Raw genomic sequence first — 128,013 nt, forward strand, 5'->3', positions numbered from 1 at the left:
GAGAGTTGGCATATGGGTTTCTTTCGGTTGGGTGCCTTTTAATCGGCATTTAGAAAGTGTTAAGGTGAGCCCCAGGTATATATTAATGTAGTCCGGTTATTCGGTAAGTTTGTTCTTCACGCGCACAATTGATAAGGGTCTATTTTTGAGATCGTGCCGTAAAAAAATAAATTTTCTTGTGAATTCTCTTTTTACGGTGCGTGGATAACATGCATTTGATTGAACTGAAGAAAAAATTAGTTGAGTTGCGTGTAAGATAATTAGAACATCCTTATTGTTGAAACAAACAAAAAGTGCTTAAGGGACGGGGAGGGAGAGAGAGCGATGTGAAAGCCTTGACACAATTTTTCAATAGTCATCTGGTACTTTAAGTTCTGAGATTCAGAATTTTGTTATTTTCCTAAGGTCTTATATGTGCTCGAATATCTTTGTCGATAACATTCGGTGTCCATTCCCTGATGCATAAGCGTGTGCATGGATTGTGCGAGTAGCGTAGAAATGAGGTGGAGGCAAACATCCCTCGTACAGTACCAAAAGAAAGAAAAAGAAAAGCACGGTGGGCACTGTACACGGGAGAAGGAGAAGTACTAGTAATTACTCTGATAGTATGTCCTTGTGATTTGAAAGTTGGCATATGGGTTCATTCGATCTGTTGGGGTGCCTTTTAATCTGCATCTAGTTGGTTGGTGAGTTTGCTTTCCACACAATTGATAAGAGTTTAATTTTTTAGATCAACTTGCAAAATATTTTTTCTTGAAGATTTTATAGTCACGGCGTGGATGACATGCCTTCGATCGGACTAAGAAGAAAATTAGTTGAATTGCGCGTAAAATGGTAAAAATATCGATCCTTACCGCTGAAAAAAACAAAAAAGTGTTCAAGGGATGGGGAGGGCCGGACGGGGAGGGAGGGAGAGTGATGTGAAAGCATTGACACAATTTCAATGGATTGATCTGGTAGTTGAGTTATGAGATTCAGAAGTTTGTTCCTTTCCAAGGTCTTATATGTGTTGGAATATTTTTGTCGATAACATTTTGGAGTCATTTCTTGACGCGTAAGCGTGTGCATGGATTGTGCGAGTAGTGCAGAAATGGAGAAGTTTTTTGGTGCAAAAATAGGATATAGTCCACATTGTATATGAGTGTGCATCCGAGCCATCCAAACATGCTTTGGTCGAGGTAAACATCCCACAGTACCAAAAGAAAGAAAAAGAAAGGCGCGGTGGGCACTGTACACGGGAGCATGAGAAGTGCTACCAGTACAGCCAGCTAGCTAGGGTTGTGGTGCTGTTTGACTTTTATGCCCACAAAATTAGGTATGCGGTCACATGCAAATACTCCACAAATTGGGAAAAGGCTTTTTTGAAAGAGAGAGAGAGAGAGAGAGAGAGAGATTGGGAAAAGGCTTTTTGAAAGAGAGAGAGAGAGAGAGATGGGGTCGGCCATCACAAGCTTGCATGTGTCTTTTCAACCTTTCTAATAAAACACCAAAATGACAGAGCCGACCTTTACGTCTTAAATGGGCCTCTTCTACTTCGATTGTGATCGAGTATCTACCTCCCTCCTTAATTTTGATTCTATCTTCTCGAAGAAATGGTCTTCACTTCTTTTCTTTTCTTTTCTTTTCTTTTCAGTCACTTGAGGTTGATTTTTGTGCTCTAGCGCTGTAGGATTGCTACACTTAATCGTTTGCCCGATGTACTTGATAATCGTTAAAAGAACTTGAGCGGTCACGTGACCCTATTTCAGAATTACTACTCTAAAAATTTTCCCTCTCTTTGAAATCTAGAACTCTCTCTCCATCAAGTTCTAGATTATATTTTGAAAATGAAGGTGGCTCGATCGAGAGCCTTGAATTGTACTGCAGGCATGGCTTGATCCTAATTATGTTTTTTTCTCCTAACATGGTTAAGGAGAGACATATGTGTTTGTGCATGGGATGTTTTAGAAGTTTTGGAGATCACTTGAATTACATGGTGTGGCGTCCTTAATTTTTTGTCCATGTTAATTAGGTGGTGGTCATGGTCCATGGAGTACTATAGTACTGTCCGCCGGTTAGGTTACTTTTGAAATTTAAGTGCCTCTTCTTCATATGGCTTGTCATTCCATTTTGTGTCAAGAAGATTTACCAAGAATCTTACTTTAATAATTATATCGTAGATTTAATCGAGTTGACCTTCATTGTGAGTTAGGAATTTGTGGATTTAATTAGATTTGATGTTGTAATTGTGTTTTTTGATCTTGGATTTCGTAGAAGGAATATGGAAGAGACCTTCTACTAAGGGCACCATTAACTTGCTAAGTTAAGGACCTCATGAGTTTGACATTGCTCTCGGTCAAATTTTGATGATCCGAACTGTTCAATGTGTTTAAAAAGTAATTTTAAGAATACATGTGAGAAATTGGCAAAAAATATGACCGGAAAGGGCTTGATTGGAGCAGTTTTTTCATGTGAGTTAGAAATTTGTCAATTTACTTAGATTTGATGTTGTGATTGTGTTTCTTGATCTTGGATTTCGTAGAAGGAATATGGAAGAGGCCCATCTACTAAGGGCGTCATTAACTTGCTAAGTTAAAGACCTCATGAGTTTGACATTGTTCTCGATTAAATTTTGATGATCCAAACCGTTCAATGTGTTTAAAACGTGATTTTAAAGGTACATTTGAGAAATCAGCAAAAAATATAATCGAGAAAGGCTTGATCCAAATAGTTTTTCATAAAAATGCTTTTGGATCATTAAAATTTGATCGAAAAATGGAAAGTCCTTAATGTAACAAGTTAAGAGCGCCCTTAGTAGAATCTTAGTGTGTGTGTGTACATGTGTGTGTGTGTGTATATATATTCACTAACTAGCAAGTTCTTTCGATGAATTGGGAAAACTTTCATACTACTACATAATTGCTCCCTCCGTCTGGATTTAACAGTTTTTTTTGGGAGTTCATGTCATTTTTCTATCAATTATATCTTGTAATTTATAATGTTTTATGTAATTTTAAACATATTGTCTTATAAAACTAATTAAAATTTATCAAACATGATTCATATTGGATATAAAATTCATTACCAATTTAAAGATATAACTTATTTTTTATCCGATTACAATTAAACAATAGACTATTAAATCCGGACGGAAGAAGTATATGTAAGTATTTAGAGATAAAAAATAAAAAAACCAGTTACAACATTCAATGGGAGGAATTGAATGCAAATTTCTTCTAGTATGTCGATTTTAGTGCTCCACTTTTAACCGAAATTATTAATAAAACTTCATATACAAGGTAAAACGTCTGCGTACGAAAGTGAACTGGAAAATTAATTTCCTGCCTTCCCTTCTACGCGGGGAAAGATTGAAAATGTAATGAATGCAAATCTGTAAACCCAAACAATTGGCAGAGACGCGTGTATGGACAAACAAAAAGCTAACCTGACTCTTTTTCTTCTTGCAATTAATCCAAAAAGTTAGCTTTTTGCCCCTCTTAGCTACGGACCAGTGTGACTGATGTGTGGACTGTGCGGGTCCGGGGTCCATACATGAACAAAAGTCAAATTACGTATTTTACACCCCCATTTGACAGAGTCCAATTGGAACTCCTTGAATTTTTTTCGGTTTTCCTCTTCATTATTTTTTTTATCGGAGTTTTCTTTTTCTTTTAGAAAATAATTTTTCACACTCTCTTTTTTTAATTAATGCCAAAATGGAGTACACTCATCAAACAAGAGAGTGTGAAGATCGTTACCATTTTCTTTTCTTTGCGTGTGTGACTCACACTGTTGTCGAACTTGTTTTCGATCTTCTTCGCAGCTTGGTTGGAGAGTTGAATATGCTCATGTCAAGATGATTGATAAACGACTTTTCCTTTAATTCCCTCATGATTTATTTGTTTGTTGTTTAATAGGAGTAGGTTGTTTTCTAGGTTCATGTTTATGTCTTTCATATGAATTTCTATGTAAGTGTCGTTGGATTTAGAATAATGATAATCGTTCTTCTAATAAAAAAGAAAAGAAAAAGAAAACCTCTTAAATCTTTAAAATCGAAATCTTAAAATCCTTTGTTATTTACTAATGGAGTGAAAATACAGTTTATTAATACTATTTTATGGAAGTTTCATGTGGATGCTCATACGATTAATGAGCCCATTTTAGCAGCACTTACCTGTTAAATTTTTTTAAAGTTAATTTAAATAAGCAGGGTTCTTCTTATTGTAGTTCTCTTCCGTTCAAATACTAAAAATAAAAGGGCATTGATAATGTCACTCTCTAATTTTATAATCGCACTCCCCTTTGGGGGTGACATTGTAAATTTAGGGAGTGATATTATAAATTCTCAAAATAAAATACTACAGACAATAAAGAACAAAAATAAAGTTTTGAAAAAAAGTGGAACCTTAAATGGTCCTCTATTGCTGAGATGAGGGCATTTTAGTCCATGCAAACTCCCGTACTTTTGGCCTTCGGGCTATAAATACAACCATGTGGAACAGAACAGAAATTTCAGACCACTTCTCATCCCCAAATCCCCCATTTTTCTCTCACAAAATTCTAATCCTTCTCTCTTCAATTCTTGCTTTCTTCTTCTTCCCATAACCTCTGCTTCTCATACTCTCATCTTTCAACTCTATTCCAACCAATTCATTTCTTGACGCCCAAATCTTACTTCAGTTCTTCACTGTCCCCACTTTTTTCTTCGGATCAGTGAACTTTTTGCCACCAATCATCATCTCTTCTCTTTAGGTTTTCTCTGGCTTTAGGCAATCAATCGTCAATCATTTCGTGTTGATTTTCCATCATCTATATAGCTTTCCGTGTTACAAACTGCAGTGTTCCCTTTTTAGAAGGAAAAAAGGGAGCAATTTTTCATTACCCTGTTTCCTCCTCTGATTCCCCTGTTTCGATTTTCCCGGAAAATCAGAAACATTGCCAAAAATGCAAGAAAACAAAGCACCCTTTACATTCTCCAATGGCCCCAATACTAAACCTTCACTTTCAGAAATCATTTTAACAGGTGGCACAAGCACCTTGGATTCAATCTTCTCATACTGCCCCCAATCGAATCCCACCACCAACCCTGCTCTTGAGCCCTTAGGCTCCTCTGTTTATCTCAGACAAAGAGACTTACTTCAAAAACTCTACAACGAAAGCCGAGCGAATGCCGCGATTTCGCAGATTTCCGTATCGAACCCATTTCAGAACTCTGTATACACAAGCAAGTATAGCAGTCCAATCAAGAAAAAGCTGTACAGGGGAGTGAGGCAGAGGCACTGGGGGAAATGGGTGGCTGAGATCAGACTCCCCCAGAACAGGATGAGGGTTTGGTTGGGAACCTACGACACCGCTGAGGCCGCAGCCTACGCGTACGACCGCGCGGCGTACAAGCTCCGCGGCGAATACGCCCGGTTGAACTTCCCGAATCTTCTGGACGCGGCGGAGTTGGGGTTTGGGGATTGTAAGAGGCTGAGTGCTTTGAGGACTGCAGTGGATGCCAAGATTCAAGCAATATGCCAGAAGATGAAGACAGAGAAGGGTAAAAAGAAAGGGAAGAAAATTGGGCATTGTGGGGGTAGGAATGGAAATACTGGTGATGAAGCAGCAGTGAAGGTTGATTCGTCTGCTTTGGTTGGTGCTGACTACAGTTGGAGTAGTGGAATGGTATCACCAACTGTCTCTGAAGATGGGGTTTGGAAGGGGGAGGGCTCGCCGGACTCTGTTTCCGGCAGGTGTCCGGTGGCGGTGGTGGAATCGGAGGAGTCCGAAGGCTGCTCGCTGGCACACATGCCGTCGTTCGATCCGGAGTTGATTTGGCAAGTTCTAGCTAATTAGAGCTTCTTCATTTTCACACTAATTCTGGGATGGGTCTAAAACACACTCAAAAAGTGGTAAAATGTGAATTGTAATTTTGGTGATGAGGTATTGACAGTTGCTCTTTGTCAAATGTGGTTTCTGGGAAATTTGGGTACTTCTTTTTGGTGTCTATAGGGTAGGGGTGTAATCGGTTCGGTTGTTCGTCATTTTTACAACCGAATCGAGCACTTGTTTTTGTTTGGACGGTTCTATAGTATTAGGATAATTTAGGTTGCCTTTGGCCCTTGTTTTAGTATGGAGGCATTCAGAAGGCTGTTAGAAGTTGTTTCCTCACTAGTTATGAGCATAATGTTTTTTTTTTAACAGCAAAATATTAGGTTTCAAGTTATGAGCATAATGTTAACTGCATATTTCCATGTTAATTTACAATATGTCAGTGCTTGCTACTGAATTTAGGCTTAGTAATGTATTAACGCTCATGTGGTTCGGTAGCAATCCAATTACTAGATTTTTTGTTTTTTATTTTTTTGATAACACAATGCCGGATCAACTTGTTTGTTTCTCGACTAATATTTAAAGACCTATTCCATCCATTATAGTAGAATTAGTATCTATCTCAGTTGTTGAGATCTTGAGGTTTTACGATCCGTCGACAGATTTTAGGATGAATTAAGACCTCAATTTACAAACCTAGACCGGTTATAGATAGATCTCTAGCTAAACTAGGCTACAAGAGGTCCACTGCTATGATAGCAATAAGTAGGAAATACCGTTTAAAAAAAGACTAGAATCCTTAATCTCGTATCACTTTCAAATTCAGGTCAAAATATTTCTCACTTGGAAAAATCCAGCTTTAACTTGGGAAGTAGGTGTTCATACCCATCGTTGAAATTTCACCATTGCACTATGGAAAATGGGGGAAAATGATTTTCATACTCTCCTTTCAACCATTCACATTCCCTTTTTTATTTATATTCACATGAATTTACAATATTAGCTTTAAATGTGTGAAAAAATGTACTGTATTGAATAAAGAGCAAGATAGTAAATTTAAGTGGATAAAAACAAAAAAATGAGTGTAAATTGTAAAAATGAAAGTGTGAAAATCAATTCCCACCATTACCTCATTATCATTGCACTACTGCATCATTCTCGATAAGCTTCAAGAAAAATACACGTTTTGAAAATTCATGAAAACCAATCCATGCCACATCTCTCTACCCATCCCTAAATGTTTCTTGGTGATGCAGTGGTGATCCTCATCCTGCTGTCAATATAACCACACATACACGTATAGCATATACAATTACATAATATATATACATAGGGCACGTTTGATTGCCGAATTATTTTTCAAAAGATTGGATAAGATGAGATTAAGATTGGAAATAAAGGGGACAAGTGGCATCTACAGAATAATAGATAAGATTATATTGATACTGAGATTAGTTATACTGTATTCGGTTAGAGGCATAACGATGACGGAAATTATTTTCACCCGTTGGATGTGGAGGATAATAATTGGGAGAAGGGGACTAGCTAATATTGCCCCTCACCCTGCTATTAGTTAATCCCCTGAATGATAGTCCACTCTTGTCCAATCCGGCCTTAATCCCGTGTGCAAACAAACACCGGATTATGGAAAAAGTGGAAACATGTGGACTTGCCCTTTAATCACTATCCTTAGTCCCACCTCTCCTGTCCCACCATTCAAACACGCAAAAAGCAGGTCCTTTCACACTATCCATCTCTTTGATAGAACGCAATACAATGCAATTCACAACTAAAAAGGACTAACACATCGTACGTTGTTTCGTTGCTGCACCACAATGGTTCGTAATTGATACGAAAAAAATACCGCAACAAAGATACCATAAAGCCATATGATTATACTCACTGGCCACCGCCACCCTCATTACGAAAAACAAAAGCGAACACAACACAATAGTTCATAACTAACGCAGCAACAAAAGTCTCGTAACTGTTATTAGGGTGTGAAGGCATGTACCACAGATTCGTACTTCATATACTATGAACCCTTCGTTAGTTTCATCGGTATGTTGCTAAACTTCATCAATTGGTGTAAGAATTCTACGGAAGAACATATCATGCATAAGGCCATCCACTGTCTACGCAGCCTTGCCATTGTTTTTTGAGGTGATTTTTGTACCTTCCATTCTGACGGAAGCAAATAAGGACTAGCTATCACACTAAGTCACGACCTCTATGATGAAAGTTTCCCATTTCCCTTCAAAATGCATGATTTGAAAGCATTCAATCAAGCTCTGAAGATGGCATCCTTAGAATTGCTATTGCTACAAGTGTACAGCTTCCAAGGACCTGTCATATTCCTAAATCCTACCCTTCTTTCCAGTAGAATCAATTGCTTTTGAAGTCTTGGATGACAAATACCTAACGGGTTCGTGTCTTGTTCCTGTTCCTTTATTGATGGTGCAATCAGAGTTGGTAAATCACACATCAAATGCTGCTAACAAATTCCAATTCATGATTTAAATGTAGTGTCTGGAGACTTGAATCGTTGCCATAATCTAAATGACTCCCGAGATTCTCTTCGATTCTACTGGATTGATTGAGACATAGCTTCACACCCACATAAATAAAAGCAGACTCCAGACATTTCTCACTTACATACAAAGCTCAGAGACCAGATGAAATAAAGCCTACCAGCTCAGTGAATTTTTTGACTCCTGAAGTTTAGCATTGTATGAACTTTCTATCTCCTCCTGAAATTTTCATAAATAACTTACATCAACGCTGTTGCTTCTGCTATGAAATGGCATGTTTAAAGTGAAAAATAGAGGAAGAAGCATAAAGATGCAATGTAGTTTGAGTTTGAGTTGAAGGAACTCAAACAGGATGAACAACCAAATCTATTACTGTTTTTCTTGATAAAGAAAATGCGAGGGAGGTCACTTTCTTCAATCAAAGACTGAAGAGCATGGCATCTCTTCTCCGATGTAAAGACAACTGTGCACCTGTGCTGGCGGAATGAGGTCTCTCTAAACCTAATGATTTACATATGAGCTAATAAGATAGCATAACAAGGAAATGTAGTGGCAGAAAGTCAGAAGTGGAATGGATGGAAGATGGGGAAGTTGTTTTGAGCCTCCGCGCTTAGTGTGGCCATGTGTAATGCGAGGACCAGTTATTGTATCAGTAGGAAGGAGTGGATTGATTGACTTTGAAAGTGCCACAAGGACACATTTAAGGCTGTTGGTATGTGTTGGAGTGAAGAAAACCAATTGAGCAGTTGGATCAATTTATCTGACCTCTAATGGCAGTCAAATTGAGGTAACTGGCTTGCTTTTACCCAGAAAGAAGATATTATATGGGCAAAGTTGGCAGAGGTGGTTCTAAATTACCTCAAAAACACTGAAGAACAGCGGATACCGTAAAATTACGAATGATGGAAACACACCTTGCATGATTTCAAGAGAGGCTGCAGGAAATATGATCTGAAATATCTGACTGATTTTCCAAGTGATGTTTTATCCCATTCTGTTCATCAGCAAACAACATAACATATTCCAACTCATCACCACTATGGATTTGAATATGTTGAAAAGTATAAGCCTGCTGAAATTAAAGTTGGCTTACCATCATTGCCATCTGATCTCATAACTCCCATGTTAAGTTCGCCCAGAAGCTGCAGATTTGACAAAAGCAAGCAGGAACTACTTAGAAACAACAGAACTAGTTTAAAACCAAACCAGGATGCATTCATCCTGCACCACCTTTACACGTAGGGTGAGTTGAAAGTTTGTTTATATACTCTATCAACAAGATCTTTGATGCGATACACGGGCAAGATCTTTGTTTACAGTGACGGGATTACATACAAGGCTGCAAAACTCTGTGATGGTCTGGGGCCTGTTAACAGCTCTTACCCTATATGTGTACACTACTACACTGTACAGTAAAGTAGATGACTAATCACAACACTGTATCAGGTGAACTTTGCTGATAAAAAAGATAATGAATTGGAGTTTGGAAGTAATAAAGGGTACTATCATAACAAAATAGCCTGTATGCAGGGCAAAGAAATTTTAAATTCTGAAAATGAATCAATATCTAGGTACCATAATACTTTGGTAGGATCCTCAGGAATTTTAGTAGCTTGGGATGTTTTCGAAAGACACTTTTACGATCTCACTTCCGTTTTCACTCATGCTCATGAATGCACATTATGTGACTAAAATCATTTCTGGACAAAATAACGAAAACAATTCCTTGGCTGTGTTGCACCTAAACTCCCTAACTGATTGTGAAGCTGAACTTTTAAACATGCATCATCAGGGGTAAAACATCAATTTAGGATGTTAAAACAGAACAGACAAGCAAGGATACTGAAGACTCCACTGGATGGTAAGTCATGTAAAATGTTTAACACCCTCCCAAAAAAGAACTACTAGATAAATATCTAAAATAAAAAACCAAAACAAGAGCCAAAGATTCTTTTTGAGAACAAGATCCAGAAAAAGGCAGGGAGATACAGGGGAAGACGAAATCACTTCATTGGAGAAGAAACACCGAACACCACTGCTTATGATTTTGATGAATAAAAAAACTAAACAATGAAATAAGACGAAATCAACAGTCAATGTAGGGACTCTGGTTTCTTTTAAGTGTAAGCAGTTCTATTCTCCGGTAAAAGGAAACTGCTGTGGCAGATACACTGAAAATGAGGAACTATACAGTTCAAGCGAAGTGCAATAGATCACCAACAAAGCTACATTGATCAGCAAAGATACTGGTATATGTATACCTTGGCAAGGGTTGGTACAGTTGTAGGATCAAATTCTTCACAACAATCTGGGTCTATGGGAACGCATACACGACCTGGAAAAAAGGTAAGGAGATTAATGACAGAACATGTACAAAGAAGCTCCCATCCATGATGCCGGACAGTAAACAACGAGATAGAGAAAGAACTCAAGGTATCCCTACGTATTAGGACCCCTAGACATGCAATACAGTAAGTGATAAAATCACTAAAATGTAAACAAGCACTCAAGGTTCACGAGACAAGAAGCTGAAAGATTTAAACTTTCAAAATGAAGTATACTTGACAGAACATGCATGACGATTCATGGCTACATCACAGGTTCCACAATTTGCGATTAAACTAATATATCATTTCTACAACACACAGTCTATACTATTCTCGCCTTATTCTATAGTCTATACCAGGCTGTGGTACCATATAAGCTCACTAAACTTCTTGCTTCCATTTTTATGTTAACCAGCTTCACGAAGTACAGAAGCCAACCAAACTCCCAAATTTCAAACAGAAAGTCAAGAAGTTAATCTCTGTTGAGTTACCCAAAAAGTCACCTCAACAGGTATATCGTATTCAAACCTTTCCGAAGGTTAATCCCCACAAAAAGGAACATTCGGATGCATTGATAGTAAATAGACCAATTTAATCAATTCATTGATCCAGTCATTTATTTCCAGCATCACCCATCAATGCAAGGCCTTAAGTCATTCACCCGACCTATTTGAATGAATAGAGCTTGTATCGAAATGAATTGTATGATTAGAATGGAGAATCTGAGGATTCAACGACTGAAATATTAAAATTACAATTCCTGTAATGAAACAACATTCCCTTCTTTTTGCTTTTCTCATGCATTAATTTTCTTTTCTTTTTATCTTCAATAAGCAGCTATTCTCAAGCATTATATCAAATACGTCAGGCCCATATCTATCAGTATCACTACTGATGGTTACAAACCTGTTTTTGGGTGAATGCAGAATGGTGCCTTCAACAAATGATTCATATGTTTTGAAACCTGAGATGTATCCAATAAGTTCCACATAAACAACTAAATATACAGGAACAATATATCACCAACCCACGCACAGTAACAATTCTGTAAAGAATTAGAGGAAGAGGAAATGTTTAACAAACCTCCATATCAAGCCTGGGATAAGCATAAGAGAACACAATCTCTTCAACACACCTACCAAGCCCTAGTACCTATACATGGAAGTGGATAGAACAAATCATTTTTTAGAACTACAACCACAACACTGGTGCTAAATTGCTCTGTCACAACTTTGGCCGTAATAATCCTCGCGAATAACACAAAACATAACAGATTATCTACCATAAACTTGCAAAGGTGTTCAGCGCAAAGTCCATTTTCCAGATAAGGATTGTCATACTGAGAAAGTCCCTTTGTACCTTTTTACTCCGCGAGTGCAGCGTTTTTTTTAGTGTCCCCCATCGAGCAATGTTAATGTCTTCTTTGGAAATAGAGGTACGCCTGCTTTCCTGCCATTTTCCCCGAAGCTCCGACGTAGCAGCTGCAAACATAACTTCTAATTATGCATTCTAATGGTTGCACGAACTAATATACGATGCCTTTCTTGAGAACTATTGACATCAATGACAAAATCTGGTACAATGTCACGTACTTTCATCAGGTATCATCTCCAGGATCTTCTCAAATCTCTCCTCATGCGAAAACAATTTTTGACTACAAAGTAGTTTCCCCTCAAAGAATTTTTGTAAAACCTCACTGTATGATCTCCTGCAGAGATTGACTGAAACTTGGTGAGCAATCGTAAAATTACAAAGAGAAGACCAACAATATAGAGTGACAACTTACGCAAGGAAAGGGTGAAGTGCATGACCCGTTAGAGTAACCTTTTTTTGACTATTTTCATTGCCCTGAACCAGAAATACGATAAGTTTCGACTGCACGTCGCACTATGAACAATTTGCCAAAGCACTTATTCAATTCAACAATAGCAAACCTTATACACACGAAAATAATCAGCAATAGCTGCCCTCTGCTCGTTATTTAACCTGGGAATTGATGGCAGAAGATAACAAGCCATCAAAAGTCATAATAAAGAGAGGATAAATGGGACTTTCACTTTCCAACTATTTGAGGAACTTACCTTCTTGCTTTCCCATCACAAACCCAACAATGGACACCGCGTCGGCCACTGTACACCCACAAAATGTGATTGAACCCAAAGTCGTCTGCATTAGAAATCAATAGAAGTCCTCTAAGCCAGAATAACAATGCAGCAAATAGTATAAACTAGATTATAAATACACATGCATACATGCATATACAAGTGCTAAATAGTTGTACTTACAACTATACTAGTGGTTTGCCTTAGTCAAAACTCAAATGTGAAAATTTTCAAGCAACCCCCAAGGCACAAGACTTCACGAAAAGAAAGTTTCAGACCAGAAGATAATGTCACAGCAATATGATAATAGTATCCTTTGTAAGGACATCGACTATCCATCAAGTGATAAGCACGACGGAGCATTTTCCTCCATGTAAAAGCTTCAATAATTGAAAATACAAAAAAGTGCTTTAAAAATGTAAAAGCAATAAAGTAAATGCAAAAGATACGAATTGATACAAATGCAGCATGATGTATGAACAGTCCATCATGTGGTGAACACCACAGCAGCGTCAGATAACAAGTTCAAGCTTCAAAATGACAGTTAAATACATGAATTCATCTCTGTGAAAGATAAAAATCCTCAGCAATTCACTCGCTGACAACTGTTACAGATTTTTATGTTGTGGCATGTAGATCCTTCAAGAGATAACCAGCTAAACTTTTGTAAGAATGCTGAGACTAGAAGGGCAAAATGATCAAACCTCTGAGACCAGAATCTATCACTTTAATAGCAACTGTCATTAACGGCCAGCAGTCCAAACATACATCAGCTCCTGAGCAGCAATATCTAACATCATCGTAATCAGTTATATCCTGGGTGGGACATGTAATGCAAGCGTGTCAAGGAATGAAAAATTGTATCCCTGTTAACTAGGGTGCAACTCTTCAGAATATGATTCACTTACTACATCAAAAACAAGCTCCCTCTCCACTGGAGTAAAACCATTATCACCAGCTTGGGCATAAGCATGTCTCTTTGCAGGCTGCAGAACCCAAAAATATGAAGAATTACCATATGAGCAAGTATGGTGATACGGTGAAGAACTATAATTGGACACGGGAAAATGAATTCTAGAGCATAATTGGAAAGTAATCAATAGCTGAAAACACCATGACTCAGGGCAATTCCAAGGTCAGGCATATCATCAATCGCTTGACCTGGTTACTTCACCCATCATGGAAGCAACAAGCAAATATAAACAAGCAGATCAGTTGACATTCCTCATGCTGAGAAACAACGAGCTACGTGTAAAAATGCTTATCATACATACGTAACTGAGAGAACCTTATAAACTGCATCAAAATCAGCTGATAAAATATCTTTACTAGCAAGCATAAAACAACAGCACATGCAGGAGTACAATTCCCAAAACAGTAAATCGGTATGAATTAAGCTTGAGCTGATGCAAAAATGAAGTAGGCAAATCTTACATCCACATTGTACACAGGCCCAATATCAATCTTAAATGGACACTTCTCGTTGATAGATTTTTCCATATCAGATGCACTGTTGAAAGACTGGAAGCGCAGATATATGTCGTTATCCAACGTGAAAGAGAATTCTCTCCGTCCAAAGTATGACTGGTCACATCCAGGATGCTTTCCATCTATAGACATATGATTGTCAAATAAAAATATATTAACATAAGGATACATAAGTACAAGAAAGAGAAGGGACCGAAACACGAATTTGGGTTACCATTTCCATAAGACATCCATCTAAATATATCATGATGTGGAAAAAGCTTCCCTGCCGCACAAAAAAAAAAAAAGAAGAGAAAAGGTTTAACCTTCTACAATCGAAAGAAACAAATTACTAAATTATCATAAATGTAACAAACTCAGATCCATCTTGAAACATCACTTTGGTCACTATCAGCAGTAGGCGTAATTTCAAAACTAATGAAGCTACAAGTTCACATTTCCTCGCAGATATAAGATCCTAATCCAAGCAACTTGTGAAATTCCCAGACCTAACAACCATATCAATGCACTAATAAAATTCCATTGTACACCCATTACAATATTACTCGATTCTTTCTTTCATAAAATATATCTATTATAACATTCACTGGCCTACCAGAGAGGGGCAGATAGTTACTAATTCACGATTAACTTGGTCAGCAAACGGATAGCCAAAAAGCCTCAATGACAACAAATGTGCCTACATATTAAGAGGACAATGGACAACAAAAATCATTTCCAGCAGGATCTTCTAAAGAGTCCTGTTAGGCAATAAATGGCGACTCTTTTTTCTACTCAACTTTTTCAAGGCCGTTTGGTGGCTTTCAAACCTATCACTATACCATTTTTTTCCCCAAAAGAACCAAACACTATACCACAATATTATGCTTTACTGTGTATTTGCCCATTGAGTGCTTCAAATGAAGGTTTTACTCAAATCTAAGTCAAATTCTTTATGAGCAATTACCATAGTAAACTTTGAGGTAATCCGCGCTGAATCCATCCGGAACGGCATTTTCTTGCGGAGGTTCTGGCTCACACCCGTCAATTAGCATGTCGTCTCTTCCGTTCCCAGCTTCTTCTCCCGTCATTCTTCGAGTTCTAAATCTTTCGAACAAATCTGCAGTATCATTTCATCGGTTAAAAAAATGAAACGATCCTCAGAAGATTACAAATACGAAGATGAAATACCAAGCAAAACAGTAGATAAAAACTTGTCTTTGAAGACTAATCGATCTCCAGTGCTTATAGGAAACCCCAACCTAAACAACGATTATGTATGTAAACGCACGCAAGCATGAATACCTTACGCAGTGTCAATTACCGACGGATCGAAGGATGATATTTGCGATGTGCTTGAACTCGCGAGACCTGGTGAAAGCTCGTTGCGTCTAGGGCTATAACTGAGACGGGCGAAAATTGGGGGGAAATGCTCCAGCGGAGCCTGGTTTTGGCGGGAAAATATTTTGGCGTGGCGCCTATTTCTTACGCGGATCAAAAAAAAAAAAAAAAACTACTTATTTACAAATTTCAAACTTAAAAATAGTAAGTTTATTGAAATAAATAAATATAAAATATGGATTTAATTTTATAGATCACAATAAAATCTGTTAAACCTTAAAAATATATATATTATTTTCATAAATTCATCATTTTTAAAACTTAAAAATAAATCTTTATTTTTTTAAATCTTTATTTTGGAATGTGAAAGGGGCCTTGCTATACCCTGGATTCAATGGAAATCACCCCAACACCCCCATCCTTTAAAATCCTGTTCTCAACTCTTCATAGTTGGTGACATGGTAGTGTGATCTAAGTCACGTAATTTGTGTGTAGGTGTGCGAACATGAAAGCGTCTTTAAAACATAGTATAAATTATAAAAAAATTCGAGAACAAGGATTGAGAGTCACGGAGTCAGGGGACAAGTGGTAGTGGTAACCATCACAACGATTTCAAAAAATGCTATTGATGTACTAAAAATTTATTTTTATTTTCAAATTATATGACTTACTACCACTAGATGTTTTATTATTTTATGTTATACATAAGTCTTTAATCATCTAGTTTACTGTATTATTTTCAAAATAGGGGTAAAAAAAATAGTCCAACGTGCTTCCACATAGCGGCCCCGGGCTTTCACAGAACAAGATAAAAGTGAACTTGAGTTTATTAGAGCATGTACACCAAGCTAGGTAAACATGCAATTTTAGCTATTTTAACTAAGAAAAGAGACAAAATACATATGAGAAAAAACCTCTCTACCTATACAGAGGAACTATTCATTCGGTTTCCAAATTTATTTTTTTTCCCCTCTCTCTCTCTCCACAACGAAGAAAGGCTGGGTTTGGTGTTCTTGAAATCAATCGATTGAAACAGAGGTCTGGCAATATGGGTTTATCTCGCCGAAATCGATCTGGGTTCGGCGAAGAAACAAAGAAAAGCTAGGTCTGCTGATTTGGGTTTCTCTTCGAACGAAGAAAGGCTGGGTTTCTATCTCTACTATTTGAGAGAATCAAGCATTCAACGAAGAAAGGCTTGGGTCCGGACCGTCCGGTTCCGATTCCGGCGACCTCGATCGCGATCTCAGATTTGCAGTATATATGGTTTACAGTATATATAATATATATGAACGTGTAATATATATATATATATATATATATATATATATATCGGGGTGGTTAAATGGACAACTATTTAGACACCTAAAAAAACGCTCCAAATCTCAATTACATAGTTTCTGATCAATTTTTTATGATCCGAACCGTTCAATGTGTGCAGAATATGATTTTAAGGGTGCACGCGAGAAACTAGCAAAAAAAAAATTACCGGGAAGTGCTTGTTTTAAGCAGTTTTAATTGAACCGTTCATTAAATCTAAGCTAAAAATTACTCAGATCAAGCTCTCTTTGGTCTCTTTTTTTTGCTAATTTCTCACGGATAGTCTTAAAATCACGTTCTGATCACATTAAGCGGCTCGAATCATCAAAATTTGATCGAAAATTATGAGGTATTTTTTTAGGTGTCTAAATAGTTGTTCATTGAACCGGCCTGTGTGTATATATATATACTATGTCTGTATTATTTTCTAGTAATATTTAATTGATAGAGGGAAAATTATATTATAATGAAGCTGCTGCGTGTTGAAGGAAAAAATGGAGAGGTAAAGTAGAAATCATACCTTTTTGAGTAGGTATTTTACCTAGTGTTGGTGTACATGCTCTTACGAGCTCAATATTTTTAAGCATTCCAAATTTCAAAATTTGAATACCAATTTCAGATTTTTATGCGAAAACATTGGACAAAACAAGAGAGTTCACAACTTTATCTTCTGGTTAATAGATTAATCGGTCTTATATTGACTATGCCCATTTCAATGGTTACAAAGGAGCATGCATTTTAAATTATGAAAATTGTGAAGACTAGATTGAGCAATAAGATGAAGGATGATTTTTTAGCAAGTTTATTGATTATGTAAATGTAAATTGAGAACACATTGCTAGGATTCAATTATCAATAACAACATGAAAGAGCGTTACAATCAAGATGTCTTACTATAACTAGATTAAATTAAAATTATTATTCTTTAGATTGTACGTGCATATAACAAACATCGTTTATTATACTAGATTTTAATACATTATTTTTATTTTTTAAAATCGATAAATACATGTAATATGGTTTGTCTTCTTATTTTTTAGTATGCATTTTTCACCACCACAAAAGGTAAAATTTTAACTACGTACGGTTGAGAGCAGGACATTTTAGAGAATTATGACCCCGTTCATTTTTAGATTTTGGATTTATAGGTAATGAGTGTAGAAATAAATAAAATACTGATTGGAGAGAAATAGAGAGAAAAATAAAAGTAATGATTGGAAAAAAAATAGAATAATGATTAAAATCTAAAATTCAAAATCCTTAGGCTCCGTTCCAGAACTGCAAATAAGTATTTATTTTTTAAGAAGGTAATTTCAAGCTCAAAAATACTTTGTTTACGCAAATAATTTTCTTAGCAATATGGATCTTGTTTGATAGATCTTATCAAGATCTTTTATACAGTGCAAAAAAAAAATTAAAAAAAAATCGTTTACATTATTTTTGAGTTTGAAAATGTGAAATAAGTACTTATTTTTTAAAAAGGTATTCTAGAACGGGACCTTAACGGAACAAGATGTTACGTGACTGGTGGGTAGTGATAAACTACATGTGTTTATCCCGGTTGAATATGAGTCATGAGTCATGACCAAAAAAATTAGATAGGCTCTGTTTGGAATTCATGGAAAGGAAGGGAAATAAAAAGAGAATAAATTGGGAGGAAAAATTTACTATTCATTACACTTGAAAAGTCTTATTTTATTTACTCTTTCTCTTCAAACAAAACAATAGAAGGGGCGCCGCTATTCGCAGCCCTTTATTTTCTCCCATAGCCTGATAAAAAATTTCAATTATACTCGACAGTTGGTTATCGAAAATGAGATATATTTTTAGCATCCAATTATCGAAATACAATATTTTTTTCAACAGCTATTTACCGAAAATGTATGTTCGGCAGTTGTTTACCGAAAATTGAACATATTTTCGACATGTAGTTATCGAAATATAATCTTGTTTTTAACAGCTATTTACCGAAATGTTATGTATGATTTTCAATAATCATTTACCGAAATATAGTGAGCTATGGGAGAAAATAAAGGGCTGAGCAGCGCCCCAATAGAAGAGAATTTTTTAAAATTTTCCTTTGTTTTCGTTCCCTTTCCATAGAGGGAAAATTTCATATTAACACCTGACTTTTTACACAAATCACACATAGACATCTGACCTTAACGAAATATCACATATACAGTTGACGTATTAAAGAATTTATCAATTAAACCCTTATTGTCAATCTTCGTCAAAAAACAAATGGAAAACATGTTTCTCTCTCCAATTTGGCTACCCGTACAAACTTTTTTCATGAATTCTGCATATTTTTTTTGTAGGGCCCATTTTTTGAGTTCTACACATATTACCCGATCCATTGATTAAGTCAAAAATATTTTTTTGAGAATCCTTGCAAAAAATCGGCTCCATTGGATAAAATGTAAGTGTATGATCTAATTGCACAACTTTTTATTCAGAATTGCGCATTAAAATTCTGCATGAAAAGTTGTAAGATTGGATCAAACACTTACATTTATTCCATTGAACTGATTTTTTATAGGGTCATGCAAAAAAAAAAAAAGATTAATGAGCGGATCAGTTCACTTTTCGGTCCCCACAAAAAAAAATGTAATACAAATCTTTTCTTCTGCGTTATTATTTTTCTTTTTTCTTTCTTGCATAGTGCTGAGTTGTTTTTTTTAATTTATTTTTCATCAGAGTAACTAACACTACCCAATGTACCTACATAGATTAGTATTACATAGATTTTTGTGGGTCCCAATTTTGGGTCCCTAAAAATGATCCGATCATTTCATTAGTTTTAAATTATTTTTTGTGTGACTTTGTAAAAAATTTAGCTCAACGGGATAAATGTAAGTATTTGATCTAATCTTACAACTTTTTATTCAAAATTTTAATCCATGATTTTGAATGAAAAGCTATACAATTGGATCATACACTTACATTTATTATATGGAGCTGATTTTTTGCAAGATCGCTTGAATTTTTTTTAGAATTAGTGAACAAATTGGATAGTTTGTACGGGACCCAAAAATGAACCCTACAAAAAATTTGCGCAAAACATGTGAAAAAAAAGTCTGTGTGGATAGCAAAATTGGAGAGAGAAACATGTTTTCCATTAGTTTTTGGATGGAGGTTAACGGTAGGCGTTTAATTGATGAATTTTTTAATATGTTAGGTGTTTATGTAATATTTTGTTAAAATTAGGTGTCCATATGTAATTTATGTGAAAGATCAGGTACTAATATGAAATTTGTCCATACATAGATTCCAAAGCCTTAAAATATAAAAAGAGAGGCCCACGACTCGTGTCGTCTGCTCACATTTCTTTTAACGCTTCAGTGTTACTCCTCCTCCTACTCTACTATTTACAGACAGCAATGCGTGTGAAGTCCGTCTCAGGCTCTCTCTCTCTCTCTCCATATGTGGGCCTGATCCCATGATAACCAGTTTACTTTATTGTTTCTCCATTTCCTGATTGCTTCCCGTTGCAATTTTAATCACCATTGACGCCCCTTTTGGAGCTTTCTCTTTGTACCAGTTCCAGATCTACATTAATTAACTACTGTTCCTCCTTGCCTATTCATTTAGTAGTATTTTGAACCCACCAACTAAGCTCTCTTGTTCTGATAAAAAAAAAACTAAGCTCTCTTGTTCTCACTCGCTCGAAATTATTCTCCCTAAACACCAAATCCACCGACAAAAAAAACCACGCTAATCACCTCCTCCCACTCTCTCTCTCTCTCCAAAACCATCGTCCATTAAAAGTACTTTTTGGACCCTTATCCTTGAACCCATTAGGGTTCATATTATATAATCCTCGGAAAGTGCAAAATGCGTGGGTTAGTTTTCTCAATTATCCTGTGCTTCGCGGCGCACCTGAACTGCGGAGCTTCTGCAGCCGAAGTGGAGACCTGCTCCGGGATAGTGAAAATGAGGGACAGGAACGATGAGATATCGATAGCGGACTTTGGAGGGGTGGGTGACGGGGAAACGATGAATACGGCAGCGTTCAGGGAGGCGGTTTATCGGATAGAGCATCTGAGGCGGAGAGGCGGCACGCTTTTGTACGTGCCTCCTGGGGTGTATTTAACGGGGAGCTTTAATCTCACTAGCCACATGACTCTTTACTTGGCCAGTGGTGCTGTGATCAAAGCTACTCAGGTACTCCAACCTTACTAGGGTGAGGTTGGTTTTGTTAAGATTAACCCAATTGTCTTTGCCTGAAATCTTGTTAGTTTTGCGTCCGATTTTTTTGAATTAATTATCCTTCTTGACTTCTTGTAAGTTGAAAATTACAGATATGTTCGGAAAAGTTTCCTCGAAAATGTCACCGAAAGTGGAATTAAGTAGTATTTGAGGTTCTATGTGCAGGACCCAAATATTAAAGTAAATCTGAATCATTCATTTTCTTTGAGGAAAACTTTTCCTGTACCCTAACATTGCTTTGTATGACTGTATCCTAACATTGCTCTGAAAATTATCACCAAAAGCAAAAAAAATGTTCAAGATAAGTCTTGTTTTTTTCTTTTTCGTTTTATCTAAAGCTTTTTTTCAAGTTCCGGCTATATTTTTGCATTTTTCTGTTTCCTCTGGTGGTGATGAATGATTAATTTCAAAAATTTTGACGAGAAGCTAAATGAATATTTTTTAAACATCAATAATACCAACATTGTTCGAGAGTAAACCGGTTTATTCCAAACCCACCCTTAGAGTATCATATTAATGGATGGTTGCAAGTTGCTCAGCAGTTAGATTTAGCAACAATGCACTAGATTGAGTGCGCATTGAAGAACTATCATGTTTGTGTGAGTTTGACAGGCTCACACATGGGTGCTTCATCCTTGTCTTGGCCAAATACAGAATTTTGTGGAGTTTCATGCTTAGGCAATTTTTGGGTGACGGGAATGAAGCTATAATTGAGCGGTCGTTTTTTTGGGATGCTCGTGCCGATTATTTTTTTCTAGTTCGCTAGCAATAGTATGACACAATGCACATTTATATTGAGTGAGCAATTTAGGTGAGCGGTTGTTCCATTAGATGTCTCAGGAACGAGCCCAATGACCACTCCACTCCTTTCTAACAAAAACCGAAGGGATCTTTAGACCACTAAAGCATATTGTGTTAATGTTTCCTTGCGCAAGAATTGGATTTGGAATGTTAGGCGTTCTTGTGCTTATTTACTGGTCCGGAAGGTATATTGCGATTGGGATTGTGTGAGGGTTGCATTTGCTTTGATCTTTCATGTTCTATACAAAAATACTTGTTCACAATAAGAAAGGTATTGGATATGAAACTCTTGTAGTTGTGGATAACGTGCAACTACATTATTCGTGGACTGGAGTGTGCTAAAAGTGGTGCTTAGTATCTATCTGTGGAACATTTGCGTTTGTCAATTTGTATGGGATATTTGGAAATTAAGGGACAGCCATAACCGCATGGGGGTCCAAGGGATGAATGGGGTGGACCTGGTTGCATGTGATGCAATTATATTAGTGACAACCAGTGGACAGCTATATAGAATAAGAGACATCTTTGTATTATTTTATAATGTGCGGATTCCACAGCCATACCAAAGTGACATTATTGTCTTACTTGCTGCTACTTACAGGGGAATAGGGTCACCTTTTTTTTTTTTTTTTCACTCAATACATGACTAGCCTACCCCTAAGGAGATGGGGAAGGGATACCGCTAAGCGGTTTACAGGTGGGGCAAGCCCAAAGGGCATCAACTATCACACCAAGCACTCGAGCTCCCGGCGAGAATCGAACCCTCACTTTCCATGTGAAAGAGGTGAGGAAGTGCCATTGGGCTACATCCCCGTTGGCCGGGGGAATGGTATCACTAAAGAAGTAAGAAAAATTATTAGAAAGGACAAATAAGAAGGTTTTTATTCTTACTATTAATTTAGATTTCTACCAACAAAAAACAGACAAACTTTTCCATTTCTCATGTCAAACAGTAGATTACCTATGTTACATGAAGTAAATAAATGAAAATTGAAGATAGAAAGACTTTTTTTTTTCCTCTCTCCAAGGGCCAATCCCCATGGGAACGGGGTGCTTTAAAATCCATCCGTCAGTTTTTTTTGGTGCATTTAGTTGTTTAATCCCTTTGGATGATAAAATAAACTGTTCTCATCTAATGACACAAGATCAATGGATTCCAAGAAACGATAATATCTAATTATATTCTCTCTCTCATTGTGCCTTTTTTGGAACTGGGTTTGGTTGTGGGTAAATATTATTTAATGCTCTTGGTTGCACGAGAAGTAATGAATGTTTCCTTAAGCAATCTCGGTGTCAATCGATACACATGCTTGACACTGGAGGTTATGATCTTCGTTCTAAAATTTGTTGTGTTTTGCTGGATTCACTGTGCCATTCGTGCAGTTAGATTGTTGTATGACATCTAACAAGTGTGCCTCTTAGTGAAAAACAGTTTGGAAAAGTTACACGTGGTATAAGTGGGATGGCTTCAGAACTTTTGTTATTACTTTTAGTGGCAACTCCTCACCTTTTTGCCTTTGATGCTTCAGGATACAACAAATTGGCCTTTGATTGATCCCCTGCCTTCATATGGACGAGGGAGGGAGCTTCCTGGAGGAAGATACATGAGCTTTATCCATGGAGATGGGCTTCGTGATGTGATAATTACAGGTCAGAATTAATACAATGGCTCTTATTATCAGATGATGGCTTTCCATGCCTACACCAATTTGTGTTATCCCAAAAACTTTGGACCTACTGTTATACAATGACACAACATGCTAGGTTTTTGAAAACAAATATCAATAGATTTTGATAATTGCCCTACACAACGTGCTAGATTTTTCATCTGTGTGGGTTCTGATTAGTCTGAATGCTTGTTGCTTGTTCATGTTTCTTCTCTCCTCTAAAAAGAACTCGTTAACAATTACAAGGATCTTGTTTTCCCATTCTTCTCATTCAAGGGCCATCATATTTTTTTTTCCTTCATGCTGCAGTATTACAGGTTTTAGTGAAAGATGGCTTTCAGTCTATTAGAACTGTTAAAAACTGCAATACAAGGCTATTGTACATAACTCTACATGGTTGGTCTAGCACTTCTTGAATTGCATTTAATTTCTCATATGCAATCTTTGCCTGGGTGAACAATTTCCAAGACACTGACAATTCTCCCTCATCTCCCCTTTGTGCAACTTACTTCTTTTCTTACCATTTTTTTCCCGTCTTTGTCTACTCTCTCGTCTCTTGTTTTGTTTGGGTTTGATGAAGTGGCCCCCCCTTAGGTGAAAATGGGACTATTGATGGCCAGGGAGACATCTGGTGGAACATGTGGAGGCAGAGAACCCTTCAATTCACCAGACCCAATCTTATTGAGTTCATGAGCTCCCAGAACATCATCATTTCCAACGTCGTTTTTAAGAACTCGCCCTTTTGGAATATTCACCCAGTCTATTGCAGGTAATAATCGAACTGTTATTGTGCTTGAATTATTGTACATTTTGTTGTTGGACTCAATTACTCATAATATGTGCAACCACCTGGTACTCGGCTAGCCTCACATATCTGAAAAAGTGTGGTGTTCGAAACTAGGACTGTGCCTTTATTCCCGGGAACTTACCCTTCAAACTACCCCCACTTGCAATATCTTCTTCATTTTTTCTGTTTTTTCAAATCCATTTTTCACCCCTCATTGATGCCTTAGTATGCTTACTTCACACTTCTAGGCTGCTGAGATGGGACAAGTAGTTGGCCCTTTCTGAATGTTCCTGTTCTTGTTTGGTTGTGGTCCGCCTCCTTGTAATACTTCTTGATATTAGCAGGATTTTTAGCGAAAAAATGCAATGGTAGCACAATTATTTGGTCCAACAATTGAATTTCCTTCTAACAGGAATGTTGTTATTCACCATGTGACGATATTGGCTCCACCAGACTCTCCCAACACGGATGGCATTGATCCGGGTATGCAGTATAATCCAGTTTTACTCTTTCTTTTTTTGGTTCTCATCTACTTGTGAGTTATAATTTCTCAAATGTTAGAGTGCACATTTCATGAACTGAGTCATAAAGTTTAAGCTAACTAGCACACGTGATAATAAGTATTTAGATTTGCCATGTCTTGCTTATGGAAGACGAGTCTCTTTTGGTTTGGGTGGTGGGGAAGGTGAGACTTTGTAATGCACATTAAATTACTTGAATGGTTCATAATAAATGCTGCTTCGTAACCCTCAGGATTGGTGCAGTGCACCTGGCAACTAGGGGCCTCAGGAAGCCTTTGGTCTGAGGTTCGACTCTCACCTGCGTGCTTTCCATTCTTGTGTTGGGCCAATCCTTACAGATTTCGTCCCAACTTTAATTTAGCCCCTTCTAGTGGACGGTTGGATGGTCTCCCGGATTAGTCCATTCATTGGACCTGATAGTGAATTATAAGAAATGATTTATGCTGCTCTGTTCTCCCACCATTCCCCGCCACTGTGACTTTAGGAAAGTATTTGTGCATAAAGGGGACATTAAGATTATCAGGATCATCTTGATTGATGAGGAGGATGGATTATTATGGTAATCTTTGTCTCAGTGGATAAAATTAGATTCTTCATGTCAGTTTGGTCAGTTGATCTGTTGGTGCTGGGTTCTTCTTGTTTAATTAGGAGTCTTTTTTCTCTCCCTGTTATGAAATTTTAACCCCATTTATTCCCCCGTAATCGAGACAGATTCAAGCAGCAACGTATGCATTGAGGACTCCTACATTTCAACTGGAGATGACCTTGTGGCAGTGAAGAGCGGGTGGGACGAGTACGGAATCGCTTACAACCGGCCCAGCACTGACATCACCATCCGACGGATAACTGGTTCTTCCCCTTTCTCCGGAATTGCAGTCGGAAGTGAAACATCAGGCGGAATAGAAAACATTTTAGCAGAGCACATAAACCTTTCCAACATGGGAGTCGGCATCCACTTGAAAACAAACATCGGCAGAGGCGGCTTCATTAAAAACATTACAGTCTCCGATGTGTACATGGAAAATGTGCGGAAAGGGATAAAGATTGCGGGTGATGTTGGTGACCACCCTGACGATAAGTATGACCTGAATGCTCTTCCCGTGATGAAAGATGTCGCGATTCGAAACGTGTGGGGGAAGAAGGTCCTGGAGGCGGGTTTGATACGCGGGTTGAAGGATTCCCCGTTCTCTGGGGTTTGTCTCACTAACATTAGCCTTGCTGTCGTAGTAGGAGAGAGAACCCCTCCATGGCAGTGCTCTGATGTCAGTGGTGGTGCCATGGACGTCAGCCCGTTGCCATGTGCAGAATTGTCCAGCACCAGTCAGAGTGGTGCGTGTTCCGTTCCTTCTTGAGATAGGTATGATTTTATAACAATGTCCACTGAGTAATGAAGACCCAGTTTTTCTCTCTACTAGAGAAATGAACTATAAAGTGGAGTAATTGTTTTGATCTGCCTATCTTTTACTAGTAGTACTAACTTTTGGTCTGGAACCTCCTTGAATTGGGAAGCCGCGGTAAGTAGAAAGTCTCGATATTTTCAGACGACACCGCTACTGATACATACACCGATCACACCCCTCATGTGCGGTGAATGTGCCTCACATGCACATGAGAGGTGGGTGTTTCGTTCACTTGTAGGATAACTCCGCTAGTTTTTGGGGTTCGAATCATATAAGTTGCTTTAGCCCTTTTCTCACAAAACTCGAGTCGTATTACTCTCTAATTTATTTTTATTTTTATTTTTTTAATATACACAAGGAAGACGATATATCATTTGTAACAAACACAAGGAACTCCGGACTGTAAAACAAGTTATATCATACATGTTCTCCCATTGTTCTTGATTTTGTTTGATAGAGAAGAATGGAACAGAACCCCTTATGAGCCTACCAAAAAGGATGTTGCATTAGGTGTGGAGAAAATGTGAACCCAATTGTGGGGTATCCATTATCTTGAGCCTGATACTTGGCATTTATTTTTTTTCAGACCATCTGATTTATATTAAAATAAAATCATATTACAACTAGAAGAAAAGTAAAATATAACAAAAGTAACAAAATAAAATACAAGTAAAAGCGGTATCAAATTAGTTTCAGTGTCGGACCCCATCAATTCACTCAAGAAGGTGGGTGGGAAAGATCATGGTATGCACCGTGCGCCATGCATGCCCTTTCCTACCATAGGTCGAAAGATCAACGCCATCATTGTTGCTGTTGGGAAGCTCAACAAAAGCTAGATCTTAAAATGCTTTGCTAGATCTGGAGTTTGGACTGCATCCCATTTGTTCTTTATTGTTCTATTGGGTTTTGTGGCCTTTAAGGTGTTGGGCTTTGGCTCTTGGAGTTTGTTCTTTGATTGGTATCTTGCCAATTAAGAATTTGGATTTCGGATAGGCACTTGTAGCCTCTCTCTTTGTTCTTTTAGTCTTTGTAATCCTTCAAAGATTAATAAAACTTTTTGAGCGTTAAAAAAAATAAAGTCAAATAAAACGTGGAGGAGTGGTGATCATAAAGGATCAAGCAATCAACCTATTGCCAGCTTGCAACATCTTCAAGTCCAATTTGCTCAAATTACATCTGAGTGGTTCATGAGAAGATGAGAAACCTTCCACGTGATATGCCTAAAGCTTTGTAGGCCAAGGGGGAAAAAATGGTTGACTCCCACGATCATTGACTAGGCAAATTACCAATTGTTTTTGAAAAACGGTTGAGAGCAATGCTACGCGCGCCCAGATTTATGCGGGTCGCCTGGTCGCCTGATTCTCGTAAGTCTTGCACAACAATGAGGAGCTCCCGTGCATCGAACGGTCATAACTAGTACGGAGTATTTGTGTTTTTGTTCACGTAAGCTTATGCACCCTGGCTTTCCGAAAGTGTAAATAAGTTCTTGAACATCTGGCAATCCAACAAAAAAAGGTTCTTGGACATCTCTCCACCATATAATATTAGATAATCTAGTCCGTTAAGGTCTTTGCAGAAATGATTCCATTCTTGACATTATCCCACATCAAAGGTCCTTCCCCTTTTTTTGATTAGATCGTCATACATACCCAACGACATGAATCGTCTACGGGTACCGACAGAATTGTACCTATCATGTACAGGTTAGCGTGCTGGGCTCACTTTTAGATCTCACACAAATAATTCAAACCGTTCATTGATTCTAAAAAATTTTTCCGAGTGAACTTGGAAAAAATCAGCTCAAATGGTTAACTGCAAGTGTTTAATTCGATGTACTACTAATTTTTCATTCCAAAATAGATTGATTTTTCATAGGCCCACTCAAAAAATAAAATTAATGAATGGTTTGGATCATTTGTGTGGGACTTGAAAATGGGCTTCGCGCGCCAATCTGTACATGGTCGATACACTTTTCATAGGCACCCGTAGTCAATCACGTAAGGAATCCTCTTTTGTTCTTACAAAAAAAGTCTACAAACACAACTCCGGACAAAACTACGTCCGGCCGGAGCCATTCAATGCATGCGGACTCATATGCATCGAACACCTTCGAACGCTACTGTTGTGTCCGAATTTGTGTTTTAAAGATGTGGTGGTAGCATTGCTATATATTCCTCCTAAAACCAGTAGCCAATGGAGCCTTTTTTCATGGAACTTCATTTTCTTGGAATATATATTGTATGAGACCATGTTACTTTCATCAACTGTTAACTCAGGTGTTTTTATATTCAACTCCCTTTAGCTCCGTCGTCTTGACTTATTACTCAGGTTGACTCCCTGTTCGCCCATGTCGGAATTCAAGGACAGTCTCAAGCAGCTTCTTCGGTCTGGCATAGAATCAAAGATTTCGACTATTGAATAAGGAAACTGTTCCTAAAAGCCGGCCGGATCAAATTAAGATTTGTTTGGCTCCTAAAAGCCGGTCGGATCAAATTAAGATTTGTTTGGCCTTTAATCGGCCATAACAACATTTTTTTTCCCAGGTTGGCGGAAAAGAATAGCCGTCATGCCCAACCCGGAAAATAGAATGTAGTTGTATTCATCAATCTCAAAATCATTTAACAGGGGATGGAGATGCAATACAAATTCATATACGTACTAGTTTCCAAGCATCATATAATCAAGGATGAAATAGAAAACATTCGTAAGTTTTTTTTTTTTCACCTGCAAATTAAGCAGCAAATTATGATAAATCAGAAGTGATACAAACAAAAAAAATTTGAGCAGCATACAGACAATAATTATTGATACAGTGCTCCAGTGGATAAATTCTACTGTTCATGAATTTATTTGTTAGTTTTATTAGGACAAGACCCCTCTCTGCATCTTATCTCAATGTATGGAGAGAATAAATTAATCAAAGACCAACCTATTTTAGGAGAAGACCCATCACTGCATCTTATCTCAATGTATGGAGAGAATAAAATGTAAATTAAGACCAACCTATTTTAGGAGAAAACCCATCACCGCAGCGACTAGTTCGTTTTGGGATCTCAAAACTCCCGAGGGCATGATTTTTAATAATTTTTCTTTATTTATCTTTGTTCATTCGTTATTCTTAAAAATTTCTCTCAAAATTCAAACCGAACAATTAAAGACCAACCTAAGGGGTAGACCTAGCGGTCAAGGGTTGCGATTTTTAGAGATTTAGAATTTTAGTTTCTTTTAAGGTTTCAGGTTCGAAATCACTTTCATTTTAATTCAAACCCAACAAACTGGCGGTGGAATAGGACCCTCAAGACTATTCGAGTTGCGTGCTGCTGAGTTATCAACCAAAAAAAAAAAAAAGTAACTTTAGACCCAGCAAAAATGTTGAAGGTAACTACAAGTCAACTGCCGAAGTCTTTCAAGAACGTCTGGTCGTTACACCACCCGCCATTCCATCAGCTAGCTCTTATCAGAGAAGATTTTCCACACCCCCTCTTATATCTTAATCCAATTCATCTCATCCCTCTCTCCCTCTCTCTCTCTCTCTCTAGAAATCTCATAGGACTTGGTTAGCTGTAGGAGAAAGCTATGGACAGACGTAGACCCAGAAAACAAGCCAAGACCACTCCTAGTACAACCTCAGAAGGCAATTAATACATCATCTTTTTATTTGGTTTAATCTCCCTTTTTTCCTGCTGTTTTCTTTGGCCCATGATTAATTCTGTCTTCTTCTTCTTCTTCAATTCTTCCAGTACTTACCATCTAACTGTTGTATTGTTTCTGTGCAGAAGTGAGCAGTATTGAATGGGAATTCATACGCATGACTGATCAAGAGGAAGACATCATCAACAGAATGTACAGACTAGTTGGAGATAGGTAATTATATACTAACAAATTAACATTTTTGTGTTTTCGAAATTTTTTTTTTCATGGTTTTTGTTTGGAGGAAGTTTTATTTAGTTATTCACACCAATTCGTTCAAGGCGTTCTGTTAAGGCTGCAACTAGTGTTTAGCTAGGTTTGCACAAAAGGAGGAGAAGAAGAAGAAGTTGTTTCAGAGAATTGAGATAGCAGATGAGAACACAATTTTTATACATGGATTTCGAGTTCTTTGCCCTTGTTCGGTTGTGGATTTGGAAATTTGACCCAAATCCACTCATTACCTATATTTTCAATCATTACTTTCATTTCTCTTTTTACTCATTATCCATTTATCCAATCATTAATCTCATTTCTCATTCCACTCATTACCTCTATCCTCAATTATTACCTTATTTTCTCTTCTCACTCATTACCCAAAAACCAGACCCAATTTTTTTTCAAACCTACAACCGAATAAGGCCAATGTTTCAAAGCTCGGGAATTAGTCAAGATGTATGGACATCCGGTTATCAAATACTATATATGCATAATACATGTGGTCAAATACTATATATACATATACATGTGGTCAGAATGAACATGGGCCCATGAGTTGCATCACTAACTCGCACTATCGCACCGTACATATATTATGATCAGAATACGACCTTTTCTTTTGGGTTATTTTTATAGAAACGATTTCCACCCTCCTCTTTTTATAATCTACATTTTTTTCTTGTCTTTATTCATGAGAATTTACTATATTATCTTTGGATGTGAAGTATATTGAAAAAGGGCAACATAGTAAATTCACGTGAATAAAGACAAAATAAATGTAAATTGTAAAAAGAAGAGTGTGAAAATTACTTCTATACACATATTGAAGTCCATGAAAAATAGTACCGGATAGAAATTAATTATGCAATGTGCTATTACTTCATGCACGCAATCCGCATTGAGATGTAATCAATTATTATGGGGCCACATCGTATGGAACTTGGTCAATCTTTAATCAAATTTCCGCTAGCGATCGAGGACACACTGTTGGATTATTTTTTTAGGGCTTTGTCAAAGTATGCTTAGATTAGCTCGGACACCATGAATTAGTAAAAAAAACAATAAGATGTCATCATGTAAATGAGCCAAGTGATCTAGCTCTGAGTACGTAGGAGGTCATTTGAATTTGACATGCATTGATGTAGTCTTAAACAAGTTTAAATAGAGTATGAAACAAGTCATTTGTTTTTAATATAAAAAATTATACTTCATGTGCGTGACTATCTACCATCCCTCCTTCCAAAATGTTGGTTTGGTCCTTAAAACGAGAACTATAATACAAAACTTTTAGAACTATAATACTAAACTTTCAAGAAAAATATTTCAAGATTTTTTCAACAATTTAGTAGATATCATTGGGTTCTTTTAATTCATGAGAAAAATTTGTATTTTTTCTTGAAAAAATATCGTATCATTTTTAAGTTCTCGTTTTGCAGGAAGAACGAACATTTTGGAATGAATATAATACTAGTATTTTTTGTGGTTTGCAGAACAAGATTAGTTTCATGCAATAATATATGTTCGAGGGTTAGTGGTTGTAGTCAAGGGTTGAGTTAGAACCCTTGACGTAAATGATCTTAGTCAAGCACAAAACAAGTGCTACTTACAAGTATTTTTTGAACAATTAAGTGCTACTTACAAGTATTTTTTGAACAATTAAGTGCTACATTGATTAGTAACAACACTTAAGTAGAGCATCTCCGGTACTGGAGGTATGAGTTTGAGTCCCACGGGGGTGTGACTGGTATCCAAGGTTATAGATAGTCTCTGGACCCCTTGTGTATTAACTTTTAACTCCCCCAGATCCTACTAATGTATAAAGATGAAAAAAGAAGAAGCAAAGCATCTCCAAAGGAGGAAACAAAATTATATATCCACATTTGAAGAGCCGACAAAATGATCTCTAAAGAAGCTAGAAAAAAGATTACTGATTTTGCTACTCCCTTTTTTGTTAATGGCACTCTCCTGCAAGTATATTTTTGCACCAAAAATACACTTACAGGGGAGTGCTGTTAACAAAAAAAAAAAAGGAATGGCAAAATCATTTCCCTAGAAAAATTGCTGCACCATTTTAGTGTAGTATCTCCCTTTTCAAAATTTGAAGATAGAGAAATGATTCGTCAACCCGACAAACTCATTAAGGTGTGAAAACTAAACCTATTATTGAAAGAAGTGAATGAAGGAATAAATGTCAATCTCATAAATAATTGGTAGATAACAGAAACAATTTGACGATGAGAAAATCTTATTTACGGAACTTCCTTAAATAAGATTTACAGAGCTCAATCTCGATCGTCAACACTTTTGGACGATCCGGATTAAAAAAAATTTATTACAGGTCAATAGTTTAAAAACAAATCTCAACCATTGATTACTGAAACGGACGGGTATAATCGCGCCGTGAATTAGTTAATCTCTTTGATGATTCTTTTGAAGTGAGATAGTAATTAAAAAAATCTTTACAAATTTGGTGTAAGATTTGGCTTCTCCACTTTGATCTAACAGGTGGGATTTGATTGCCGGACGTGTTCCAGGGCGCAAGCCAGAAGAAATAGAGAGGTTTTGGATTATGAGACACAATAAGACTTCTCTTGAAAGAAGAAGCTAGAGATCGATCGAGTACAGTAGCTAGTAGAACAGAATTTCGATCCTTTTTTGTTTTTGTTTTTGAGGAGTGCATGGGAATTGAATCCTATCAGAGATATTCCAACTGGCCCAGATCGAGCTAGAGCAAAGATATGCATGCACACGATATTTTTTGTAATTCAATGTTCCCTTCTTGTTTACTTATTTTTCTTGTTGTATGGATATTTCGATTTAGGGGTTCTTTCCGGCCGGCCCTGCTCACGCGAGTGGAATTAATATCGTGCATACTTTGACAGGAGAGATGATCGATATCGGAATGTAGCACTACTCATGAAGAGAGCATGAGTTGAATTGCTGAGCGTAGCTAGCATGCATGGAGATTAATTTCATCAGATTTGTTTTTATGATCAAGTCAACGGTTTATGAGTAACTTGTGGCCTCTGTAATTTAACTTGTAGCCTTAGCAGTTGTCGAAGTTAGTTAGTTCGATTCTGTTCTTGTTCTCGGATTCGATTCAGAGTGAAAGAAGCATTTGGATATATTCCTCATTGAAATTTAAATGTAAGTTTGTATTTTGCGTTTTTGTCCTTTAGGCTACTTTTGTTTCGACGTGAAATGTTTTTTCAGAAAACAAACTTCAAACATTTATTTTTCGATGTTTGATTGACACTTGAAAATATTTTCAGGAATCAACAAAACATAGAGAGGGGTGGTGTTAAACGGTGGAGAGATGGATTGAATGTGAGTCAGGACTGACGATCGAGGAAACTGAGCAGTGAGAATTGCAGTAGAAGGCAGTGGGTTCATTTCAGAAAATAACTTACGGAAGATTTAAGGGTAAGTCATTTTCATCCAATTAATGAAAAATATTTTACATAATTTTTTACACAACCAAATACCGAAAATAAGGTAAAATATATTTTACGCCTAAACAAACAGAGCCTAATTTCATGTTTTAGTTGTTTTCTTTGTTTGCTCGCTATTTAACTGAAAATCATCTCCATCAATGTAAGAGAACAAACAATATAAACACCTGAGAGTTCCTTAATCTGAAAAGGATAATTATATACTTTTTATCGCACACTCCATCAAATACTAGTAATAGAATTGGGAGATAGTGTTGTGCAGTGGTGCGCAGTATTGTGCTGCGCACCTCCGAGCCGTCGGATTGTGTATCCGACGGCTCGAATCTCATATCGACAATCAACGATTGAGCACCAATCCGAAGTCCCAAATAATAATCCTTTGAGGAAAAATTAGCCAAGCACTAAAATATTAATATTGTTTTAGGCCTCCTTTCACTTAACTTTTTGAATTTTTATCTTTATTTAATTTTTTTTCGCGATTGTTAATTTTGCGTTAAACTTTTGTGGATTATTGATTCGTCTCATTGAGAGGAATCGAAAAAGTAAAAAATTATGAATTTTACTCAAATATTATTACACAATATCCAAGATAAAACTCAAAAAATCCAAGTTTAACGTAAAACTAATTAAGAAACTAATTAAGAAGTTCGAATTTTTTTGAATAAAAACATAAACCAAAAAACCTAAAAAGCACACAAGTTTTGAGAATGAATTTATCGCAATCAAATTGCAAGTTGTTTAATAAGTTGTAAATGGATTTGTGAGTAGAGTTATTATAGTAAAAAATAAAATAAAATTGTTCACAAGTTGTTAGTTATCGGAAACAACTTGGTAAAATGCCAGAACTTGTTAACTTTTGTGAACGGTACGGTAAAAACACCTACGTTTTTTCTTACCGGAAACATGGCCTAAAGTGAAACAAGGTTCGGCTAACAAGCACCGGATCATGGTGTGCCGACGGGCGCAAGGACAGTGGGGAGTTCAACGGTGGTGGCTGCATCTAGAAGGACAGTCTAATGACCCGTTTGCTTTGGCCATTTGCAAGTTGCAACCCATCGTTTTCTCAGTCACTGTCATCATCAGAGTGAAATCATTTTCCACAAAAACACGGCTAAACTACAGAGAATATTTTTTAAAAATGGACCACTTTTAACATAGTAACATGGACCACTTCTAACATAAGTACATGTAGTATGTTTTCGCGTACGCATTGTCTTTTGTGGTAAAAAAAACACAGTTGGGGTCATTCACCAAAGATCGTTCATATTATTTAAATAAATAACTACTAGTGCGGTGGATAGTCAAGTACGACTCTGAGATTTTCGAGCCCCTTGGTGAGGTTTGACAATGCGGCATCTCATTCTTCTCTATATAATTATTTGTTCGATAAGGGTATTACTATTGCCTTGCGGCTCCACGGCACAATGCTAGGAACATAATTCTTGTACCTCAGGTCGTGAGTTCAAAAACTGTCGTGAGTTCAAAAACTCAATGCCATCGGTTTGAATATCCTTTTTTTGTACAGTTTCAGAAATTGTTTGCGAAAAATTTGAAAGAAGCAAGAGGGATTGAACATGCGACCCCATAGATGGCTGCAGTTCTTACCGCCATACTACACTCAAGTACTAGTAAAATACTTCACATAAATAATACTTTGTATTTAATATATTTTACTAATTTGAGGCCTTATAATTGGACTGAACACTGGAGGCCCAAGATTGCCACCCGATGGGTCTATTCCTGAGGCCGGGCTTGTGGATACTATTAGGTTCCATAGTGACAATCATTCAAAATGTGAAACAGCATTGAAATCGGAATTTGCAAAGAGGTTTGTCCTAATCATTCAAAATTTGAGGCCTTATATTAGGTTCCTCGGCCCGACAAAGAGGTTGTCCTAAGCAAGTCTCTTCGTTTAATTCTGGTTTTGACTCGATAGAAATTGGGATTTGCCTCTTGCCTTTTTCTTTTCAAAAATCTTTTCTTAAAATTAAGTGAAATTACTCTAAAGAATCAACTGCTGCTCCATCGGTTCAAGCGCATATGACTTTGCTCTCAAAACCAGGAACTCAAACCCGGGTTTAAAAACTCTTATTCGGGCCCGGATTGTTTTGCTTACCTATTGGGAGTCCATTTTTAACTACTCCCCTCCGTCCGCGTTTGTTAGTCCACAAACATGTTTTTTTAAGTCCCACGACGATTGTCCATGTAGTCACATTAATGTGTAAAAGAGAGTGAGTTTCATTTATTACCCTTCTTTTTTTTGTGTAGTCACATTAATAGAAATTTTCAAGTCAAGGATTCCTGATTTTCTCACGGTCCGGACCTCATTGTTCCCGATTGAATTTCAATGATCTAAACCGTTCAATATGTTTAAAACGTGTTTTTAAGGATTCCCTCAAGAAATTAGCAAAAACTATGACCGGGAAGAGCTTGATCTGAGCAGTTTTTCATAAAATACATTTTTATAAAAAACTGATCAGATCAAGCCCTTTCCGATCATATTTTTTGCCAATTTCTCACCGGAACCCCTAAAAACACGTTTTAGACACATTGAACGGTTCGGATCATCAAAATTTGATCAGAAAAGTGCACTTCCGCATGAGATTCGGACCGTAAGAAAAATTAGGAATCCCTGACTTGAAAAGGACCGGTCACATTAATATTTGAAACTTAACTTTTTAGCCAAATTTTTTATTGAAGGGCAAAATAGAAAATTTATCTTACAAAAAACAACATTATTTTGTTCCTTTAATAAGTTGGAATACCCAAAATGAACCAATAAAGGTGGACGGAGGGAATAAAAAATTAGTGAGTGTTAAATACATAGCAAAAGGGTCCACAACTACCAAAATAAGCAGCAACGCGGATTCAGGTTTGAAGATTCTTTGGTCTAATCTTCACTTCCTCAGCTCTTCCACTTAACTCTCTTTCTTCTTCTTTTTCTTTAGCTCAATAATTGTTGCCATTAAGGATACATGAGAGAGAGAGAGAGAGAGAGAGAGAGAGAGAGAGAGAGAGAGAGAGAGAGAGAGAGAGAGAGAGAGAGATTTTTTATTCTTTTGAATTGGTCAGCATTTGGACCTCCCAACTTTTTCTCCAACAATTGTTTGCGTTCGTGTCCAGTAAAAGACCTTTTTTGGAAATTACCCAAAAATTCTCTACCGTGACTGATTCCTCTATTGTGGAAAAGAGTTAACAAAAAAAATGAGTCAGTTGCACGGTCGGGGCTATGACGGGCCATCAAGAAGTCATCACGTGTTAAGATTAGAGTCGTTTGTTCTACCACTCTCGGTGTACAAAAGACCTAGGGAAAAAAGATCAAATCGACTTGTAACTACGAGCATATAATAAAAAGTATTGTTGTGCTCGAGAAAAAGACAGTCTATTATATCGTGATACTTATCGTCTATGTTGCGAAGATAAATGAGATAAAATTTAGTGATTATACTAGATAAATCTTCTTCTTTTTTTCCTATGAATGAATTGCATACGAGAGCGTAAAAATGAATGACCTAAAAACTTAACGTCATAACGTGGGATTGGGACGGTGAATGTAATGAGTTTACTAACCCTAATAGAATGGTCCTATCTACCTAAGTGAGTAGTGGGCTGAAAATTGAAAACCTTGCGGAGCATGTTCACTCTTTGGAATTTCCATTTAATTCTGGTTGAAGATGTACTTAGTCAAAAGTTATTTTCCTTGATATCTTAGGTTGGCGCACCTATGACACCTCGATCAATTATAAGTTATTCCTCTCACTGTCTGATTTTAAATGTCCTTCCGAGAATCCATGCAATTTTCAAACAAACCCCCCAACAAAAAAAAAAAAAAAGTTTTATATATTATGCTTTAATTTTTTAAAACCAAATTAAAGTATCAGTACTTTTAATTTGGTGTAAAATAATAATATATAGAAACATATTTTCTGATACTTTAATTTGGTGTTAAAAAATTTAAAAAATAATATATAAAAACATATATTTTTTAGATTTTAAAAATGCACGAATTTCTGTAAGAACGTTTAAAATGGGACGAAGAGAGTATATGTAACATATGTATCTCAAATGTGCAAATGCATCAAATTTTTTCAAAAGAATGACAAGGCATTTATAATGAATTAATCACGTGAGACCCCGTCAAGTACTTTCACATTGGCTGAAAATGAAAAATTCTAGTGCCACATAAGTGAAGACTTTAACTGACTAATCTATAATATTGCGAAGCAACCAAAAAGATTTTAAACTCACGTACAAGGCCTTCTCCCAGAAAAATTCAAAGAAACAAAATCGTTCTTTGACCACATGACAGAATGTGTATAGGACCCATTCGTTACGTGCACGGACAAAGCAAACAATATTAGCTCCCATGGAGCGGGTCGTTTTACAGATCAAATCATTTTCCAAGCATATCATCAATGATTTTCATTTAGGAGATTTTGCTAAATAGATGCCTCGCCAGTAAAATTCTCCAACCCCTTTTGGGGAGTTTTGAATGGGTCAGCACTTGGACTTTCCACACTCACAAATCACCACTATACCCCTATGACCAAAGACCGGTCTTCGCAGAAAAACTCGTTTTCTCAGTCAAACCCCTCTCTCTCTCTCTCTCTCTCTCTCTCTCTCTTCCAAATCCAGTACAAAAATAGCTTCTTTATATTCAAATGCCTCACTCTCTGCTTCCTCATCCTCCACTTCTCAGCTCTATTTTTGTACAACTCCCTCGACTTCCTACCATCAAACAACATAGTTTTTTCCACCTGAATTCAAACCCATTTCCAATTCCCACTTCTTCAAACTACCCAAGTCCGGTTTGGAAATTCTTACTCATATGCTATATATAGCTTTTGTGAAAATTTCTTCGAGATGGAATTCGCAATGGAGAATGGTTCGACTTTGGAACAGAACACACTGATCAATGAGCTGACTCAAGGGATGGAGCTAGCCAAACAGCTAAGAGCTCATCTTAGCCCAACGTCCTCCAAAGAAAGCAGAGAACTTTTGCTTCAAAAAATCTTGTCTTCCTATGAGAAGGCCCTACTGATTCTCAAATGGAGCGGGTCAATGGGAAATCCTCAGTCGGTGGCTCCGGTCACTGGATTGCCGGAATCGTCCATTTCCGGCGACGGGAGCCCTCGGAGCGACGATTTCGACAGGGGGTTCAAGGATCACCTGGAGCAGAATGATGTCTCAAAGAAGAGGTGAATTCCCAATTCCCAGAAAATTGAATTGTGTGTGTGTGTGTGGTGAATTTGGGCACATGGAAAACCTGTTTGGGTCAAATACCCAACTGAAAAACCTGTTTTTTGAATTGGTCTTGCAGGAAGTTAATGCCTACATGGACTGACCAGGTGAGAGTTTGCTCCGAGAATGGGCTTGAAGGGCCCATGGAAGATGGGTACAGTTGGAGAAAATATGGGCAGAAAGACATTCTGGGTGCCAAATATCCCAGGTGAGAAGTCTTATTCCCTTAGTCTACTTTATAGTAATTAGAGCCACTCGTGCAACCTATATATATGTATATTAGACATATGTATCACATGGGTAGAAATTCCACATAAGCATCTATGTATATGCACATACTTATCTAATTCTGGGTCGTTTATATTTTGACAGAAGCTACTACAGATGCACATATCGCAGCACTCAAAACTGCTGGGCAACAAAGCAAGTGCAACGGTCCGACGACGATCCGACCATGTTCGAGATCACGTACAAAGGGAAGCATACCTGCTCCCAGAACCACCATACATCACCACAAGAAAAGCAACAACTGAAGCAAAACAACAATGGCAATAGCCACCAGCAGCCGCCACCCGAAAACCTGCTCTTTAACTTAAGGACAAGCTTGAGAGTTAGTACTGAGGACTTGGACAATAAGGAGGTGGCTTCAAACTTCACTTTCCCTCATTCAGCATCGTTCAAATGGATGAACGGCGAAAACCAGAATCTCGGATTTTCAACCCTTGTCAATGATCATACCCTGGGGAGTTATTCTCCATCGTTTATATCTCCGGCCACATCTGAAACAAACTACTACTCAGTGCCTCCGTTCCAGATGAACAACATGGTCCATAATTTTCAACATTCGGAATCCGAAATTATCTCAGCCACCACTTCGGCTACCAATTCCCCGATCGGGGACCTGGATTTCTCAATTGATCTAGATCCAAACTTCCCATTTAACAACCCTGGATTTTTCAATTAGTTCCACTTCGAATATCAAAACCAAGCAATAAAAGCTGGTTTGCTGTCAATAAATGACAACAAAAGCTTGCATAGTAAGTTTCTAGATGCCGGCCTAGAAAATAGGAACTGAACCTTGTATTATAACCAAATTTTGTAGTTATGAATTGGATTGCAGATTTTCGTGTTCCCAATAACTACATCGAAAAATAGCAATCAAATGTCTGAATTGTAAGTCATCAATCTTATGCTACATGTACAACTTCAACTTCTTCATCAGAATAGCGTAGCAATAGCCAACTTGGGATTCTGTTTAGAGCTATGGCTACTTCCAACAAAACAGCAAAGCATTATTCCAACATGACCACAGGGTGTTAGAGTTGCGCGAGATAAACGCATAAGATGCGTCAACCTGCTGAAATGTAGTCATCAAGAACTCCATCTGGCAATCAAAAAAACCAAGTAGAAGGAATAATCAGCATAAGAATAGCATAAGGCAAAATCATGTACTAAAGGGGCCGTTTGTTGACCAGATATGAGCATCGGATTGGACAATATATCCAACGGGGCCAAAAATCTGGTGTTTGGATAAAGTTTTACGGTCCATATTAAACGTGCATCGGATATATAATCCCGCAGAGTGTGGAATAAAAAATACCATGAGAATATGAGATGTGTGGTATTATTAGTCTAATCAACATTAGCCCGACGGCAGTACATAGCATACGAGATTATATATTATTTTGCTATCAGTCCCGTACAACAAAGGGAAGGAAACTAGGGAAAAGAAAAGGGGAGGGGGGGGGGGTTCTCCGCACCTATACGGATGAATTCTTCTCTTCTTCGACACTGGAAGTGTCTGATTTCACATCCTTAGTTTTCCTAAGAGCTTCCCTTAGCCCCATCACAATAAACAAATTTGTCAGAGTGAGCAGTGACTCCGCCCCACCGTGCAACCAATCCACGTTCGACAAGGACGTGCCATACTTTACCTTTGCTGGAGCAATACAGTTTCTTGTTAGCAATTCACCACATTCAATCATTTTAGATTATAGAGAAAATCTTGCTCAGTGATGAGAAATTACCGTATATTCCAGCTGGGACTGCTCAACAGAGGCAAGGCAGCAACAACATGAGGTAAATCAATAGATTATCATTTAACCGATTGCAAACAATGTGGCAATCACAAAAGAAGAATCAGCGATCCACAACAGAATCCGGGGTAGAAAATAATGCTCTATTCATAAGAAGCTACATCAATCAACAGGGTCTTCGAGAAAAAAAATTGTTATCTAAAGAAAAGTGATCCTCACCACAGGGAAAGGACGACTATCCAAGGGCTAATTAAAAATTTAGACCTGGCTAGGGGTGAAGAAACTGGTAAGTACTGATATGAAATCAAGCCCCAACTGAAATGTCTTCGCTAAATGGTTTTATCTCCCCTGCGCATATGCTTTGGAAACCGAGTGAGGTAGTATCCTCAAGGCCATCTAATTGGGGGATAGATTATGATACAAAAAACAAATTTTAGTCTTTAGTTGGTGAAATTGTTAGGGATTATCGTGAATGGGACAAAGAAAAGGGGCACTATTTGAACTAAAACATGTTGACAAAAATGTATCCCAAATAGGATGTGCTTTCATTGATGATCTACTATAGCAAACTCATTTGTCCAAAGGCAATGTGAGTCCAATTAAAATTCTGAGAAACAACTCAATGTAGAACCTATCTATTGCCTAGAAGTGCACAAGCCTCTCACTCCTAAAGGTAAATTGCAATAAAGGCCTTTGGATTGAGAGAAGGGGAAGGAAAGAAAGGAGTGCGCTTTCTCACCAAATTTGGCTTCTTTTGTGAGGTTTGATGGTATGGTAAGAAAGAAAACCCCATCCTTTTCTCTTCAATTCTCATCATTTCACACTATTTCTCACATTGTTTAATTATTCAAACTAGTGATTTGGTTCTCCTTGTCTTTTCCTACCACTTCTCACACTCCAAACGGGTTGCGGCCAAGTGAAGGTCTCTTCAGAACTCTCCACAAAAACAACAGTGATAGACCTAGCAATTGCACAGTGCACTGAATTTTCCAGGAAATGAATAGCTTAAAAATAACTTTCTTGGGGGTTCATACCCAGTAGTCCCACAAACCCTAGAAATTAAAATGACCCAATTCCATCAAACAGAAGAAAAGGTGAAGATGGGAAAGAAACTCACTGGTGGCACCCACAAAGGCAAGCAAGAAGTAGAATCCAAAGAGGGTGAGTTTTGGGGCAGACTTGGATTTGGTGATGAAGTACAGGAAACCAATGTAAGGGAAGAGAGAGAAAGCGAAGAGCTGTGAAGCAATGCTCTGTGAATCAATGGTGGGTGACCATGGGTCAACAGGGAACAGCCCACTGCAGACAATTCCACCTCTTTTGCCACCATATCTTCTGTTTCTGAAACACTTGAAATGAGTGGTTTCTCTATTGGGATTTGATTGGGTATTGAACAGAAAAGAAGAAGAAGAGGAGAAACCCAGAAAGGTGGGGTTCTTGCAAACGGGTTGGACACAATTAAATTTCATCATTGAGCAGAAGCTTCTTTCTTTCTGAGTCTTCCAACCAGTAGTGCATTCCTTATCAAAAGCTATCAGAACACCCTATTCTTCCTTAACAGCCCCTTTCTTTGGATGGTTAGAAAAAGTTTGATGAGAAATGAGAGTCCTTTCTCATCAAATCTTCATTTCTCGCCAAAATACTTAACCCAAGTGAGTGATTGGCTAGAAATCACAACTCTTTCTTTTCTTTTCTCATGAAATCAGTTCATGGGTGTAACTGCTAGATCAACAGTTTTTTGTTACTCCTAATAAGAACAAACAACAGTTTTTTGTTAGATTTTGAGCCCAGCCGGGACCCATGTTCTGGTCCGATTTGAGTTGTTTTGGGCTGTCATTCTGACCCACAAGCCCGAAGTTGTTCTTCATATAAAACGTTTTGGCATGGCATCTAGAAATTTCTTGGTCAGATCGAAGCTTCATTATATTTGTGTTTTGCTTTGCAGTACTTTCTCCGTCTCTTTTCAAGTGTTCCATGTTTTATTTTGCTTTGTAAAACTTGTGGTGGTTTACGGTTATGCAAATGAGAGAACTTTCTTGTTTTTTTTCTGTTGGTTTGGGTATGTAAGATGAATCAAGTTGAAATGAGCTTCAATCAAGCTGAGTTTAAGTAATTTGTTTTTTTGACCCTAACACAACGAGGCAACGAGGTCACCTTCGAGAAAAAACAGATAAAACCAGTGTAATTCAATTACTACATGACTACAACCTAAGATGATGGAGTAAATACTAGTAGCAACCTGTCTTGTTTTTTTGGTTTTGTTTTGCTTTGTTGTATTTTCTTGGTTATTGTAGTTGTAATCTTTCCGTTTTAATATAAATGAGATTATCTTTCGCTCGAAAAAACGTAAACCTGAACAGTACTCAGAAATCAGTATATGATCACATTCCACTACACTACCCAGTTGGGGCGAAGGAAAACTGAAGTGTTGAATCCAACTGAAATTTTGAACATAAGAGCCAGAATACAACAATAAGTTGTGGCAAAAGAGAAGAGCCGGGGCTAGGTGGTGGGTTCAAAAACTGCCTGCTCGTGCCAAACGCCATTTAAGTTAGACTGCCACAACCTCACCACGCCATCGCCTCCGGTGGTCGCTAGCGTCATCCCACTCATGTCCCACTCCATCTCCCAAACCTGATCACAAAAATAAGATTTGAAATGTGAGATTCAACAAGCAACCCCTCCCCCAACTGGTGACCTCTTTTTTATTGGTAAATAAAGAATAAATAAGAAAAGAGAGCTTAGTAATACTACCCCGCCTTCATGACCAGAGAGTGAAGCAACCTTCTCCACCGAGAGCCTTCCATCAAGATCGGGGTTCAATCCAAGATGCCATATTGCGATTCCCTTGTGAGTTGCAGTTGCTATTACCTCATATGGCCTAAAAAACAAAAAAGAATTAGTTGCCCCGTATTAGAGTCATCTAAATTAATTAAGCTCTTCACGTTTCTTTTACCAAAAAAAAAAGCAGTAGCAATTTGAATCATGGCATGCGCAAAACGATGCTCTGAATCTATATTACAAAGGGTAGAGAACGTAGAGTAAACTGTTTAAATGTAACATAAATTTATACCCGAAGATGGATACAAGGTTACCTGCCAATATTTGGTGCCCATGCAACTGCATAAACAGGATCGCCCTTTTCCTCAGGTAAAGCTAATTCCGCAACTGGGAGCCATCTTTGATGATCCTGATCAAACTCCCAAACCTGCCGAGATGTATTCGTTAATAAACAAAAGATGATGTCCGGGCAGATGTCAATTTTTTCCCTGCATCATTCCAGAGATGATTTCCGAAAAAGGTAGCAAACATGTCTAGTTGATCATGCACCCAATAAGCATGTATAATAACTGAGTGCAATATACAACAATCTACAAGCATCTTATGCCATGCATGGAAAACTACATGATACTTTGTATACAATTATATCAAGAATACAAATATTTAGCACTCTTGTGAGTTTGACAAGGGATTAGAAGAATTAGACACAGACACGGTTACAGCACTCACTACCTATACATGTGTCCACCTGACAGAGGGTAATTAGTCCTAAAGAATACAAATAACCAGCTATGTAATCTTAAATGCATGAAATCTTTGAATTCAAGAAGCTGTATGGTAGCAGCATGGTGTCCAATACTCATCTCTAAAACATGCCAAGCGAGGAGGTCTCTAGATCATCACATAAGCTAAGCCTACAAAAAACAGAGTGTTTTCTCTGTAATACAGCTACACATCTTCCTACTGTGAGTTCCAGTGAATTCGAACCCCTGGAGTAGTAATACGAAGAACCTCCCCATAACTTTGGATAAACTGAGCATAACATTCAATACACTTACAATTATGTACTATCCCACATACACATTCAAACACCCTACTTCCTCAGAGTGCCACTTTTCCTACCTCTCCCACTCAACTCTTCCCATACCTCAAGAAATCATATGCATTGCACATGACTCAGAAAGCAAGACATGAAAATTTAACAAACCTTGGCAGAATTGAGTTGCATTATATTTGAATTGAAACCAAGAACAAAACTCAATTGCTGGCTTTCCCCTCTTTCTGGAGACCATGAGACAGAAGCAGACAAGCATGCAGCCTTTCCAAATTTTGACACTGAATCGATAACATTCTGAAACTCTGCCTGAGGAAAAAATTATACAAGGTCAGCATCAGAGTCGGACTGAAATATGCAAGTTAGAAGGCCTACGTACAAGTCCCGTAGCATTACCAGAGAAGTTTGGTGGTAATGCCCGGTAAGGTTAAGAAAAATACAAAACAACAAACAAAAGAAAAATGAGACGAGGTATTGACATTGTCCCGTTTACTACAATAATTAGGATAAGAACTTCCAATAATAACTCTAGGCCATGCTTAGTAGAGGAAAATGGGCCTGAATTTAATGCCCATCGGCTTCCAATTTACATCCGCACTTCTATGTTACATGAACTGGGACCTGGTGTTTGGTGCAGGTATGGACCTAATTGTCGGACTTACCTAATATTCATCTCAAGCACATGGGGACATGCCTAAATATTTGTGATGCTTAGTATATATTTTCAAATTTTCTCAAATAAATGGCGTCTAAAAGGTGCCTTAAGGAATCTCATGCAAGACATATGAGTTATATGCATAGTTCATGATAAATTAGCATTAAAAAATATCCTTACTACGTGAATTTCTAACTGCATATGCAGAACATGGATTGCACATCTTTATCTGAGCGTCGAGCATCCGACGATATGTACTTTACACATTTAGAGTCCATGTGCATTAGAGCACGTCTGGTACAGCCAAGAGGAAGTGAGAAAATGAATGGCCATTTCCATGACGAAACAAAATAGACCCAATAGGGTTTTAATGTATGGGGTTTGTCCCCTTCAAGACTGATTTATTCAATTCACCAGCAACCAAATAGGACACTCAGAGCAAGTACTCAATTCGAATCTCTCGATTATTGTTCCAGCCTGCATTTCATTTCAATTGTTCTAACATACTAACGTGGCTTAAGTGATAGCAAAGTGCACAGGTGGAAAACTAAAAACAAAAACACAGCAACACTCGAGGGGCTCTCCGCACACATTGCGATTCTCGACACTCGGATAATATACATTCTTTAGGACTTAAAATTGTTAGTTTTATGAGTAGTATGGAGTATAAATATCACCTGAAGTTGCCAATTCTTCAGTTCCAATGGATCTAGGAGCTCGTAGACTTTCAAGTGGCCATCTGAATATGCAGCAACCTATAAATGAAGTTAAAGAAAACACCACATCAAAATTTAGCTTTCATCCAGATGAAAAGTTACACCTCTAGATCGTCTTGTAGCCATGCAGCACAAAATCTAAATAGGATAATGATGTACACTTCAAAAAAAATCAGTCCTATTTAAAAGGTTGCATAGGTCATAAGAACCAAATACAACCTTTAAAACCCAAAGCCATTTAGAGTAGAAAAGAGGCAAGCAAACTTTTCCCTATATCGACTATGCATTGCTAAGATGACTTTTGGATAATCTTTGGATATCATTATAAAAACAAAACCATAATTTTTATTTTGACCATCTACGCAATTAATAATTTAATTGCTTCAGAATACAGTACCTCTTTAAGCATTACATCGAGAAAGTAGATATAAATCTGATGACAGGGAAGCCAACATAGAACTATTTCCACAATGTTCCCAGTTGTAAGAAAGAAAATTGAGCAACAATAAGCGCTGTAAACCATAAGCTTTGGTGTTTGGATTGGCTCAATTGAGGTACTTCAACGGCGAAGGCAATGCCAGAACTGTTCCCTGGTGTTTTCCACCAACATTCCCTGGGTGTTTTCCACCAACATCACCGTTTCTGGGCAGGTAATCCAAGGACCAAAACTGAGGCTAGTCAAATCGCTACTCAAAGCAGTCGCATTAATGTGAACAATTCAGTGGTAATTCACACTAAGGAGTGAAGGATATCTAAGTATCTGATTACTTCGTACTGCCGTGCTTCGTATGGTGATAACTTAGTGCTCTACACTTGGGTTCTATCCAGAAATGCAGTTAAACTTAAAAATGGAATTCTATTGCCAATATCTACCAAATCATTCAGTCATTTGAATATTTCGCTTGAAACTTCAAGCAGTTAAATGAAGAGAAAAACTAAGGTGATAGCCATTGCCAATACCTACCATCTTCAAACCAATGAGGGAGACTCCAAATTGCACATCTAGCACTTGATTTGAACTTTTATCAAAGTCTTTGCAAAGCTTCCATTGAAGGGGTCTTGAATCTGTAGCATTCAAAAAGAAAAAAGTTCAATACAACAACGTTTATTGGTTCATAGATCACAAAATGGAAGCAAATGACCGTATCAACATCAAAAGCAGTATTTATGAAGCAAAAAAATGAAAGGGCAAAGAACAAACAAATCAAATGAAATGCAGAGGAAATAGTAGTTGAGCAAGGCACTATATGCCACAAAGGTCAAGGCCTGAAATCAAAGTAAATAACTTGCTGCATGAAATTAGTGGACCCTGCAAATGTGTTCATTCAAAGAATATGCAGTAAGCATGCACAAAAAACAAAAGATCCATGAACTAAACTTCCTAATTCTAACATGGAAGATGCAGTTGATACCTTCAACAACCTCCTCCCACAATGACAAAGTTCCATCAGCATAAATGCATGCAACTGCATCACCATATTCTGGAGGAACCCAAACAACTTTCACAATGCTTGCTTCATGAACCTAGGAGATATCAATGGCCAAATATATCATGACAGATTTTTATATGAGAAACTGTTCAATGCAAAAATAAGTCAACCATATGTAAGGAAAAGCTGAGTTCCCAATGGAACTTCAAGTTCTCAACCCGGGCATGATTTTGAAACCCAGCTCCCAAAGTAAAGTAATTTTCTATTTCTGTAAACGCGGTTGGGGTTGTGGCAGGAGAAGGGGCCGGGGTTAATGATTAGAAATGCGATAATTTTGTGAAAAGTACATGACATATGCTACGTCCTTGAGGAATGTGGAAGATGCAAATCCACAGTTATATGGGTAATGACATAAAAACTACACATATGCCTCCCAACAAGCCAGAATTCAATGAAATGCAGAAAGCCACTTCTCACAACAACTGAACTAAAACCTAACATCACTGCTATTGATCACCACAACCTGATTTTTCCCCATAAACATTCTCGCGACACAGTCGCACATCATATCTAATCATACATAATACTCAACCACACCTTTGCCAACCGACTTCACAAGTTCCATATTGCTACAGAGTGTATAAAGAAAAAGACCCTTTGAAAATTAACTCCTTTCCAGCTCAAATGGCTACACTGACTGGACTTTTCTTCCCTTAAGCCACTTTCCTCATTACATACGGGTAATTTTAGAAGCAAATTTTCAGGTCAAACATTTTGGAGTAAGATGGCAGGGCACGTTCAGCAATTATGCCAGGTCAAAAATTTGAAGGTGACTGATTGTTCTAGACAGATGCATAATATGCTCATTGTTGGTTTTGGAATAACATAGGATGGGAAATAATATTAATGATGCAAAGAGTTACCATTCCCTGCCAAAAAACCTTTGATTCAATCTTATGAATTAATCCCCCATTCTTGTCATTATTACCAACTCTCAAACTATAAATGGCGTATACGAACCCTAATCTACATGAAATCCAACAACATAAACTTAAATAATAATAAGAATAATAATAAGAATAATCGGTGCTTCAAATGGGAGTGCAGGGTAGCATACATTGTCACCTCCGCCAGGGAGGATTGCACCATCACGCCACACCACTATCTTAGGGACCCCACTGCACCTGCATCGAGACCGAAGCTAAGATCGCACCATGTGTGGGTGGTGTTAGGAGTATGCTTAGCCCCAACAAGGGGCTACGGGAACTCGAACCTTGACCTTGTCCAACCTAAGTCCGAGTTTTCACGGCTGAACCAACCCCTGATAGCTATAGACTTCCAATTTTAGCATAACGTAGAAGTAGAACCCTAATCATTAGGTTCATTGCATAAACTGTACCAAAACTTCAGTCAACTGAAAAACAAACAAACGCCTACTCAACTAAAACTACACGGAATGAGTACATTCGAGAGCTAAATGCGAGTATACTACATAAACTGAAAATTCAAGAGAAAGGGGAAAACTTTAGCTTATAAAAATAGAGAGAAGAGAAGAAGGTTCTACTTGCGGACCTTGGATCTAGAAGAGCAAGTGAAAGAGGAAGAAGTCGGGTCGACTGAGTCGAAAATTGCCAAGGTACCGTCGGTAGAGCCGGTAGCCATTCTCTGTCCGCTGTAGTTCCACGACGAGCAGGTCGTCCCTTTGTCCAGCGTCGCCACTGTCTTTTCCATCTCTCTCTTCCCAACTGCTGAGAGAGGCCAAAGTATTTCACTGTTAGGAGTCTTTCGACATCGGCTGAAATCCTAGTACCTAAAACCCTTTCTCTTGGGTTTTTGTCCGACGTTGTTTGTCGCTTCCGCTTAGACGCTCTGTTCTGGAACTCAGGGAAAGAAAAGGAAAAAGAAAGGAAAATTTAAAAAAAAAAAAATTATTGTTTGGTTGAAAGAGAAAGAATAAAAGAAATAAAAATTTTAAATGCAGTAAATAGTAAAAAAATTCTCCTATTTTTCTTCACTTTTATTTTCCTTTCATATCCATTAGTTCCAAGCAGAGCCTACCTAATTGAACGAGTGTTCGCAAATAGGAGTAATTATTTTGCTAGCTAGGCTAGAGGTGCTAGTTAAGTCAAACACAGTGGTCTTGTTCGTTTGGTAACTTTGGATGTTTTTAGTTTTGGTAGTGGATTGAGAGAGAAATGAAATAATGATGGAAAATGAGTGAAAAGAGCAAGAGAGAAATGAAATTAATAATTGAAGAAATGGAGAATTTTTGATAAGTCCATTATAGCATGTTCTAACTCACCTAGTCCACTTCTAAAGTTTCTAACACCTTTAGTCCACTAAAAATTTCAATGACAAAAATAACCTATATAAAAGAAACAAGGGCCTTGTTTGGCTAATACAAAAAATATATTTTTTCATTTTTTTCGATCTTATTGCAACCACATAACCACCACCACCACCACCATCATAATGACCACCACCACGTCGCCGCCGCCTCCACCACCACCACCACCACCACTCCATCACCATCACCGCCACCAACACCACCACTACGCCCCCACCACCACCTCCACCGCCAATCCGCCGCCGCTGCCGCTACCACCACTGCCGCGACCACCAGCACAACGCCGCCACCTCCACCACAATTACCACCACCACCAAGTCGCCACCACCACCACCACAATTACCACCACCACCAAGTCGCCACCGCCACCACCACCACCACCACCACCACCGCTATCACTCCACCACCACACCACCACAACCGCCACCACCACCACCACAACGTCACCGCCGCCACCACCACCACCACCACAACGCCGCCACCTCCACCACAATTACCACCATCACCACCGCCGCCGCCGCCACCATTATTACTCCACCACCACTACCGAAATGACAACCACCACCGAAATGACAACCACCACAACCACCACCACTCCAACATGCCACCGCCACCACTACTACTGCCGCCACCACCACTACTCCACCATCACCAACACCACCACCACACCGCTGCCATCACTCCACCACCACCACTTCTTCTTTGGTAAGTCACATTCCTTTTGGGTCACACTTGCTTTTCTGATGTCTCATTGGCGTTAGTGTTTTAAGAAAATAATTTGCAGTTTAAAAGTGCAAATTTACAATTTAAATTTTCATTGGTGTTAGTGTTTATTTAATAATTTGCAGTCTAAATTTGTGTGTAGACTACAAATTTGCACTTTTAGACTGCAAAATTTTACGAAAGTGTATTTATTTGCAGTCTAAAAATACTATAAATTTGCAGTCTAAATTTTCTCAGGCATTGGTGTTCAATTAACAAATTTACAGTTTAAAACTACAAATTTGCAGTCTAAATTCTCATTAGCTTTAGTGTTCATTTAATAATTTGCAATCTAAATTTTTGTCTAGACTGCAAATTTGCACTTTTAGATTGCAAAGTTTATGAAAGTGCATTTATTTGCAGTCTAAATTTTTTTTGGCATTGGTGTTCATTTAACAAATTTGCAATCTAAATTCTCATTGGTGTTAGTGTTCAGTTAATAATTTACAGTCTAAATTTTTGTATAGACTACAAATTTACACTTTTAGACTGCAAAGTTTACAAAAGTGCCTTTATTTGCAGTCTAAATTCTCAATAGCGTTAGTGCTCATTTAATAATTTGCAGTCTCAATTTGTACGTATTGCTAATTTAAACTTTTAGACCACAAAATTTATGAAAGTGCCTTTATTTGCTATCTAAAAATGCAAATTTGCAGTCTAAATTTTGTTTGGCGTTGATGTTCATTTAACAATTTGCAGTCTAAAAGTTCAAATTTATAATCTAAATTCTCATTGGTGTTAGTATTTATTTAATAATTTGCAGCCTAAAATTGTATGTAGATTACAAATTTTACACTTTTAGGCTGCAAAATTTACAAAAGTGCCTTTATTTGCAGTCTAAATTTTCTCTGATGTTGGTGTTCAATTATCAAATTAGCAATCTAAAAGTGCAAATTTGCAGTCTAAATTCTCATTGGCGTTACGTTCATCTAATAATTTGCAGTCTAAATTTTTGTGTAGACTGCAAATTTAAACTTTTAGACTACAAAGTTTATGAAAGTGCCTTTATTTGTATTCTAAAAGTGCAAATTTGCAGTCTAAATTTTCTTTTTGCAGTCTAAAATCTCATTGGCGTTAGTGTTCATTTAATAATTTGCAGTCTAAATTTGTGTGTAGACTGCAAATTTGTACTTTTAGACTGCAAAATTTATGAAAGTGCCTTTATTTGCAGTCTAAAATTATAAATTTGCAGTCTAAATTTTCTCTGACATTGGTGTTCAACCAACAAATTTGCAGTCTAAAAGTGCAAATTTACAGTCTAAATTCTCATTAGCGTTAGTGCTCGTTTAATAATTTGCAGTCTAAATTTTTGTGTCATTAGCGTTAGTGTTCGTTTAATAATTTGCAGTCTAAATTTTTGTGTAGACTGCAAATTTATACTTTTAGACTGCAAAGTTTACGAAAGTGCCTTTATTTGCAATCTAAATTTTTTCTGGGGTTGGTGTTCGTTTAACAAATTTGTAGTCTAAAAGTGTAAATTTACAGTCTAAATTCTCATTAGCTTTTGTGTTCATTTAATAATTTGCAGTCTAAAATTCTCATTAGCTTTTGTGTTCATTTAATAATTTGCAGTCTAAATTTTTGTGTAGACTGTAAATTTACACTTTTAGACTGCAAAGTTTACGAAAGTGCCTTTATTTGCAGTCTAAAACTGTAAATTTGTAGTCTAAATTTTCTCTGGCGTTGGTGTTTAATTAACAAATTTGCAGTCTAAAAGTACAAATTTGCAATCTAAATTGTCATGGGCGTTAGTGTTCGTTTGATAATTTGTAATCTAAAAGTGTAAATTTGCAGTCTAAATATATAACGAAAAGTATGTATAGTGCATTTGGTCATTGTGGTGGTGGCGTGGTGGTGGTGGTCATTGTGGTCGTCGTGGTGGTAGTGGTGGAGGTGGTGGTTGGGGCGGGGTGGTAGTGGAGGTGGTGGTTGTGGTGGACGTAATTATGGTGGAGGTTGCGCCATTGTGGTGGCGGCGGCGTGATGGTTGAGGTGGTGGTGGGGGCGTAATGGTGATAGAAGTAGTGGGAGTGGTGGAGCAGTGGTGGTGGTGGAGATGGTGGTGGGGGCGTGGCGGTGGTGGGGGCACCGTTGTGGTGGTGGTACAGGCGGTGGAGGTGGTGGCACTGTTGTGGTGGTGGTGGCACTGTTGTGGTGGTGGTAGCGGCGTTGTGGTGGTGGGGGGCGTGGTAGTGGTCGAGGTGGTGGGGGTGGTGGTTGCATCGTCGTGGGGGTGGTGGTGGAGATGATGGTGGGGGCGGGGTTGTGGTGGAGGTGGTGGTGGTGGAGTGGTGGTGGTAATTATAGTGGAGGTTGCGGCAATGTGGTGGTGGTGGCAGCGGCATGGTGGTTGAGGTGGCGGTTAGAGCGTGGTGGTGGCGGCGGCGGCGTCGTGTTAGTGTGGTGGTGGGGTTGGGGGCATGGCGGCGGTGGAGTGGCGGCGGTGGTGGTAGAGTGGTGGTGGTTGCGGCGTTGTGGTGGTGGTGGTGGTCGGGGCGTGGTGGTGGTGGAGCGGTGGTGGTGGTGTAGATGGTGGTTAGGGTAGCATTGTGGTGGTGGTGGTGGCGGCCTGTTGGTTGTGGTGGAGGTGGTGGTGGTGGAGTGGTGGTAATTATGGTGGAGGTTGCGGCATTGTGGTGATGGTGGTGGTAGTGGTGGCGGCGGCGACGACGCAGTGGTTGAGGTGGTGGTGGGGGCAGCGTTGTGGTGACGGTGGTGGTGGTGGATGTGGTGGTGGGGGCGTGGTGGTGGTGGAGGAGTGGTGGTGGTTGCATCATGGTGGTGGTGGTGGAGTGGTGGTGGTTATGGTTTGGTGGCAGCGTGGTGGTGGTAATTGTGGTGGAAGTTGCGGCATTGTGGTGGTGGCGGCGTGATGGTTGAGGTGGTCGTGGGGATGTGTTGGTGGCTGTGGTGGTGGTGGTGGTTGTGGTGGCGTGGTGGTGGTGATGGTGGAGGCGGCAGTAGTGGTGGTGGTTATGTAAAGTTTAATGAAGGGACAATTTTGTCTTATCAAAAAATGAAGTGGACCTGAAACTTTAAAAAAAATAATGGGTTGGACTAAAGATGTTTTGGAAATATAAGGTGGATTGGACATGTTACAAAATCCTATAATGGACCTTACAACAATTTTTTATTGAAGAAATAGAGTAATGATTGAAGAAATATATAAAATAATAATTGAAAAATAAAGTTAGAACAAAATAAAATTTGAAAACGAACAATGCCAGTATTGCTCAACTTCTTATTACATGAGTTGAAGTTTGGTTTGAGTTTGAAATTTTTTGAGACTAGTTGTTCAAATTTAGCTCATATTTAAAATTTTGTGTTCGTAATAAGCTAGGCTTAACTTGTAGAATATGAAAATCAATTTTGAGCTCTCGAGCCTGAGCAGCTTGTGAAATTTCAAGCATTCAAACTTGAGCTTAAGTTCAAGCTCAATAAGTTCCAATTTTCATATCTCACCTAGGAAGTTTCCTATCTAGGTGCAATAGTACAGTAAAATTGGTGTAAAAATATATATGGAAGGCCGACTCCGATCTTGTATTTTGATATTTATTAATCCACCCCTATATATGTAACATTTATGAAATGATTCATTTGTTTACAAGCCTATCGAGCTAAACACTTGTATGCTCATACTTGGCTTGAACTTATAAACAAACAAAAAATGTGATTGAACTTGGCTTATATTATTTTTAAACGAGTTTGAACAAACCAAAAGTCGAGCTGAGCTCAAGCTGTTTGGTTTGTTTAACAGCCCTAATAATAGCTTCTTAAAATCGGTTTAGAATGTTTGTCAAAAATTCTACATCACTGATTTTTAGTATCTACAGATTCTCAAAATCTAAAAAAGAAAACAAAAACCCTCAAAATTCTAAAGCTGGGTTGGGTAGCTTTTGGGATTCTGTAACCCAAATTCTCAAAAAAAGAATGAAATTCTCGTAACCTCTCAGCTGCAACAAATAGGTTTCTCAACTTCTACTAAAATCTAAAATCTTCAGTAGAATTTGAAGTTAAAATCTAAAATCTGTATCTACAACTATCGCAAGTATGCCCTGAATAAGATGACAAAGAATTACCTAAATATCATTACCCGAACATAGTTCTCAATTAACGAATAAATTAAATTATGGTTATATTGTTAATTCTTCAAATTGGAGTAAAATATTACTAGAATTTAAACAAAGTAAATAGTTTTCCCTAAGAAAATTAATTTTGGACGGAATGAATACAGTTCCAGAAGTCTCGTTTGTTTTTGTTTTCTTAAAGATAATATGAATCATTTACTGATATAAGACACTGGAACAAGTAGTACTAAAACAAATGGGGCAAATTATTAAAATGATTTTTCTTTTATGTCTTGTGTTGTGAAACTGACTTGAACTGAAGAGAAGTATGTACCAATTGCTCATTCTGTTATTTTCTCTCGATCCCCTCGATGTATTCCTATCGAGTTTTTATAAGATCTTCTTTTGCCGAGAAAAAAAAAAGTATGCACTAATTTTAGTTTCTCCACTTTATCCCCTTCGCATAATTTGTCTTACTTTTTTAAACGACTTGACAGAGAAGTATCTATAAGACAGTGATCAAATTAAAAAATATATCTTTAAAAATAAACATTTTGGTATTTTATTTCATTTAAATTTAGTGAATACGTTTACTTTTCTAATATGTCAACATTTGAAAAAAGAGCGGTTCAAGAAACCATGGGCCTCAACTCAGCAGCGCATGCTTTGCTAGTATTTGATTTTACTAGTAGGGCAACAAGCCTGAACAAACTGAGCAGATTGATTCGTTCATAGGTAAAAAGTTCGTCTCGGCTTGGTTTCTTCAGTGACAAGCCGAATTCGGACAAATTTTTTGCTCGTTGAATCAACCGAGCTCGAGTTGTCGTACCTCGGGTCATGTAGACATGTTTTGCTTGTATGTATGGGCTCTACTCATTTGTAGAGGCTCGTTTGGTACTTAAACCAAACTCAAACGCCCTTGAAGCTCCGCTAAACTCCTTTACACCCTGCTTGCTATAGATCACTTTTGAACCGAAAATTTTACCAGAACAAATTGCTCTGAATAAACGTCCAGTGGCAAATCGTGGCCCAATCTCGTAAGCAACTTTTGTCGGTGCTCGGCCTCATATGAAATTGGTGTTATTGTTAGGGAGGACTACATTTTAAAGTCTTGTATGACACTCAATATTGCACCTGCAGATTTGTTTTTAGAGCTGGGTTGTATTCTCGGTCCAAATTTACTGTAGAAAAAAATTCAATGACAAATATGAATCTCTTATTTTTGCCCATCCAATGATAAGAATTGGATGCTCTCAATTCTTAATTTTGATTGGACGAAGCAGTTAAAATCTGAATTTGTAGTAATTAATGGTTCAAATTCTCTCAGAGATACCAGTAAGATATGGACTGGGTAAGACTATCTCCGATAAAAGTACGCTTGCCTCACACACTTTTGCCGATAAGAATATTCGAACCATTCATCATGCCAATATATGGTCCAAATTTAAACAGTTCCGTCCAATCCAAGTTTTGAACCGAAAAGAACGCGAACCCAATAGGGTTTTCCTTTGACATGGAGGCCGACCGACATTGCCAAAGGTAACTGTCACAGTTACTCTCAATAGTATACGGTAAAGTTTTCTTGTACTCCTATCTGTGCCGCGATACTTATCAAAGGCATGAGGTCCCAGGTGTCTTAAATATTGGCTGTTGGAGTGTCGTTCTCACCTTTAATACAGAGTACGTATCAAGTAGGTCTTATTTCCCACGCAACATGTAATCGGGAGTACAACTTTAAAAAACAGATAGTCACGTGCAGCCATTCCGTTTCCAGAAATCTTTTTAAAAAATAAGTAGCTTATTTCATATTTTCAAACTCAAAAATAATGTAAATAAAAAATAATTTTTTAATTTTTTTTGCACCGTATAAAAGATCTTGATGAGATCTATCAAACAAGATTCATATTAGTAGAAAAATTATTTGCGTAAATACATTATTTTTGAGCTTGAAATTACTTTTTTAAAAAATAAATACTTATTTTGAGTTGCGGAACGGAGCTTAGTAACTTGGTACTGTATGTTTACCAAAAAAAAAAAAAAAACCTTGGTACCGTATGTATGTTTTTTAAGACTTAGGTGCTCGGCTCACCTTACGCATACCTCAACTCATATTGGGGCTCAATCCCACCACTTACTTGTAAAGTTCTGTATGAATTGACTCCAAATAAGTTTATAGCACCTAAGACATTAGGAGGACAAATTTCTCAATCGCAAGCCTTAACCACTAGGACAGTCGCTTGAAATTATTAGTAACTCGCTACGACTTCCCGTTACCTCTGCCAGAAGGAATTCAAACACACAATCAACCTAGGTCCCAAAAAGAACCAAGTTGTTCACCGGCAACTTGAGCTTGACTCGATGGTTTCACTAAAATGAATGAGCTCAAGCCTAATTATTAGACTTGTACTAAGCTCGAATATGTCTTAGCTTGGCTCGTGAACACATTAAAATTGGTATCTTAATCTAGGCGTGAATTTTCTTTTTCGGTCCTAGTTCCAGCAGTACGCTTGTAACGATCCGGATTTTTGACTCAATTTTTTTTAAATATAAATTTATATTTTTAAATTTCTAATTCAATAATTAATTAGATTGAATAATTAAAATATATTATTATGTGTATAATTGATATTATTTGCATTATTGTATAAGATATGTATTTAAACTTTAGATATACAAGAAATCAGTGATTCATATTCATCTCTTATCTTTTCTATCTAAACCCTAAGTAGAACTCTATTCAAACTAACTCTCCACTTCTCTATCTCTCATCCTATACATAAAAGCGTCCAGATACATTCTCACCATGTACATACATGCGTCCACATACATTTGAATTGAAAACCCCCCAAATGTGGCACTTGTCACCCATCTTTTTATCATTATCAGTATCACTCTCCTTCCTCATTCCACCACTTCTACACTTATCATCTCATATTCTCACTACTTTATTCTCTCTCAATATACATACCCACATAATCCGAAAATTGAACACCAGTATATTATTTCACTCCCAATTTTATTGTTGAGTCTAGAATAGAGAGAGAGAGAGAGAGAGAGAGAGAGAGAGAGAGAGTTGTGGCCGTAGGTGTGTGCACACCGCTGCTGCGGGCCCTGTCGGAGTGCCGCCGAACGCTGCCTCGAGATTTCAAAACCACCATGGCGATCTACGGACACCGCATAACACTTATCCGAACTTAGAATCGCGTTTGAGGTAGTTTTCCGAAAACCCAAAACCTTTATCTGCATTTTAATGGAGTTACTTAGATTTAAAGTTTATTGAAGATGATGATCTGCTGTTAAATTGTTAATTTATTTTTAGTCCTGTTTATATTAAAATTTAGTCTGGTTGTGCTGTAATGATTAGTGTTATCTCCTGTGAAAATTTATGATCGTTTAACAAATGTTTGATTGTGAAATTATTATTGATGATACATTGTTAATTTGTATTTGAGTGGACGTTTACGTGTTTAATAAATTATTGGGGTAGATAAATATTTATGAAATATTAACAAGAATATTTTATTAGTAAAAATTTATTTAGATTGTAAACAAGAAATATTTTAGATTATATATTAGTTAATCTTTAACTTTAATAAATATTAACTAGAATAGCCTCTCATAATTTTGTTGTTATAAAAATCTCATATTAAAATTTAATATAGTTAGTAAATACTAAATTTTGCAATAAGTATTTTTTTTTTCAATAAAAAAAAAATTAGTTTGTAAAATCTATAAATAGTATGAGAGTTAAAGAAAATGTTTAAATAGTAGAAATGTTTTATAAAATTTCTAAATGAGAGAAATAGACTTAATTTTAAGTGTAGTAATTAATTGTTTGACTGAATATTATTTTGTTACTCGCATGATTAATTCTATGACAGGATTAATTTTATCGCATGGTTATGTGTTGTTAGTACTTTTAGTTGAAATGTTGAACCGTGTGATATTTTGTTGTGGCTGTAGATTGGACAAATAGGTTCCCTGGGTGGTTACGAGTAGTGACTCATGTAGACGATGTTAAGTAAATAGAAATTGATAAAGTGTTGGAAGTATGATTGTGTGGATTGTGATTTGAGCCATGGTAATGGCAAGGATAACCTATGGGGCCCTGTGTTGAAATGGGTTACCTGAGGGGCCCGGTGTTGTGACGCTAACGTATGATACGTCAGGGGAAGTTTCTCTTCGAGGAAGAGAATGGGTCCCATGAGACGATTATAGTTAGTGAGACGTTAATGTATGATACGTCATGGAAAGTTTCTCTTTGAGAAAGAGAATGGGTCCCATGAGACGGTTATAGTTAGCGTGGGGTAGTGGATGTCCGACCCTAATGTACGATACGTCATGGGATGACTCGATCCTCCTGTTATGGTCTTAAGTGAGAACATACTCGGTACATAACTTAGATGCGCTCACCTAGGACCCTGGTGCAGGACAAGCAAGAGGAAGGGTGGACCCATGAGACGATTGTAGTTAGTGGATGTGGGAGGAAAGGATCTCGCGGAGAGAATCCTTAGATTACATGTAAGATGATGGATAGTAAAGAAAAAGACGATGTGTTATTATTTTGTACCTTCGGTGTATTATGAATTATTAAATTGTTGATCTGCATATTGTGGTATTGGGTTTTAGGATTTCTACTTAGTGAATTATCACTCAGGATACGTTTGTATCCTGGCAAATCGTTTGCTTCGGCGTTCAATTTGCCAGAGTGTGCAGGATTCCACAGTGGAGAAGTTGATACAGGTGGGACTCCTGGAACGAAGTCTGGGCCAATGTTGCTTGGAATTCGTGTCAAAATTAGAGTCGCTCTGGAGTTGCTTTTATTAAGTAAATGTACATAGATTTTTGTATTATTTTGAAATTGTAATTTTTGTATAAGGATAAATAAGGGCCTAATAGTTTGTAAAATTCAGTGTATTTTAGGGTTAATGTTTCCGAAATCCCTTGAGAAATCGGGGCGTTACAAGGCTAGGGTTTGTTTGTTGGGAGGATAAGGGGAGAGGTGGACAAGGAAGAAAGGTGTTTGTTGGTGAGAGAAGGCAAGAGGGGAGAGCTTATCCCCTTCAAGGGTGTTAGCTAACAACTCCCACCTTAGGATTAGCTTATTTAGTTGGGAAAAAAGACCAAATCATCTCTCAAATCATTTTGTATTCTCAATGAAGTGATTAAATGAGGGCAACTAAATAATTTATCATATTAGCCACTCTTATCAATTACTACTCAAACAAAGGATTAGTTAATCCCCCCTCCTTAAATAATCCCCCATCATAACATATCAATATCTTATCGACCATTCTTCCTTAGCCACCCAAAACCTTAATCGTCCGGCAAACACGGGCAGTCGGTGTTGGCCCACGGGTATTTTGGTCATTGCTCCAACTGGACAAGATTTGGACACCCCTCCCCCTCCTAAGGTATATACATATCCAAGTCAAATAATACCGGGAAAACAAAACCCAAACAAACAATGGATATGCTCTCAACCTGGATATGTATATCCGACTTCTTTATCCTCCTGCCACACAGGCGGCACGTTTCTAAGACACATATGCAGTATAACAGAAAGAGGTGATACATACTAATTACATAGAGTTGCTCAATCAATCCACAAGGCGTTTGTTTATTCGTTTAATTATTGCCATATTGTCACATACAGTGAGATTACGGACAATGCGTTAGCAACAAAAGATAGCAACGTAACAAAATTCCCCATCAGTCAACTACCATAACAGTACATCCATCGTCATGGGTGTTATAAGATGATTCACATTTGACACCCGAAACCTTTCATCTGCTCCCTACATACCTAACCTCTTACCTGATTTGGCCCGATTTGCCTCGATAATAAGTTCTCAGGACAACCGGACCATGAAACCCTCTAGAAAAACGAATGAATGGTCCAACTTTAAAGGAAGAAAAGTTGTCATAGAAAGTTTTCTGGATTTTTTTTTTATAAGCGACAATTTCCTATTTTCTCTCTTTCCTAAACTGTATCAAGTCTTTTTTTTTTTCTAACCAGTTCACGGGCACCTCAATAACTAAGATCGATAAGGAAGTACAAACCCCGGCATAAGACCAAAGTACAAATCAAGAAGGCAACTAAAGTCAAATCAGATTACAGTATAATAAAGAGGATCAAAAAAAAAAAAAAGATTACAGTAATAAAGTACTCCTACTACTCTATTAAAACTTTCTAGTAATTCACGAGAAAAAGATACTAATATTAATATACCCTTCACATGACATGATATTAGTTAGTAATATTACATGGTCAGAGGTTTAGATCTCTATCAAACAAAAATCAAGCACATGAAATACCGACAGAAGTGGCGGTAAACCGCTCAGAAGCCGACCTCTTCACCAACGACTTATCCAAATCCGGCGAGACTCCGCCGTACTCCGCCACCTCAGGAATCGTGGAAAGCGAAGAACCGGAGCTGCTGCTACAAACAACGTAAACCCCGTCCTGCCGTGATGCTTCGAGGCTAAACAACGTCGAGCTGGCGTTTTGCTTCGGGCCGAAGACGGATTTGAGGAGCTTGTGAAACGAGCGAGAGAATTTTGAATATGGCTTTCTGGAGATGGGCTTGGGTTGGGGGGTTGGAGGAGGGAGATGTGCTCGGCGGTCGGGTAGGTGGGGCATGGACAGGGTCCGCGAAGCGATGATGGCGGAGTCGAGCTGGCGTTCGAAGGACTTGAGTTCGAACGAGTCGTAGAGTGAGCTGCCGCAGTCCCATACGGTTTTGGGGGTTTGTTTTTCTTTCTGTTCTTGTATCTTCTCCATTGTTTGTTGCAGTTGTGGGAGAGAACTCAGAGAAGTACGTAAAGACGCTTATTTAAGATCTCCATTGTTTGTTGCAGTTGTGGGAGAGAACTCAGAGAAGTACGTAAAGACGCTTATTTAAGAGAGAGAGAGAGAGAGAGAGAGAGAGATGCTTTGATGTTACCACTTACCTAAAAAAGGATGCTTGACTCCTCCCAATATGTTTGTTCAATTTTGAAAAATAAATTTTTTTAGAAAACAGACATTATTTGTTTATGGTACTTAAAACTCACATGTAAGGTTTTTAATAAATTTTCTCTATTTATTTTTTTTCATTTATTATTTTTAAAAATCTTCCTCAAAACCTAAACTCGAACCTATAAGACTCACAATGATTACACCTAAAAAACATCAACTTTCAAACATTTACCCTTCATTATTTTTTTGAAAATAAGTTACTATATCCAGAAAAAGAGAGGGCAAAATGAAAACTTGAAGCGTTGAAAAGTCAAATTGACAAAAATTTTGTGACGGTTAAAAGCGTAAAAATGAATAAACAAACCAGAACAAAAAGAGTATGATATTGGGTGAGGTTCGAACGCGTTAGTTATGAGCAAAACAAAAAGGTAAAGATCTTCACGTTGTCCTTCTGTGGACCGGTAAAATTTTGTGTCCATAGGGGAGTTTTCATACACCCAAGTTGTGTCTCCCATAGGTGAGTAGGTGACCTAACTCAGGACCTAAAAGACCAATTATGAACTAAAATAATATAGTTACCTTAAATAAAAATAAAACTCTCTTATTAACTCTCTCTCTCCTACATGAAATTTTCTCATTTTATCTTTTAATTTATTATTTTACATTTTTTTGCAAATTGTTAAATAATAAACTGTAAGCATAGCAGGAACGCATCTGTCTTAAATATAAAATGTTACACTCGTTTTGATCACCGTTTGAGTCTATCATTTTTAATGTTTTGACTCCTGATTTTATTGCATTCATATTATTGGTTTCATCACAAAAAGTAAACATATATTTTATACAATTACAACACTCCAAATACAAAATTGTGGGCCTTAATTAGATTATCGATCTCCCACCATTTCCCGTACTCGTACTTGATTTTGGGGTGAAAGCTTAATTTAATATGAAGAACTCCCAAAATACAAACTCGTTTAAGATTTGGGCTAAAAGCTCAAATAATGATATGGTTATAAATTGGAAAGATAAAATATACTATTGTTTAAAAAAAAAAATTGAAGCAAAACTAATTGTATTAGGCAAATGAAGCCATCCAGTACTAATTAAAAGCCTTTGAACACATACATACACGTAAACACATTCACAATCGATCAAGTGGGATGTCAACTATCAAAAGTAACAGTCACTATATATATGGATTGGACTGGACATTAATTTGCCTAATTTAATTGGTGGATGGCTTCATCTTACCATAAGGTCAAATTAATCCGATATAACTTTGAACGTTAAAAGTGAATTTTTACGCAAATTTTGAGTTCGAATAAAACAAAGTATGGGTTAGAGATGCAGTTATGTACGTAGGTGCGTAGAGCAGTTCTATTTTGGGCCACGGAGAATTGAACCATGGTCTTGGGTGTGCATAGCCTTTGTCTTACCATTGGAACATATCAAACGATATGTATAATGTAAGGCTATTATATATACACCTTGGAGTTGGAGGCCCTATTTCAGGCCAAAAAATTGAACGCTTTAGGCGACGGCCTCTTGGGTCTTGCCCTAGGGCCCCTTGGGCCTCGCACATTTCGGTGGAAATTATTTTTTTTTTTTTTGTCACTTGTTAATTCCTACACTACATTATACTATTGGGGGTTGGGGGAGGGGACAAGGTTCGAACCTTGGATGAGCGTGGGGCATGGAAATATCTTTCCACTTGGGCTAGCTAGGCACCTCTTCGGTGGAATGTTCCAATGCAAAAAAGGTCGTACTGTAGACGTGGACGATCAAAATGCTTGCATTCAATAAAAAAAAAAAAGAAAAGTAAAAGTCTACGACCCAAACAATTCCACCTCACAAGATTATTTTCCGCCAAGTATCATTACACATGGATTAGGCGTGACTGATGGTGGTGGTTAGGTGAGGAAGAAGAAGTGACAATTAACAAAGGGGGGTCCGAGTTTAACGGTCCTAAACTCGGCGTTTAATCATACATGTACTGTGCAAATTAACCACAGCTCAGAGTACGTTTGGTCTTACAAAATTGGTGTGGCCATCGAGGAGGAGAAGCAATAGTATGGACACGAGCGTAGAGTGTCTCAAAAACATTTCAAATTATTAAAATTCATTGGAGCTAAGATAAAGAGCAGAATATAGATCGAGAGACCAAACGGAAGATCCTCTACGAGAAGATCTTGTTTGTCGTATTAATATAACTGGATGATCTTGTTTGTCGAAAAAATTCTATACTCTGCAAGGTTCATCCGACTCGGGTCTCTATGAGGTAAATATTCACTGGTAATGTAACTAATGTTTACCTGTTGCCTCCTTGTGTAATTTCACACCTATTCATTCTGACAAAAATGTTTCTCAAATGATTGTAGAAGGAAGGGGCAAAAAACCCTCCGCATTTAATGCACTTGCCTTTTATAATCAGGTGTTCGGGCCAGCTTAGGCACACCTCAAAAAATCTTGAGAGATCAAATCCACCGTCCATAATTAGAAGGCCCCAACGCAATTGTTTTTTTACGCTACATTTTGCTTTTCGCTCTCAAACAGTCATAGTCCGGTAATCTAAAATGCAAAATATGAAAATTGTGCTCCCAAATACCCCCTTAATCAAAACTAAAAACTTCTTTCTCCTACAAATTACTCTCTCCGTTCCAATTTGATTGTCGTCTTTTTAACTTATATACATGTCCCAAATTAACTGTCCAATTTCAAAACGGAAATGATACTCACACAACCGTTGTGTGTGTTGTGTAACCAATTCTGACCGTTCAGATGTGTTTGGACGCTCTAGATTTTACAAAGATGCTCTTCCAACGAAAAAGTTTAACTCTTCCAAGGAAAAGTTTGAACGAATCTTGACCATTTATTACAACAATGGACGGATGAAAATTGATTGTGTTTGATGTTTTGCACAACCGTTGTGCATGTAGCATCTTTGATTTCAAAATCAATAACTCATGTTATGTAGATTTTCAAATCAAATAATTAGATTTGGTTTCTTAAATAAGTTGGAAACCCGAAATTGTACAAATAAATCGGGACCAAGGAAGTACTTATTTTGCTTCTTGTGTTGTCTGTTTCTTATGTGGTTTAGGAGATTTTAACGGTTAAAAAAAACATAGGATCACATTAAACAACGGGAAAACAATATACCCCGCAAATGATGACACTTGGATAGGACGGGGGCGTCCCGGGCGTGCGCCGGTCTCCCTCTCATTGATATGAAACTTTTATTTTGTGTACCTCGTCAATTAACACGTAAATTGAATATCGAAAAATAAATCAGCTTGATATTAGCAATATTACGTACGTTGTGAAAGGTTCAAGTCTATCGGAAAAAAATAGCACATGAAATACCGACAGAAGTGGCGGTAAACCGCTCAGAAGCCGCCCTCTTCACCAGCGACTCATCAGAATCCGGCAAAACACTGCCGTACTCGGCCGCCTTCTCCGCCACCTCAGGAATCGTAGAAAGCGAACCGGACTTGTCGTAAACAAAGTAAAACCCATGATCTTGTGATGATCCTTCGAGGTCACTAAACAACGAGCTGCTGCTGGTGTTTTCTTTCGGGCCGAAAACGGATTTGACGAGTTTGTGGAACGGGCGAGAGAATTTTGACGACTTTTTGGAGATGGGCTTGGGTTTCGCGTGATGATGAGGATGAGCGTGGCGGTCCGGCAAGTGGGGCATGGACAGGGTCCTTGAGGCGATGGCGGAGTCGAGTTGGCGTTCGAAGGACTTGAGTTCGAACGAGTCGTAGAGAGAGCTGCCGCAGTCCCATACGAGGGGCTTGGTGGGGTTGTGGCCGTCGTTGGTTTTTTGGGTTTGTGTTTCTTTCCGGTCTTGAATCTTCTCCATTGTCTGTGGCTTGTGAGAGAGAACTCAAAGAAGTACAGAGAGTTAATTTTAAGAGAGAGAGAGAGAGAGAGAGAGAGAGAGAGAGAGATGGTGAGGTTCAACGTTTGATTATGGAGTATGAACAAAAGGGCCAGAGTTACTCTACGAGCACCGCCGTAGTGCTTCCACGATTATCAGGAAAAAAAAAATGTAAAAGAAACAATTCCACCTCACAAGATTAATTTAGGCGATACGTGATTGATAGTGGCGTCGTGGTTAGGTGGGGAAGAAGTGACAATTAACAAAGGGGGGTCTGAGTTGAACGCTCCTAATTCGGTGTTTAATCACACATGTACTGTGCAAACGACAGATCAAATACGTTTAGTCCTTGAAAATTATACTTCCAAGTCAAAAATGCTAGCGTGAAGGTGTCTTACAAAGACGTCAAAATTACTAGCATTCGTGCAAGGACTATTATCAAAACAATTCTATACTCAAGTCTATGAGGTAAATATTTACCGTAAACTGCGTGCTTAATTTTGTTTTCTCCTTGTCTAAATTCCCTACTCATTTCATCAAGACCCAATGATGAACTTTGTTATATCATCGAGACCAAATCATAACAAAAAACTTCTTTGCCATACAAAGTGGTACTTTTGTTTGCCGGAAAAATTGTGAGAGTTCATGTGAGTTGAAGGAAGACAGCCATCGCTTTAGCCGTCAGTTTGAAACCGCTATAACATTGGTCCTACCTGTTCCACGCCTCCGTTTTTCCTTTAAGTAACGAAAACACATCCATTCCGCCTTTACGCCCGGCGGAACAGGCCCCCACTGGATGGGATTTTTTTTTTTTTTTTTTTGCATTTGTAAAAAAAAACCTTAGAAGTTTTAGTGTATCACATTCGAAAAAAGAAAAATCATTAAGGACATCACCAGATGATATCTCAATATGTTCTTTTCCAACACATATTCGTGTGAGACTCAAGAATAAATACTATGAATCCAATATAAATATGTGATGGAGAAGGGTGTTGGGGCACAACCTAGTAAAGTCCCTTAATCACTAAATAACTAAATTACTCATAAGGAAGCCTCCATTCACTGAACATTCGCCTCTAAACCACCACGTGTTCAAGGAATTATAAGTACGGATTATTGTCTTATCTAAATTGTGGGGTTTTTTTACCTTGGCTTGTTTTGTTTTGTTTTGGAGTCCTTATTTTGGGCCTGGTGGTGTCTGTTTTCTTCTGTTGCTTAATAGATTTTGAAGTTTAGAATTAAACAAGGAAAATTGAGCCTGCTGGAGAATCTTAATGAAATGACATCAATACGAATTCCAGACTACAAATGGAAAAAAGACGACCTAAGAAATTAGCAGAAACTAGTTCCGAATAACTAAGATAAGAGGCTGGCAAACTAACACTAGTTCAACAATGCCGGTCAACGGAGATATTCAACAGAACCAGTTGAACATCTCTACAGAGGGGTTCAGTTCAAGATTTCCTGTTTTCCTTCACTTCTGCAATTTTGTTGTACTCTTCCAATTCCTTCTTGTATGCCTCCATGGCCTTTGCAGCCTTTTCATTCCATGTTAATTTATCTTGCTCACTCAATTCCTACAACATCAATTTGACAAAACAAGCCAAAATCGTTAGTCCTACACCACATTTACTTCAATACCCCATAAGATTTCATCCAATTCAGAGGGACAACATACCTTCCATTTCACTGAAATAAGGGCATTAAGGGTAGAGTTATTAATTCCTGGCCTCTCTTCCATTAAGTTCTTCCTTGTCTCTTTGCTGCATCAAGGAAAAGTCAAATTACTAACCAAATTTGACTTGCTGAAGTCAGATATACTAAAGATTTTTGATAACTAGGTGTCCGGGCCAGAGAAACTAAAAAGATACTAGACTGTTAAAGTTAGTCACCTAAATAGAATGAAAGAAGAAGCAGGCTTCTTTGGCTTGTTTGGATCAGCATTTTTCTCTTCCTTCTGCTGCTTCTTCTTTTGGCGATTCTCTTTCGTTTTCTGCATAGCAAACATACATTATTAGCCACCGTTAAAGTCCAAAAAAATCGAAAGGTATCAGTTTATCAGTGCAGGTAACAACCTTAATTATGTTTTCTGCTTTTTCTTTCTTCTTGAGCAATTGTAAGGCCTCTTGCTTCTGAATTTTCATATGTTCCTCATCTTCCTTTTTGAGATTGATAGCCTCTTCCTCCTTTTTCTGCTTATATGCCTCCATTTCTTCTGCATACTTTTCCTTGTTTTTGTTTGCTATCTGCAATTTTCCCAAATAGAGTCAGAAAAATATAATAGTGTCAAGAACAAAAGATCGATTTCACAGTCGAAAAATCATAATACAGAAAGAGAGTGAACAAACCTTTTCATAAGGCTTTTTCTGTTTCTCTGTCATGTTCTTCCATTCCTCCCCAGTGATCTTAGCAACCTGTACCCCCAAAACGGTGCCGATTTATGTCTGTACATTAGGATTATTGGCAAAAAAATTCAAGAAATGAGGACAAGGGCTTCTCCAATTACCTCCACAACACTCTTGTTCTCTGCAACCAGAGCTGCTCGTCGCGCATTGGCAAAAACGAAAAACGCTGACATCGGTTGCTTCGGTTTCAATGGATCCTTTTCTTTCCTGTACATAAGCAGAAACCAATAAGGTGAATGAGAGAATGGGGGAGTTTTGTGCAACCAAAAATAGGTATGAATCCAATCCGATTAGTGAATTTACTTCTTCTTCTTGGTCTCCTTTCCGGCTTCTTGTTTGAACTGAAGATACTGCTCAAGCAACTCCATTGCTGTTCTCTGTTTCTGCTCTTCCTCCAACAGCTTCATCGCTTCGTTTTCGCGCTTCTCGTTCCCGACAACCTTCAAATAAGCTTCTTTTTCAGCTTGATACTTTTCCTCATAAGGCTTCTTCTCTTCGGCTGTTACGGTCTTCCATTTTGTTCCCAAAATGGTTGAGATGTCCTTGAATTCGGCTTCCGGGTTCGCCTTCTTGATCTGAAAACAACATAACCCAGTAGGCAATTTAGTGACATAAAGTCAGATCAATGCAGTTTTGAATCCTAGATAAAGGAAAATTGAAACATTTCATTCTTTTAGTTTACCTCATTCCATTGATCTTTACACCATAGGATATAAGGTGGAGATGGCCGTTTCATTTGAGGGCATCCTTTCTTCTTCTCTTTCTTTTCTAGCTCTTTGTCTCCCACAGATAGAGCAATAGGAAATGTCTGGAGATAAAAGGAGCAAAGAGCAAACACCCATTAAATCCTAGAACCAGAAATCAAGAATCTTCCACCCTGTTGTCTTTCAACGAAAATAAAGGGGGGAAATCAGATATTTACACTTAGGGTGAGTGAAACCTCAAAATTTTGTCGATAGCTTTAAGACTTCAATTAATGTATGGAAGGAGAACGACCTGTCTCGAAATCCATGTTTTTGTGTCTCAAAATCCATGGTTTTGTGGCCCGTTTAGTCCGTTTGGTAGCCTTGATACACTGATATGGGTCAATTGGGTTATCCTTTCTGAAGTTTGCTTATTTACCCTAATATATTCTCATCAACCAAACAGAGATTGAACATTTTGAAAGTGCCTCAAGAAAGATAATAGAAAACAAGTAAACAGTCATCATCAAACCCTAGAACCAGAAACCAAGAACCATCAACCTTAAATCCACTTCCTAGGAGAATATAGGACATCCCATAAGTCAAAACCCTCAATCGAGATTCATTAATTTCCCATTTCTCGCATTACTCTAATCAAAAACCATTTTCTCAGCAACCAAACAATTTAGCGAAAAAAAAATTCAAGAAAACGAACCATGGTGGGTTTGAACTCCTTGATCTTCTGCAACTTCTTGATCTCCTCATCCTTCTGCTTCAGTATCTCATCTCGGGCCTTCACCATCTCCTCCGTTTGCTCCTTCTCAATCCTCAGCTGCTGGAGCTTCTCCTGCATTTCCTCCAACTCTTTCTCGAAATTAGAAGAAAGGTCGGATTTTTTCTTTGATTTGGTTTTCTTGGGCTGTGAGAGGCTCTCGTGATTCTCCTTCCCGGTGGCAGAGTCCTCCGGTGGCGTCACGACAACTCGGGCGGACGTAACGGGCTCATCTGGTGATTGGTTTGTCGGCTTCAATGCCTTCCTGCTTCTCCCTCCTTTCTTTGAACGGGTAGGGTTGGTATTGATTGCCATGTCTTCGATCATAGTATCGGCCATGATTTTGAGAGAGAGAGAGAGAGAGAGAGAGAGAGAGAGAGAGGTTTTTAGTTGGGTACTGTTCTTTGTTGAGGAAGGGGGTTCTATATAGAGGGGAGAGGAGGAGCCAACGGTAAAGTTTTCAAATTCAAATAAATTGTTGAGATTTGAAAAGATGGGAGAGTTAAAAAGAATTTAACCGTTGTAGTGATGACAGTAAAAAGTTATAAAGGCCAAGTTTATGGGTACATAATCCACCAACCACAACCCTTTCAAATATGTATGGGCTTCACGATTATGTACGTGAAATTCACACATTATTATTTCTTTTGGGTCTTATTTGATTTGTTACCAATCTTGCATCAAAATTTTGTTACTATTATCGGATTTGTCTCGATGAGAATAATCAAAATAATAAATAAAAGAGTAGTTGTTTCTCAAAAGTGTTATAAAAGTACTAAATGAGTTTTTTTTCTTCACAAACTACACAGAAAAAAAAAAAAACTCTTTATCACTTTTGGAAAATTTCCCTGAAATTTGAACTGAATTTTGAACGGGTGAGACAAACCAAAGATAAGTAGAGAATTTATCCATAAAAAAAAATACGTAAAGAATTTCAGCTTATTCACAGCTCCCAAATGAATAATTATTCAATGGTCTTGGGCCTCACGTGACGGTGTCCTAAAACCACCCCATAATTTTTCCTCCCAAATACATAGGAGATTGAGGAGCCGGTGCTCCCAGAGTGGACCGATGAATAACCGAATCGGATTCGAAGGTTGCTATCAACCGCATCATGAACGAGATCCTTCAAACTCGCTTTTCAGGGCAATAATACAGAGCAAGCTAGGCGATGTAGCGGAGGACGGGATGCACGCTCAACCACACCCTCGAGAAGGAGATTTGCAGACAGGATGGCCAAGCTAGGAAGAAATCAAAAGACTAATCCCGTCAGCTTCTTCACTCAACCGGAAGAAATTAGGAGTCTGCGAGCAGCTAATGTCGCGAGTGCTGGTTTTGTTAGAGGCTCAGCCTCTTCTTAGTTGTTAGTCTATCTCCGTTGTACCAAAAAAAAAAAAGAATCAAAAGCAAACCCAAATCCGAATGTAACATACCAAAAAAAGAATCGAAACCAGCAACCCAAATCCGAATGTAACAGCTTCGAGAAGTCCTGTCTTAAGAGGTCCAGGAACATGGATGGTGTATGCCAAAAAGTTTTCATCTTATGAACTCTCTCCCTAGATGTTTTGGAATGTGGATTGGACTAAAAGTGCACTAGAATTAATTTTTTTTTTTTATATCTCAGGATGCCAGGGGAGGCAAGTGTAATTTCAGAAACGTGAGGGAAGATGTTTGTCATTGTCAGAAACCTCAGGGGAGGTAAGTAAAATTTACCCTTACAATTATAGAGACAACATTGAGTGTTGGAAACTAAACATTCAATTCAATACAAGAGGGAGAAGTGATGGAGCAAGCAACCCAGATTAGGAAATAACCAAAATATGGACATACAAGTAAACTATATCATATATTAAATACCCCTCAAACTCAAGGTGGTAAAACAGAGACTAGCTTGAGTTAGGAAACTAAATTATGGAATTGTTCAGGTGGAGATGTCAGCGGTCTCATTAGATGAAGCAATAGAGACCAGATGAATAGTGCCACAAACATCATGTTGTCGAATGAAATGACAAGTCAATCTCAATATGTTTGGTGTGATCTTGAAAAACATCGGTGCAAACAATTTGAATAGCACTCTTACTATCACAACAAAGCGTGATGGCAATAGAATGATTGATGCCCATATCAACAAGTAACCATAGACTCCATAAGCTCTCTGGCGTTGTATCAGCAAGAGCACGATATTCGGCATCAGTGCTACATCTGGTAACAACAACAGATTGCTTCTTACTACACCGAGAGATGAGAGAATCGCCAAGAAAGAAACAACACCTACTAGTAGAACGTGGATCAGTAGGATCACCTTTCCAATCTGCATCAGAGTAAGAACACAACTCAAGAGAAGGATGGGTTGAGTAATGCAGACCATGAAATAAAGTGCCATTGACACAGCAAAGGACACAAAGAATGGAAGCATAGTGAGGTGGTCGTGGATCAGACATGAACCGACTGACAATATGGACTGCATAGGCGATGTCTGGTCGAGTAGCTCAAAGATATACAGGACTGTCAACGAGCTGTCTATAAAGAGTAGCATGAGGAAGTGTTGTTCAAGCAACCTATAGGAAATAACCAAAATATGGAAATACAAATCCCCTACAATACATTCTATATTTAAACATTTGGAATTGCTGTTATACCTGAATTTTAGGACAATTAGTTGGGGCAAAGCCCTTAAAGGCTCAAACCCTACAAGATAAAACTAGCTGAAAGAAAAGAAGTTTGTGAAAACTCACGACCCAGGGTTACCATAACGGGCAATGCTCATAATACCATACAAAAGCAAGCCCTTTACTGCTCTTTACAACATCACAAGGCTCGTAAGTATCGTACCAGTTGGCGAAAGTCGCGGAATTTGAAACCAATCTTATGGAAATCTCCAATTACAACAACATTAGAACATAAGAGGATACCATTAGCTTCAGTTCCTCCTCCAACTGCTGACAAATTTGCATGCAAACCGAATAAAACCCAATACGAAAACCTCAGTGTGAGACAGCCACGAAAACCATGCAACGTTCTTGCCAAAATCAATATCCTCATTCTGTTCAGGATTATAATTCCCACTAAAAATATAGCTATGTCACCAAAAGCTCATGTCGTGATGAACCTTCCGCATCAAAGAAACTGATTCACTATTTTTAGGGGACGGATCCTTTGTTTCCCCAAAACTCCAAAACATCATTATAATTTGGTATTGGTTAACCTCTCAACCACTCACTACCATCTCCATGATCAAATCATTCCATGAGTCAATCGGCCCAGGCAAACACCAATGAAGACAATCGTTAATAACCTTAGCATTTTTATCATTTGCAAAGGGGTGAAAGTGTCTATAAGGACCCGGGTGTCCATCTGGTCTGAGTAATGAAAGCTCCATGAGATCAAGAAGTTTAAGATTCACACCCTTTTCTGAAGCATCCGTAGCTGCCTTCTCAAACTCCTCCAATTCGATGTCACGTAGGATTTTGATCATCTGATTCAATTCAAACTTGCCTTCTTTCACAGGAGTCGTTCTCCGGCAACTCCCGCCGCTGAACCATTCGCCGTTCTCAAAGTGATCCGGCGTGGTCGTCCTATAGAAGATAATTCCCTTGTGTTTGGACGCAATGATGAAGTCGAACAAGTTTTTGAGGACTTTGCGATAGGCGAAATCAATACCAAGCTCTGTTAGGTTTCTCTTGGGACAGTAGTGGCAGCCTAATATTTTGTCATTCTCGTAGTAGATTGCAGTTTTGATAAACCATTTACCGCTTGAGAATATCACGTAATCCAAGCTGTTATACAGGTCGGTCCATGTCTTGTCGAGTTGGTCGAGATGCAGCTCGAGTTCAGAGGTTGCAACACCATCGTAGTTTTCGAAAATGTCAGCTTTTGCTAGGAATGGGGACCAAATGACCGAGATAGTGAGGTTGTGAAGGGGGAAGTGCCATCTCCTGGATCTGTATTCTGCATCATGGTAAACTTCAACAGCTGGTTCCACCTTGAGGAGGAAATAGTTTAGTTCGATTAATTGAAGGAATGCTTTGGTTAAGGCTTTAGCTCTCTCGTCAAGGATATTTGACTCACAATATTAAGCTACTTGACAGAATCACATGTCATGAAAGAGATAGTAGGTGCCACAATTTGAAGATCATCTCCTATTGTATTGGTTTCATGTTTCAAAGACCATACGGAACCATCATATCATCTTGGTGAATATAGTAGTGGGATATATGAACCAATGCATAAACATCCAGATACAAATGCCAAAGTGAATGTCAAAACGCGTAAATTAGCAATGAACTAACAAAACCACAACATCAACTAAGCCATGAAAGTCTTACAGTAACAGCAGCCATAAAGATTCAGTGCCTAAGCCTGCAGAACATCAATTTTACGCAGCTTCATTTTGGGAGCAGCTCAAATAAGAAAATGCAGTTGAGCTCCCACAAGTTAACCCATACAAAAGCCTCTCTTTTTTTTAGAAAAAAGGAAACACGAGTTGTTCTGCCTTGAGATAAATTTCACAAAAATAGTATACTTTAGAAACTTCTACGTAAACCAATATGAATGAACCTGATTAGCTTCCAGAGAAGCGTCCACGTTTCCTAGTTATTCAAATTCATATACGAAACATCATACACAAATTCCTGCATTCCAATACTTAAGCCATAACCAATTCTTAGTGATACGGTCTGTCATGCAACTATACATTCTGAAGTAGGACGAAGACAAACCATTCATTGAATGGCCAGCATTTAAACTTTGTGAAGGACTCTAGAATAATATGAAGATGGGAAATACTAAATTACCATATAGCCTAAGTTGTGCAATATATTGTTATGAACCGAGCATACAAACAATACTTCTAAGCATTATACGACTACCACTTAATTCTAAGTAGTAATGCCCATTTCAGAAGCTCCTCACTTTGTAGAAACCTCCTTGTTTTCTACAAAGTTTGATGGAGGATCAAAACTACAAAAAAGGTACACCATATCAATACCTATTAATATTGCTATTTTCCAAGACACCTTGTTAAGCCAAACCGATGCTAGTATCCTAGAGAGGACATCTAAGCAAGGAATACAACCTATTGAACATCCAGTTTGAATAACGGAATTCTACGCAGAATTTGTCTAACACAGTCAATATTACCTTAGACAGCATGCAGAGCAAGGACTGGACGTGGTTCCGAGATATAGAATCACCGATCAATGCCCACGCCTTATTCCTCATCATCTCCAGAAATTTCACTGAATCAAATTGAGGAAGCTCACAATCATGAGGATTCCACCTCCAATAAAGATACCCGCTATCCGGTCGCCCATTCTTCATACAGTTCTGGTGAACCTCAATGAACTGGCAGCTCTCATTAGTGTAAACAGGACCTGCCGGGTTTGGGATCCAATCCCCAGTGAAAAGATCACATTTTTCTGCATTTAATTTTTGGTTTAAACACAACTTCCTTCAGTCCAACAACCAAAACAACAATGATCGATATTTGATACTTAAGAGAAGGTAAAAAGTACACAACCCAATGAAGGAAGACAAGTAGATCAATCTAATTTGCCAGAAAACTACTCCAATAGAGCACCAATCAAAAAATTCAGAATTTGAAACAGTAAGAGTGCATAGCAAAGAAAACCATCTAAGATCCCAGAGTTCTAAATAAGGGAAACAAAAAAAATTCTTTTTTGCAGATCTATACAAATTTTTAAGTGTTTTCTTATCTGTGTTTTTCCTTGACAATGCAGGGCACTACCCATTGAGCCAATGACAACTTCAGAAGTTTATTTTGTCTTCTCCATTGATTTTTTTTGTTAGACTTTATTCCACATCGCTCATCCAAACCACCCAAGCTTGATTAGTTACAGGTCAGCTTATGCACACCTCGACTAATCTGGACTTATGCACACCTCGACTAATCTGGAGGACCATAATTGATTTGATCTAATGATCCAAGACAAAATTAAACAACATAGACTCATAATAGCACAAAGCTTGAGTACCTGTTCTAGGAATCTGATCTCTTGCTTCCGAGAAATCCACTAAATCTGGTCGCACCTGATCCATGTCTCCAACTTTTGGTGGCATCTGATCTCTATCTTCAAAATCTTTCACAAATGTGGATTCTGGGCTCATTGTTTCATCAATAAAAGGATTTTGTGCAACCTTTGAAAACCCAGTTGTTGATTGCGAGAACAGCAGTCTAAAAGAAAGACCCACCAGCAGAATCGAAACCGCGAATTTCACAAGAAAGTAATTGTTCCTTCGGATGCACCACCACCACGCCTTCCAGTTCCACTTCATTCTCTCTACTCTCTCTCTCTCTCTCTCTCTCTCTGTGAAAAGCTCACCGCTGGAACTCAAAAGTTGCCCATTTTTCCTACAAATCTAAACATGGGTTTTGAGCCGAAATCCCAATTAACTGGAAATCAAGACACAATTAACAGAACAGTGTAGAGTGCAATAACTTGTACTCTGTTCTTTTTCAGGTGTACTGTGTTGTTGTATTATTGAAGGGTTAGGGCAGTTGCAGCCAAAGCTTAATTTATTTAAAGTTTATTAGGTCCATAAAGAACAAGAGTCTCTGTCACAGTCTCACATTGAATTGAAAATGACGCCAATTTCCAAAAAAAATTAATTAAAATTCAAAGGGTTTATTAATTACGCCATTGCTCCCCTGGTTTTAACAAGATGCTGCTTTGGTACCCGTAGCTATAATTTCGTAGATTTGACCTTTGTACTTTTACTTTCGTTGTAATGTTGTGTCTTTGACATCTACTATTAACATCGAAAACAGAAAGAAAATGGAGTAATTTAAAATAGGAGATCAAAACAAACACCGATGGAATTAGAAACCACTAGCATAAATGTGTTTTCTTTGCTGGTCTAGAGTTGTTGCGGAAAAACTAAAAAAAAGAACCTAAAAAATGAATCACATGAGTTGCACATGTTCTCTTTTCTTTTGAAATGCTTACTTCACCTCTTTTATTGGTCAATATTGAAATTTTAACTGGTAAAGAGACATAAGAATTGCATATTAAAGATTCTAACTTTTCAAGAATTGTCACTATCACATTGCATTTCATTCTATAATGTTTTTACTTTAATTCAACGTAGAAGAGCATAAGGGGAAGGACCTATTTTATCTCGTTGACTCGTCAAAATATAAATGAAACATCCTAGCATCGAATTAGAATGCGATGCAAGGAGTAGGGAGTAGTCATAGAAGATGCAGGGGTTGGTTGACATTGAAATGATATATAGTGTTCAAATTGATGGAATTAAAATTATGACAACAAAATGAAGCTTGTTGAAATATAAGGACCAAAAGAGTAGTTTACACACCAAATTAATTTTCCTTCAAAAATATGTTATATGTTCTGCTATGGGGGTGGTTTAGAGTTGGAGAAGTGCTAGCCGTACCGACCAATTTCAAACCGAAACCGTACCGACGGCCGCTCCGGGCTGTCTCCGGCCACCGGACGACCGATCCGAGCCGTTCAAAAATTCTAAAAAAAAAAACCGAGGGGCCTTACGCGAGAATAAACGGCATCCGATGTATGTAGGGTGGTTAGATCAAGTACCCTATTTTTCACGTATACATATATAAACGAGTATACACGAAAAATAGGATACTCGATCTAACCACCCTACACACATCGGATGCCGTTTATTCCCGCGTAGGGCCACTCGGTTTTTTTTTTTAGAATTTTTGAACGGCTCGGATCGGCCGTCCGGTGGCCGGAGACAGCCCGGAGCGGCCGTCGGTACGGTTTCGGTTTGAAATTGGTCGGTACGGCTAGGATTTCTGTTAGAGTTGTGATGATAAAAACAATACAAATTGGAATGTGAAAAGTGGAAGCTATTTGCCTATATGTGAAAGTAAAATTGCCATCAGCCCAGTATTGTAAGTACCCTAGAAGTTTTTCTAATCGGTCTTTCTATTGTCACCTCACTAAGCACATCTATTATCAGCCCACTAAGCACACAAGAAGATAAAAAAAACACATATTTATATATACATTTTACACCTTTTAATACACATTCATACACTTGTTATTGTCAGCCCAATTTAGAATTTTCCTTATCTAATTGCCAAATCCGACATTGTGCAAAAATTCAGGACAGTTCACATGTTGCTCTTATTTGTTGGAATGTATCTTACATCGCCTAGACATGCCTCATCTATGCTAGTTAAAAGACCTCGGTTTCCCTCATCTTAACACATGGGTTTTAAGGAGTAGTGTGGACTAGGCTTTTCAACTTTATTTACCCAACAAAACCAAACAACAGCTTAAGTCCCAATCGATTGGGATCAGCTATATGAATCCGTTTTAAGGATCCCACGGGGTATTTTGCGTACTGGCTGTCAGTTACCTAACGCGCCAATCATTTACTTCCCCATTGAAATTGCTCGTTCCAGCTCATGCAAAAGAAAGTATGTGTTCCAATTTCTATCGATCCAACTACATACAATGGTCAGGTGAATTAATGCATGAAGGTGGCAAACAATTTATAGAAAGAGCGTATCATACCCGAGAGGTCGATAAGCATAACCACAGCACATGCTTAATTTTCACGTAAAATTCTGTTACAAACATTGACAAATCTCAAACAACAAAAGGTTACATCGTAGTACTAAAACTCCAATGCTACATCTGCATACTAAACGCGCACCACTAATCCAAATGGCAAGTGACAGATTCCTATTCTCACGAATGACCATACCATACTGCACTTCAACCGAAATTGGTCATTCTGCAATCGTTCTTGGAGCTTTCATACCAAATCCGTGCTTCGCTTTCTCAACACTGTCCAACAGCCAATAGTCAATAACGCATCCATTGACAGTAGCTTTAGCAGTTATGGTAGTTTAAACAGTTATGAAAGCAATAAGGCAATTGACAGACCAAAAGGAGAAATCATAAAATGGATACAGAAAATGTTAAAACCATCTAAGTGAAAGCCAAATGCATATCATCACCGACAATGATACTACCAAAAGATACTCTACACATGCAAGATGGAGAAGGAAATCAATGAGGAGTTTAACTTTTCTACAAGTACTAGTAGCACATGACCTAACCATAATAATGGGGACTAAACTGGGCATCTTCTTTTTGTTATCGAGTATTGGTAGCCGGCCTATGATTAGTAGCTCTCTTTTGTTTGCGTCTCACTCCACTATAGGGGTTTGTCCAATAGCAGAATAGCCTATTAATGTCATCTAGAGAGGTTGTTCGTAAGCCATTTGCATCCAATTATACAGCTTTAATACGTCTTTCATGAATAATTGCAATGCATGAATCCAGTAACCATACTGAGAATGTAAGAGATTCAGATTCCTTTTTTATTATTATTATTATTATTTTTTTTTTTTTTTTTTTTGGGGGGGGGGGGTGGGGGGGGTGGGTGGCGGCGGCGGCGGCGTGGGTTTTTGTGCTTCCTTCCCCCTTAGATTGCTTATTGCAAATATGAAGAGATTGGCAAGCAATCAAGAAACATAATCTGGAGGAGGAAGCAGTGGAACTTACGTCGGAGCAAGTTTGCCAAGGCTATCTAGTTCTTCACCAGTGTCCTCATCCAAAATTCTACCAGAAATCTCAACAATATAAGACCTATCTCTTGATGTAGGCAGGCCCCTGCCAGCAAGTAAATCCAAATCTTTCTGATGAAGTTCTCGTCCATTTACAAAAACACCAGTGCTTCCAGCAGCACAATTCTCTGGCATTGGATAATCAAATTCTTCAATGAGAGGCTGCAAGGTAATTATGCATTTGCATCAATTATTAGGTCCAATCAAACTGAAGGAAGAGTACGCAGTAGGAACTAATGAGTAATTGATCTCACGGGAATTATGCCACCACAAGGCTGGCCCATCACACCCCAAAATCCAGCTCGGCAATCGTACCTGACCAAGCAGAAAGAGTACAACACCACCAATTAATTAGCATTGCAGGTTACCCACAACAACAGATACAGCATGTCGCAAATACTCAAGTTATACAAGCATCCATCTAGTATAAATTTCTAAACAGAATGGAAAACACTATACTTCGTATAGAAGGGGGGGAAAAAAGGTCCAAGATGGAAATATGATTAGGGTCTGGGTGGGAGCAGGGTATGGTCTCCCGAACACACATTTGGGCTGCAACATTGCCGGTCATGAGTTGATTAAAGCTGCATATGCACTTATATATGTTCGGATCTAGAGGGTGTGAACAAATTTCATAAAAACTGAAGCCAGGGTTGTCCACAAATTTATCAAACAAACAACACTGATGATTGAACCGCCTGATTAAGCTCTGGAAACCTATCGAAACCAACTTTTTCAGCTGTTTTGTAGGTCGGTCAAAATTTCATCCCTATTTTCAAGCTACTCAAAAAACATTACACATTTCTACTTAGGTATTAGTGTTTTGCGGCTTTTGCCATCCATACATTACAGTGTTTTCAACATATACAGATGATATGATGTGATGCCAGTGAGTGTATTCGTACCAGTAGCTTCCAGGCTGAATAGGCCCTGCCAGCTTCACAGCCTTCTTAACCACACGATCGGGTATAGGTTGCCCATTCACGAAAACATTTGTTCTTCCTGTCTCCACAATTTGGCTAGATCTCGAGAAGTCTCTAAAGCCCTTTTTGATGAGACCTGCAAAGAAGGATTCACTCCCCTTCTTGATCCAAGGTCGATTTTCTTTGTTCACCTCCGTAGAGTCCCTGCTATTTGGAAACCCCTTAAATGAAACTTCCATCTCAGTTGCAACTGAAACATCCTTTACAGAATTCTGTCGCGAGGTACTTTTGTCAGGGATCAACTTCTCTTGATCATTGCGTTTACTCTTGTTTCCCATTCCACATCTGCTAACCACAAAAGCAGAAGCAGCTTCAGGATCTATCTGATGAGGTGAATCTGGAAGTCGTACAGGGACATCATCTTTTGCAGGCATATCAGCAGAATCAGAGATTTCCCTCCGAGAAATCGTACTGTCTGCGCTCAGCTCATCCTGCGAAAAACTGGAGGATGAAGACAGAGGATCTTGCCTCTCATCAGAATCATCAAAGTTTAACATTTGCTCTGTCGACAAGACATTGGGTTCACTATCTGTCAAATGGAAGTCATAACCAGAATTACCATAGTCATCAGAGCAGGAGTCCGTAGCACCACCGTCAGGAAAAACTTTCTTCAGTTGTGTGGGAACTGAAGCAACAATCCCCTTTTTCTCAAGCTCAATCAAGATCATGGCAGAACAGGCTCCACATCGCACTTTCTGTTGATTCTTCCTTGTTACGACAGGTTTTCTTGGCAGTTTCAGCAACTCAAAGCAACTGCAGCATGTCATAAATGGAGCACCACCTCTTAGTGGATGACAAAGCCGTTCGCTTCCATTTCCAACCACCACCCTTCTTGGACGCCGGAGACCAAGACCAACAGTGTCTACATCAAAGGCAGTTGAACTTCTTGCCTGAGGAGGATTGGTACCTCTACCATTGTAACCCTGTGCGACATATGCAGCTGAACTTACAAGACGGTGGAAACTAGGATTGATGGGGTCAGCCTGTGACCTAACAGTGGGATGTGGGACTTTTGGTGGGACTTGAAAATTGTTGTAGCACTGTAAACAAGAGCATGTAGGGATGCGTGAAAATGTTTCACTGTGGTGTGAAGAAAGGGAACTCAGATTAAAATCCACGTTATGTGCAGGAAAATGGTCATGAAAAGGCTGCTTAAAATATTGAGGTTTTGGTTGATGAGGAGGCTGACTAAGCCTTTGTGGGGGATAGGATTGCTCATATCCTGCGAATTCACTTGCCTCATCCCTATGAGAATAAGCACGACCATTTGTGTAAGGAACTGGTCCATGACTATGACTGCAGTAAACGGGTTCCTGAACATGTTTATCTGGAGCAAAGCGTTCAACATTAGCAGAAAATAAATTGCTTGGCCCTTGTGGCACATGATAATCATGTCTATAATAATGATTGGGTGGTGGGGGAGGTGGAGACGGTGGGGGAGCAGTTGTCCTACTAACAGGGGCCCTTACACTTGGTTTTTCTGTCACATCACAGGATCTGCTAAGTTGATCCTTCAACTCATCAAGTTTCCTAATGAGCTCAGCTCGATCATTCTCCAAATTTTCAACTCCACTAAGCCCATCCAAAACATGGTGAATCCTTTTCTGCTCAGTGTAGCGATGAAAGGAACCATGCCAATAATTTGAAGGTCCTTCATCAGGATAAGGCAAAGTCGGAAACCTCCTCCGTTCCTCAACACCTTTGCCATTCCCGTAAAATGCTCCTGGTCCGTTGCTCTCCACATTACAGTGGTCCATAATTGGCCTTGGTCTCATTGAACCTGCAAACCTCCCAATTGGTGGTTTATTTTCCTCTACTATAGTTTTCACACATGGATTACCAGATTCAGACTTTTTCATGTTCGTGTTCACCTCGTCACCTTGTCCATTGACCCCATTACTAGACGAGCATTTCGAGTATTTCATGTATCTATCACTACGATATCCCCCGTCTCCATCTTGATCACTATCATCGACCCTTAAATTCGTGGCCTCTATTCTAGTGTTATGATCAAAATTGTTAACAAACTTCCTTTTTTCTGTTGTGGAGGAAGAATTAGTAACCAAACTCACGGATCTTTCTGGAAATTGCTCTTTTTTCCTACCACGTTCAAGCCCATCATCACTTGCAGACTTGGAAGGGCTTTCTAAAGTACCACCATGCCCATTCTCAACACCCCCTCTACCCATCTCCCCATTACATTTCTCTGACAGGCGCTCACCCACGGGCCCCTTCTTCTCCGCTGCAGTATTAAGAAAATGAAAGGGTCTTATATCTTTTTTGAAATCACACATAATAGAAGACAAAAATAAGTTAAACACATTCATACAAGCGCATTTGCTCTTGAGTACAAACTGTCGTGCATATTGATTACTTGTTAGGATTGACAAAATATAGACATGCTTCGCAAACGAGGGCCTCTTCAAACCTCATTTGTATCCCGACTCAAACTTAAATTTGAGGGGTGAAAACTGCCAAATCCATCCCGGGCATCCCCACTCCTTTACCCAAACTCATACCCAAACGAGTTCGCCATATGTTTTCAAACAAATCAAGGGAGACACTTTTTTTTCCGATTGTTTGAGGGAGACTCTTTTGATTACTCAAATTCATGCTTGAACATGACCTATTGAAGTGTTTCATATCAGGGCTATGCAGCACCAAAATGACACAACACTGACACTCCGACACGTGAATTTTCAAAAATTGAAGGGCACCACACAATGGGGACACGTTTTAAGAATATTTCCATAAGTTTATCACTCACTTGTGTCTTTGTAATTAATAAACTGTCATCTATCTCACAAAAAAAGAAGATTTTCCTAAGTTCTACCTAGAGTCTAGACCCTGCTGATTCGTTTCAACACTCTCACCGTGTCCTGCAAGGGTCCTGAAAGTGACCAAAGCATTTTTAGAGTCTCCAGGGCCATTCAGCTGGGGGGGGGGGGGTGTGGGAAAGTCAAGAAAAAATAAGATACTTTTGACTTGAGTGTAGACGCGTCTGGAGAGTCACTTGACTTTCGGACTCGTGTCTGGAGAGTGTTGGTGTGTTGGTGCCTGTCACTGATAACATTACCTCCGGAGTGTCCGCGGTTCATAGTGTTGAGACTAGAACATAAATAATAAAGTTATCAATCTCTCACAGCTTAAGCTTTTAGATGAGTTGATGGTTAAGAATCTAATACATAGTAATGGGGCCTTTACTCGAATTGACTGAAAATCTCAGTATAGGGCTGGAGATAACCTAAATACAGATACACAGGCGCACATATATACGTACAGAGAGGCCGGGAAAGAAGAATACCTCGGAGAATTGCGCCACAGCCACCACACTGATAAACAGAGAAGTCAGGGAGCTCAGGGAGAAGATTTTCGCACTTAGGGCATCGAACTAACCGGACATTTGATTCTTCCTCCATTCAAAACACACAAAAAAAACACAAAATTCAATCACACCCACTTACCATACACATTAACTCCTTACAGCAACTTCACAAGATCTCAAAATTCAACCAAGAATCTCAAATCACACCAAACACCCAGAGCCCAGATCACAAATTCTAACCAAACAAATGAGAAACTACCCACGAATCAGACGAACCCCGAGATTTTCAATAGCTCAAAAACGGAGTGTATTTTAGTCACATTCAGAACAGTTCTACAAGTACTTGAGCAAAAAACAAGAACCCAGTACTTGGCTTGCTGTGATGCTCTCTTTGAACCAGAGGAAAACAACAAAGTTGGGTCTTTTCCCAGTTGAGAGAGAGAGAGAGAGAGGCTAGAGAGAGGAAAGACGAGCGAATCTGCGCTTCCCGATAAAAGAGAAAGTTTGGAGGGAAGGGAATAAAAAGGGTGTGGGTGGGTGGCCAGTTTCTCTGACATTTCTTTGACTAAAGAAGGAAAAACTCCCTGGAAGAACCAAAGGTAATAGTACTCCGTAGGAGTATTGATTATTGAATTTGGAGGGAAACGATGTAGTATGGGTATGCTGGTCAGTTTAACGCTGCCGTTAGGAGGGCCATCCCTGCTTTTCCGAAAGAAATACTGTACAAAAGAGCTTTTGGAAAAGCAATGTGCTAGCTGGGTTTGAAGAAAAGCAATGTTGTGGATCTACTTGGAGAAGAGTGGGTGCAAAGAGAACGCCTCACTTTGTCCATTCAATTCGTAAAAAGTACCAACATAGGTTACAGAAGTAACAGAACAAGTCACAAGGAGAGATTTTTTGTTTTTATAACCGGATGTCCGGATCATATTGTGCGCACTTCGATTAATTTCGGGACCTTGAAGGTAACGACCGGGTAAAGTATAACCCCCAATGGCTATTGGCCCCAAAATTTAGAATGTTTGGTGTCTGTGAGAATGGAACCTGTGACCTCATTGAGAAACACTTATTGTTTTCTCACATTCACTTAGCCAAACCCTTGGGATTAATTAGGAGAGAATATTTGTTTACCCTTGATGAGGGTGTGCCTACTTCGATGTTGCAATGGTTTGTTTTGTCCGAATTCATTTATTAGGAGACCACATACAAAAAATTGGTTCGTGTTTGATTTAAAAATTTATTTCATTGCTTCAAAATTCTCAAACTTAAGAATTGGTTACTTGGATTAAGACTTTCCGAAATTCTATTGAGTCGGAAGTTTTTTTTGTAGCCTCCTGATAAATGAATCTGGACAAATGAGCACCGATCTTGCGAGTATGAACAAGATTCTTCTCCGTAAGGACCAGAGCTACCCCTCCAACCTCAACAAAATCAAGAGTTCTTCTATGATTCAATTTGATGGTTCTAGGTTAAATTGGAAGAATTAACACATTCACTCTTTTACGTCTTAAAGACAGATCACGAGTTCAATTCTTTATGTGAAATTATGAAAACTGGAAAGAGAGACACGAGAAACAGTTACATGATGGGCCTCCCAATGCCTTCAATTATTAACTCTTAAAAATCTCAAGACTTCTGAAGGGAAAAAACTTCCCACCTAATACTTTCACAAGGATCACGTTCACAACCCACGCTTTTGAAAATAATAACAAATTGGGGGGAGAGGCCTATAAAAGAAAAACATAGTGGAAGATAGGGTTATATTAATATATTTTTGATCATTTCTTAGGGAGATTACCCCAGCACTAATGTTAACTAATCACAATACTCTTAGGTGGAGGCAGGACTTGGTCAAGGGTTTAGCTTTTTCCCTTTTCCCCTTCCATTGAATCCATTGCAGAATAAGAATTAGTACTAGAATCGTAAAGGGGCTCTTGGTAATTAAGGATCACTCACAAAGATGAGTATTCGATGTGGTTTGGCCGTAACATCCGCTTGGTCGTGGTTTGGCCGTAAATGTTGTTGTATTTGGTTGAATAAAAATCGGCGTCATTTCAACACAATCAATACTACTCCTCTTTTAATGCTGGCTCATGATTGTCTCTCCTGTGCTGTGGTATGGTAGTTCCTCCGCCATAGGCTGCCTTCTAGGAGAACTCTAACAGTTCAAGTGGTTGGATGGTACCCCTCTCAGTAAAATTAACAAAAGTCTAGATACACAACATCAAATTCAACCCTAACCTACAAATGGTGTTTTTTGACAGAGCTAGTTCTCGTTCTAGGTCAGCCATGGCCAGTGGTGTTTTTCGCGATGCAAAGGGCCATTGGATCCATGGTTTCCAAAGGAAAATTGGTATACACTCCAGTATTGAGGCTGAATTATGGGCTCTTAGGGATGGTCTTTGCCTTGCTAAGGATATGCTCATCGGAAATCTCATTGTGGAAATGGACTGTCAAATTGCTGTTAACCTTCTAAATGCAAATGAAGTATGTCAATCACCTCTTAGGAGTGCTATTATATGTGATTGCAGGACTCTTATGAGCCAATGCAACGTGTGTGAGATACAGTTTGTGCACCAGAAAGCAAATAGAAGTGTGAACTTGATGGCGAATGATTCTCTTAATTTAAATGTCATTTCAATGGATTGTAATGTTATATTTGAACCTCCTAGTTCCATGTTGAATCAACTTAGGAATGATGTTGTAAGGGTTAAATATCCCAGAACTATTTTTGCTTCGTTTTTATTGAATCTCCAGTTTACCAAAAAAAGAAAAGAGAAGAAACAACGTTTTGGGAGTCTCAAAACTCCGGGGCACAGTCTCCAATAATTATTTCTCTCTCTCTCTCTCTCTCTCTCTCTCTCTCTCCACTCATCATTCTCAAAACTCAAACCGAACAGAGCCGAAACTCTCTCTCTCAAAACTCAAACCCAACAGGGCCGAAAGAGTTACACGCATATACCCAACTCTCTATTTGCTTCTTATGTTGTTGGCATGTTGCACACTACCAGAGTCCTACTGACCCTCCTCTCTCTCTAGTAGCCAAAAAGAAGAGATATGGGCCATGACCCGTGAGGTTAAAGTCCCATGGAAAAAAGAGGGGGAGGGGGCCCAGGGGGACCAACAAGGACTTTCCCTTTTGACTTCCCATTCCTTATGATTCAGTTTGTTTTTTCTTTCATACACCTACTTCTTAAGAACAAAACAAGAAAAAGGCTTAAAAAAACGATTTCCAACTAATCGGACCCTTTTTTAATACGACACACGAAAAAAGATTCAACAACAACAACGTTAGAACGACAAGATCCCACCGTATACAAGTTGGGCCAACATTTGAGCCTTATGTTTCCTCTAATTGGGTTTGATGGGAGAAGAAGAGAGAATGGGGGAATACTAGTTTATTATGTACTTATCAATGTTTGATCAAATTAGTTTTTTTTTTTTAAAAGATGACATATTTAATAAGTTCTACAAAATAAACGATTTCGATCATTTTGAGCCCAAGAGAGTCCCACAATGACCCAATATTAGACCGGACTAGACCACAAAAAACCAGATAGGAGCTCCATCCCCGCCAACACTGGAGATCCAAACACAATCTAGTTTTCATGGCCAAACCACTCTATACTTAAGGACGATTTGATGCATGAAAATCACAAAGACATAACAAGCCACATATATACCATTATTAAACAGACCATAAATCTTAAAACATCAGAAAATCCACACTAATCAGCTTTCAAACCTGCTTTGCTTTTCCCCTGTTTATTTGCAAATCCCACCACTTATTTTTACCCTTTCTTCTCCATTCAAAATCCCAGATTCACTTCTTCAAGAAACCACGACCACTAAAAAGTAAAAAAAAAAAGGCACTTCTGATCATGTTTGGTTTATGGTTCTCTTTCCTTCCTCTTTTTTATCATCATCTTCCTCTGATCTACCGTCTACGTACCTAGTCGAAGCGCCGGCTCGATGAAAATTCTTCGTGATCTTCACGGCGGTACCGCCACCTTCCGATCTCGACGCATTATTGGATCGATCAAGAGCCGGAAACGCCATCATCCGCCGTTCAAGGAGGTGGGCCAGTGAAGCCAATTCAACAGAATCATACAAAGCACTCCCACAGTCCCATGTGATTAGAGCTGTTTCTCCCTTTCCTCTCTTCATCTTTCAAGTAACTCCATGGGAAACTTTGATCAAAAAAGCTCTCTCTGTGCCTTATTATATATATAGAGGTTGTGGATTTAGCCTATATATAATCTTTGTTCTAGGTAGGGTTGTTGGCTTAACATTTTTCTTGTGGTACTAAATGTGTGAATTGAAAAGGCTTTCCAATTTTGTGTTCTAGTGTGTATGGCCGCGCCAGTCCATGGTTTATTATTCTTATCTACCATGGATGACAAATGAGACTAACCTGAAGCATGAATTAAAGAAGCAGCCATTGCATTAGAGAGAGTGTGGGTGTCTAGCTAGCTTAGCTAGTACCTAATCTACAAATAGTAAATCCAAGTGTCACTTCTTTTTCTGATTCACTTAAAAGGAAAAATATCAAGATAGGGAGAGCAAGTCCTAAGCTTAAGCTAAAACACAAGAGGCAGTCGTCTTGAGCCCTCTAAAAATTTGTAAAAATTAGGGGGCTCATGTGAGACCAGTTTGTCTCACATTGGTGGGAAATTGGAAGTGGAAGCATATCTATCGAGCAACTACTGTGTAACTCGAGAACAAGCTTTTGAGTCACGGGATTAAGTTAAGGGCTAATAAGTTAGCTTTGATGGGTTATTACACCCAAATTATTTTCTATACCAAACATATAAGCTAAAAATAAATAAAAAAATCAGCACTCAGCATATAAGCCCAAAAAGAAAAATTAATCAAGGCTTCTTTTTTTAAAATTCACCTTAAGCTCTTGTAATGTCAGGGCCGATCCTAAAACTAGGTTAGGGGCTTTCAAATAAGTGACTTGATATCCTTCGATTTTTATTTTAAGGAGGTATATTTTATATAGCTGAGATTTTTCGTTACACTTTCTCCCATATGGCCAATGAGAATGGCCTGGACGGAAAGTGGTATGGTAGTTCTGTGCATATGTGGTGTGTACCAAGCATTTCATTGGAGTTTATGATGAGGATTTTGTGTGGAGGAAAATGAAAAGAAAAATGAAATTGGGAATTGAGCTACTTCTTTGTTTACTAAGGCCCCGTTTCAGAACGCAAAAAAAATCTCTATTTTTTAAGAAGGTAACTTTAAGCTTAAAAATTATGGGCTTGTTAAAATTTAAAAATATGCAACATGGATCTTGTTTGAAACATCTCATCGAGATCTTTTATACGATGCAAAAAAAATAAAAAAATATTTTCCATTTTTATTATTTTTGAATTTGAAAATATGAAATAAACTACTTATTTTTTAAAAAGGTTTCTGGAACGGGACCTAATAACTCTTCGCATTTCTTTTCCTAACTTGAATTACATTACAAATTTAAGGTCCAAATTACTAATTAAGTTGAAACGACCCAAGTGGCCATGAACAACTTAAATCAAAATTATTTTAAACGATGAACAAGGACACAAGGTTATGTCAGTACATGTAACAGTACAAAATGATATAAGGTTATGACTTGGCTTTGACCGGATCGAAAAGAGGAATGATCGGTGTGTATAAACTGACTCGAACACCTTATGCAATCGGGAACAAAAAAACAGTACAAAAGCCAGCACTTTTTCTTGCCATCTTTTGACTTTATGTTTCTGAAATCGAATATCTTAGAAAACTATGGCTCGTCATGAAACTGTTGCTCTACTGGGTGGGTGCAGGACTGGGGGAGCTGCTGTCGGGGTGGTTTTGTTTGTCGTTTTACCAAGGCTTTTTCAATTTTCCATCAGGGAAATGATTTTCACCTTTGTCTTTTTATATCTACACTCTTTTTTAAGTTTTTTATGCTGTGTTTGGATAAATTTTTTAAAATTTTTTTGTTTGATTTTTAGTATAACTAGTGGAGAGAAAATTAGGATAATGATGAGAGAAAAGGTAATGAGTAGAGAGAGATAGAGAGATAAATTATAATAATGATTGAAAAAATGAGCAATGAGTGAAGAGTAATGATTAAAAATAGAAGTAATGAGTATTTTTTGAGTTGAGATATTTTTTTCAGAGAACAAACCAAACATAGCACTTGTTGTTGAAAGTGAATGTATTTTTTTTTTTGCTAAAAAAGGAAAAAAAAAAAGAAGAGTGATATAAAAAAGAAAAATGTGAAAATCAATTCTCTTTTGTCATTTTGCTTATCTTCATTCACAACTCTTTTGTTTATTTATAGTCTATCTCCTGCTGTTTCCTTTGAATCAATTATTCTTCCTATTTTCACAAAGAATCAACCGTACGTTCACTTATGATTTTCTTGACTTGCTTTTCTAAAAATGACTAATTTATCACGTGCAGATTTAGCTTTTTTATTTTTTATTCGTCTCGAGGATGAAAATTTTAAAAAGTAAAAAATTAGAATCAAGAGTTAAAAAAAGTTGCAAAAATCAATAAATACGCAATTTTTTTTTTCTTTTTTTGATATCTGAGACAAACATAAAAATTCTAATACTTTGACAAAAAGCAAAAAAAATATTCCCGGACAATGAAAATAAACCTAATAGGGTAAAAAAAAAGTGGTTAAGACGGATCAAGCTCCATTTCAGTCTCACTCTCACTCTAGTTCCGTCAAGTTTGGACCATTTATAGGCCTTTTCTGGGCTCACAACAATGATTCGAGCTGTTCATTTTATAGAGCTCGTCAAAAACATTAATCAAACCAAAAATCATGTTGATCGGATAACATTTGATATGATATCAAAATGCATTAAATCATCAAATAACTGTGTAAAATATGTTGCAATCCAGCATTGCACACTTTTTTTTACAAGCCTTAATGCATTTCGAAATCATGTTAAACAGTTTTCGATCAATGTGATTTTCGTCATGATCAATATTCTCGGCGAGTAGAACCAGAACCAGAACCAGACTGGACGCAAGCAAACTGGACGGGAGCCTTGTCCGGTGAAGACGCCGTAAACTCTCAATACGGCCACGATCAATGAGTGCTCGATTCTAACGGCCCAAGCCCGGTCGCAAGAATTGTGCAAATTCAAGGCCATGGCCCATGGGCTTTTAGCCTTGTATCTGCAGATTTTTTGTAACTTTGATTTTTTGTAACTTTGAATCTATAGTGCAACTGCAAAGTGCAAACTATGAGTTTAAGAGGATGAATCCATCACTTCTTCTTTTGGTAATGCAAGGTGTCTCGGAAAATTTGTGCACACCTCAGATTAATTCCTACAGTCTCTTCCACAGTCGTTTCACATGCTTACACGTGAGGTGACTCCAATAGTTATTGACAAAGAGCATCAAACCTGAGATTTTAGGAGTGAGCAAATTTCCTAAATCTCAAGTGAAGATCATCACGCCAACCTGGCAACTCCAAATTTTTGTGAGAAATGTGTTCAAAAATCTATACTGCCTTATATGTGCACAAAAATTTGTGTATTACTTGGGTTGCATACATTGGATTGATTTGTGGGTTGATTTTTGGATTGCATATTCAAATGTTTTGGTTAGGATGTTCAGTAATGACTAAACTATAATAGAACTTTTTTCGAGAAAACATTAACTTAGATAACTATAATGGAACTAAAAATATTATATATATTCTATAAAAGATTTTTTAATTTTTTTGGGTGTTCAAGTGACCAGACGCGACTGAGGCCTACTCCTTGAAGTTCAGTTGGATATATTTTATCAAGCTAAGACAAAATTTAGATGTTTAATTTTTCAATAACTTGGGTGGACAGAATTGATCTCTATCAGGGGCTGATGGATAAGTTTGAATTATTGGCATGATTTCATTTTCACCTACCAGTCCTTTCAACATGGACCATTGGGATTAGGTGTGTTTGTGGATTTGATTAATGTGGCACCAATCATTTGACTCCTGGCTTCTGGTAAGCAAGATGGTGACATTTGAGATTGGAAGCAGTTTTCGAGTATTCTTGGGGTCACAAATGGAGTAGTCTGCAAACACTATTTTTGGGGCCAACAATTTGGTAAAGCATGAATAAAGTTGGTAGCTGATACACATGTTTTGTTTTGCGAGTTTACGCTAATTACTAAAATTTCAAATAACTGCGTGAGTGTGAAGAATGTTGAGACACCATGTGTCAATGCTCAAAGACCCCTGAATGATTACGCACATTGATAAGCTTTCATCAATGCTTAATTACTCGTATTGATAAACTTCCACCAATATTCCACAATCTCATCTGAGAGGTCAGAGAATCAAACCTCACTAAGGATAATATTTTGAACCCTCGTCCCCTGTAATGAGAAACAACTTTATGAAGTTTTTAGATAGCGGCTCGAGTTGTGAATTTTATTTTGGTTGAGTTGTAATTAATAGTTGGTGGGAGTGTTAGTAGCCTGGTTATTGAGTTGTAATTTGTGTTCTTTGACTGTTTTAAACTCTATCTAGTTTGATGCGATTCTAACAATATTTTTACACTAATTTCTAGTGATTGACAAAAAAAGGGAGAAAAGATTTGTCAAACTCATGAGTTACGATTCAAAGAAAACTATATTCCTCCGTCAAAGTTGTCTCTCAATGATTCTCTCTTATCTAGCTTTAGTTCGGGTAATCTTTTTTGTAATTGGGGCTATATTTATTATCTTTGAACTTTTGTAACGACTCTTTATCTATCTATAAAGTTCTTTTTTGATGTCAAAAAAAAAATGACAAATAAGTGGAGATTTTGTCTAAAAGGCAATTTTCCCTAAAAAAGCCACTTCATTTTTTTTTTCCAATTTGTTTTTACGTTTATAAGTTTTGCTCTAATTTTCTGTGGATTATTTATTCGTCTTGACTAGAGGAATAGACGAATCGAAAAAACTGAAAATTATGGCTGAACCCTTCTCTTTTTTTTTGGAAAAATTAAGAAACCCGTGAGTTTTTTTATTTTAGACAAAATAAAAAGTCAAATTCAGCCTAATTATTATTCCGGATAATTTAACAATCCTTTTCACAATGCAAAAGACTCTTATTTATAGATATGGAAGAAGATTCGTTTTCAAAAATAAAAAATAAAAAAAAGTCAAAGGGAAAATGACGGCTCAGGACGTGTTTAGATAATTAATATTCGTCATGGACATATTAAATTTTTTTTTCCAAAATACGTCATTGGCCGTCATTTTCCCAAAGTCAAAACCATGTTTTTCGGATTTCATGCCATTGGACTTGGTTTTGTATTAAAAAGTTGACCCAACCTAACCCAATAAATTTGAATTTGATTTGTATTAAAAAATTGACCTAACCCAACCCAATAAATTTTCCATTTGCAACTCTAAGTGGCTAAGTCCAAACGAAAATATAGATAAGTAACCACAAAGCACAATCCTAAGCGGCTTCAATATTCATGTTTTTGAGTGGCTACACATATCGATTTGAACAAATTTTTTATAAACGTAATAGTTTTTTAAAAATAAATTATAAAATAGCTCGGATCATCTGTGCGTAGACCAGAATGGATTCCGCTCAGGCTTCGGACCTTCGGTGCGGTAGATTGTACTTTCATTTTTGTTCCCAATAATAACAACAATAATAATCCTAACAGAACCCAAAGTAGAATCATCAGCACACACTTCCATACTCCACTGCCCGCACACACAAATACTACTATATCCCTTTGCTTTGCCCATTTCTCACGAAAGAGCAACAGAATCATCTCCTTCCGTTGGGATCGCGGGGAAAAAGTCCCCGACGGCGGCGGCGAGTTAGTTAGGGTTTCCTTGAATGGCCTCCGAGGATGTGGTAGGGAAGACGAGCGAGACGGCGGTGTCGACGATCGTCAATCTGGCGGAGGAAGCCAAGATTGCCAGTGAAGGAGTCAAGGCTCCCACTCACGCCGCTCTCTTGAGCATCTGCAAGTCCCTCGTCGCCGGCGGCGTGGCAGGAGGAGTGTCCGTTCCTACCCTCCTTTCTTCCCTAATTTTATTTCGCCCTAATTTTCTGTAGCTTATCGAATCGTCGTCATAGAATCGTTCGATTGTATCATTCGAGATCTATTCTGTTTAGTGATGCTGTTTATGTTGTTGCTGATTTCGGACTTATTCGAATAATCAGTCTTGTTATTGGTGCTCCGTGTAATTTGCAACGTAGGCCTAAAGTTCTTTGTTCTAAAAACCGGTCTAGGCGGCCGACTAGTTGGCGCCTAGGTAGGGTCCAACGCCTAGATAAGAATCAGCGCCTAGGAAGCTAGTCGGACTCCTGGTGCTAGACACCCCTCATTCGCCCGACTAGTGTCTAGCGACTTTTAGAACACTGTATTAAAATTGTGCATACATAAAGTACTTGTTCTTTGTATTTATAATTTGGTATTATGAAGTGCAATCTTCACTTGTTTTACATGTGTGTGTGAGTGTACTAGATGCCGAGCAACGCGTGTGCAAATCGTGTTATATAAAAGATGGAAAGAGGAAAATCTTGAATTGAGATTAATCTTGTAATGAAATATGGGATGTGAAAGTAGAAAAGAGGGGAGAAGAAATTTGGGGTTGGAGTTCTTGACAGTTTCTTTAGGTAGTTAAAGGGATAGATTGGGGAGTAAGTGTGAGCGGCTTCAAAGCTGACATCCACACCAAAAAGGTTGTTCCCTTTGTTATAGTAATAGATAGATAATAGGTAGGCTGTACACATGTAGAATTTACGCAGAAATCTGTTTGATTCAAGTGATATTATTTAGTTTTAAGATATCAGTCTTCAGTTTCTGTTTGTTTCAATCTTATTTTCTTGTTCGCAGCCTGTTGCAGATAAGTATAGAATTGTAGGTGACTTCATAGCATGGAATGTGCAAACCATTGAAGATATTATTTCGCTCTAAGATATCATTCTATAGTTCTCTTTGTTCTATTTTACTTTTGTGCCTGTTGCCCATTGCAAGAACTGTAGCTAACTTCACGGCATGGATGTGAAAAACATTGAAGGGAATCCTAATGTCAATTTGCGATGTTTTTAATAGGGGTGTGCTCGTGTTGGGTGCACCCTTAAACTGTCACATTGAGGAGTTCTCAAAGGGCTCTGAAACCTTTTTCTCCAGCCCTAAGTGGAAGAAGTTTTATTATGCACTCTGGAGTCTGCTTAGCAATAGTAATCTAAGACCATGTAGATCATTTGTTGACATCAGAATTACCAGGTAGATCTGTCTCAATGCTATTGTCAAGCTCTGATGATGGCTACGGCCCATGGGGTACATACATAAATTCTGTTGATAAGAATTGCATCTGTGGGAAACTTCCGTTTATGCTGAATCTGTCCCATGTCCTTCATGTTGCAGGTCACGTACTGCTGTTGCTCCATTAGAACGGTTAAAGATTCTGCTCCAGGTATGTGTTATGAAGCCCAGTGGTTTCTTTTAGAACCTTGCGTTCGGAGCATGCCTGTAAATTGTTCCCATTGTGGAGTGCTTTCGTTTGTCAAATACATTGCTATTGGTTCGCACTTCTAAGAGTTCTGTCAATTCATACTTTTTCATGGTGTTTTCAAAGAGAATGTTTGAGTTGCTTGAAGCATTTATGTTTCTAGTTAGTGTGTTATCATTAGGCGTTTGAATGAGTTTTCCCTTTCTTGTTTTTCTATTTTTATTTTTATTCTGCTTCTGGTTTCCAAAGCCATAAAGGAAAGACAGGAAAAGTTGTGATATTGCAATGGCCTCGTAAACTCTTAAGTCTTCCAAGCTTTCTCATGTTTTTGTGTTGACGAGCTGTATGTCACCTTACAAAATGCTCTGGAAAAGAGTCTTCAAGGAGTATTTATGTTAATATTTGTATTTCACATATTGCAGTGGAAAATTGTTTGAAGCAATTGCTTATGATGACAATCTGTTTGTCTTATCAATGGACAAAGAAGTTAAAAACTGACATGGTCTAAAGTTGTGGTAGGCTGTGCATTTGTATCAACCATTTACGTCTCATTTTGACAGCAGTAAGGAACAAATGCAGCATTTGGTATATGTTTTTGGTTCTTTGCCAACTCGCATGATTAAAGTTGATTTTGTCTAAAACAAAACCCTGTCCTGTGTAAATTAATGCCATATGTCTACTTTGAAAGTTTAGTTCGCCATGAGATTCAGCTATTACAATTGCAAAAGTCATTTTTCCTGCCCTCATGTCTGGGACTGGGAGCATTCAGATGGCACAAACAATGATCCTTGTGCTGCCACATACTTAGGACCCTAGCCATCATCAGTTTTAAGCATGTTAAAGGCTGAATGTCCCTAGCATTTTCTGAGTCTAGTAACTGTAAATTGTGAAAGATTCTGGGTTAGATAGTATACTCTCTGTCCTTTGCTTTTGTCTTGTTTTCTTATTGGACTCTGCATCGAAAAGAGTGTTTTGCATTGATTTGGGCTTGAAAATGCAGGTTCAAAATCCCCATAGTATAAAGTACAGTGGAACAGTTCAAGGCTTGAAATATATATGGCGAACTGAAGGTTTCCGAGGATTATTTAAAGGCAATGGCACTAATTGTGCTCGCATTGTCCCAAACTCAGCAGTAAAGTTCTTTAGCTACGAGGAAGCGTCTAAGTACGCTACAATGCCCCCTGTTGTTCTACTTATACTCTTCCATTTTGTTATTTTACTAACATTTAGAGCTTGATGGCTCATGCATTACACTTTTATTGCCAATGTTGGCTCTATAAAACCCAAAAAGTTGGAAAATTTAGCGAATATGTTCATGGAAGTCTGGGGCACGAGGCATGGTTTTGTTTTGTGTGGTTAGATGTGAAAATTTAACTGAAAAAAAAAAAGATGTTATAAACTAGAAAAAGTTGAGAAGTTCTATGCCATCGCAAGGCAGACCTTTTGACCTGCATCACTGAGTTGAAACCGTAATAATTGGGGATGACATTTTCTTATTGGGTTTTGGAATTCTTGTATGGCCCTTACCAACATAATTTGAAGCATCCGTTGTGTCAAAGTGGTCCACTTGTTCTCTTACAGACAAAAGCTGGATGATCAAATAAAACTGTCTTACTCAGCAATTATTTGTCAGATAAGGAAAATACTGAAAACTTGGAATTACTAGACATAAACCTTTACTTCTGCTATATCACCATGTTATTCTGTGTGCAGGAATGTTAGTATTCCGTATATAAATTCATATATATTTCTATGGCTAATCATCAACCTTGAACATGAAACTAGAAATGGACGTAATATCTTTGTTTGGTTATGAAATGATGGACTTACTTTAGCTCACTGTATGACATCGAACAGGGGAATTCTATGGTTTTATCGACAGCAAACTGGAAATGGTATGACCCTTCCCTATATTTTTCCCCATCATATTACTCTGAAGATCTTTTGACCTTCAAAAACTCTATGATTCTCTTGATATGATTCCTCACACTCAGTCGTCACTACTGGCACTTTTACAAGTGCGTGTTGTATTTTGGATTAGCTGGTGGTTGTAAAATAATCCATTCTAAATTGTGTTAAGTTGGAAGATAATTTGAAGTTGTTTATTTTTTATTTTTTATCTCTCTTTTGTTTTCTTATCCTTCTTTCCATGCATCTGTCAGTGTACACTGTACAGTGGCCAGGTTTTTTTTGATGGTCTTTTATAAGAAGTTCAGAGTCATATTGGCGAGTGGAATTTTCTCTTGCAGAGGATGCTGAGCTCACCCCTCTCTTACGCCTTGGAGCTGGAGCATGTGCTGGTATCATTGCCATGTCAGCGACTTACCCAATGGACATGGTACGAGGGCGTCTCACTGTCCAGGTACTTTTTGAACTTTGGACATTACTTTTGTCCTGGTCTTGTATTCCGTGCTGGGTGCAGGGTGTCCTTATTTTTGGAATTGATGATTTCATTTTTTCACCCCTTGCTCATTTTTGCAGACTGCGACGTCTCCTCGCCAATACAAAGGAATTGCCCATGCTCTTTCAACAGTTTTTCGTGAAGAAGGCCCCCGGGCTTTATACAAAGGATGGCTTCCTTCTGTTATAGGAGTTGTAAGTTACCTTGTACTTGTCCATTGATTGCTTGTTTGGGTTGAAGCACTTGTAGACTCCTGGTTTGGGCTTGAGCCTTGAACTATTTTATGATGGCTTGGATTTGGTGTCAGTTCCTTTTGGTTATGGGATACATTCGTTGGTCTATTGGTAAAACATCACAGTTTAGATAGGTGGCTTCCATTTTTTGTACGCTTTGGAAACTTAGTTTGAAAGATGAGAGATTTAATCTGCTGATTGAATGTCATTCCGTTTTACTGATAACGCATGTAATTAGTGGAGGATTAGAAGATTACTAGTTGCTTGCTGTGACTGGTGCAATAGAAAGTGTTATTATGTGGTTCATCATGATCAGTTTCCTTTTGGCCATGCAAATGCTAAAGATATCATCCTTTCATCAGATATTTGTCGAGATTGACTTTCTGTCTTCTCGTAGTTCGCTTCTTATGCTAATATTCCTGGCTTGATAACAGCGTGCCTTCATATGTGGTTATTTATGTAAGTTTGAAGAGCTAGAGCAACAAATCAGACATACGAGTGGTATTTTTGTGGGTCCTTTCTGGATTCTTGAAGTAGCTAACTGTCACTTAAGAGAAAAGAAAGAAGAACCCAGTCCCCTCTCTCTCTCTCTCTCTCTCTCTCTCTCTCTCTCTTTCTCTCTCTCACACACACACACACACACACACAGAGTTAGTTGTATGCTTTCCCTAGCTTGGTTCCAATGATGAGTGAATGGATTAAGTTACATACTGTCTGTTCACACAAAAAAGAGTTACATACTGAAGGTATGCCTTTCGGCTTTGGGGGCACGGTTAGCTCCTTGGTTCTTGGAGGTATAAGGGGGCCACTATTTTAGTGGTATTCTGAGAGTAGCCACTTTGTGCATATTTTCCAAAATCCAAAGGTTAGGTCCGTCTCCAATCCTCACCCGCCCGTACCCCCAATGATTGGGGACTAGATGAGTTCTGGTATTGTTGTTGTATGCTGAAGGTGGAACGTTGACTCTAGTTTTTCTTTAAAAGATGTTGAATAAAAATTGGTTTTGCACAAGTTGATAACACTATCGAGATGATTTTCCACTGTTTCTATGTCGGGAAGCCTAATTCATCCAATAATCATACCTGTAGATTCCATACGTGGGTCTGAACTTTGCAGTATATGAGTCTCTAAAGGACTGGTTGATCAAATCTAGACCATTTGGACTGGCTCAAGATGCTGACTTGAGTGTTACAACAAAGCTTGCATGTGGAGCCGCGGCTGGAACTGTTGGCCAGACAGTTGCCTATCCTCTTGATGTAATCCGTCGAAGGATGCAGATGGTGGGCTGGAAAGATGCTGCTTCAGTTGTTACCGGTGATGGGAAGAGCAAAGCACCACTCGAGTATTCTGGCATGGTTGATGCATTCAGACAAACAGTTCGGCATGAGGGTTTTGGAGCCTTGTACAAGGGTTTGGTCCCCAATTCAGTGAAGGTTAGTATCATCTATCAAGATGATCGTCTTCATGTGCTCTTTTAGACTTTTAGTTACACTCATCAGTTAAGCATTCTTTAATGTGCTGTTGTAGTTACGTTCATCAATTAAGCATTCTTTAATTGTTTGTCAGGTGGGTATCGAGCTATATTGTGCATATTTGCGTAAAATTCTGGAGGCTTTTGGTTTTTGAGGCAAATTTTTAGATTCTATCTTTTCCAAAAGTTCGAGTGTTTTCAAAAGTTCTTCTCAACGAGACAAACCCAATATAGCACCTCCAACTCGATTTGGAGAAGCTAGGTCTTGGGTGCTTTTGGAATATATTTTGGATTCTAAGAGATTTTAAAAACTGATTTCCAGCTTTTGCAGCAAACACATTAGGCTTCTCTGCAACGTAATTCGTCTTCTCAGAGCTGCAGCAAGAAAATTTTCAGTTTTTACTAGAATTCAAAATCTACATGTACCATAGAATCTTAAGCTATTAAGTATTTCAAATCTATGTCCTTGGCTATTGGACTCATTCTGTATAGCTGCTTCATTTTCCTCTCTCTATTTTTTTGATTTGCACATTTTCCTCTCTCTGTAGCGTGTCATTCATTTACAATGGAAATTTTAGATCAACCTTTTAATGTGATTGCCACTCTTTAGGTGGTCCCGTCAATAGCAATTGCATTTGTTACATACGAGGTGGTAAAGGACATTCTTGGAGTCGAGATAAGGATATCTGACTAAAACCGCGGGCAAGTTTGGGTATTTGTTGGACTTCCGCGCATGTTTTTGCAAGGAATGGAGAAGGTAAATTACGGGATTATCTTCTTTTAGTGTTTTCCAGATTGTGAGGAAGTTTAGAAAAAAATTTATAGCCAGTGTTGATAGTTTCCATCTTATCTTTCTCCATTTCCCTTGTTCTTAGGCTTTTTATTTGTATGCACTGCCAATAAGTTGTCGAGAAGGATGCGCTAATTGCCCTCTAGTAGATTTCAGAAATTTTAGCTTATCCTTTGTTCGGTATTGAGTTCTGTAACTTGTTTTCACATGGAGTTATTTTGATTTGTTGTGAAACAGAAATAAATAATTTGGTGCTGCTATCCATCGTTGCACTTCTTCTGATTTGTTCTTTTTCATGTTTTGTGATTGAATTTTACGACGCAACTCACAAGTACCCTGGCATATAACATGTCTATTTGGTTGATGCTTCCCCTTTATGTTATTTTTGAATATTGGGGTCGTCAAGCATGTTATTTTTGAATATTGGGGTCGTCAAGCGAAAGGAAATTACTGTGAAATTAAATTTGTCATTTATCTTTATTGTTTACAGAAACTAAACGGGAGATTTTCTTCTTTCGATCAAATATTCATTTTACTTTGGAGTTTATTTTCTGTTTTCTTTCCCTCCATAAAAGCTGAACCATGATCCAAACATTGCTAATGTGTGTGTTTGCATATCAAACTGTGGCGAAAAGCCTCCAGTTTTTGAAATTTACTGAACTTATGATCTTGCTGCCTAAGTAGGGCACAACGAACAAAACTAAGGTGGTTGAGAGCTCGGCTCATTTAGTAATTGAGCCGACCTTGATCTCAAGTTTTAGGTTCTTGTAACAAATGAACCGAGCTCTAGCTCGGGTCGTTTGTATAGGCTAGGCTTGGCTTGTTTATAGAGTCTCGTTCAGAAAGTGAACCGGGCTCTTGTTTATGAGCAAGCCGAGCTTGAACACGAGAAAACTTGGCTCGTTTTCACCCGTACGGCCAAGGCTCTTAGAATTTCCATATGAGAGAGAGAGAGAGAGAGAGAGAGAGAGAGAGAGACGTTGCTAACTGTTAAGTAAAGTTCCGGGGAGGTTTAACAGCGAGATAATGGATTCAGTTAAATCTTAAGACTTCTACAAACAATAATAGGGATTTCCCATACCGGATGAACTGTAAATGGTGAATTCAATACACCAACTGGTAAATGCCCAGCGAACACCAAAAATTAAAAGTTACAACTAACAAATGACCTGTCTTATAAGCAAATAAACCAATCAAATGAAACACTCAAAGACTACTACTGCTAATTCGATCCGACACCTTGGCACCAGAATAAGCACGGCAGCGGATCCCAAAATCTAAAACCAAAATGATCACAGCGAAAACCAGACGTAAAAAACCAAAACCAAAATATAGAACTCTCAAGTTGCTACTGGCCTTCTACCAGACCTCTTCAACAGGATTTCCTTGAGGTAATCGCAACGACTCCGATGATAATCAATCCATATACACAGCTGCCTTATGGCCTCCCTCTTCTCCTCGCCTATGCCCGAAATACCTTCGTCCTTCTCACTCATCATCTTCTCCAATGCTTCCGTCTTCTCTTCAAGCAGCTTCAGAGCTTTCATCAGATTCTGCTTTTCCTCTTCAACCTTCCCCAACTTCGCCTCCAACTCTCTGACTCTCTCTCTCAACACTGATTCCTCTTCTTTCTTATCTTCCAGTTGCTGGACTAAGCTTCCCACGATCTTCTTTAGTTCTTCCTTCTCGCAATTCCTCTCCTTCACCCAATTTTTCACCACCTGAATCTCATGCAAGATTTCATAAATACGGGTTTCAAAGTGCCCGTAGTCTTCTTCAAACTTGAGGGTAAGAGTGTCCACTCCATTCGTTGTGTTCTTGACTTTTTCAGAAACGTCTCTAATAATCTTGGCTTGAGCTTCCTTGTAAATAGCAACTGATGCAGACAAGGAACCAATCCTTTCTTCAAGCAACCTTAGTCCTTGTTGAAACTTCTCTTCTCTACTCCCCTGGCTCTCTTCTTTCTCTGTCAGTACTTGTTCCGTTACCCTAAGTTTTTGGTTCGACAAACGGAGCTTAACTTCGAGGTTGCGGACATTTTCTACCAATGTACTTACTTCATCTCCTTTCATTTCGAGATCCCTTCTCAGGTCTTCAACTGTTTCTTCCAATTCATCAATCTTCCCATCTTTCAAACGTATCTCTTCTGTGGTTTCTTCAACTTTCCTTTCAGCAACTTCAAGATTTTCCTTGCACTCTTGAAACAGAAGTTCGAGTTTTTTGTGTTCTTCACTCAATTTGTTAAAAGCATCCTCCTTGTCATTAAACTGCAATGTTAAGGCCATAATTTGAGTGGTCGATTCATTCCCCACGTTCTCATGTTCCTTCTGGAGATTTATTAACTCCTCCCTTCTCTCTGTTAATGTCTTCTCCAATTCGCCAATTCTCTCCTGTAAACCCTCGTTTTCTTTTCTCAATAACTCAATCTCTTGGGTTTGATTTTCTCTCTGCTCTTCTAGGTTGCTTTTCTGGTTGAGTAGAGAATCCACCTCCATTTCTAGATTCTTCACCTGCACTTTTAGATCCTCTCTCTCTTCTAGCATTTTCTGTCCCTCCATGCTCTTGCGTGCTAAATCCTCTTTCAGATTTTCTATCTCATCAAGATACTGCACTATTTCTAGAGCCTTTTTCTCAAGTTCCAATTCTGATCCAGCTTTCTGAGCATTCAAGGAATCCACCTCCTTTTGCAGATTACTGACTTGTGCTGTTAAATTCGCAATCTGAGCAGATGCTTCATTCTCTTTATCTTTGGAACTTTTCCTTAGGTCAGAGATTTCATTCACATGCTCTGCCAATGTTTTCTCCAATTCGATAATTCGATCTTCCAGTTCACTTTTCTGGTTTTGTAAAGATTCCACCTCCTGTTCTCGGCCCTTCACCTGTGCTATAAGACCCTCTTTCTCTTCAAGCATCCTCTGTTGATCTGCACTCTTGTTTCTTGACTCCTCTTCCAGAATTTCTATTCTAGAAAGGTATTCTGAAGTGTCTTGAATCTTTTTCTCCAGTTGAGATTCAAGTCTGATTTTCTGGGTATTAATTGACTCCAGCTCCTGTTGCTTTTCATTGACCTTTTCCATTAGGTCCTTCACTTGACCTGATGCTTCATTCCTTTCATGTACCAGTTGCTCTTCCATTCCACTTTTCTGTTTCTGTAACGATTCCACCTCCTGATTCAGATCATTAATCTTTGTCATCAGATCCTCAATTTGAGAAGACAAGTCTCTCTCCTTATCCTCAAGTTTCTTCAGCAGAATGGAAAGCTCATCATCTTTCTGTTTTTCAGTTTCTCTTTTGCGGGTGTGCAGAGAATCCAGCTCCAGTTCCAATCCCCTCATTCGAACTGATGTTTCATTCTTGTGGGCTTCGTGCATCTCCGTGTGACTCACAAATTCCCTTTCTCTCTCATCCAATTTCTCCCTCAACTGGCTAGATTCAGCCACAAGATCTTGCATTTTGCTCTGTGCCTCGCTAATCTCATTTGAAAGCTCTAAAATTTTTGCGGATAGAGAGTTATTCTTTTCTTCGGTAGCTTTCTGCGTTTGGATTAGATTCGCTACTTCCCGTTCTGAGGACTCAAGTTGCTCCTTCACTGTAGAGAGTTCTACCTGCAGTGTTTTGTTCTCATCCTTCAACTCGTTAGTCATGACTTTCAATTCTTCACTTATTTTCTCTCCCTCTTTAATTGTTTGCAATGCCGTCTCTTTTTCCATCATTAGATCAGTTCTCTCTCTTGCTATGTCTTCCAGTTTTTGATTCATTTCAGCTGCTGAAGTATTAGCACTGTGAAGTCTTATATTCAGGTCCCTAATCTCAAGTTGAAACTTCGATTTTTCACCATTAAAAGTTTCAGCCTCAATCTTTAAATCACTAATGATCTTCTCTGCTGCTTGGATTTTGTTCAAAGCCGTTTGGTATTCAACTTCTAAACCTTCCTTTTCTTCTGTGATATCTGTCAGCTTGCTTTTCAGATCAGCCACTTCCAGATGTGCAGTTTCAAGTTCTTGCTTCATGCCATCTGTTACCTTCTGAAACTCATTTTCAATATTCCCATTTTTACTGCCCCTTTCCTTCGATGAATATTCTGATTCCGAGTCCGAGGTAGAGGAAGAAGAGTTACCATTTTCTTGTTTCTGATGAACTTTCTTCCTTAGCTCTCCTGTCAAATGATCATAACGAGCATAGAGCAGATGGTAATGCTTACGGAAATCCTCAATTAGTTCAACAAGTGGCTCTTTCTTCGCATTTCCTAATCTATTCCCATCTTTTTCGCCCTCATCTTCTTCTTTGATAAGGTCCAACATCTTCTGAACTTTGTCTTCTATTTCTGCAAACCACAAGAAACTTCTGAATATCTAAAGAGTGCATTTTAAGTTCTGTACTGAAAACAAAAATTGATGGACCAAAAAAAGAAGCTATCACCCATGATTTCTGCCACCCTTGGGATCCTGGGTGAAGTACACACATTTGAGAAGGTAGAATAGGGCTGGAATCACAAACTACTGCACAATATCACCTGTCACTTCCATTTCTTTGCTTAATATTTTGACCTTTTCGGGGTTTGTTTCCACTCTTTGTTTATTTGGATTGGGAGGTTTTTCTTGCTTTTTAAGCACCCAAGAAGTAAGAGGAATTCCCTATGCTCAAGCTACAGATTTTACTTGGTGAAACAACGAAGCTACATATCTTGACAGATAAATACCATATTTACTTCATCAACTTATTGCAGATTGATAGCTAGCAATTATTTGCAGGATACATATCTTTTGGAAGGCTAATAATAGATTAAATGCAGGATACATTTTTTTCCCTGCAGTGCTGAATCATAATTCATTGTTTACTTTTTAAAGGTTCTTCTGTCCTGTTCTGTTTACTGGAGAAGGATACCTGTTTTAGTTCCCTTTAGCTCTTCATCTTTTTCAGGATCAATGTGACTTCCAAAGAAGGTCTTAATCGATTCCCTCAAGCGATGCTTCGGCATCTTTACCTTGCTCTTGACAGCAAATTCTGCTTAGTTCTGCATCAGGACAGGGCAATCTCTATCACCAATAACATGGGCTCCAACCCTAAGAGCAATCGAGGAAATGAAAACTCAAACACTGTAGATCACCCATATGCGATAAAAGCTACATACAAAAATGACACAATCCTCAATTCCTCATAAGCATGGAGTGTGAAACAATCCAAAAAATGAGGGACTACTGAATGAGAAACACTTGGGCTAACTTCTAAAATTGACCGGGTAATGGTTGCCTCAGTTTCTCCTTTTTAAGGCTTTCAGGATGAAATGAGAGAGAAATCATCTTGATGCGTAAATAGGCCGGGTATCAGAAGCAAAATTAAATTCATATTATTTCCAAAAAAATAAACTGTAAAAATCCTTGCTATTGCCAAAATTAAACACCTAAAAAGTAGCTGCAAAAGGTGATTAGGACTATGACATAGGTAATAATTCCATTGTTGAACATCAGACTGCAATTAATAGTTGTGTAGCTCTAGATGGGAAGAGTAACAACCAGTTTGGTGAGAGAGTCCTTACTGGAATCATCGCCTTTTACATTCATGGCAATAACAAGAAGGCAGTGACTTAATTGCTCGGGGGACACGGATGAGATGCTCCCTTACCGACGCTGGCATAATACTCGGATTTTCATTTGAGTCTCACAGCTACGAACTGCTAATTTGCCATCACCCTTCTGTAGATTGTAACTAGACGATAGTAGTAATTTTTTCTCCACCTGATCTTATTTCCCGCTTTGGCATATTATTGCGAAGGGAAACAATAAAGCTAGGAAACAATAAAGCCTTTGCGGCGTTGTTGCGGTCCTTGCGGATAAAAAAAAAACAACTTTGTTGTGCCTATATGAGAACTGGACCATGTTAAGGCTGTGAGTCATGTCTCCGAATCAAGGGCTGCTCTGCTGCAAAACAGGACCCACCTTGGTCTCGTGACTTGATCGGAACTTTCAATTTGTTAGATTGTCGAATAGGTAACTCATGCAAAAAAATAAGATCAATTGGAGATTGAGAGGCGTAGGATAAATGCACATACAATTTATACTCAAAATTCTACCTGGCTTCAAATTTTTCAAGACAAATGCACTCCAATCAAGTGTTCGCTAATGTCCACTCGATGTGATATTTGGCATGTACAACCAACTCAATTAGCCATCAAACTGGGGACCCTTTGTGGGCCCTGTACAAAAACCGGAGGACCCAGATTCCCAGTGACCCAAAAGAAAAATGTGATTTATTGATCTTAATGGGTCCTCATAAAATTTGGTCTGGCCCGAAGAAACTACGTCCACAAATGAACTTCATAACCCGATAATTAGCAATTCAGTTCCGTCCACAACTGGGGTTGGTGTTGTGCAGCTGCTGCACAGCACCGTGTTGCGCGGCTCAGATGCCGTCCGTTCGACAATTAAACGGTTCAAATTTCATCTCCACCCATGTTACATTCGAGCCGTTCATTGCCGAGATGAGATTTGAACCGTTGGATTACTGAACAGACGGCATCCGAGCCGTGCAGCACGGTGCTGTGCAGCAGCTGCACAACACCAACCCCCAATTCGAACATATCTGGTGGTATCAGGAAATTATTATCTGGCGCCACGACAATTCTAGTCTGTCCAAAATTTAAATGACCCAAAGGACAGCTAGATTATTAAGGAAGTGTTGTGTTCATTTTGTGAGGATTACTAAAAGGCCAGACAAGCATCATCATTTCAAAGTAAAGCAACGAACAGGTGTTTTCAAATTTTGGCAATTTCAAAATGTATTGAAATGTTTTGAACACGTGAGGTTCCCAAGCTCAAACGAAGGAACATAAACATTCACCTGAATTACTTTACAAAAATTAAAAAAAATTCACCTGAAATTGCCTGAATAGTTATTTGAAAAATTACCAAACTTAAATAGATTAAGGGAAATCTGAAAAATTACCACGCTCAAATATGGAAATATGATTAAACACAAAACAAAAGGGAAAAATGAATTTCGAATGCCCTATGACTACTCTCCTCGAAAAAAGCTTCACCAGTAAAATACGTCCAGATATCTATAAATCGATGGATATTATATGCATCTTGATTGTCGCCAGTGATATTATATTCATCTAACAATAAAATTATTTCGTGATTGTGAAGATTTCAATCTATCAATGAGAAAGCTAGAAACCAAATTTGTGCAGAAATAGTAGGAGGGGAAAAAAAAATTCCATCGACAAAAACAGATGAATCGCCGCACACAATCCAATTTCATCGACCAAACCGCAATCCGATTGATTAGAAGTCGATGAAAATTCATATGCAACCAAATCTGAACTTCAATTACCACAAACTAGACCTTAATGATACAACAAGTCCGTTGACATCAGGTTTTTAGTCGAATTTCAAACCAACAGAACTTCAAGCAAAAAGATGAAAACTCGAAGAATAACTGAACTGGAGCTACGCATTACTATCAACCAATCTGATTGCACAAAAGCTCGTGCACGTAATCACAACCACTGTAGGTACATATAGCTCCAGGTATACATACATATAATTATATCTTACTATCAGAGTAGAGATTACCGAGCTACCTGAGAGTCAGAGAAGCTCCAGGGGTTGGTCTTGGAGACAAAGAACGATGATCCAGAGAGTTCAATGATCCAGGAGATTACGAAGACTTTGAAATGGAGGGAGAGAGAGAGAGAGAGAGAGAGAGAATTGGTGTGGATGAATCTGATTGAATAATGAAGACCGAAAAGTGATTTTGTCTGGTACAGGAAGGCGAGAAATTGGATTTTTAGCTGAACAGTAAGTAGTTCACTCTTCTGCAGGGACCTGGGGGGGCTGCTGTCCCTTGAAGGGACAGCAGCGTGCTGTCCCGGCCGATAGGGCCCCGCCCCGGTCTCGCTCTAACGATCGGAAATGTTCACTTCGTAAAGCTCGTCGAGTTGAATAAATATGCAATAAATCAGTTTGATCGGATATCTTTAAGTGTCTGATCGGAACACATATAACTTCCCAGTAATGGGTTCTAGTAGATTTGATTCAGTATTTCGGATTCATTCTTTTCAAGACGAAAAGGTTTCGATGAGGAAATTAATGATATCCGATCGAGCTGATTTTTTACGTACTTGTTCAAGTCGACAAGCTCTACGAAGTGAATGTTTTCGATCGTTGGAGCAAGACCGGAGCGGGACCCCATTGGCCGGGACAGCACGCTGCTGTCCCTTCAAGGGACAGCAGCCCCCTCCAGTCCTGCGTGCAGGGGGAATGGGTTTAATTCTATTTCCACCCAATTCTTATCTCAGCACACCCATCCAATAGTCAGGATTCCACCCTAACTTATTTTCAAATTTACCCTCATCTATTAGGACGATCTCAAAAATATAATCCCCAAACCCAAACCACCACCTAATAAGCTGGCAATTGTCGATGAGACCCTTCCAATGTTGTCGGCCCATCAAAACATATCCCCAAATTCTTCCCCGGTCACAATACATTTTCAACTCTGTTCTTGCCACCACAACCCTCTATTTGTCTTTTTCTTTTGGGATGATGCTATGGTGTCCTCGGTCATTTTGGAGACACCGTAATTTTTGGCATAACTTTACCATTAGAAGCATAACTAAAATCAATTACAAGCATAACAGAACCCAAACAAGGCATAACCAAGGAATATCCAAAAAACCAATTAAGGCGTAACTAAACCCAACCAAGGCATAACAAATAAGTTATGCCTTGCTATGGTTTTGGTTATGCCTTGCTATGGTTCTGTTATGCTTGTAATGGGTTTTAGTTATACTCATAATGGTTTTGTTATGCCAAAAGTTACGGTGTCCTTCTTTTGATCAATTGTTTATCTTTTCTTTTTTATTTAGTATCACCCTCATATTTGGTAAGGTATTTACGAAACTCTTGTTCTAAGGTGTTTACTTAACTATTCCAACAGTGTTGACTTTTGTCGATCAAAAAAAATTTGGCATAGTTGCACAAATGTTCATTAGTTGAGCATGACAAATCAATTGATAATCTCATTACATTCATCAATATACAATCCAACAAACTCATTTTGAACAACGGAATTAAACTTACTTTTCTATAATGTCCAAAAGTAAATGTTCTAAACATGCTCCACAATAAATAAATATAAAAAAGTAACTTGAACATGTATGTGGCTGTCAATAGTAGGTGGAAGGATTGAAACAATTACTATTAGATGTGGCGAGGGTGAATTCTGAGCAATGGAGTTTTTTGGATTGATAAGGCTAACTCAATAAAAAAAGAGCAAGGAGTGACAAGGGATAGGAGATAAGTGGGATGACCAAGATAGTATGGTTCGGATGGGTGGCTAGAGGTGGGGTGGCAAAGCTGACGGAAGGTCTGATGGGCAGTGGCCTGAATGGATGGCGATGCAGAGTAGGTTGCAGGTAGTGGCTGAAATGGTGGTTTGGTGGGTGCAAAATGGAGTTTTGATAATAAGGGGTTTCATACTATAGTTTTGACAAGAGTATGAAATATCAAAATAGAAACCAAAAAAAAGAAAAAAAAGAGGTGGGGATACCGGAGAAGAAAGGGGCTGGGAATAGACCTTCCCATGGAGATAGTATCTTTGGAGTTTCTTACAGCCACAGGGCCCTTTGATCCAGATTATTACTATAATAATAATACCAGGCCACGTTCTATTTCCGGCAATGATTCCGTGAATTTCTCGTGAGACATTTGTTCAATTACTATTACTACTAAACAAGCAATTACTCGGCAAATTAATTAAAAGCCATTTGCGCGGGGGCGGCTAATTACTGTGCCATTGGCTGGACGGCTTAATTAGTGGAGCACTTGTCACAGGGGCTTTTTTGTCCTCCTATTTATTGTTCTTTCTTTAATAAGTCCGGCAAAAAGTAGGAAGAATATCCTAATTAGAACTCCGATTATGCTATGCTTGGATGTAGCATTTGGAGAGAAAATAATTGAAGGGAAAAAGAGGAAATAAATTGCAATAAAAGGCTAATTTTGTGACAAAATAGGAAGAAAATAGGTGGCTATTAGTGAAACGAATCAAATCTCAATAACTGATAGCACTACTAAATTCTCGTATTTCGTATGTACATGGTCCTGTGGCTTGGATGAGTACTATTCTTGTTTATAACGCTACGGCTGTAAGCACTTTCTTATTCCTATTAACAAAACATTCCTTTTTTCAACCAACAAGTATAAAATTACAAGTGGATTAAATTGACGCAAGAAATGCTATATTTAAATACGGTATTTTTATAAGTACTGCCGAACAAAAAATATTTATTTCAAAAAGAAATATATAACATAGTGAAGATGGATACGAAAAAGTCAAATAAAATCAAATATTAACAAGTTGGATATCTTTTTTGGCTGGCCCTAGCCTATTAGTTGTGAGAAAATGTGTGAGGCTTAAGGTGCTTCAACGTCTTGTAGTACATATTATTTTCCAATCAATAAGTGTTCAATTTTTTTGTTAGGCAATATACTTTTAAGCAACAAAATGTGGGTCATCGTGGGGGTAAACTGTAAAATTGAGAAAAAGTTTGTAATAAAACTACTTATATGAAGTATTAAGGGATTTGATACCATTGCAACAAAAATTGTATAAATCAAGGGCAATTCACCACATTCATTGAATCCAACTGCTAGTCCTACTAAATTTGTATAAATCAAGAAAGATCAATCAAGGGCAATTCACCACCTTTCATTGAATCCATGTATACAAAGCCCACTTTTCTTTTCTTTTTTCTCCTACCCAAACATACACATACTTGCCATCAAGCTTTTATTGCATTCATTTTCCAAAAGTTTAAACATGGCTTCATCATCTAATAGTTGTCCATGGTTGAGTCCAGTTCTTCAACTAATGAGAGCTCATCCGATGAAGATCAAGGGATAATTTTCTCGATGCAATCATAATTGTAATTGGGTGTAGCCGAGGTGTAACGCCCCGAATTTTGGGTACGTTAAATAAACATTTTATTGATAAAACCAAATGAAGTCTGGCTCATTATTACAACAAAACTCCCACAAGAGTTCAATATTTACACAAATGAAGGGGGTTCTAGGGTTCCTAACTACAGCTCCACCTGCTCCTCCATCCTAGCCAGCTCCTCAGCTCCAAAAGCCTCCAAGGTGTACTGTTCATCTTGATAATCTATGTAACGCCCCGAATTTCGGAAACGTTAAGTAAATATCAAAAGACCAATTTCTCAAAAGATAAATCCGATTTACTGCGTCAAACGTTCCAAAAGCATACGTCATAATATTACAACCATATCGAATTAGGTTTAAAGTTTTCAAACAAGTCAAGTTATTACACTTTCCAAATTTAAACATTTAAGCTTTCAAAATTAAAGACCAAATTTTCTGCAAGAGCATCTAAGCGTACGGCAACCAGGGTTCCTCGCCTCCGTCTGAAGTAGGGTTAAAGTTGGTCTCCTCGAGCGGCACTTCCGCTCCGTCTTCCGTACCTAGCGTTCGAGTTACCAGGGCAACATAGTACCGTAAGCGATGACGCTCAGTAGCCAAAACCTACCCGAAACCCATAACTTACACATAACAAGATAAGGAAGGCAATGCAATAATTAATGGCGCTTGATTTCAATTACTATTCTTTAACTTATGTGAAATCTAGGATCTCACCTTGAGATCCATCCTACCCTTAACCTCCAGCGTAAGGCAACCCAGTGTGATTCAGACAGCTCCTTGTTGTGTCCCGTTGATAGCTACCAAATTATTTACTCGGATCTACAGTCGACGCAACCACACAAGGAAGGAACCAAATCTGTTCTCGCAGCCAATCACCACTGTGCCCTACCTAGGGTTACGTCTTTCAAACAACCTGGGCCCCTGTTAGCACCCATCTTAACACAAGACTGGGCCCCTGCTAGCACCCATCTTAAAATCATAACTTAACCACCTTGCGATTTTATCCTTTACTTATCAACGTCTATAGGATCCTCTAATCGTATACCACCCCGTGATTCTAAGTCCGTTCTAAGTTTTCGAAATCGTGCATGTCCACGGTTAACAGAAATTAAGCAAAAGACAAAATAAAATTATGTTTCACAAAGATTAATAGCCACGTTGACATATCAATCACAAGACTAGAACAAGACTAACTGTAGGTCTAGATGTTCAAGCCATTTAACTATATTCAAAAGAAGCATACCAACTCCCCCACTCTTTTACTTGAAAAGAAAAAAATGGAAGTAGATTACTGATCAACAACCCCTTCTTCTTCTTTTTTTTTTCGAAAAATACTAATCGACCACCTTGTTAATTCCAATATATGTGTACAGTAAAATATCTATTAACTAGTGAATAACATTACCTGATTCACAAACCAGCTTTTACCCCAAACACAATTCATCTTTTCTTTTCTAATTACTCCACGGTTTTCTCCTTATTTTCTTTTTCCTTTTTCGTTCTACTCCGTTTGTTCCGAAAATAAAATACATACGTACAACATTCAAATCTCTACATTATCCAACTATAGACAAATATATTTAGGGAGATAAGTTTTAACTACCTCTCTTCCCGAAGAATAAGCGGGGATTAGAAGAAAAAGAAACGGAGCGAAACGGCGGTTCGGTGGTGACTCGGTTGCGGTGACTTAGAACCCAATGGCTGATTTTTGGAGTTGGTTTCTATACCGTTTTAGAGCTGAAATGGAGTAGTGGTGTTCGGGTTGTGTTGGACCGAAATTGGATGGTCCAAGCTGCAGAAATTATAAAGAAGGTATGGTGGACTTTGTAGTTGGTAGGAAGCGTTGGAAAAGAAAGTAGTGTTCACTTTTTACTCTCTTTTTCTCTCGAAATATCAAAGAAGAAAAGGGGACTGAATACTCCTTTTTCTCACTCTCTCTGTTGCCGAAAAGGAGGAGGTGGGAAATGGAGAGCAATATAGAGGTGTGATTAGCAAGCATTAGGAAGAAGTCTCATGGGTAATTTAATGTGTGAGTTTGGCATTAGTTTAGTGGTTAAAGGAATGTGTTTAGGTGGTGTGTTGGGCTCCCATTGGTTGGAGGAAAGGAAGTGCCGAAAATGGAGGGGCAATTTTTGATGGAGGGATATTTGATGGATGGATGGCTTGATGATGGGAGGAGGTGATTATCCATGGGGTTTTTCGGGTGGTGATGGTCATAGAGATGGGTTTAGTTGGCTGGAAGTGGTTAGAGTTAGGGTAAAATGATGCAGGGTACACATTCGCACACAATAAAGAATATACTCTCACCAGCAAGCATGCGCGCACAATCGATTATTGAATAAAATTTTGTATGACGACATAAATAATTTTTTTCTAGCAAAATAATTGTTTTTCTTTTGATAATTAGTATTATTTATAAAAAAATATACCGGGTCTTTACAATCTACAAGGTCTGACACATTATACCAGCGTCGCCACCGATATAATATGTCAGGGTCACCAAAAAGGCAACACCGTGAGCTACAAAAGCTCAGCAGAGAAATCCCATACTTGCTAACCCATAACTTACAAACAACAGGTTATATAATCATCGATTTTCACATGATACATGTATACACAGCTAACAACGACACATTCATATTCGTTAATCAACTATCGTTGGTGTCCAAGATTTTTTTGAGTTTCTCCTACGCGACTCGTCGTAGACCGTGTCATCATTTTCATATACCGTTTATCATTTCCGAAATCATTTTTCAACACACCCGATCTCGGTTTCGCCGTTTCGGGTTCCCGAGTATCCTCACAATGGTTCCGCCGCACCGGGTTCCCATTGGCACACATCAGCATTGGCTCCGTACCGCGGATAACCAAGTCACAATTCAAAACCCTCGGTTCCGCCGCTCCGGGTTCCCATTTGGAGTTTTCAAAAAAAACTAAACCCTCGGTTCCGCGGCTCCGGGTTCTCGAGTATCCCCACAATGATTTCGCCGCTCCGGGTTCTCATTGGGTTTTTCACAAATCTTACTTTTACACACACACACAACTCACATAATGCCACCCAAAACCGGTCATTATGTAGTTTCAAAATATTTTCTTCCTCGAAAAACATTTCTTTTTATTAATCACACCATAGGTGCCATGTTTCTACTTTCTCGATTCTCGTGTCTTGTTACATGCGAAGACTCCGCGGTAGGACAAAAATAAGCATGAATCATTCTAACAAGATCATCCAATTCTATATTACTTATCACGCTCAATCACCACTTATAGCATAACGCCACATGTACGGACGCCTTTGGAGTAAAATCACTTATGCTTTATCACACCACAAGTAATACAAGCAATTCATATATGCATACTCATGATCATCTTAAAGACCAAAATATAAATACTTCTAAACAAATGATAAGTTCTATCCTTCGAAATCCGTTAAGAATAATCTACTTATACTTAAGGAAGTGAGTAGAGGTATTCTACTTCCTAACATACGGTTCTATACGTAGAGTTTAGGGGACAAAGGGTTTTACCTTACTTCTTGGCGGTAGTGACGACTACGAAAGGCAAGTCGGCTATCGGACGGAGTAACCTCCTATGGAATGCTCCTGGTAGCTTCGAAAGAGAAGGGTCTCTCTCGAAACCTAATCTTGACTAAACTACTTAAGCTTTTTGGATCGGATGGCGGTTTAGTGGCGGCTTTGGATAAGTTTCTTGAAGAACTCGAGAACAACTCAAGAACATGAAGAACAAAAAAAGAACAAAGAAATTCTAGAGAGAAGTTAGAGCAATGGTTGAAGGTGTGAGTTCAAAGCTTGAAATGGGATCCTATTTATAGGCAAAGACTCCCCTCCCTCCTCTCTTGGCCGGCCCCCCTCTCTCTCTCTACAACTCATTTTTTTATTCCATAAAATCAAGCTTTTATGGAAAATCAAGGTCAAGATCCTAGGTTTGCATGGCTAGGGTAGTCCTTGGATGGGATTATGGAAGATTTGGTGGGCAAGAAGAATAGTTGTACAAGATTTGGTGTTTAAACAAACCATAGAAGTACAATGGAGATTAGATTATTGGCTAGGAAGAATATTACCCAAGGATTTGAAAGGATATGGAAGATCAAGTCAAGGTACCACAAAATCTCTCTCTTTTCTTCTTCCCTCTCTCTCTCTCTCTCTCTCTCTCTCTCTCTCTCTCGGGTTTCTCTCTCTCTCAAGTACACTATATATATATATATATATATATATACACATATAATAATAAAAGTACAAAAGTACAAGATTTACAAAATCAAATACCCAGTAAAGAATTACAATTAGGCACATGTTTGATTAAACAAATAGATGGAGTACTTTTGCAAATCTAGGGTTTTGATACACATGTACAAATGCCCAATATTTAAATATAGAAATGGTACCAAGTACCCCAATTAAATAATAGGTTAGGATTCTCCCCATTAAAGTAATAATAAAGTACGAGTACTATTTTATTCAATAAAGTACTTTGGAAATCTAGGGTTTAGATATACCCCAATATTTTAATGCATAAAATCACATGGAAAATCCATACTTGATTATTTAAATAGAACCTTGTACCTTGTTGATTAAACAAATAGATGGAGTACTTTTGCAAATCTAGGGTTTTGATACACATGTACAAATGCCCAATATTTAAATATAAAAATGGTACCAAGTACCCTAATTAAATAATAGGTTATGATTCTCCCCATTAAAGTAATAATAAAGTACGAGTACTATTTTATTCAATAAAGTACTTTGGAAATCTATGGTTTAGATATACCCCAATATTTTAATGTATAAAATCACATGGAAAATTCATACTTGATTATTTAAATAGAACCTTGTACCTTGTTGGAAGATTTGAGCTATTACCCAATGGGTAATAAATTCCCTAGCGGTTAATAACCAATGGATAAAAGAAGTACAAATACTTTTTATCTTTAAAATAAGATTTTGAAAGACTACATGTCCTATATGTACTTTTAGTCAAATATAATAATGAAAAGCTTATTGTCTAATGGACACAGATTACCGTAACAATTATGGACCAATGGTTAATGGAAAAGGTTCAAAAGATTCATCTAGTAACTAGGTGGGTTTGGTTGCTCGGTTCCTCCAAGTAGTTGGTTAGAAACTAACTAAATTGGTCAAATAGGGTTTCTAGTCGAGAGTTTAACCAATGACCAAAATCTAACTACGACGAAATTTAACAAGAAATCATATAGCCACTTAAGAGAAAATAAGTAATTCAAATAAAATTCAAATATTTAACGAAATTTTTATTGACCAAAAAATCAGGGTTGTTACACGAGGGAATTGGTTCTTGGCTTGCTTTAGGACCGTATCGAAACCAACATGGAAGGCGTGATCGAGAGGAAAGTCAATCACATGAGAAGAAAACATTATAGCCGCTAGTCGGAGTCCTCTCTATGAAGTGCGTCAATACTAAAACTGTTTGTTAACGTGTGCCTGAATAATTGCCAAGCGGTTCGTTTTACTCGTGCCTGAATAACATTACTTTTGGGTGTGATTGTAGACTTGTTAACCTTATAGCGTGGTGATTACATTGGACTTTGGGAGAATGTAGGAGTCTGTTGTGCCAAAGGGTGGTTGTGCCCCTAAATTGGCATCGTCCTCAGTCCAAAAATGTTAGTTGAACCCTTCATTATGTTGAGCTTGACGCGTAAAAAAAGCCTTCAAAAAATCTAGTCGATCGGATGTTGGTAAATCAGTAAACAATTTTACTTCTAGGCAGTGAGAATGAGAGCAAATTTAGAATTTCAAAATTTATTTTGCTGAACTAAGGTTCCATTTGTATGGGCGTAAAATATTTTCCGGTAAAATGTTTTACCTATTTTGCAGTGTTTGATTGTGTAAAAAATTAGGAAAACATTTTACATGTAAAACATTTTTCATCAATTGGATGAAAATGATTTACTCTTAAATCTTCCGTAAGTTATTTTTTGAAATAAACCCGTTGCCTTCTACTGCAATTCTCATTGCTCAATTTCCTCGATCGTCAGTTTTAATCCACGTTTAATTCTAATATTTTCATATCTCTCCACCGTTTAAGCTCCCTATCTCTCTACACTATTTTGTTGATTTCTGAAAAAAAAAAATTAGTGCCGACCAAATACCGAAAAATAAATTTGGTAGTGTTTGGTTGGGAGTTTAGTTTAGTTTAGTTTTGGTAGTGAGTAGAGAGAGAAATAGAGTAATGATTGAAGATATGGGTAATGATTGGAGAGAGATGTGAAAGTAATAATTTGAGAAATATCGCTGTGTTTGGTTGGCCTTTTTGAGAATAACTTTCAACTCTCGACACAGTTTTCAATAAATCTTTCTCTCTATCTCTCTCCACTCATTACCACTCCAACTTTCAAAAATAACTTTCTAAAAGCTCAACCAAACAAAATGCATGATAATGATTGGAGAAAGAAGTAGGGTAATGATTGAAAACAAAATTAAAACTAAAACTAAGTTGAGAACCAAACAAAAGCAAAAATTTAAAATTTATTTTTGTGAAAAAACATTTTACACCGAAACAAACGAGCCTAAATCAAAATCAGTTGGGTCAATTCACGGTCACACGTCGATCCAAGTGTTACACATTTTGAGAGCGCAGTGTGATTTCAAAGAACAAGAGGGTACCGCATGTGATTCTAACCAAATTCAGAGGGTGTCGGTGTAAATTACCCCAAGAAAAATAAACCAATCCGAAGTCCTTGATCGAGACCACACATCTCTTCCGCCTCCCACAAGTGTGTGGTCCAGATCCTTGATGAACAATTGCCTCCGAAGCACCGAATAATTTTTCAATTTTGCCACCCTTCAGTACTTCACGTCGGACTTGTGCCAGAATACCCCCATGGCCCCATCTCTCTCTCTCTCTCTCTCTAACACGCGCGCACTCAAACAGTTTCTCCTCCTTCCCTCCCTCTGTCTACCAGAAAAAAAAGCTAGGGTTTTGAAATCGAAATCAGACGACAATGCGCACGTCGGTCTCCACACAGCCGCCGGCGTCAAACGAGAACGGCACCGTCTCGCAACTCATTTGGCGGCTAAAATCATCGTTCCGCCCCCGAGACTTCGAAAGGGTCATACAGACCCTCACCACTCGCGACGAAGCCGCCAGAAGAGACGCCTGCTACTGGAAGACCCAGCACGACTCCATGGAGAAGAAACACGGCGAGGAGGCGCTTGCAAAGCTGGTCGCGTTCGACGAGCGAGACAAGCTCAGGCGAGAGCGCGACCTTCTCAAAGACCAGGTCGCACGCGCGGAGAACGAGCAACACGCGTCAATCGAACGGCTCGAGAGGGAACAGAATGGTAGGATTGCTAGGCTTAAGGAGGATCAGAAGGCGGGAAGGGAGCGGGAGAAGAATTGGGAGGAGAAATACGCGAGGCTGCGGCGGGATTCTAATGAGGTGAAGTTGGGGAAGGCGGAGTTGCAACGTAGGGTTTCGTCGTTGGAGTCGGAGAAGGAGAAGGCGGAGCGGGAGTTGGAGGAGTGTAAGAGCCGATTAGCGGAGTTGCAACGTAGGGTTTCGTCGTTGGAGTCCGAGAAGGAGAAGGCGGAGCGGGAGTTGGAGGAGTGTAAGAGCCGATTCGAGGAGTTGAACCGGAGGACAGCGCGGTTGGAGGAGGACACGGCCGTGTTGATGAGCGCGGGCCCAGCCGTGGCTGAGGTGGCGGCCGAGATGACTGGCGTTGCTGCTGCTGAGTTGGCGTTGGATGGTCGGGAAGGGCGAAGTGGGAATCAAAATTTAACCGAGTTACTGGTGAAAGAGGAATTAAACTGTGGTGAAATAGCCAATTCGTTGCGAGGTGGAGGCGGCTCTGCTGTTGGTTCCGTGAAGGTTGGAAGAAGTAGTCATCGGGAGGATGGTATTATTCTTTTGGACTCCTTTCTACCATATACGTACGTTTAGGGTTTGTTTAATGCTTATGATGTGTTTTGGTGGTACTTTTACTTGCATAGTTTGAGGATTGGTATGCATCTCGAGATCAACAGAACATATAGTAATTTATTCACTAGCACTGATACTTTAAAGAGAATTTAGTAGCTGGGGAGGAAAACGATTGAAAACTAAAGAAATTTTTTGTTGATGCACATGGTTTCTACCTAAGGCAAATCTACTATGGGATTGGTGGTTTTGTATATTACGTATGATGTTTCATTTTCAGATATGTCCACATTGATGGTTGGTTTCACCAGCGACAACACCATCACCGGGGCTCCATCATAACCTCAAAAACTTCCCGTTTTAGTGTAACTTAAACCGGTAGTGGCAAGGTTGTGAGATGTTTGAAAGAAAAATGACAAGGATGTTATTCCAGTCATTAAGAACTTCATAGTTAGAATTTGTGTTATGCTTTGCAGTTTGAGGTATGGCTGAATGATTTTTTTTTTTTGATAAGTTATGGCTGAATGATTTGCATTCTCTTGTAAGGGTTTTTTTGACCAATTTCTCCTTTCTTTGAACTGGCTATGGATTATCTCGTGGAAATGCCCCTTTGAGAGCCAATTTTTTTGTTTTTTCATTTTCGATTTGGATTTGCGGATTTTGGATTATGGTCGTAATAGATTATGAATTTGTAGAGTGTTTGAGAGATATGTGCAAAATAGATTTTAAAATAGAGTAGGGTTTGGGAGGATAATTATCAAAATATATTATGGATTGGTTTTTACCATGTTGCCCTTGGTTATTTATTATGGTATTATAATGGGTATGACTAACTCATTTAGATTCACTTTTTTTTTTTGTTATTTTGGTCCTCGTCCTTCCACTTCTCAAAATTTGTAGTACAATATATGAAAGTCTCCATTTTTTTCTAACTAGAGAGTCTTAAATATTACCAAAAAATTGAGAGGTAATATTATTTTAAAATGGAGAATGCAATAATCAGGCTCCTAAATGGGCCCTAAAACAATCGAAGAATTAATTTACAAGTGGATGCCGTGTCCGGGCAGTTTCTTTGGTGGAAGGCATGAAAGCAATTACTTGGAGAGTGGGATATTTTGAGGGTGGGGATGGTTTTGGAAGGGAACGTTTTAGTTTTAAGTATCAACACCCTTGCCCCTGTGCATGTGGGCGTTGCCACATTATTCCTTACATGTTAAGTTAGTTAAAAACCCTATCTATGTATAAAGTTTCAAGTTCTTGGTGTATGGCGTTCAATTTACACGAGCCAATAAATGACCAAAGATGCATGTTAATCACTATGTTGCATGGGCTTTAATACTTGTAGTCCTGCACTCCATCCTTCTTGTGATTCTGGTGGCCATGGCCACTTGTGGTTGGCACCACTAATTAAGATGTTGTTGGCTCAAAGAAATTTATATCCAATGAATTAATTTTAGAGTGTGTTTACCATCATACGGTGGATTTTCGTACAAATAAGTTGTGAATGTTATTCTGCTCGAGATTCTTTTTTTTTTTTTTTTATTGGCTGAAAAGGGTGTTGTTTGTTTCTGTTGTAGGATCTATGGTTATCATCGAGATTGCTGATAGTGATGATGAGATGCCCACTAGAAAAAGAGTTTTATCCAAGGATGATGATGAGGACGTGAGACCAACTAAGAAGCCTCTCCCAAAGTTCCTTGAAGAGTTGACGGACATGCCCGATGGTTCAGATTCTTCTGACAGTGGAGACAGCTCCAGTTCTGGTTCTGATATCGACAGCAAGAGGGAGATTGCAAGGCTCTGTAGAAAGGTGTCTGGAATAAACTATGGGCAGTTAAAGCTGAAATGATTTCGGCATTAAATAGGGAGCCTGAACTCTGCATGAATTCTGTTTGTGCTCTTCATCGGAAGTTTTGTAAGGTTGAATAGTTGGTGGCTCTTCGTTGATCATGAATCGAGGGCTTAACTAGTGTGATGCACTCAGGTATGACTAGCAGAAGCTAGTTTATTGTTGTTTCTTTTAGTAATCATCAGGAAAAAGTAAATTTATAGATTACTGGGCTATAAAATACCCACCACCTAGCACATGAAGGATAGCGTCATACCGGTGAATTGTCTACTTCTATGGGCATGGCCTCCTTCTTACCTTCGGAAGATAGAAGGATAAAATGTACTTAGAGACTAGAGTATCCGGTGGTATGAGGGATCTTCTACTTTTTTGTTCTTTCCTTTCATGTTTTTACATTCAATATGTATGTTTCTATGTATTGGTGATTTCTTCTAGTTCTTGAGTTTGCACAGTATGGTAATCTTTAAATTGTTACTACGGGCCTATAGACAATATTAATAATTTGTCTGTCTTGGAAGGCTAATTTATTATATGTACTAGCACAAATACTTCTGCGGTGGTTTTGAAGAGGGTTTAATAGCTGGGGAGGAAAACAATGGAAAACAAAAAAAATATTTTAATTGATGAACATGGTTTATACACCTAGTGAAATCTATTTTTGAAGGGGGGTTTTATATATTAAGTATGATGTTTCACTTGTAGATATGCCCACATTGATGGTTGGTTTATTCGGTGCCAACATCATCACCGTGGCTCCATCATAACACAGGAACTTCCCGTTTTAAACACTGTTATCAGTTTCTAATGAGAGAAATGGGTTCATGCGCTTCTGTAGCTATGTAGTCCGTCATAATGAAACTTTTGAGATAAAGATGGGGGTTGTTCTTCAAGCTGGCATGGAAGCTCTGCTAAAGACCTTCTTTCTTGTAGAAAAGAGAGAGCAGAAACTCATATACTGGTAAGAATTGGATTTCTTGTTAGTCTCTATTTATTGGTGGTGATTTTTCTTTCTAGGAGAATGAAAATATCACTTTCTGTCAAGGAGCACCACAACTTCTGAACCCGAAACCAGCAGAAAGTTTTTGTGCTTGGTTTCCCGGATTGCTTGTTCTAGTTTAACATGGTCTCCTGGAGGTTAATATGTAACCTTTGTTCTAGTTTAACATGGTCTCCTGGAGGTTAATGTGTAACCTTTGTTCTCTGTGTTCCTGGCGTACCCTAAACGCCTGTCCAGTGTGAACGGTGAATTCTGTAGACTAAGATGTCTGATCTAATCAGCCAATTAGGGGACAAATGTTGAAAATAGTTTGTGCAGAGATGCTATCTATTTTTCACATGTCCTAAATAGCAGAAGTTTGTGGTATTACAACCTAATTTGATCTCATGCTCTCTCTCAGTGCGTGCGTGCTTGCGTGTGTAAAATAAAGAAACTACTTGCCATGTTTGCAGTCCTGTTCGCCATCCCATGTTTTTTAAGCTTGCAGTCTAACGATCTTGTTTCCAAGATTCCTTGGTTTTGTCTCTTAAGTAGTGTTAACATCACTTTTGAAAGGTAACCACACACTATTGCTGTTATTTATTTGCTCTTCTCTATGTTAATTATTGTGTATACATTTTCAACAGAGAAGTAGTTTGGTAAAGTATCTGACTGATGGTGATCCACGAGGAAACTGGAGTGATCTGTTTTGGAGTTCCAGGAATTTGACCCGAATGGTCTAGATGACTGTAAAACGTTAGCCCTTCGTTATTTGAATCAGTTGTTCATGACTTACCCAAAAAACAAGATGCATTTTTCCTCCCCCCGTAAGAATCCCCTGATCAAATCATGGTGGAGCAACGATGCCAGATACAGATCTATTTTGAATTGGGTTCTCATGGCTATACTTTCTTAGATGGTCATGGAAATGTACCCCTACGGACACACCTGCCGTGTTTTGTATTTTGTTTTAACTTGAGAATTCATGTTTCTCTGTTGAATGCTGCGCATGGTAAAATCTTGGCCAAGTGAAGTATTACGGTGCCGAATCTGTGTAATTATTTTTGGCCGTAATATTTAAGTTGCTTGATCTAGTTTTGAAACTGCTGATTATGGTAATTTTCAGAAAGTAAACTCTTTTGCACCAGAGATTACATTTGTATCTACTTCCTGGAGATAAAGGTACTAGAGAAATATGACCTTGTGGATTTTGAGATCATTAACAGGATAAGAAGATGGTTGTAAAGTCCTTAACAGATTTATGTGAGCACAGGAAAACTTTCCAAAAACCAAAAAAAAAAAGAAAAGAAAAAATGGTAAAATTCAACAGCCCCTGACGAGAACCCAAACACTTCTGAAGAGAGTCTCGAACTGTGGTCTCTCTTGTGAGGGCATCTCCAATCCATCTCTATTTTTTCAAGATAGAAGATGGATATGACACATTGAAGGGAGATTTTGTAATTTATTCTCTTTTTTCTTCACTTTTTGTACTTTTTGGGAGAATTTTTGAGGGACCCACCATCCTTTTTAGAGTTTGGTCCTCTAAAAGTAAATTTGGTCTTCTAAAAATGGAGGACCAAAAGCAAATTTGGAGTATAAAATTTCTCCAAACTCTAAAAAAGACGATGGGTCCCTCAAAAATTCTCCTAAAAAGTACAAGAAGTGAAAAAAAAGGAAATAAATTACAAAATTTCCTCTCAATGTGTCACATTCATTCTTTATTTTGGAGGAATGGAGATGAATTGGAGATGCTCTGAGCGAACCAGGAAAAACCGCTGGGCCACAAATGTGGGGCATTGTAGATAGCATCTCCCAATAACCGCCACAAACAAATGTTATCAAAAGTCCATCTTGTTGTACTGATGATAGGTGGTTTCTTATGGAAATTGAGAGTACGGAGTCGTATGGGTCATTAGTTGTAGTATGAAATTGAGAGTGGAGATGGAGTCCATTTTATCAAGAAATTCTATTCGTCATTAAAAATTTTAATGATTTTTTTGTTTTTGCTAGATGATAGAATGTTTGTAGATGATAGAGAGTTAGTAATTACTTTGTACAATGGAAGCCGAGCACATCTTCTATAACAACTCAAACTCAAAACCTGTGCTTTATAAGGTAGAATGAAAAACCAACCACACCAACCGATTGTTCAAAAAATGAAAGGTTAAGGTTCACATAAGTGCCCGTTTGGGGTTTAAGGGAAGGGTATCAAGAGAGGGAGGGGGATAGGGTAGAGGGTGTTTGTTAGAGCAAATTTATCAGCATAGCAAAACAAGCCTTTGAAGCCATTTTATCTAATTAAGACACAAAAACTAGCCTACATCAGCTTCGGCAAAGAAGAAGCTAGTTTGCCTTTGTGAAAAATGTTAGGTAAATGTACCAAACCACTACTTACAATGCATCTATTAAAATATTGTTTCTTTTCTCTCTCCTCCCTATCACTCCCTCTCTTTCTCCAAAAAAGAATTAGGCCCCGTTCCAGAACACCTTCTTAAAAAATAAGTACTTATTTTACATTTTTAAACTTAAAAATAATGTAAATGAAAAATAATTTTTTGATTTCTTTTGCACCGTATAAAAGATTTTGATGAGATCTATCAAACCAGATCCATATTGGTAGAAAAATTATTTGCATAAACATATTATTTTTGAGCTTAAAATTGCCTTCTTAAAAAATAGGGAAAATTTTAAAAATGGTCCTTCTAGTTTGCACGAGTTCTCATTTTCGTCCCTCTACTATTAATTGTATCAATTTTAACCCTATAGTTTTCATTCCATCTCAATTTCGTCCTTCTCCCTGACGCCGTCCATGAAACAAACGGAATTGAAAGGCAAAATTGTCATTTTCTCTCACAGAGGGACCAAATTGAAATTTTATGCAAACCAGAGGGATTATTTTTAAAATTTTACTTTTTACTTTCGTTTTTTGCAAATAAAATAAAAAAGACCATAAGTAATGTATTTGACAACTGAATTATTTTTTATTGGGTAATCAAACTATATTGAAAAATTTATATTTCATTACACATTACAAAAATATTAAAAAATGCACAAATCAACCCCTTAGCTAATGTCTTTGTATCATGTTCTTATAATCTTCTTATTTTTTCACCCAAAAAAATATTAAAAATCCGTGTTTATTTGTTATATGAGTGATCTTATGAGTAAGTCCCAAAATAAATACACTTATACCCATATTTTAATGTATTTGATCTCTTAATATTTAATAGTGTTTCATTACTTAATTAAACACAATTACAAGATTTCTAAATACTACAGTACTGAACAACTTTTTCTTTTTAATCATGTGACAAAAAAAATAACGATAGTGAAAATTCAATTGAAAAAAAAAATACAAGACCAAGACAATTAACATAAGGGTTGTTTTTCGAATTTTCTCATATTTTTTGTGATGTATATAATAAAAACTTTACAAAATTTCAACATATTTTTTATTATTCAATATAAAATGAGATGAGAAATATATTATATATGATGTATTTTAAATTTATTTACAAAAACAAAGTAAAAAACAAAATTATAGAAATAGTCCCTCTAGTTTACATGAAATCTCAATTTAGTCCCTCTGTGAGGAGAAATGACAATTTTGTCCTCTAATTCCGTTTGTTTCATTAACGCCGTAAGTGAGAGGGACGAAATTGAGACAGAATGTAAATTATAGGACTAAAAGTAACACAATTGATACTAGAGGGACGAAAATGAAAATTCATGCAAACTAGAGGGACCATTTATAAAAATTTCCCTAAAAAATAAGTACTTATATTGAGTACTGGAACGGAGCATTAGTATTCTAATAAATAATAGGTAAAATAGAAGTATTGATATAGTGTTGAAAGCTATATGAATAAGTAAAATAAAAAAAATGCACTATTTACTAGCATTTTTACCTTTCAACTAGTAAACTTGCTCTTTAGAGCAAGTACATCAAATGAGCTATATCCACAAAATTAGGTAAAGTAGAGAAGTAAACCTCCAAAACTCCAATGCAACAGACTAGGTAAACACAAAGGTAAAATACATTTCTTCAAATGGGTAGCTAAAAATAGCTAAGCACTATTCACCATCTACACATTTTTTTATTATTTTCTAGCAATTCTCTCTCTCCCTCTCTTTTCTGCCTTTTCTCTCTCTTATGGCATATGGGGTAATTTATAATATTTTAATGGAATGGAGAAGATTATGAAGAGCATTGGTGTAGAATGAAAGTTAAAAGGAGCCAGCAAAAATACAATTCGGCACTGTTTAATGGTTAGTTTTCCTAACCATTGGTGTACTTGCTTTTAGGGGAGAAGAAAGTGGAATAAGGGAGAGGGGGAGAATTATGCCCTGGGAGGGGCATTAGCTAATCTCACCCCCCACCTTAGGATAAGCTTATACGGGTGGGAAGAAAGACCAAATTGACCCTCAAACCTTTTTTTATTTTTAATATAATTATTTAATGAAGGTTATTAAGTAAATTCATACATCATCCACTTTTATCCACTTATATCAACTATTAACTACTACTCAAACTGAGTATAAGCCAATCCTCCCTCTTAGGCCATCCACAGTGGTATAATCAAAAACAAATTATTTTTAAAGTTAACAATGTTGGTGTAAAAAATGGCTCACAATGGTATAATCAAACTTAGCAACATTCTTAGAAATAATCAAATTTTGGGTTTTGGATAATCAAAACTAGCAACATTTTTCAATAATCAAAATTTGTGGATCAAACACCATATAAGTTAATTGGTTCCAAAATTGTTTACACGCATGTTTCAAATGGTATTTTCTTCTTCGCCTGCTCTATATCTCATTCTCTTTTACCCACAAACTGTTTCTCTTTCTTTTCTTCCAAAAGGGAAGCTTGTATTTTTCGATCATCTACAATTCAACTCATTGTCGCTGGATTAAGGTATTTCACCTTTTTTTCCCGTTTCTATTTTATTCTTTTTTCGTTCCTCTCCTTGTGGTTGAGTACATGAAGAACCTTGCATTCTTTTCCAAATTCAAGAGCACATCTGATTTTTTTTTTTTTTAGTACATGATTTTTTTTCTAAATTCATAATATGAGGGATGAAAGTCACCATTTTTTTCCAAAATTAAGGAAGGTACGTAAATGATATATTTTTGCCACACAAAAAAAATGTAATGGAGGGAAGTGATCAATGGTGGAAAACATAAGGAGAGAGAGAGAGTGATTGAAATTGTAGTGGACCCCTTATTTTGGTTATGGACTAGAAGTGACCATTGTAGATCTCAACATTGTTAAACTTAGCAACCTCTTAAATGGATAATCAAAAGCTGATGTGTCAACTTTTGGTTATCCATTTTTGATTATACCACTGTGGATGGTCTTAGGCCCCGTTCCGGAACAGGTTTTAAGTACTTATTTTTTAAGAAGACAATTTCAAGCTAAAAAATAATGGGCTTAATGAAATCTAAAAATATGCAATATGGATCTTGTTTGAAAGATTTTAATGAGATCTTTTATACGGTGCAAAAAAAATCAAAAAATTATTTTTCATTTATATTATTTTTGAGTTTAAAAATGTAAAATAAGTACTTATTTTTTAAGAAGGTGTTCTGGAACGGGCTCTTAGCTAATTCCACCTTATAACATATTCATCTTTTATTATTTTTGTTCCTTATCCATTCAAAACTTTATCTGTTTGACAAACAAGTCCAATGTATCGACTGCTAAGGGAGAAATTCAAAGTGAATGAAAACATTAGTAGGAGTGTTGAATTGGAGAAGACATAACATCTTGACAACAAAATCCATCCAAATCTGCCTCTACAAATGCTAGGTTATTACAGAACCTTTCTGTCAACACCAACTGGCACACGGGAGTCCACGAATAATTCGATCTATTGAATAACAGAAATGCTACACACACATACAATCTGTGCACAGATTGTGCACAGATTTTGTTATGGGGCCCACCACGGGTTCCACACAAATCATCCGAGCCGTTCATTAAATGTAAAATATTTTTTCAAGGGTCCCCGTATAAAATAATCTCAATCCGATACCTATAGGTGCTTGATCCAATCGTATAACTTTTCATTATCCGAAAATCTGAATGAAAAGTTAGATGGTTGGATGAAGCACCTATAGGTATTGGATTGAGCTTATTTTTTACGGGAACTCTTGAAAAAATGTTTTACATTTAATGAACGGCTTGGATGATTTGTGCGGGACCCGTGGTGGGCCTCACAACAAAATCTGTGCACAATCTGTGCACAAAAATCTGTACCGGTAGCAGGACTCATTGAATAATATTAAAAAATAGTGATAGACTTGTGAAAAAATAGCTTAATTTGATATCCGTATATATTTGATTCAATCTTTTAATTTTCACAAGCCCAATCATTTTTTTTATATTACTCAACAACTCAATTTTTTCGTGTACAATCCAAAGTGAGCTCTGCATGCCGGTGCGGCCACAATCGGTCCCTATTAGTCGGCATCCATAGCCTTTTGTTTTCGGTTAATTCCACCGCGCCCCTGGGAGCACGAACTTGAAACACACCTCTGGGGGGGTCTACGCATTTGAAAGTACGTAGTAGCTTTTCGGATGTATGCATATGCAGCCGAAGACCAACATAAATACCATGCGGGAGAACTGAAAATAAGTAAAAAATAAATTTAAACTAAAAAATAATTTTTCATG

General features: G+C 38.0%; 16 protein-coding genes across 22 annotated transcripts; 7 read left to right on the top strand and 9 right to left on the bottom strand.

Annotated features, from left to right (window-relative positions):
* The first annotated feature begins 4,476 nt into the window (after positions 1-4,476).
* On the top strand, positions 4,477-6,221 carry LOC131333894 (ethylene-responsive transcription factor ERF061-like). The gene has a single exon (XM_058368701.1). The coding sequence runs from the start codon at positions 4,924-4,926 to the stop codon at positions 5,815-5,817; it is 894 nt and encodes a 297-aa protein (XP_058224684.1). The 5' UTR covers positions 4,477-4,923; the 3' UTR covers positions 5,818-6,221.
* Positions 6,222-8,285: 2,064 nt separating this feature from the next.
* On the bottom strand, positions 8,286-15,688 carry LOC131334112 (uncharacterized). The gene is made up of 17 exons (XM_058368991.1): positions 15,526-15,688; positions 15,188-15,340; positions 14,456-14,506; positions 14,188-14,363; positions 13,662-13,739; positions 13,458-13,569; positions 12,733-12,817; positions 12,586-12,637; positions 12,438-12,499; positions 12,244-12,359; positions 12,011-12,132; positions 11,735-11,803; positions 11,558-11,615; positions 10,586-10,659; positions 9,418-9,466; positions 9,239-9,318; positions 8,286-8,543 (listed from the first exon to the last, which is right to left on the bottom strand). The coding sequence occupies exons 2-17, from the start codon at positions 15,309-15,311 to the stop codon at positions 8,481-8,483; spliced, it is 1,371 nt and encodes a 456-aa protein (XP_058224974.1). The 5' UTR covers positions 15,312-15,340; positions 15,526-15,688; the 3' UTR covers positions 8,286-8,480.
* A 4,503-nt stretch (positions 15,689-20,191) lies between these two features.
* Positions 20,192-26,317, top strand: LOC131332446 (probable polygalacturonase). The gene is made up of 5 exons (XM_058366667.1): positions 20,192-21,045; positions 23,421-23,541; positions 24,153-24,327; positions 24,758-24,828; positions 25,578-26,317. Exons 1-5 carry the CDS (start codon positions 20,716-20,718, stop codon positions 26,216-26,218), a joined length of 1,338 nt encoding a protein of 445 aa, XP_058222650.1. The 5' UTR covers positions 20,192-20,715; the 3' UTR covers positions 26,219-26,317.
* A 3,349-nt stretch (positions 26,318-29,666) lies between these two features.
* On the top strand, positions 29,667-33,348 carry LOC131334130 (transcription factor TRY-like). Its single transcript, XM_058369009.1, has 3 exons — positions 29,667-29,900; positions 30,043-30,130; positions 32,678-33,348. The coding sequence occupies exons 1-3, from the start codon at positions 29,843-29,845 to the stop codon at positions 32,778-32,780; spliced, it is 249 nt and encodes an 82-aa protein (XP_058224992.1). The 5' UTR covers positions 29,667-29,842; the 3' UTR covers positions 32,781-33,348.
* A 4,949-nt stretch (positions 33,349-38,297) lies between these two features.
* LOC131333424 (probable WRKY transcription factor 53) lies at positions 38,298-40,046 on the top strand. The gene is made up of 3 exons (XM_058367931.1): positions 38,298-38,822; positions 38,945-39,073; positions 39,238-40,046. The coding sequence occupies exons 1-3, from the start codon at positions 38,488-38,490 to the stop codon at positions 39,827-39,829; spliced, it is 1,056 nt and encodes a 351-aa protein (XP_058223914.1). The 5' UTR covers positions 38,298-38,487; the 3' UTR covers positions 39,830-40,046.
* Positions 39,924-42,544, bottom strand: LOC131333425 (uncharacterized). Its single transcript, XM_058367932.1, has 4 exons — positions 42,019-42,544; positions 40,893-40,910; positions 40,626-40,804; positions 39,924-40,249 (listed from the first exon to the last, which is right to left on the bottom strand). Exons 1-3 carry the CDS (start codon positions 42,371-42,373, stop codon positions 40,626-40,628), a joined length of 552 nt encoding a protein of 183 aa, XP_058223915.1. The 5' UTR covers positions 42,374-42,544; the 3' UTR covers positions 39,924-40,249.
* Positions 42,545-43,231: 687 nt separating this feature from the next.
* Positions 43,232-49,422, bottom strand: LOC131333870 (protein SEH1). The gene is made up of 8 exons (XM_058368658.1): positions 49,110-49,422; positions 47,520-47,631; positions 47,072-47,172; positions 46,069-46,146; positions 44,890-45,045; positions 43,997-44,109; positions 43,656-43,782; positions 43,232-43,535 (listed from the first exon to the last, which is right to left on the bottom strand). Exons 1-8 carry the CDS (start codon positions 49,266-49,268, stop codon positions 43,404-43,406), a joined length of 978 nt encoding a protein of 325 aa, XP_058224641.1. The 5' UTR covers positions 49,269-49,422; the 3' UTR covers positions 43,232-43,403.
* Positions 49,423-52,655: 3,233 nt separating this feature from the next.
* On the top strand, positions 52,656-53,519 carry LOC131332632 (uncharacterized). The gene is made up of 4 exons (XM_058366929.1): positions 52,656-52,667; positions 52,811-53,103; positions 53,234-53,373; positions 53,440-53,519. Exons 1-4 carry the CDS (start codon positions 52,656-52,658, stop codon positions 53,517-53,519), a joined length of 525 nt encoding a protein of 174 aa, XP_058222912.1.
* Positions 53,520-60,794: 7,275 nt separating this feature from the next.
* LOC131333050 (uncharacterized) lies at positions 60,795-61,497 on the bottom strand. Its single transcript, XM_058367365.1, has one exon. It carries the CDS (start codon positions 61,495-61,497, stop codon positions 61,015-61,017), a length of 483 nt encoding a protein of 160 aa, XP_058223348.1. The 3' UTR covers positions 60,795-61,014.
* Positions 61,498-64,936: 3,439 nt separating this feature from the next.
* LOC131333396 (uncharacterized) lies at positions 64,937-65,648 on the bottom strand. The gene has a single exon (XM_058367897.1). It carries the CDS (start codon positions 65,540-65,542, stop codon positions 65,012-65,014), a length of 531 nt encoding a protein of 176 aa, XP_058223880.1. The 5' UTR covers positions 65,543-65,648; the 3' UTR covers positions 64,937-65,011.
* Positions 65,649-66,826: 1,178 nt separating this feature from the next.
* Positions 66,827-69,820, bottom strand: LOC131332309 (high mobility group B protein 13-like). The gene is made up of 9 exons (XM_058366460.1): positions 69,364-69,820; positions 68,648-68,773; positions 68,269-68,540; positions 68,067-68,172; positions 67,909-67,974; positions 67,636-67,806; positions 67,453-67,553; positions 67,239-67,323; positions 66,827-67,137 (listed from the first exon to the last, which is right to left on the bottom strand). Exons 1-9 carry the CDS (start codon positions 69,757-69,759, stop codon positions 67,015-67,017), a joined length of 1,446 nt encoding a protein of 481 aa, XP_058222443.1. The 5' UTR covers positions 69,760-69,820; the 3' UTR covers positions 66,827-67,014.
* A 2,179-nt stretch (positions 69,821-71,999) lies between these two features.
* Positions 72,000-75,947, bottom strand: LOC131332310 (protein trichome birefringence-like 23). Its single transcript, XM_058366461.1, has 3 exons — positions 75,414-75,947; positions 74,560-74,837; positions 72,000-73,402 (listed from the first exon to the last, which is right to left on the bottom strand). Exons 1-3 carry the CDS (start codon positions 75,712-75,714, stop codon positions 72,629-72,631), a joined length of 1,353 nt encoding a protein of 450 aa, XP_058222444.1. The 5' UTR covers positions 75,715-75,947; the 3' UTR covers positions 72,000-72,628.
* Positions 75,948-77,957: 2,010 nt separating this feature from the next.
* Positions 77,958-83,986, bottom strand: LOC131333408 (uncharacterized). Its single transcript, XM_058367912.1, has 5 exons — positions 83,294-83,986; positions 79,912-82,231; positions 79,261-79,321; positions 78,945-79,168; positions 77,958-78,221 (listed from the first exon to the last, which is right to left on the bottom strand). The coding sequence occupies exons 1-5, from the start codon at positions 83,406-83,408 to the stop codon at positions 78,164-78,166; spliced, it is 2,778 nt and encodes a 925-aa protein (XP_058223895.1). The 5' UTR covers positions 83,409-83,986; the 3' UTR covers positions 77,958-78,163.
* Positions 83,987-92,958: 8,972 nt separating this feature from the next.
* LOC131334411 (mitochondrial adenine nucleotide transporter ADNT1-like) lies at positions 92,959-99,917 on the top strand. The gene is made up of 8 exons (XM_058369404.1): positions 92,959-93,304; positions 94,678-94,726; positions 95,763-95,926; positions 96,620-96,657; positions 97,012-97,124; positions 97,244-97,357; positions 98,485-98,829; positions 99,478-99,917. The coding sequence occupies exons 1-8, from the start codon at positions 93,138-93,140 to the stop codon at positions 99,559-99,561; spliced, it is 1,074 nt and encodes a 357-aa protein (XP_058225387.1). The 5' UTR covers positions 92,959-93,137; the 3' UTR covers positions 99,562-99,917.
* A 790-nt stretch (positions 99,918-100,707) lies between these two features.
* LOC131334410 (COP1-interactive protein 1-like) lies at positions 100,708-107,433 on the bottom strand. Of its 4 annotated transcripts, none has more exons than XM_058369403.1 (4): positions 107,240-107,408; positions 105,194-105,575; positions 104,542-104,671; positions 100,708-103,981 (listed from the first exon to the last, which is right to left on the bottom strand). In XM_058369403.1, exons 3-4 carry the CDS (start codon positions 104,633-104,635, stop codon positions 100,998-101,000), a joined length of 3,078 nt encoding a protein of 1,025 aa, XP_058225386.1. In that variant the 5' UTR covers positions 104,636-104,671; positions 105,194-105,575; positions 107,240-107,408; the 3' UTR covers positions 100,708-100,997. The 4 variants fall into 4 exon arrangements, with proteins under 4 accessions (XP_058225386.1, XP_058225384.1, XP_058225383.1 ...); XM_058369401.1 differs by having other exon boundaries at positions 104,542-104,720; XM_058369400.1 differs by lacking the exon at positions 105,194-105,575 and having other exon boundaries at positions 104,542-104,720; positions 107,240-107,433.
* Positions 107,434-117,468: 10,035 nt separating this feature from the next.
* LOC131333183 (protein CROWDED NUCLEI 4-like) lies at positions 117,469-122,352 on the top strand. 4 transcript variants are annotated; one of them, XR_009201746.1, is made up of 4 exons: positions 117,475-118,489; positions 120,087-120,493; positions 121,061-121,316; positions 121,982-122,352. XR_009201746.1 is itself a non-coding variant. In XM_058367554.1 (3 exons), exons 1-3 carry the CDS (start codon positions 117,592-117,594, stop codon positions 120,356-120,358), a joined length of 1,134 nt encoding a protein of 377 aa, XP_058223537.1. In that variant the 5' UTR covers positions 117,475-117,591; the 3' UTR covers positions 120,359-121,764. The 4 variants fall into 4 exon arrangements, 2 of the variants coding, with proteins under 2 accessions (XP_058223536.1, XP_058223537.1); XR_009201747.1 differs by lacking the exon at positions 121,061-121,316; XM_058367554.1 differs by lacking the exon at positions 121,982-122,352 and having other exon boundaries at positions 117,475-118,290; positions 118,327-118,489; positions 120,087-121,764.
* Positions 122,353-128,013: the final 5,661 nt, after the last annotated feature.

Source organism: Rhododendron vialii, chromosome 7a (genome assembly GCF_030253575.1).
Source record: "Rhododendron vialii isolate Sample 1 chromosome 7a, ASM3025357v1".
NCBI classification, from domain to species: domain Eukaryota; kingdom Viridiplantae; phylum Streptophyta; class Magnoliopsida; order Ericales; family Ericaceae; genus Rhododendron; species Rhododendron vialii.

What these genes read in the sequence shown, in the direction of transcription:
- LOC131333408 (XM_058367912.1), bottom strand. Translation starts at nt 83,408, where the DNA reads ATGGAGGAAGAATCAAATGTCCGGTTAGTTCGATGCCCTAAGTGCGAA. An exon ending in ATTCAGCCTGGAAGCTACTG is followed by an intron (nt 79,322 to 79,911) that starts GTACGAATACAC and finishes CTGCTTGGTCAG; the next exon opens with GTACGATTGCCGAGCTGGAT. An exon ending in CTTGTGGTGGCATAATTCCC is followed by an intron (nt 79,169 to 79,260) that starts GTGAGATCAATT and finishes ATTACCTTGCAG; the next exon opens with CCTCTCATTGAAGAATTTGA.
- LOC131333870 (XM_058368658.1), bottom strand. Translation starts at nt 49,268, where the DNA reads ATGGAAAAGACAGTGGCGACGCTGGACAAAGGGACGACCTGCTCGTCG. An exon ending in TGAAGAATTGGCAACTTCAG is followed by an intron (nt 45,046 to 46,068) that starts GTGATATTTATA and finishes TTTTTTCCTCAG; the next exon opens with GCAGAGTTTCAGAATGTTAT. An exon ending in TGGGCACCAAATATTGGCAG is followed by an intron (nt 43,783 to 43,996) that starts GTAACCTTGTAT and finishes TTTGTTTTTTAG; the next exon opens with GCCATATGAGGTAATAGCAA.
- LOC131334112 (XM_058368991.1), bottom strand. Translation starts at nt 15,311, where the DNA reads ATGACGGGAGAAGAAGCTGGGAACGGAAGAGACGACATGCTAATTGAC. An exon ending in ATTATTTTCGTGTGTATAAG is followed by an intron (nt 12,500 to 12,585) that starts GTTTGCTATTGT and finishes TTTCTGGTTCAG; the next exon opens with GGCAATGAAAATAGTCAAAA. An exon ending in TGCACTCGCGGAGTAAAAAG is followed by an intron (nt 11,804 to 12,010) that starts GTACAAAGGGAC and finishes TTCCATGTATAG; the next exon opens with GTACTAGGGCTTGGTAGGTG.
- LOC131333396 (XM_058367897.1), bottom strand. Translation starts at nt 65,542, where the DNA reads ATGGAGAAGATTCAAGACCGGAAAGAAACACAAACCCAAAAAACCAAC.
- LOC131332632 (XM_058366929.1), top strand. An exon ending in GCGGCGGTGGTGGTAGAGTG is followed by an intron (nt 53,104 to 53,233) that starts GTGGTGGTTGCG and finishes GTTGTGGTGGAG; the next exon opens with GTGGTGGTGGTGGAGTGGTG. An exon ending in TGACGGTGGTGGTGGTGGAT is followed by an intron (nt 53,374 to 53,439) that starts GTGGTGGTGGGG and finishes GTGGTGGTGGAG; the next exon opens with TGGTGGTGGTTATGGTTTGG.
- LOC131332446 (XM_058366667.1), top strand. Translation starts at nt 20,716, where the DNA reads ATGCGTGGGTTAGTTTTCTCAATTATCCTGTGCTTCGCGGCGCACCTG. An exon ending in TCGTGATGTGATAATTACAG is followed by an intron (nt 23,542 to 24,152) that starts GTCAGAATTAAT and finishes GCCCCCCCTTAG; the next exon opens with GTGAAAATGGGACTATTGAT. An exon ending in ATTCACCCAGTCTATTGCAG is followed by an intron (nt 24,328 to 24,757) that starts GTAATAATCGAA and finishes TCCTTCTAACAG; the next exon opens with GAATGTTGTTATTCACCATG.
- LOC131333424 (XM_058367931.1), top strand. Translation starts at nt 38,488, where the DNA reads ATGGAATTCGCAATGGAGAATGGTTCGACTTTGGAACAGAACACACTG. An exon ending in AATGATGTCTCAAAGAAGAG is followed by an intron (nt 38,823 to 38,944) that starts GTGAATTCCCAA and finishes TTGGTCTTGCAG; the next exon opens with GAAGTTAATGCCTACATGGA. An exon ending in CTGGGTGCCAAATATCCCAG is followed by an intron (nt 39,074 to 39,237) that starts GTGAGAAGTCTT and finishes ATATTTTGACAG; the next exon opens with AAGCTACTACAGATGCACAT.
- LOC131333425 (XM_058367932.1), bottom strand. Translation starts at nt 42,373, where the DNA reads ATGATGAAATTTAATTGTGTCCAACCCGTTTGCAAGAACCCCACCTTT.
- LOC131334411 (XM_058369404.1), top strand. Translation starts at nt 93,138, where the DNA reads ATGGCCTCCGAGGATGTGGTAGGGAAGACGAGCGAGACGGCGGTGTCG. An exon ending in TCGACAGCAAACTGGAAATG is followed by an intron (nt 96,658 to 97,011) that starts GTATGACCCTTC and finishes TTTCTCTTGCAG; the next exon opens with AGGATGCTGAGCTCACCCCT. An exon ending in TTCCTTCTGTTATAGGAGTT is followed by an intron (nt 97,358 to 98,484) that starts GTAAGTTACCTT and finishes TCATACCTGTAG; the next exon opens with ATTCCATACGTGGGTCTGAA.
- LOC131332310 (XM_058366461.1), bottom strand. Translation starts at nt 75,714, where the DNA reads ATGAAGTGGAACTGGAAGGCGTGGTGGTGGTGCATCCGAAGGAACAAT. An exon ending in AGATCAGATTCCTAGAACAG is followed by an intron (nt 74,838 to 75,413) that starts GTACTCAAGCTT and finishes AATTAAATGCAG; the next exon opens with AAAAATGTGATCTTTTCACT. An exon ending in TGCTCTGCATGCTGTCTAAG is followed by an intron (nt 73,403 to 74,559) that starts GTAATATTGACT and finishes TTCCTCCTCAAG; the next exon opens with GTGGAACCAGCTGTTGAAGT.
- LOC131333050 (XM_058367365.1), bottom strand. Translation starts at nt 61,497, where the DNA reads ATGGAGAAGATACAAGAACAGAAAGAAAAACAAACCCCCAAAACCGTA.
- LOC131333183 (XM_058367553.1), top strand. Translation starts at nt 117,592, where the DNA reads ATGCGCACGTCGGTCTCCACACAGCCGCCGGCGTCAAACGAGAACGGC. An exon ending in AAGTAGTCATCGGGAGGATG is followed by an intron (nt 118,490 to 120,086) that starts GTATTATTCTTT and finishes TTTCTGTTGTAG; the next exon opens with GATCTATGGTTATCATCGAG.
- LOC131334410 (XM_058369400.1), bottom strand. Translation starts at nt 104,635, where the DNA reads ATGCCGAAGCATCGCTTGAGGGAATCGATTAAGACCTTCTTTGGAAGT. An exon ending in GCTAAAGGGAACTAAAACAG is followed by an intron (nt 103,982 to 104,541) that starts GTATCCTTCTCC and finishes TGTGGTTTGCAG; the next exon opens with AAATAGAAGACAAAGTTCAG.
- LOC131332309 (XM_058366460.1), bottom strand. Translation starts at nt 69,759, where the DNA reads ATGGCCGATACTATGATCGAAGACATGGCAATCAATACCAACCCTACC. An exon ending in AGGAGTTCAAACCCACCATG is followed by an intron (nt 68,774 to 69,363) that starts GTTCGTTTTCTT and finishes TTTTATCTCCAG; the next exon opens with ACATTTCCTATTGCTCTATC. An exon ending in AGAAAAAGCCTTATGAAAAG is followed by an intron (nt 67,807 to 67,908) that starts GTTTGTTCACTC and finishes GGAAAATTGCAG; the next exon opens with ATAGCAAACAAAAACAAGGA.
- LOC131334130 (XM_058369009.1), top strand. Translation starts at nt 29,843, where the DNA reads ATGGACAGACGTAGACCCAGAAAACAAGCCAAGACCACTCCTAGTACA. An exon ending in TCCTAGTACAACCTCAGAAG is followed by an intron (nt 29,901 to 30,042) that starts GCAATTAATACA and finishes GTTTCTGTGCAG; the next exon opens with AAGTGAGCAGTATTGAATGG. An exon ending in TACAGACTAGTTGGAGATAG is followed by an intron (nt 30,131 to 32,677) that starts GTAATTATATAC and finishes TTGATCTAACAG; the next exon opens with GTGGGATTTGATTGCCGGAC.
- LOC131333894 (XM_058368701.1), top strand. Translation starts at nt 4,924, where the DNA reads ATGCAAGAAAACAAAGCACCCTTTACATTCTCCAATGGCCCCAATACT.